Raw genomic sequence first — 144,179 nt, 5'->3', positions numbered from 1 at the left:
CGGATGTACTGAAGAACAGAAGTACTGTCGGTCCAGAACACAGACTCCTTCAAGTCAAGATCCAGTTCTTCTCTCATTACCATGTCCATTTTTGCGGCTACAACTGCAGCTGTGAGCTCAAGACGAGGTATGCTGACTGGTTTTAATGGCGTGACCCTGGCTTTGCCAATAACAAAAGCACTGTGTGACTGGTTTTGCCTGTTTATAGAAACCAGGTAGGTGACTGTACCATATCCCTTCTCACTTGCGTCCGCAAACTGGTGGAGCCTTGCTGATATAGTCTCACCAAAATTTGTTGGTTTGAAACATCTCTTAACCTGAAACGTTGCCAAGTGTTGCAGTGTTGTCACCCACCTTTCCCACTGCACAGAGAGAGCTTCTGGCATGTTGTCATCCCAAGCATGCTTTGTTCTGCATAGCTCCTGCAGGATCTGCTTCACTGGAAGGATTAGCGGAGCTAAAATCCCAAGAGGATCATATATTGAACTCACCATTGAAAGTACTCCTCTTCTTGTCAGTGGCTTGTTCTGGATAACAACTCTAAATTTCAGAGCGTCTGATTCCACGCACCACTGAACTCCTAAAGCTCTTTCTACTGGGAGCTGATCCTTTCTTAGATCCAGTTCCTTGATTTCCTTAGCCCACTCCTCCTCCGGTAATGATGCCAGTACAACTCTACTGTTGGAAATCCATTTAGTCAGTTTGAAGCCTCCTGTTTTACATAAAACCAGAAGATCTTGAATAAGAGCAACTGCTTGTTTCTCAGTAGCAACAGACTTGAGACAGTCGTCAACGTAAAAGTTCTTCAATACTGTGCTTGTTGCCTCCAAGCTGAAACTTTCCCTATGATCCTCAGCACACTTTCTTAATGCAAAATTTGCACAACTTGGTGACGACGTCGCACCAAACAGGTGAACAACCATTCGGTATTCCTTCAGTTCTTGGTTAAGGTCACCTCGAGGCCACCACAGAAATCTGAGCATGTCAGTGTCTTCCTTCGGAACTTTGACCTGATAAAACATGCTTTCAATGTCAGACATAAAAGCAACTGGCTCCTGCCTAAATCTTGTCAGCACGCCAATGAGGGAGCTTGTCAGGTCTGGACCTTGTAACAAACGAGAGTTCAAAGAAGTACCTTGATACGAGGCTGCACAGTCGAAAACCACCCGCAGCTTCTGTTTAGTTGGGTGGTAAACCCCGTGATGTGGGATGTACCATATTCTGCTGCAGCTTTTATGAACGTCATTCATTGGAACTTCCTCAGCATAGCCCTTTTCTAAGGTTTCAGTCATGAACTTTTTGTATTCCTCATGAAACGTTGCATTTCTTAACAACTTTCGCTTCAAGCTTTCCATTCTCTGTACTGCAACAGTGCGGTTGTTTGGGAATGCTGCATTTTTCTCCTTAAAGGGTAGACCAATGCTATAATGACCATCAACAAATTTCACTGACTGTGAAACAGAGTCCAGAAACTGTTTGTCCTCATGAGACATCTCCAGTTTTCCAGTTTGTTGGTGCTCAGGGAAGTCAAACTTTATCTGCTGCTGGGTTAGATCCTCTAACCTTGCCACTGAAATCCTATTTGCTGTAACCTGGGACCACTCAGCATCTGCTTTACCGTGGGTCACTTCTCTTGGCAAAGGCCCATTAATTGTCCAACCCAGAACAGTCTTTATGGCATACGGTCCATTTCCCTGGCTGTTAATGACCTTCCATGGTTCAAGTGCCTTTGGGACATTTGCTCCAATCAGCAAACCTATTCCTGCATCAACTTGTTTAAGCTGAACCTCTTTCAAATATGGCCACTTGTCTATGTCCTTCTGTTGTGGGACATTTGCTTTTTTAACTGGAATTTCAGTCTGTGAGAAGACTTGGGGGAGCTTCACAAACCTGCTTTCATCCAAGCTGCTAACTTCAAGACCACTGACAACATGTGTGCTGATTAGCTCCTCCTTTCCCATAGTGCGGAGTAATATGTTACTACTTTTACCTGTTACATTTAAGTCCTTCATCAGCTGCTCTGTGCAAAATGTTCCAGTGCTGCCTGGATCTAAGAACGCATGAGTTACAACCGTTCTATTACTTCTTGCACACCTGACCTTCACTGGCACGATAGAAACAGCACAGGTTGCTTCTCCGGCCCCAGTATAACCACAAGTTTCACTATCCGCAGGAAGCGCGGAATGTGGGACTTGTTGCTTGTCCTTCTCACTCTGGCTAACAGAGGGAGGTGACGTATCCTTGTTCAAATGCAAAATGGTAGGATGCCTTAGAGAACATGTCTGACATGTGAGTCTTTGCTGACAGCCTTTGCTCATATGCCCATGTGATAAACATCCAAAGCATAGCCCATTTGTTTTGAGAAACTCAAGTTTGTCTTTGTGAGATTTTTCTTTCAGGAGCCTGCAAACATCGACACTATGACCCATTTTCTGGCAGAAATGACACTGTTTTATGCTTGTGTAAACATTGCTTTCTCTAGCCTTTTTAACCTGTTCTGCATTTTTAGACACAGGTGTTACATCCATAGCAAAGCTGTTTTTCTTGACTTTTGCAAAGCTTTCCTTTCTTGTTTCAGGCTTGCTACAAATTCTAGTTGAAGCTGGCTCTTGTAGGTTGCCAAACAACGGATCTGAAGCTATTTTTGCCTGCTTGTCCACAAAACTGACCAAATCAGCAAACCTAGCCCTTATTCCAGTCCTTTCCTGGATGTCAAAGGCAACCCCCCTCCATTTGTCTCTTAACTTGAAGGGAAGTTTGGTGGTGACTGCCCTCATGTTAGAGGGACTATCCATTTCCTCAATGTACTCCAAGCTGTCTACTGTATTACAGCAACTAGTGAGAAACACAGCAAACTCAGTGAGAGCTTTTCCATCTTCTGACCTAATAACAGGCCAATTCAGTGCTCTTTCAATGTAAGCAGAAGCAATAGTGTACTCATTTCCAAAATGCTTCTTTAAAAGCTTCTTGGCTTCCACATAACCTTTGTTTGGATGCATATGGGCACAACTGCGGACAATAACTTTCGGTCTGCCACGAGTGTATTGCTCAAGAAAATGTAACCTGTCTCTGTTGTTATCAGTCCTTTCTTCAATCCCATGCTCGAACGCTTTTACAAAGAACTCAAACTCTAAAGGATCCCCATCAAAGATGGGCACATCCAACCGTGGGAGAGTAGACACTTTCTGTTGCTTTACTAGAAGCTCTGTGATTTCGTTCTGACGCTGCATAACACTCAGCAAGTCTACAAAATTATCAACCCTTCTTTGTCCTGTACTCGGTTGTTCATGCAAATCTGAACGTGGCTGATAGAGTCTGCTCTCGCTATTTGAACTTCTTTGAGCAACAACATCTTGCATGACATCTGGCCTTGAGCGGTCATAGAAACCTCTGGTATTCGAATGCCCAGATCTGAATCTGCCCTCACCACCTTGGCTTGCAGCAGTACTTATGTGAGCAGCCATTCCATCCACAGGTTCTGCTCGAACACTGTTAGCATGCTCTCCTACAGTCAACACCTCAAGCTTTGCATCAGCCATGGCAATAGCTGTTTTCAATTCCAGCTCCTCTTTTCTTGCCCTAAGCGCTGCCTCTTCCTGCTCAAGCTGTTGTTTGAATTTCAATGCATCAGCACGTGCCAAAAGAGCTGCCTTTTGAGCTTCTACCTTAAGTCTAGCAGAGGATGCAGTTGAAGACACACTTGAAGATGTCACAGAAGATTCTTCACCGCGCTTTCTGTCACGCTTAGATGACACCATTGAAGCACTGTCTGTTGGCTTAATTTCAGCATCAGCTGCTTTAGCCTCTTTGGATCTCTGTTTACTTTCATCCAACCAATTCTCAACTTTCTCAACAAAGGTTTTCAGATAGATCGCCTTTGGTTCAAACCATTGCACCTGGTCATCAAGCAGTTCCTGATCACTGAGATGCTCTTTAATGCTGTCATTTATTCCACAGAACTCCATGTATGTATTTGCAAAGTCCGACTTTATTTTAGCAGCGACCTCATCAGCATTAGTATCATCTTCCATCAAAGCTTCAATTTCGTTTATCCTTTTGGTAAGACAGTTTAACTTAGCTTTCCTTGTTCCTTTAAGCTGATTAAGCTTGCCCTCCAGCGCTTTAACAGTAGGCTTTGACACCCTTTTAGCTTCGTTTGTTAGCTCCATGCTAATTGCGTCCCACAAACTCTTAACGCAAATTAACACTTTACAGACGGACGTCGCTGTCAAAATCCAACTGGCTTTTACGTTTCGATGGTGTAGCGTTTGCACGTTCTTACTTCATGTGAAGACGAGCCGCTTTTGGTCCTGGTTCAGCACATGTCTTTTCGATACGGCGAGGCGAGCTTTTCCCCGTTCGTAGCTCCAGTTCTCAATCCGCTGGCTCCACTTAATCCCTTGTGCAGCGTTTTGTTGAGAAATCCTCTTGATCAGGAGCAGTTTTTTTGACTTAATGTAAGTGGCTAACCACCTTTTCATTGCCACTTTTGCAGGACGTGAAGGTCTTGACTCGTAGACATTGGTTTAAAAAACTTACGTAATCCAATGTAAGAAAAAATGACTTGTTTATTACGAACGTGAACTTGCAAAAAAGATTGTCAACATTACGGTAAGCAAAAAACCAAAACTTGAATCTTACGGTCAAAAAACTGTAGCTCCTCGCCCTGCACCATTGTTTTGTTTTTACAGTACCCCGCGCATGCGCACTTATACAGACAAAACTGTGCACCTTTTGCTACTTAAACAGGACATCAAAGGAGCCTCTATCAAATATCAAATATAGAAAACAATACAAAATAAAACCAAATGTCTATCAATACACTAACGGTATACATTCCTCATAATTAAATTATGATAATCAGCAAAAAATAAAACATAATGTCTATATGGCTCTAACACAAATCATGGTCTAACTTACAACTCAAATCGGTAACAGTTCTTTTAAAATATGATGCCAGTGGTCCCAAATCAACACTGGTGGACTCACAGGGGGCATTTGATCCAAACACTACCATCTCTGTTTTCTTTTCATTACAATTTAAGAAGTTTAAGGGCTAGCAAAGCTCCAATATCCTCAAAGTAATCCAATAGTGCTTTGATCAAAGAAACCATCCTTCTGAGTTTAAGGGCAGATTTGCCAGTTGTTGGTATAGTAAAAAGCAGTGGGTCTAAAACTGAGCCTTGTGTAACCCCACATGACAGAGAAGCGCAGGATGATTCTGAGTCTAAAATATTGACATAAAGACCGATCAGCCAGACAAAATCTAAACTAGTCAAGTCCTGTGTTCTGAATCCCTACTTATATCATTATTATTATATGATATGAAAACGTTGTGGTTCACAGTCTCAAAGTCAGTAGTTAGGTCAAGCAGAACCAAAACATCAGAGTCACCAGAAGCACATGCCAAACTGATATTATTGATGGCTCATAAAAATGCCGATTATGTACGATTGCGGGCTTTAAAACAAGACTGAAGGATTTCCAGAATGTCATTCTCATCCATGGATGATTGTAGCTGACAACAATCTCCAAATTTGTTTTTTAAACAAACGGCATGTGTATAACTAGCCAACAAAGCGATCTAGACAAGGTTTCATAAGAAGAGGTTGAACTACTGCAGGTTTCAGTTTACCAGGGACCACACCAAAGGACAAACTATAATTTATAATGATATTAACTGTGCAACACTTGGAAAGATCTCTTTAAAAAAACGTGGAGGAACAGGATCCCATGGGAAGCCTGCTGACCTAAGATGCTTCACCACATCCTCCAAATAAATAGATAGTTGAAGGCTCAAACCATTCAAAGACAGCAGAGCAAGGAGCTGAGACTGAAGGGTCAGAGTCAGGAGATGTAATAAGAGCCCTTGTGTCTGCAACCTTTTCAATAATTTTTTATCATTATTATTATTATTATGTCAATAAAGGCTTCCAAACAAGGTTTCTTAAAAAGTTTATGAACAGAGTTGATTTGAAATTCATTTACATCAGAAGAGGGAAAATCAGGAGGGACAGAGAGCTGAGAAAGAGCGGTAGATGATGGATACAAAATTTAGACAAATCCCATGTAAAAAAATAAAGTAAAAGTTATTTTATTATTGGATATAAAATCTTTTCAAACATGGTGGTATCTGAGCCTTTGCCACAGGGTAAATATACTCAGTTTGCCAGTGAAGTCGACTTTACCAATATCGCTGTCATTAACTAGCTAAGCTATAAAACTGAGAAATAGTAATAAACTTCCATAAAATCTATTTGAAAATAAAGACAATCAAAAGTTTACCCTTACAGCCACAGCTAAGATGTTAGCTTACTGTTCTTTATAGGTTAAGGCACACAACAAATGATAGTAATCCTTCATTTAACCACGCGTTTGACATTGGGTAAATTATTAACCAAATGTTTAGGTACTATTTGTTACCCATTTAACTATTACTGAATATTACATCTTGAAACTTATATGATACGTTTTTAAGATGTTTAGCAAATATTTAATATGCTACAAAAATAATTTTATGTGGTAGAGATTTAATCTTGAGTCCTAGATGAACATAGACCTCCTTTTAGACAACAAAACCTTTGCTGATGCAGTGAAATCCTGTCTGATATCATTACACCAGACCAGCAGCTTTTTGTGCCTTTAAATTGAATTTATCTGCATTAAGCCCACTGATTGATCCGCGGCGGTGGCTCCCCGTCTCCCCGCCTATCCCAGTCGTCCGCCCGCCTACTTAACCCCTCCTTCTCCCCCCACACGCGGACCGATGGGCTGCTCGCCCCCTCCCCCTCGCCTCCATCATTTTCCCATCTCTTACTCTCTTCCCCTCAACAAACATGGCCGCGAAATCTGACGGTGCTCCCGTCTCTCCGCGAAACGAAATCCCACCCGAGTGCCCCGCCAGGTCCGACCCGGCACCCCCGGAGCGCCGTCTCAGCGAGCACCGCTACACCCTGGAGGACTTCTGCTGGACGCTCTTCCTCATGCTGGTCTTTTTCTCGGACGGGGCCTCAGACCTGTGGCTGGCCGCCGACTACTACCTAAGGATGCAGTACTGGCCCTTTGCCATGACTCTGGTCTTTGTGATCGTCCCATCCGTGGTCGTGCATGTGTTGAGCTTTCGGTGGTTCGCCTTCGACTTCACGGAGACCGTGGAGAGCGGCACCGCGGCGGCCGCCGTGGTGGCGGCGTCGGGAGCGGAGGGAGGCGACTTCAGCACCAAGGACAGCGGCGAGTGGGGCGCTGGCCGGGCTGCCGCGGCCGGGGTGCTGCCGGGGCCGTCCGGCGGCGGCGGCCGAGTCCGGGGCTGCTGCAGAGCCTTCGTGTGGTTCTTTCAGGCCCTCATTCACATTTTACAGCTGGCACAGGTGTGGAGGTGAGTCTGGAAACGGGTCGTGATCGGAGAGGCTCGGAACACTTTGTCTCCGCTGTTGGTGTTGGCTGTTTTTTTTTTTTTTTTTGCACGAGCCCACCCTGCGAGGTCCAACATCTGCTGTTGCAAAACCTAGTCGTTTAGGGAGAACAGTGGCAAAAATAAATAAATAATAAAAAAAAATGGGATGATTATGCTTTTGTATTGCACGACATGTCTCCCCTGGTTTACAAGGGGATTAGACTCCACCCATTGCCTCTAACCCCCTGGCTGACCTTGGGTCAATCATCCCCTGGAAAATTATACACATGTTCACATCATTATAATAATATAATCTCTACATATACACCCCCCCCCCCCTTTTTTTTGTTGCAAGAATGACCAATGAGTCACGTGGCAAGAGATGTTTCCTTTTGCTTGTGGCAATATACTATTCTCTATGAAAATTATGAATTGTCAGTGTCAACATATATAAAGAGCCATATTTAGACAACCTTATTTATGAAACATGCCCAGGCATTAAAAAACTCCAGATAGACAACAGTAGGTCTGTAGGTCAACTACTTGGGCAGTGATGGTGAGTCGGTGCTCAGACTCTGATACGATTCGACAGGCTTGAACTACTGCCAGTTGAAGTAAGCATTCAGTTGTACAAGGGGTGTGAGACAATAATCCCATTATGAAAAAAAAATACAAATACTTGGCATTTGTGAGTGTTAAAGAAAGACAACTCTGATTCATATTTGATATTTAACCTGTAGGACGACATAACATGTGCCTTTCTGTGCCCTCTCTCTTCCTTCCTCTTGAGACTGCAGTATTGATCCTATACTTCCGCCCGGAGACTGAGTGAGTGTGAGTGTGTCCAGGAGCACATTAAAACATTGTGGCAGCACAGAATTACCGGTAATGCCATTAAAGCTCCTGTCTGTGTGTGTGTGTGTGTGTGTACCCTGTTCATGGGTGCCATAGTGGCAGCAGTGTGTCTGCACATTAAAGAGGATTAGTGCTGTGTGTTTCACCTCGAGCTGTTAACTCGCGAATGATCTGTCACTGATACACATTTAGTCAGGTGAACTGGGATCAATTGAGGCTTGCAACCTGAACTGAATGTTGCTCAGATGAGATGTGATATGGGAGGGCTGTGTCATGAATGGAGCGCCGTGAAACCCTGAGCATCCCTCTGTGAGCCTTGTCCCTCATTATTTCACATATGCTCTGCTTCCTCGGTTTGGGTATGTTTCAAGGCTTGCTTTATGCGGAGGCAGTCGGGACAGAAAGAGGTTACAGTGATTTTATGTGATGGATAAACACAAGGTATTGCATAATTGTAAAGTAGAAGAAACTTGATACATGGTTGTGAAAATGTTTTACAAATAAAAATCTGAAAAGTGTGGTTTGCATTTGTATTTGGCAACATTCTACTTTTATAATCCAGTGCAAAAGTCGCTCCCCTTTGTTTAATTTAACTTCAGTATAATACACCTCTTCTGTGAAGGTCTCATGGGTTTATTAGATTATGTTAGTGAGCAAAGAACATCAAGAAGACCAAGGAACACAGGGATTAGGGATAAAGTTCTGCTGAAGTTCAAAGCAGGGTTAGGTTTTAAAGCAACATCCCAAGCTTTTAACACGGAGCACTGTTGAAACATCATCTAAAAATGGAGAGCTTATGGCACAGCTGCACAGCCATTAAAACATAGTAATTGGTCTAAACTGAAGCATTACTATGAGAAGCAGCCAAGATGCCCATGGTAACTCTGGAGGAGCTGCAGACATCCACAGCTTAGGTGGGAGGATCTGTCGAAAAGACACATATGATAGAGTGGCAGGAAGAAAACAGCTGTTGAAAGAAAACCACAATAAGCTCTGTAGAATTTTTACAACAGCTTAGTGGAAAGTCCAGTCCATTTAAATTTCCTGAGGAAGAAGAGCTGTTGTTAGGCCTTCTTCACCAGGACATCATCCCTGTAGTGGGTCTCATTATAGTTAGAAATGTGCCCCACCCCAGTGGCGTCATCCCCAAACCTCACGACTATGTTTGTGTGATAGCAGAGCAGTCATGGGTGAGGAGGGTGAAGAGAGCAGGGCTGAGGACACAACCCTGCGGTGTTCCAGTGTTTAGGATCAGTGTGGCAGATGTGCATTTCCCTATCCTCACCATCTGGGCCCTGTTGGTGAGGAGGTCACTGAATCATGGAGCTAAATATAGGATAACCCTGTAAAAAAAAAAAAAACTGTTAAAAGCCCCAAAAGACGAATGGAGGTTCATCTTTCAGCAAGACAACAGCCCTAAACCTATAGCTCACTCTATAAAGGATGGGGTATGGATCAAATCATATTCATGTGTTAGAATTGCTTGGTCAAAATCTAGAACCAAATCCAATTGAGAATCTGTATTAAGACTTGAAAACTGATATTTTGTAGGAAAATTCTCTAAAAAATGGTTCCTGCTGTAACTGAAGCTAATTCTGGCTAAATAGAAATGCTTTTACAAATCAAATCTTTTCAGCTATTATTTCCTAAAAAAAAAGCCATGTTTTCTTTAGCCTTTAATCTCCTACCGTGGTTCTACAAAGAATATTCAATGCTTTTGAGATTTAATTTCTTTTAAATCATTTTAATTTTAATTATATTACTATATTTTATATTATTTGTATACAACCTAAAAAGCCCACCTTCATATTTACAATTATGTCCTGCTTTGTGTTGTTCTGTCACATGAAAACCAAATAAAACACACTAATCGTTGTGGTTGCAATAGGACAAAATGTATCCCTGCACACAATCTCTCCTGTGGTTCAGTAGTCTCGTTGACATGAGTCTATATGACCATCTTTCCCAAGGCAATTACAGAGACATTTACTGCTTCAGTGCTCACTCAAATTTATCAGCATTTTTCCAAACATGTCCAGTTATGGTGAAGTTGACCATTTAGATGTAGTAATTTTGCATAAAAAAACGATGCTGACTGCATTTCTTTGGATATTTTCTCTCTGTTTGTGGCCTTTCCTGCAGTTTCTGCAGCCTTGTTCCTATTTTTTTTAAGAAGAAGAAGAAGCAAGATGACAGACAAGCTTCATATTCCTGTTTCTCATGTCTGCACAAAAAATGTTGACTACAAAGTTTCTGAGTTTTGGTTTAATCTAAATCCCAGAAGAGAAAGTAACTACATGGTTCTGGAAGGAATTGCTGGCAGTCCCCAGAGTTGTAAATAATGAGCTCTGACTTTTCAGAGATGGTGTTTGATGTCCAAAAAATCTCCCTGTTTAAACTTCTCCTTTACTTGTAAAACTAATGCACTGGTGATAGCATGTGAATCTTCCTCTAATGCACAGGTACGTCCACGCCTTGTATTTGGGGGTGCAGAGCCGCTGGCATGGAGACCCCGAGCGCCGTCAGTACTACTGCCGCATGATGTTTGAGAGCGCAGATATCAGCATGCTGCGTCTGCTCGAGTCCTTCCTGAAGAGCGCTCCTCAGCTCGTGCTGCAGCTCAGCATCATGATCTACACCAGTCAGGTGCTGCCTCTTCAGGGTGAGTGCCCCTAATGACCAATCACCACAAAGACCATTAGCATCACATCTGTCAAACACCGCTCTGAAGCGCACACAGTGAACACACCGCGCATGCCGAATCACTTAAGCTCTACTTAATCAGATACCACACTGAGGGGAAGACGTTTACAGAGCCTTGCAAAAGTATTTGTACCCCTTGGCCAGTTGTTAACATCACAAACACAGATATTAACACATTTTATTGGGATAGTAAGTCCTAGACCAACAAAGAGGAGCACTTCATTGGGAATTGAAAGGAAAAGGATGTGTGGTTTTCAGTATTTAGGAAAAAAATAATAATAATGGAAAGTAGGCCTAGTCTTTTGGGCTTAATCTGAAGGTTAGCTGGATCTGAAAGAACGGCTGTAAATAAATTTTAAATCTTGTAACAGACTATCAGATGGTTCTAGATCTGGGCTTTGACTAGGCCATTCTAGCACACAATACTTTAATCTAAGCTATTCCATTGTAGCTCCAGCTGTATATTCTGGGTTGATTTTCTCTAGGACTGTCCTATGTTTGGCTACGTTGAGCTTCCTATTAAACCCCATCATTTTCCATGATTCTGCTGCATCCCTAACCTTGCAAGCCAGATTAATAATGTGTAGTACTCTACGTTCTGCACATTATAAATGTCGGACTGCTTCTATCGAATCCATTTGGGTAAAAGAGGGACATTTGGCAGAACTTTCTCAGCTGATTGGGTGAAGCGACACCTAGTGCCCGCCTACCAAAGGTTCGTTTTAGACAATCACGGTATAAAATTAAAATGTAAGCAGCAGGCGTCATGAATAACCACAAAAACCTTGAGATTTCAGCTTGCAGGCAAGTTTACTGAATCTCCTCAGCATGATTGAATATCATAATAGAGACAATGTGTTTGAATTGATTTGCTGCGTTTGTTTCCGTGCCACATTGCTTTTTGCATGTAGGCCAATAAAAGATTTGGTCCCCACTGACAAGAGGACCTTCTTCTACGTCTTTGCGGCGTCTCCCTCATAAGCTGTGGTAAATTGCAAATGGGACTTTTCATGGCTTTGTTTCAAAAATGTATTTCTTCTTGCTGCTCTTCTGTGAATGCCAGGGGAGTGACAGATTCTTCCACCTGAGCTGTGGATCTCTACTGCTCCTCCAGAGTTACCATGTGCTTCTTAGCTGCTTCTCTGCTTAACGCTCTTCTGGCTGGCCTGTCAGTTTAGTTGTTTTGGGAGGTTAACAGACGGTTTTCCTTTGACGGATTAATAAATGTTAAACCGTACTTAGAAGTTGGGAAATCGGTTAATAACCTAACCCTGCTTTAAAGGTCACTACACCTTTATATCTGGCCTGTGTGCTGTGCTCCTTGGTCTTCTGGATGCTGTTTGTTCACTAATGTTCCTCTAGAAAACCTCTGAGTCCTTCACAGCTGGGTTTATACTGAGATTGAACTGCATAAGTTGACCTTTGAAGGCAATGGGTTTCCCTGGATTTATTTAAAGGGGATGTGATTAAAAGGGGCAGAACACAAATGCAAATCAGGATTTTCAGATTCATCTGGCTCATAAAAGCCCAGCAAAATACATTGAGATGTCTGGTTATAACAGGAAAAAATGAGAAAAGGTTAAGGTAATATTTTTGCAAGGCGCTGTAAACTGTGTTGTACTAAATGGTGAGAAAATGAGCTCATCCCTTTGACCTGCTCTCCTTTTGTCTCTGCAGGGATTTCGGCTTTTGCCTCGCTGCTATCCCTCACCTGTATGATCTCCTCCTACCAGAAAGTCCTGAGAGACTCAAGAGACGACAAGCTTCCCATGACCTACAAAGCCGTGATGGTCCAGATTCTGTGGCACCTGTTCACCATCGGTGCTCGCGCGCTGGCCTTCGCCCTGTTCGCCTCCGTGTTCCATCTTTACTTTGGCATCTTCATCGTGGCCCACTGGTGCATCATGACCTTCTGGATAATCCAAGGCGAGACGGACTTCTGCATGTCCAAGTGGGAGGAGATCATCTACAACATGATGGTGGGCATCGTGTATATCTTCTGCTGGTTCAGTGTCAGAGAGGGGCGCACCCGCTGCAGGTTGCTCATCTACAGCCTGACGGTGTTCATCGAGAACGTGGCGCTCACCACCGCCTGGTACGTCTACCGCAGCACCACGGAGCGCCACAGCGGGCCAGACTTCTACGCTGTCGTCATGGTGTGCGTGGTGGCCAGCAGCTACGCTCTTGGCACCTTCTTCATGTTTGTATATTACTGCTTGCTGCACCCCAACGGCTCCATGTCAGGGTGGGGTTATATAATACAGAAGGAGGTACCTGTGGAGCTGCTGGCCTCCCCAACCTCCAGCCTCCCACCTGATGTAGTTAGCAGCCCTCCAAGGACCCTTCAGAGAACTAAAGGCTTGGACAGGGAGCCTGGGGTGGACGGAGACGTCTTTAAGGTACGCCCACCAAGGGGGGCTAAGCCCCTAGTGCCCAATCTCAAACCCAGGACAGAGGGGCCCATCATCCGAATAGACTTACCGAGAAAGAAATACCCTGCATGGGACGCTCATTACATTGACCGACGACTGCGTAAAACCATCCTGGTGCTCGAGAGCGCCGCTCCGGTGACGCCGAGGATTCAGTACCGCTGCCTGAGCACAGCCAAAGAAGTGATGGAGTATGAGACCACCGTGTGATGTGCCGAAGCCGCTGTGACTCAGCTCGCCGCCGCGGGGACATCCTGCCTTAAGTGAAGATGGCAGGAGGACTGCTGTCAATGCACAGTCTGCTTCAGCTCAACGAGCACCGATTGCTCTCTGCGCTGGTAGGCGGTGCACACAAACAGGCAGAGAGAAGTGTGGAGTGATGTGTCTTTATGTTCTGCTAAAAACAAAACAAAAAAAAAAAGGGTTTTAAAAAAACAAACAAAATCACGCGATGTTGTGTACAGAAGGTGCATACTTTGGTTTCTATATCAGTTCTCAGGTCATGATGCGGCACAAGAGGTGAACTTAGAGAAAAGCACAGGCAGGCAAACAAGCGGGGCTGTTAGTACCTCCTCCGTGAGGGAGCACCAACACGTCCTCTGCAGGGGGTCGACGGCGGAGACGAGCCTTCAGCACGCAGGATTATTTATGGCAGCTAGAACACCGCTGAGTGAGTACGCGAGGCTGTTTAAAAACGGCGATCCTGCAAACAATCCACAAGAACCACAGCACAGGTAGTTTTCTTGGTTGTTGTCCTTTTCACTAGCTTAGAGTCATGTTGCAAGAGTCTCTGAAGAGTGGAGTGTAAAAGCAACATTTGGGCTGAATGTAAAAACTGTGGTAAGTGTGAATATTTATAACGAGGCTTTTTAAGCATTTTCATGCTGTTAGTAGGATTTTGAACATTCCCGTGGTTCTTTTTTTTTAAGTTAAAACTGAGATAAAAGGAAATTTGTTTACAAGCAGTCTGTTCTATCGTTCCTTTCTCTTTTAAGAATGCGTATGCACTGAAAAACATCTTTATTGTGATCTTCATGATTTTTACAGGATAGAGATGTGATGGACTTTACACGTCAAAGCTTAAGCTCATCTTAAGCAGCAAAAGCTACATGACAGATATTATTTAACATGTAAATTACTGTATAATGAAGAGGAAGTTTTAGAGGGACAGCAGTGTTTGTTATTGTACTGTACTGATACTTTCTTAAAGCAACTATCTTAAAAAATTTAGAAGAAAAAAAAAAAAACAAGCAGCTCCCAATTGTGGAATCCAAACAGGAATGAAGGTAGTGGTGGTACAAACACCAGATTTAGTTTTGGCTTTACTTGGACCGGCAGACGGGGTCCTGACATTTTATAATGTCAAAAGTCCGTATTTCTCCTAACTCAAATTTACAGACATCTCAGTAATTTTATCGTTTAAAAATGATACATGCAAAAGTACGGCTAAAATATAAATTATATAAAATATGAGAAATGTGGATTGTGCAACAACCAGGGAATGGATGGGTTGATCAACAAATGGATGGTTGGATAGTTGGATGGATGGATGGATGGATGGTCAGAGAGATGGATGGATGGATGGGCAGACGGATGGATGGAGGATTGGATGTACAGATGAACAGATGGATTGGATGTACAGATGAACAGATGATGGATGTACAGATGATGGATGGACAGATGGATGGATGGATAGATGGGTGGACAGATGGATGGATGTACAGATGGACGGATGGATGATGGATGGGTGGATGGATGGACGAATGGATGGATGGATGGATGGATGGATGGATGGATGGACGGACGGATGGACGGACGGACAGATGGATGGATGTACAGATGGACGGATGGATGGATGGATGGATGGATGGATGGATGGATAGATGGGTGGATAGATTGATGGACGGACAGATGGATGGATGTACAGATGGACGGATGGATGGATGGATGAATGGATGGATGGATGGATGGATGGATGGATGGATGGATTGACAGATGGATGGATAGACGGATGGACGGACAGATGGATGGATGTACAGATAGACAGATGGATGGATGGATGGACGGACGGATGGATGGATGGACGGACAAACAGATGGATGGAGGGACGGATGTACAGATGGACGGATGGATGGATGAATGTACAGATGGATGGATAGATGGATGGATGGATAGATGGATGGATGGATGGATAGATGGATGGATGGACGGACAGATGGATGGATGTACAGAGGGACGGATGGATGGACGGATGAATAGATAGATGGACGGATGGATGGATGGATGTACAGATGGATGGATGTACAGATGGACGGATGGATGAATGAATGTACAGATGGATGGATGGATGGATGGATGGACGGATGGATGGACAGATGGATGGACGGATGGATGAATGGACGGATGGATAGATGGACGGATGGATGGAGGGATGGATGTACAGATGGATGGATGGACGGATGGGCGGATGGACAGATGGATGGATGGATGGATGGATGGATGTACAGATGGATGGATGGATGGATGTACAGATGGCAGGATGGATGGATGGATTGATGGAGGGACAGGTGGATGGATGGATGGACGGATGGATGTACAGATGGATGGATGGATGGATGGATGGATGGATGGATGGATGGATGAATGGATGGACGAACAGATGGATGGATGTACAGATGGATGGATGGATAGATGGACGGATAGATGGATGGATGGATGGATGGATGGATGTACAGATGGATGGATGGATGGATGTACAGATGGCAGGATGGATGGATGGATTGATGGAGGGACAGGTGGATGGATGGATGGACGGATGGATGGATGGATGGATGGATGTACAGATGGATGGATGGATGGATGGATGGACGAACAGATGGATGGATGTACAGATGGATGGATGGATAGATGGACGGATAGATGGATGGATGGATGGATGGACGGACAGATGGATGGATGTACAGAGGGACGGATGGATGGACGGATGAATAGATAGATGGACGGATGGATGGATGGATGTACAGATGGATGGATGTACAGATGGACGGATGGATGAATGAATGTACAGATGGATGGATGGATGGATGGACGGATGGATGGACAGATGGATGGACGGACAGATGGATGGATGGATGTACAGATAGACGGTTTGTTGCTTCGTCACATTTCCTGAAGCTTTGTCAATGTGACACGATCTTTTATTGAAGTCTTTGTTTTTGTTTTCTTCGGCGTTCTGCTCCTCAGACGCTGGAAGCACAATCAGCTGTAGACACCGAACTGACGCTGATTATCTCCACTTTACCTTCTCAGCACAATCTGGACCTTTTCAAGCCAAAATTTTAAAAACACTACGTTTTTCTGACGGCAACACCCAAGAGTTTTCTGACCTGAAATCTAAATCTTACCAAGGTTGTTTTTCTATAGTGTAGACAGAAAATGGATATTTCTGAATCTTGTGTTCCGGGGTTTTCTGTCCGTATGTGAGCTCACAGACCAGCATGTATAAAGGCGGTGGGACTGTGCAGGGGGGAAGCGGGGCATTCATCCGAAGCCGTGTCACTGAGTTATGACGGTTCTCTGGGAAGATCTCAGTTGACGCTGAAACAGATCTGCAGCCTGCAGAGACTGTTTTATTTATTTTTTTTGTTTCGTTTTTGCAAACCCTGCGGCAGTTTCCCAAAGCCTGTCCGGCTTCAGTCATGGTGCTAACCGTTTGAGTCGAGAACATGTGAGAACCATAAAGTGTACCGTAAAGGAGCTTGTTGTGGGCCAGACCTGGGTGGGGCTGTTACCTCAGAGATAAAGCTGGAATCAAAAAGCCTTAAGATGGTTGTGCCAGACTGTTGCTGTTCTGATTAAAAAAAAAAAAATCGATCAACAAGAAGGTGATGACAATTTCATTGTGGTATTGTTGCTAAAATAAAGAGCAATGTGTTTACCCGAGCTTTGCTGTTGCTGGCTAATTCCAAACGTGCTTTATATACAACCTCTAGCAACAAAAAAATTTAATAAAACTAGAAAAAGCTGTTCCTGCGTTACAGCGAGTGAAAATGCCAATCTGCAGAATTATTTGAGAAGATGCAGAAGATCCATGCAGAAGAGAAGAAATAGCTGAAAAACACTGAAGAATTTGAAAAATTGTAACAATTTGAAGTAATTTGTAGTACTAGTAGTATCAGTAGTAGTAGTATCAGTTTTTAAAGAATTTGAAGGAATTTGATGAATTTGAAGGAATTTGTAGTAGTAGTAGTAGTAGTAGCAGTAGTAGTAGTAGTAGTACTATCAGCAGCGGTAGTAGTAGTATTAGTAGTAGGAGTAGTATCAGTAGTAGTAGGAGTAGTATCAGTTGTATTATCAGTAGTAGTAATAGTAGTAGTAGTAGTAGTAGTATCAGCAGCGGTAGTAGTATCAGTAGTAGTAGGAGTAGTATCAGTTGTATCAGAAGAATTTGAAGGAATTTGAAGAATTTGAAACATTTGAAGAATTTTAACCATTTGAACAATTTGAATAATAAGAAGAATTTGAAGGAATATGAAAAATTTGAAGAATTTGAAGGAATTTGCATTTATTTCAGTGGGAGCAAAAAACGCACAAAAAGTACACAATTTTAAAAAGTATAAATGTTATAATAACCATGAGATATAGCAGTAATGTCGAGAACGAGCCGAACATTTTGGTACGAAAATTGTTGAAATCGGTTGAAGTATGCGGGAGTAGTTAGAAGCACAAAAACGTACGGAATAATAATAATAAAGAAAAAACAGGAAAACAATAAGTGAGAATGCTGTATAGCATTCTCATTGATAAAAATAATACAGAATCACAGCTCTGGGAGATGTTCACTCAGTCGGTTGTTTCACTTTTGATTTGAAACACATCTTAAAATAATCAAACAGCATTGTTGTAACTGATAGTACATGCTTCTCTAAACCAAGTACACACACAAAAAAGGATGGATTCACTTTTTACTTTGGTTTTCAAAAAGCAAATACCTGCACAGGTCTAACAATGAGAATGGAGTTCAAAGAGAGCGTTTGCAGACCTTATTGAGCTTTTACAGCTGGCTGAGATGAAGGAAATGTCCCAAGCAAAGCTTCTGCCAGTTTAAACTATGTAAAGCTTCTTCAATAAGATAAAACAAGAGTGGGTCTAATAATAATAATAATGGTGTTTCTCAGTCAGCTGGGTAAAATAGGCAGACATTAAAAAGGAAACATTCGAGTAAAGCTGAGGACGACATCATGCCTCTTTCCAGAAAACTCAAACATTATGTCTTGAAAATAAAAATAAAACACAGCAAAAAAAGATTATAGACTTAAAGAACAAAAACAGGAGTCAGTGTTTGTGATCAAACTGTATGAACTCAGGTTAAAATAAAAACAGGATTTATGTACCCTTAAAAAAGGGTTTGTACCATTTGAACGTTTCACCCACTTTGTGTGTTTTATTAGGATTGGATGTGATTTATTCAAACAAAATATAGTTGTGAAGTGAAAGAAACATGTTTTAGAATTCAACCCTAGACCTTACATTTGTATTTAGCCCCCAAATACCCCTCGGTAAAATGCAGTACAACCAGTTCCCTCTAAAAGGTAGACACAGTGCATCTGAGGGCGTTTTACTCTCAGTTTAAACCCAGTTGTTCTCTGGAGGCTTCAAATGCTCTTTAAGGAACATTTAAAGAACACCTAAATGGAAACACTGGAGCAAAACGAAGCCGGTGAGGTTTGATTGGAAGATGGATTTAAATAAATCGAGGGTAATTTTAGAAGAAAACCTGTTGTTTCAGAATCAGTTTAGAATATGTAGCGGGACATGAAAATTTGTTTTGTTATCCTACTTGATAGAGACACACCAGGAAATACTTTTAGCTGAAATTGCAGTTAAAGGTTGTTTAAAGGAACACCTGAGGAGCTAATTACAAATTAACCCCACACCTTACGCATTTTTATTTTTATTCAAAACCATGTGTCATTTTCCTCTCACAGCCATGCACTACTTAAAGACGGTCTACCACATTAGATACTGAAAAATTCAGGTTTGTAGTAATAATGTGACAAAATGCAAAAAGTTCAAGGGATGAGTATTTTTTGCAAGACATTGTACAGAAATGTCAGATTAGAAGATCATTTATGCCCGAATAGAAAACAAAAAAAGTTCCAGTGGATTTGAGGGAAACCAGGTTTGGACTGGAGGAAAAGAGATAATCAGAGATAAATCCCTAATCTATACTGACCGAGAAGACAGATACTGGAACTTGTGTTTGGTGCCATTACAAGGAAACATACAGTGCAAACAGAGACCGTACAACAGTCATTACTTAGAGTTAAAAATAAGAAGGCACACTCTAATTTTGCCAAAAGGCACGTGGGTGACTCCCTAAACATATGGAGAAAAGTGCTCTGGTCAAATGTCTGGGACTGGGGCAGATGCTCACCTTCCAGCAGGACAATGACCCGAAGAACACTGACAAAACAACAGTCGGTGGTTTAAGGGGGAAACATTTAAGTATATTGGATAGGGGTGGGTGATATGGACTTAAATTTTATCACAATATACTGTGGTACTATTTTGATAGCGATAAAAATTATGATAAATGATATGATATTTACAGCTTCTTGCATAATATTTTTAGGTAACTATGTGGCTGTGATTACACGTCAGTCAGCTCAATAAACACAAATACTGTCCTTAAAACCATTTAACAGTGTAACACAATTAAACAAAATTTTAAATATGAAAATTTGAAATATCAGGACAGTAGTTACATAAAGAAGTGTGATGATTTTAATCACCAAACTGCACAAAGCATCCGCATTTCATTGTATTTTTAAATTTATTGACATTCGTTGATGTTTTTATGAAACCAACAGAGAAGAAAATAGCAAAAATAATAATCCTAGCAATACTGGCTATTTTGGGGGTTTTCAGGCACCACTAGTAGGAATTTATCATGTCAAGTTAACTTAAAAAGAGTTCTGATGGAAATCAACAAGATGGATCATATTGTTTTAGCTTCCCTTCATTTAGCTTCCCTTCATTGGCTTCCTGTTAAATCAAGAATAGAATTTAAAATTCTTCTTCTAACGTATAAAACCCTTAATAATCAAGCTCCATCATATATCAGAGCTCTGATTACCCCGTATGTTCCTAACAGAGCACTTCGCTCTCAGACTGCAGGTCTGCTGGTGGTTCCTAGAGTCTCTAAAAGTAGAATGGGAGGCAGATCCTTTAGCTATCAGGCTCCTCTCCTGTGGAACCAACTCCCAGTTTTGGTCCGTGAGGCAGACACCCTGTCTACTTTTAAGACTAGACTTAAAACTTTCCTTTTTGACAAAGCTTATAGTTAGAGTGGTTCATGTTACCCTGAGCAATCTCTATAGTTGTGCTGTGATAGGCCTAGGCTGCTGGAGGACATCAGGGTCTATATTTCTCACTCTACTGATTTCTACTGTTCTCTAGTTTTGCATTGCATTGCACTGAAATGACTGTTGTCATTTCAGCTTTTAACTTTTTGCTCTCTCTCTTTTTTCTTCATAGTAGGTACACCTGGTCTGGATGATGTCACATCATCCAGAGAAGACAGATCACCTGCTACTACCATATAATGTAGAACAGATTACTGGATCAATGTGTGCTTCTGTGCTTTTTGTCTCTCTTGTTGTGTCTCTGCTCTGTCTTCTCTAACCCCCAGTCGGTCGAGGCAGATGACCGTTCACACTGAGCCTGGTTCTGCTGGAGATTTTCCTTCCCGTTAATGGGGAGTTTTTCTTTCCACTGTCGCTTCATGCTTGCTCAGTATGAGGGATTGCTGCAAAGCTTTGGACAATGCAGACGACTCTCCCTATAGCTCTACGGTTCTCCAGGAGTGAATGCTGCTTGTCGGGACTTTGATGCAATCAACTGGTTCCCTTATATAGGACATTTTTGACCAATCTGTATAATCTGATTGATTTTGACTTTGAAAAGTGCCTTGAGATGACATGTTTTCATGAATTGGCGCTATATAAATAAAATTGAATTGAATTGAATTAAATTCTTGTTGCGATAAGAAATTTCTCGTGATAGCGATGAAACAATACAAATGGCCTAGTTAAAGTCCAGACCACAATCCAATTGAGAATCTGTAGTTAGACTTGAAGATTGCTGTTCACAAGCAAAAACCATCCAATATGAAGGACCAGGAGCTGCTTTGCATTGAGAAAGCAGCGGCCAGATGTGGCGAGCTCATGGAGATTAATCCACAGCAACTTACTGCTTTAATTGCTGCGAAAAGTGGCTTCACTAACTTTAGGGGGTGAACAATTATCCACTCTGCGGTTTTTTGTTATTTTGATGTTTGCTTCACAATAATTACATGATGCATCTTTAAAGTTTTAGGCACGTTTTGTGAAGAAATACAGCAAATTCAGTTCAATCCATTTTAATTCCAGGTTGTGAGGCAACAGAAACATAAATAATGCCGAGGGGAGTTGAATACTTTTTGCAAGGCACTGGGTGACTGGTTAAAGGAAACAAGCACCTTTCAACAGTCACTGATGAGAAGTGGCTGCCTGTCAGTCAAAGGAGCAGGGCAGATGGCAATCATTACCTCCGCAGGAATCCACACGGCGACGCTTTTCTCATTCCATCAGTGCAAAGCAGATTTGATGATTATGAAGTTGTTTTTCACGGTGATAATTCATCTTTCCTTCGAGCGAAGCAAATACAGATCCGCTCACTACTACAAAGAGTCTGCATCCCAGTCCAACTGGAAATTTATGGGTGCAGATCGTTCAGCTGTTTATTTAATTTCCCTTTGGGATAAATAAAGTATTTTTTTAATTGAATTGAACCATTAATGTTGTTTTTTATCATGAAATTCATCGTCTCATAAGATTCAAGCTGGCAGAAAAGCCTGACGATGAGCAACAACTGAATGTGATTTTTTGTTATTTCATTTATCTTCATGTTTTCCCCTCTAATTAATCTCGACTAAAGATGTGCCCATAATTACAATGTAAAAGATTTTTTTAATGGCATACGGCTTTTGACGCTAGACTATAAAACAGTTTTGGGTCTGTTACTTTTGTTTTTGCACCCTCAAAGGGGCAGTATCCTTTTCTCTTTAGACGACTCCCTGTTTGAACCCCTGATTTAAATAAATGGTTCATTAGGAGTGGTGTGTTCGGTGACAGGTGGAGGAGCAAAACAATTGACGACAGGCGCTGGCTGGAGTCACTCAGTTACAGAAACACATACATAACTGGCTGCTGGCCCTTTTTGGCTTACTGTCAAAACAATAATTAAAGCTTCCCAGAGCTCGGTTTCCGTTCACTGAGTCAAAACTGTGAATCCTGCAAGAAAATCTAGGGCAAACTGCCACGTTAACAACTATCATTATTATTTCTAAAGATCAGGCTGTCGAGTTGTTTTCCAAAGCAAACTTTTTTTTATCTAACAGTCACAGAGTCCAATGCAACCGACTCATTCACAGGTTCAAGTGTTTACATGGCGCCTTTCTTTTTACGGTAAGTGTTGATATGAAAGCATGTTTGAACATGACTCAACATGCTTCACGTCTTACAGACAAAACAATAAATAATCCAAACCACAAACTACTTAGGTATAAAAAACAAAACAATCATTACATTATTGGAAGGAAGCAAAACAACTAAAACTATAAACTTGCCAAAACAACCATTTTTTTTTTCTAATACGTTAATTAAATAGCTGCTGATCAGTTCATGATATGTTATTAAAAGAGGCTACCAGGAAACTTTTATCAGCAGTATTGGCTTATCTTAATGGTTGCACATTTTTGTTGACTCCAAGACGCATTAGCTGGTCAGCTGCTCATGAAAAACAGGCAAATCTAATTTTAAAGTTAGTTCTAAAGCAACAAAGAATTAATTTATCAGAAAGGCCAAAATAAAAGGAAAAATAAAACCTGATTAGGTATTGCAGGTATTAATAATGTAGCACATTAAGGTAAGTAAAACAAAAAGAAATATTAAAGTGAATCAGGATATACAGCAGCCAGTTTACACAACATGAGAAAAATATGCATGATATTAACATAATACAATGTTTAAGAAACCAGTTTAACATGATCTGCCCTTTGATATTTTGTATTCTACAGTTTTTGTTCTGAATTTTTCGGAAACATAAAGGGCCTTCTGCCACTTCCAAACAAATTCTTCAATTTCCTTACATACGCATATCTGTGACAATAATGTAGTAATTCATACAAACCACAACTTGTTGCCTCATCCTGCTGGACATAGCCATCAGAAGATGAGTAGACTTCGGTCTTAAACAACACGCAGCAACAACACGCAGAGAGGATGTTGAGTTTAAACATCGCTCAACTGGTACTAAGGTGCCCAAACGGGGCCAAGAAAATATCCCCATCATACTGCAGCAACACCACTGTTGATAAAAGGCAGGATGTATCCATGCTTTTATGTCGTTCATGCTACATCCTGAGCCCTGTGTTTGGAAACCAGCCACCCTATCATGTTAAAAATGACTGATATCCTTTTTCTTCCTTTTTTGATGCTCATTTCACACATCATCCAGTGAGCTGATGTGTGAGATCTATCTATCTATCTATCTATCTATCTATCTATCTATCTATCTATCTATCTATCTATCTATCTATATATATATATATATATATATATATATATATATATATAGCTAGAAGCCAGGTTTTATAGACTGCTGACATTTTTGGTTTTTCGAAGCTGAAACAAAACTTAAATAAAAAAAATGTATTTCATCACCAAATACAGTTTTGAGGTGCAAATAACAGATGAGTATTGTGATCCATGTCATTACAGAAATGATGGTTAGGAATGATAAATCAATAGAAATGCTTAAAACCTCTAGTGTTGTGATCATAAACAGAATTATTAAAAACTATTTGTGAATGTATAAAAGGTGGAACATTACTGCTCATGACTGACTTAAACCGGATAAGTGTATTAAAAAGCAACTTGTTCTCAGCTGTAAGCCAGGAAAGGCGGGCATGCATCTGGTTGACATTAGATCTAATGTGGCAGCCCAGTACTAACCGTGTTGCCTTGTTCTGAACAACCTGGAGCTTTTTGAGTTCACCCCTGGCAGCACTGTAGAGCAATAGTCAAGATGACATAACACTAGACTCTGAACTATTTGACATAAAAGGGGACGGGCCACAAAAGAGCAACATTTCCTTGCGGAACAAATTGCTCTTCCCATTTTCACAATAACATAATTAATGTGGTGAGAACAAGACAGAGAACAGTCTACCCACCAAGGAGTTTGGCTGTTTCAACTTGTTCAACCGTCAAGTCACAAAAATTTAAGTCAAGCTTTGGGCTTGTGCCTTCAAGCTTGTGCCTTGAACCAATCATTATGCACTTAGTCTTAGAGATGTTGAGGGCCAGTTTGTTACTCACCACCCAATCATATACAACATTCAGTTCCATACATACAATACCTAATTTAATTCACCGCATGAAGAAGCAGCATAATACAAAATGGTATCATCTGCGTACAGGACAGTTCTGGCACTTTTTGTAGCCCAAGCTGGATCATTAGTATAGATTGAGAAAAGTAAGGAACATAAGCAGCTGCCCTGTGGAACTGAACACTCCAAACTTCTTCTACTGGAGAGGCTGCCATTCAGATAAACCTTCTGTGATCTAAAAGACCGGTAGCTTTCAATCCACTTTAATGCCGAAGAATTAAAACCATAAAATTTAAGTTTCTCAGCTAATGAAGTATGGCCAAGAATGTCAAAAGCAGCACTAAAATCTAGGTACACAACACCTACCAACATAGATTTATCTATCGCTTTAAGCCAGTCATCAGTCATATGAAATGAATGCAGTAGAGGTTGAGTGGCCAGCTCTATATGCATGTTGAGAGTCTGTAAAAAGTTTGTTTCTTACAAAATAATCTTGAACTTGTGCATGTACCAACCTTTCAATAATTTTACTTAAAACAGGTAAAATACTTATTGGTCTAGAGTTCCCCTCATTAAAAGCAGATTTTGTATCCTTAGGTAAAGGAATAACTTTAGCCTACTTCCAGATACTTGGACACATGCTCATATCCAAGCAATTATTAAAAATATATCCAAGCAACTATTAAAAATGACATATGTCATATGTCTGTCTGTCTGTCTGTGTCTTTCAGATGATGCATCATCAGGGGCGGTTCTAGACAGGGGCCAACAGGGGCCCATGCCCCTGTAGAAATGGCCCTGGCCCCTGTTATGGCCCCTGTACTAAAAGCATGATGTTAAATAAACTTCTCATAACTATTTGCAATGGCAAAGAAACCATAACTGATTGGTCACTTTGACCAATATATTTTTTTACCTATACAGCTTTACTCTAAAAAGAATTTAAAACTTAAGATGTTTCACGTTTAGCTTTAGCCATATTGAGCAGGGGGCAAAGTTTTCAACTGCTAGTTCGGGGCTCTGAAACCTGCAGTTCCAGAGCCACAAGTGGCTCACCTAATATTATTACACAGTTAAATATTGCCATTTTACTGTTTTTAATTTTTTTTGTTCTGTGCCCCTGTGAAAAAACACTGGCCCCACCTTGGCCCCCCTGTTAAATTTGGTCTAGAACCGCCCCTGTGCATCATCCATTACGGTTATGACAGGCCAAGTGTTTGGAGTAGAATCTGCGGCTTCTGCAGACTAATTAATCACAGAGGTGAAAATTGGCATTCAGAATTTTCAGGTATAGCCTCTAAATTTCCGTCGTCACAAGTCTCCTCCCTTTTAAGTGCTACACCCAATCAACTACCGGCAGCGAGGATGTTTTCAGAAGTAGCCAATCACCTACGCTTATTTGCAAGGTTTAGGGCGCGTAATTAATTCATCAACCAATCACTTTTAGGTGGGCGGGGCTAAGACTCAAGTACCGGTACTCGTTGCCTTTGTGTTCAACAGCTGCATTTTCAGAGTAGAATGGCGACCGCTCTGTGCGGTCTGCAGTCCAACGGCAGTAACGGCAAACAGACGAGAGTTCGTCGGGAACACCGGAGGAAAGCGAAGGACTCCCGCAGGAGACAGGCTGCTATTTTGTTCCTCAGCAATATTTCTCTCGATGGAAGACCTCCGTGTCAGCCTGCCGCTGGAAATGCCGACCAAAAAGCCGGCGAGGAGACCGGACTCCGGGTCGGAGACGGCGGCGCGGCTCGCGAGCTCCTCCGGGCTGATAACGAAGGTCCTGTCAACCAGGTGACAGACCCTCCGGCGGAACCCGGCAGCGGTTCGTCCTCCAGCTACCCCGGGGTGCTCGGTCCTGTCCGGCCCTCCTTGGTAACGTCTCCCGGACCGACTGCCGCCAATTCCGTGGGACCCAACGAGGTATTTTTAGAGAGCTGCGGCGCGGCGGAGACGCAGTTTCCGGGTGCCCCGCTATCTCCGGTCACAACCGGACACCAGCCCTGCTCCCGGGCCAAATCAACGCCCGCCGTACTCAGCCCGACTCCGGCCGGAAACTCTCTGGATTCCCGGCAGAGGTGAGCAGACTCGGTGTGTCATCACGGAGAGGTCTGGGCCTCGAAACGGGCCACTGACTTCCGTATTGGGTCGCTCTATAAGAGGAATTTACTCCTGTGATCCAGATTATCCACGATATTCGCGTGTATTTCTCCTCCTTTTACCCTGTGCTGTCTTATACAAAATCTTACTTTAAATCACGTGTACAATTAATAGTCCTGGGCGGTGTTTGGTGCGAAAACGTCATAAATCGTAGATGAGATCGACAGTGTTTTTTACATACAGACGACTTTTAATAACAGAAACCACTGAGAACCGGCCTGGGGTACAAGCAAACTTTTCCACTGCTGATAATTAGCCAGCCATTTATTTTTTTTAAGTGTAAATGACTGTAATCATCCAAAAATAGTAATCAAAAACGGGTCATACATTTAACGCTCAAATAGAATATGTTTCTATCAGACCTTTTAATTAAAACAAATGTAGACTTTAACACTGTGCACTTCAGAGTTAGTCTGTCTTAAATTTGATTGTGTAAAATAAGATAATCTTAACACTTAAATGTGATTAAAATTGGGAGAAGTGTGAAGTAGAAATGGTCAGCTGCCCAAAGCCTGCACATTAACATATTTTATGTATGCATGCACAACGTTAATCAATCAGATTAATCAGTTAATCAAACCTCCTGTTAACACTTCACAGATATCAGACGGTGGGAAAACTGCTGTAGGTTTGGTCTTATACACATGATGCAACTGGGTTTTTCTAAAAATGAACATCTCCCTCATGTTGTTTTTTAAAATAATATTGTACACATGGGATCGTTTTCATCCACTTTAACATGCACAAATATGCTATGCGACGCTGAATGGCATTGTGCGTTTTGTATTGGGATGGGAGAGCTGGTGTAAAACAGACGACCTCCAATCGGTTTCTTATTTGGTAGCAGTTGGGCTTCAAAAATTCAGTTCAATTCAATTTTATTTATATAGCGACAGTTCACGGCACCTGTCATCTCAAGGCACTTTACAAAGAAATAAAGCAAAGTTACCCTCAAAAACTTTTTTTTTGATTAGGAAGTTTTTCAAAGTTTAACTTCTGTGTTTTTTTTTTTTTAACTTTCCATTTAAAAAAAAAAAAAGTTATTTGCTTGCAACAACAATGGAACAATTTTCACTACATAAATTTTAAGAGGCACATCATAATGTTTTAACAGTTTATTGTGCCACAGGAAGTAAATACTCACTGAATAAACAAAAGATTGTGGTTTTCCACACAATTTTAATCTTGGGACCAAAAAGGCCACTGAATAGAAACAAATTGAATTGCATAAAATATGTGAAACAACTGTAATCCTTATGAAATCCCTCACCATCAGCCATGCATTTGGCATTGTGTATTTTTCCATAATGTTTTTTTATTTTTTGCATAATGCCCTCCACTTCCCTATCATCACATCCTTCCTTTCCGAGAACATCGGCAAGTTTTGGTTGAGAAGTCGAGCCGCTCCGCCATGCATCACGGCTGAATAGTGTTACAAATGTGGTCATTTAAGAAGCTTGTTGAGTGTTTATTTTAAAACAGAACCGCATAAAGAGCCTTTTGCATCCTCGTCGTCATTAAACGGTGCAAAATAATCCCAAACAGGACTCTGTTTGGACCGCTTGTCACTAACCAATCTGGACCGTTTGCTCATGGGCGAACAGAATAACTTCCGGTTCGCCATTAAATGCACTTTATTAGCTTTAAACAGGACTGGAAAAAAAGTATTTCCATATTTTCCTACAACTTGTTGTAACTCCCTTCATAACAACTATCATTATTTTGTACGAAAAATATATTGTAGTAGAAAATAGCTTATTAAACCTATTGAGCTGTTAAGTATTTTTGCTGTGAATGCGCTCGCTGGTGGACCCATCAAAGACGAGAGAATACCTTGTTATGGTGGCCACGTCGTTTATTTGTTATAAAAACATAACTGTAGGTGACACAGACTGCAATCAGATGCATTTTGTGATCACCATTGTTGGAGTGCAGTTAAGTACAGAGAAAATCAAATATTCAAATGAATTAAAATTTTCGCCGCGACGGGCGCAGACATGCAAAACATACAAACTGAACATTAACTTTTACCAACACAGGTAGCCAAAAAAGGTGCCGACCCTCCTTTTCAAAAACATCTACCCAAAAATATTTTTTCTTTATCCCTTTTCCTTTTTTTTCTTTTCTCCTTACCCTTTTTTTTGTTTCTCCTTTTCTCCTCCATTTTCTTTTCTTTTTCCTCCATTTTCTTTTTCTGTTTCAAATATTTTTTATTGTGAAGTAGACAGTATATGAAAAAAAACACATCTTTGGCTTATGCAATGCTTCATTATTTTGTAATATGGGTAACAAAGGTGTGCACCACTAATTAAAAATAATGGGTACATAGGAATAAGTAAATAAAGACACAAATTAAATATAAAATAACTCCCTCCCTCACCCACCCTGTACCCCCACCCAGTGCTACTCACGCTGTTCTGTAGATTGTTTCAGAAAATAATTGGTCGCTACATCCTTTTTGAAGTCTTCCAACCTACCAGTAAGAAGGTAACGAATCCTTTCAAGGTGTAGTGTATCAGTCAGTGCCATTAACCATGCTTTGAAAGCAGATGTCTCTGTTTTTCTTTTCTTCCAATGGAGGAGACCGTAGTATAGATGGCGGCGCTGCCTGCCCTTTAGGTCCCAATGCTCCCTGATATCCCAGAGAGGGTCTGGTTTTAATGTAGTTTTGAAGACCTTTTGAGAAAAATGTAATTAAGTTTTATTTATATAGCACCAATTCATGATACATATCATCTCAAGGCACTTTACAAAGTCAAATTCAATTAGATTATACAGATTGGTCAAAAAGTTTCCTCTCTAAAGAAACCCAGCAGATTGCATCAACTCTCTCCAAGCAGCATTCACTCCTCCTGAAAGAGCGTAGAGCCACAGTGGACAGTCGTCTGTGTTGTTGATGGCTTTGCAGCAATCCCTCATACTGAGCATGCATGAAGCGACAGTGGAGAGGAAAACTCTCCTCTAACAGGGAGGAAAAACCTCCAGCAGAACCAGGCTTAGTGTGAACGGTCATCTGTCTCGACTGACTGGGGGTTAGACAAGATAGAAATTAAAACACTGCTGTCCACTATTGCGTAGTGTGTAACTGTGAAGCAGATTTGCCTTCGCTTGGTTGCATTTTTCACAGATGGCTTATGGAAATATTCTATGTCATTTTGCTCTTGAGTAATGCAGCCTATACAGAATTTTAAATTGAATCAAGCAGTGTCTAGCATTCAGGGGGGCAAATGCTGATATATCTCCTCCGCTACCACCATACCCAATTCTTTTTCCAAGCTTTCCTTTATGTTCCATCTTCGCCTGGTTTAGCTCCTGAAGCGAATTGTATATAATTGAAACGGCACTCCTCTCTATCGTGCAATCTCTAAAACACCCATCAAACTTGTCGGGGGTAGGGTCTTCAAAATTGTCAAGGTGTGTTCTTACAAAATGTGACTTGAATGTAATCTAAAAAAAAAAAAAACTTTTGAGCAACCATATTTCTCTTGTTGTTGAAATGATGCTAATGAGCCACTTGCATACAAATCACCCACCCTGTGCAATCCAAGCTTTTTCCATCTATCAAAGCCTCCATTCGTAATAAAAGGGGTGAATGATGGATTTGCTGATATTGGGAGCATAAAGGATAGCCTAAGTTTAAATTATTTGGATATTTGTCTCCAGATTTGAATAGTGCTGTTTATAATTGGGTTGTAGCTATAGTATGTTGTGTGTTTTTTATTTAATTTTTTTTAAGGTGAATGGGAGACATCACAATAGCACCGATTTGAACTTAGGTAAAACAGTCTTGTCGTTTTAAGACCAACCAGTTGGCGAGCTCGACTGTCTCATCCAGCCAGAAGGAAATGCATTGGATATTTGCTGCCCTGTAATATCTAATAAAATCTGGGATGGCCATCCCACCATTTGTTTTATGTTTGCACAGATGTCCCTTTCTAATGCGATGTTTTGTAATTCGAGATGAATGAAAGAATCATAGAACCCAGTTTTTTAAAGTAGGTTTTACTACGGAAGATGGGTAAGTTTTGAAAGAGGTACAGTAACTGAGGAAGACGGACCATTTCGACTGCATTCACTCTACCTATTAAGGAAATAGGAAGGGTTGTCCTGAACTCCAGTGTGTTTTTTAAGCTTATTTAATATAGCCACATAATTAGCCTCAAACAAGTTATAATCTCTTGTCTTTTCTAACAAGTATGTGAATCTCTCCTTTGCCAAACTGAATGGGGTCCGTTACATTTAGGTCACTGCATTGCACTGGCATCAGCTCACTTTTTGCCCAGTTCACTCTACATCAGAGAACAAGCTAAATAAATAGATTATCTCTAGTAAATGAAGTATTGAAATTTTTGGCGTCACAATGTCATCCGCATATAGAGATATTTTATTTGTCGTGTAAACTGTGTCATAACCATGAATCCCTTTTATTTGATTGAACAGATGACGCTAATGGCTTCAGTGCTAGTGCGAACAACAAGGGGCTAAGAGGGCACCTCTTAGTCCCTCTAGATGGGTTAATTGACTCTGACATCATTAGGGTTAGAGTAAAGTAGTTTTATCAATGAGATAAATTTTGTTCCAAGTTCAAATTTTTATAATACAGTATATAAATATGGAAATTCTACACATTCAAAAGCTTTTTAGGCATCCAAACTCGGAATGAAAAAATCTTCCCTTGGATGTCTGGGGGAATGCAAAATATTAAGTAAGCGTCTAACATTGTGAGAATGACTGCCTGAGTCGGAATCTGGATTGGATACAATCCATCTCTCCTGCGACCACGATGTGCCTCTCATCTTTGTCGGCTATGGTAGATTTATGTGAAAAAGGAACATTCTTACGAATTATGGCTGCTCCCCTTGCTTTGGCTGTAAATTTGGAATGGTATGCCTGATTTATCCAACTGGCTCTAATTTTATTGTGCGCTTCATTCCTCAAAAGTGTCTCCTGTGGAAAAAAAAAAAAATCACATCTGCTTGGATCTGTCTCAAATGAGATGGAACCTTCCCTTGTTTTTCTGGTTTGTTAATTCCATTTACTTTCCACGAGCAAAACTAATGATATTTGGGAATGTTCATATTTAAGTGATGGATAAGGAACCTCAGAACACGGTCTTTAGTTCCTCTCTTGAAGCCACCGTCTAATCCAGGTTGTGTGCATATGAATATAAGGAATTCTATGCATGCCACCATATAGATGGGTAGAGGGTTTAACCCTGTGGTCAGCTCAACAAGAGAAATTTTATACACTCACTTTATTTGGTTCACCTTTCCAACTGCCCGTTAACACAAATTACTAATCAGCCAATCACATGGCAGCAACTCAATGCATTTAGGCATGTAGACATGGTCAAGACGATCTGCTGCTGTTCAAACCGAGCATCAGAATGGGGAAGAAATGTGATTTAAGTGACTTTGAACTTGACATGGTTGTTGGTGCCAGACGTGCTGTTCTGATTTATTTCAGAAACTGTTGATCTACTGGGATCAACGCACAACCATCTCTAGGATTTACAGAGGATGGTCCGAAAAAGAGAGAATATCCAGTGAGCGGCAGTTCTGTGGGTGCAAATGCCTTGTTGATGTCAGAGGAGAATGGCCAGACTGGTTTGAGCTGATAGAAGGGCAACAGTAAATCAAATGACCACATGTTACAACCAAGGTATGCGGAAGAGCATCTCTGAACGCACAACACGTCGAACTTTGAGGCGGACGGGCTACAGCAGCAGAAGACCACGCCGGGCGACACTCCTGTCAGCTAAGAATAGGAAGCTGAGTCTACAATTCGCACAGGCTCACCAAATTTGGACAATAGAAGATTGTAAAAACGTTGCCTGGTCTAATGAGTCTTGATTTTTGCTGCGACATTCAGATTGTAGGGTCAGAATTTGACCACATGAAAGCATGGATCCATCCTGCCTTGTATCAACGGATCAGGCTGGTGGCGTAATGGTGTGGGGGAAATTCTCTTGGCACACTTTGGGCCCCTTAGTACCAATTGAGCATTGTGTCAATGCTACAGCCTACCTGAGTATTGTTGCTGACCATGTCCATCCCTTTATGACCACAGTGTACCATCTTCTGATGTCTACTTCCAGCAGGATAACGCACCATGTCGTAAAGCTCAGACCGGTTTCTTGAATATGGCAATGGTCTCGCTGTACTCAAATGGCCTCCACAGTCACCAGATGTCAATCCAATAGAACACCTTTGGGATGTGGTGGAACGGGAGATTTGCATCATGGATGTGCAGCCGACAAATCTGCAGCATCTGCGTGACGCTTTAATGTCAATTTCCAGTACCTTGTTGAAGTTATGCCACGAAGGATTAAGGCGGTTCTGAAGGCAAATGCGGGTCCCACCCGGTACTGGCAAGGTGTACCTAAATAAAGTGACCGGTGAGTGTATGTGTTAGCTTATTGCACCAAAATTTGAAACAGTAATTGTAGCTTCAAGTATAAACAAAACATCAGTAATGCCATAGTTTCTGGTCACCTGTTGGAGTCTTCAGATTGAGTTCTTGACAGGGGATAAGACTTAAACATTGTCTTTAGTCTCCCCATCATCTCAAATAACGGGTCAGAGCCTCTCTGACCCGTTGTGTGTGTCACCCGTAGTTTAGCAGGGCACATGAGACCAAACTTGACCCCTGTTTGTTGCGTAGTGTCTTTCTGGTTGGTGTGAAGGCAGCTCGGCGTCTTGCGACTTCAGGTGGAAGGTCTCTGAAGGCTTCTATTCGCTGACCACCGTACGTCAGATCTCTAATGGACTTCATCGTCTGCATTATATCTTCATAAGTGTGACTGTAATGCAGCCTCACAGTAAAGTGCCGAGGAGGTCCATCGTTGCCGGGTCGTGTCCTCAGGGCTCTGTGAGCTCTGTCTATAACTGGTGCATCTGTAGGATTTAACACTTCTTTTAACAACTTGGCCTTAAACTCTCTCAGCTTTTAACCATTTTCATTCCCCTCTTTAATTCCGGCCACTCTCAGATTCTGCCGCTTCGAACGGCCTTCAAGATCAGGGCATTTCTCTCTTAGTGCTTCAACCTGCCCAGAGAGTTTCTTAACTTTGTCTTCCAGCTCTTGTATTGTGTCTGAAGCGTCGCTAGCAGCATCGGCTAACTCTTTCAAAGCTTGGTTTTGTGCGCCCATTTGGGTGTTAAGCGGGATAATTGCTGGGTCACTTTCGGCTCTTAGCGTAGCCATCCTCCCCTCCATTGGTGCACTTTACCTCTGAAATCTCTGCCTCAATCTTGTTGCACATGTCCGTCTTCACACGCGCTAGCTCTGCATGGAGTTATAGCCTTTAGCTCGTCGTTGCTATCTGCCTGCTGGCCGGTCTCACCGGCTCTCGTCTCTGTAGTCCAACCCGAGGCTTCATGAAGGCCCATCTCCTCGTGCAGGTCGTATCTTGTTAGTTTTTCTCAACGTTTTGGTTGTGTCCGTTCACGTATAAAAGATCTCAAATTGGACTAGTTCCACAGGTTTTGTTCGTATGGCTTTGTTGAAATGTAGTTTTAAAATTAATATCAAGACCTATTAGAGAGCGCGTCCTACTTGCTCATTGCTCTACAGCGAACCCCCCTTTCCCTTTTCTTTTCATACAAAAAAACCTACTTAAGCGTCATTCTTATATTTAGTAAAGACATATTTTTTTTTTTTTTTTAAAGAATAAATTAAATTACTCTTATGATCTTCAGCAAGACCTTTTTACCAGACATAGTATTCATTTTGACATTTGTTTTCCTCCACTGCATGGCACAAGTCTGTAACAATGGCCGCACATGTGACCACCTGGCTGGTGCCTACTTCTAGCGTCATTGAGGCGCGAGGTGCGCCTTGCACAGGTAACCCTAGATAACAAAATCCAAATTTAACTTCTATGTCGCTTCATATTCTGGAAATGGTTTCAGTGAACTGTCGTATACTGTGCATTTTCTCCTCTGTCTTTTGCGCTGGCGTTTTTACTGGAGTAATGAACAACATGTTACTCAGGATTGTGTTAACACCATGAATAAACTTATAGCAGATCCCAAAATTAGTTGAAGTTAGTTGTTTTCTTATTGAAGATCTATGAGGCCAGCAGAGGAAATTCTGCTTTGGGCCTTATTTAACCTTTGGGCCGCTTCTGAAGCTGCATCACATGAATGGCTTGTGCTATCTTGTGAAGTCGTCGCTAAATCTGTTATTTGTTTATTTTTGTACAGGCAGAGGAACATTTCTGGTTCCCCTGGACCCAAGGTGCCAAAGAAAGTCCACTTCATCAAGAGCATGAGGCAATATGATACCAGAGGAAGCAGGTACGTCTCTAGAAGCCTCGGAAACTACACGTGATAAACGAAACCAAAGCTGTTGCTGTAATATTCATAAAGGTGCTTTAATAGCAGCAGCGCTATGCTCCTGCACAGAGTTGTTGTAAGCTGATTAATTCTGGTACAGAGGCTGCAGAGAAATAGCCCGGATACACAGCTGCTGTTAGGGGATTGCCACAGTGAATTTAATCACCCTTGGAAGCTTAGCAAAAGCCCAAAGAGGTGCAGTGAGGAAATCCAACACCGTATTGCACCAGCCGTAACGTTATCCTGAAGCAAGATGTGGCTTAAGTAACATACTGTTGGTATCTGATTAAGCTTGTTGTGCAGAAAAGTTCATCTTTGCATTTTACTGTAATACATGTTCTTGGCTCTAAAAATGATTCAGTACCTCCTATTGTTCATTTGTCTTATCATCTCCTTCATATTCATCTCCACACACATTTGTTTGTTTGTGTTTATTCCCGCTGGTGTGTTCAAATTAAATGATGTAATCCTAAACTGTTCCACAGCTTTTAAGGTTTTTCTTTCTGTTGTTTTCCCCGAGTGGAAGCAAACCTGTGTAGATTGTGTAAGTTCAGATCATAAACTCTAGCAGGCGCTTTTTAGTCCTGAGCCTCTGGGTGGGCGGGGCTTCACAGCGCAGACTGCATGTCATTGTTGTCTTGTGAGCAGCTACAGCCTCGGTGTTTTCTGTAGATTTCCTGGCCGTGGTGCTGCTGTCTGGAAGAATGGGACGAGCCGGTTTCTCCACATTTCTCTCCACGTTTTGTAGAGTCAGAGCGTTTCTGTTTGTTTGTGCCTCAACGGCGTTTGTTTTAGCTGAAATTCCTCCGGTCTGTGTCTCTTTACCAAAACAATTTAGTCTCAGAGAATTGTGTGAGATGGAAGAAAAAATAAACTGTTTCAGCCTTTTAAAGAGCTTCTAATCACATCCATGGAAATATTTTAAATTAATATATTTGCAGAAATAAAAAAAATCGGAGTATCTTTGGACTATTATAACCAGAAATTTGTTTAATGCTTCACTTTACGTACCCATGATTATGTTCCATCAGCTTTGCACATTAAGTAGACGTTGCTAGAAATAATCAGCTTTTTCCACAATACACAAACATTGTAGTTGCTTACATACCTTGATTTCAGTCACCATTTGACTGGTGTTTAGTAGATACAGTGAAGTAACAAAAAGGCCTTTTTTATTTTACTGTGGTCGGTGTTTTATTAAAAATCTCTTACAATTAACATGCATAAATAGAACCTAACTTTACAATCAGTGCTTTTATTCTTTTATTCATATTAGCAGCTGTCTATTGTTTATCTGACCGATGGGGAAACAAATGTTTACCAAAATCTTTAAAGAGTTTTAATAAAATAAGTTTTAATAGAATAAAAATGTATTATTTTAATAAAATAAGAATGTTTCAAATGAGATTTAAGTAATTATCCAGTTTTGTCTTGGTAAGAAACAGCTTGCAGTAAGATTCTTGCCTACCTGATTCTAATAAGTCAGGCGAAAATAAAATACTTTATTTTATTTTTTTTACAGCTTTCTGTTGCTACTGGTTTTCCAGTAATAATTAAATTGGCAACAACGGTCCACTTTCAGTCTTTGGGCTGTGTTTGGTCTGCACGTCCATTAACGGACAGCTGCTTCTGTTGTTGAATAAAACTCTGACATGCTTTGCATTGAGAGTAGCGATGCACCGATGTGAAAATTAGGCCCATTATAAACATCCAATATTGAAATTTCTTTTATAGCTGATAACCAATATCTACAGATAATATTTATATTATATACGTTTCCCCCGTCCTGAAACTCATGAACAAACTGCTGGTGAAGATTCTCAGTCATCCAGGTCATGGTCATTCCAAAAAAAAAGTAAAAAACAAAGCAACTGGACTTGTTTTCCGTAGTTGAAGACATTTCAATTCAAAAAGTCTGGAGTAATGTGGAGTACCAAGCTTTATACTATATATTTAGTATTTATACCAAGTATAAAGCTTGGTACTCCACATTACTCCAGACTTTTTGAATTGAAATGTCTTCAACTACGGAAAACAAGTCCAGTTGCTTTGTTGTTTACTTTTTTTTTTTGGAATGATCATGAACAAACTGCCACAAGATGGAAATAAGCATTGGTTATTAATATTGGCCCAGTTTGACAGACATCGGCCAATACTGATGTTAATGGCGATTATAATGTGCATCACTAATAGAAACCATTCATTAAATTTAAATCGGTCTTAATCAGTCAAATTCTGAGCAGAAGAAATTTTAACATGTACGGGAAATCTGTGCAAATCTTTTCAGCTCAGAAAAAGGTTTCCCTCAGGAAGTCTTCCGTAACGGGTGGCGACAATTTATAATTCAGGCAGCACATTTCTCTGAAAAACTAAATTATTAACACGCATACATAAAAGAAAAATGAACAGAAACCTACTAAAGCAACTTGACTTCCGTTGACCTGCTGAGGACCTCCTGAATATCTAAAGACGAGGCCAGTTGAGGTTTTGTGAAGAAAATCGGTGATCCAGATCTCATTAGCTCTGTGACTTGACTGTGGTGGTAAAAGTGAGCCTCATTAACCCGGTCTTGTCGCTTTCAGTGTTTTTAATGTTTATTTCATAGCCTCGTAGCTTCAGTAGTGAATGTCTTAGATGTGGTTCTGTGATTGATTTATGTGCCACTGCTAGGGATGGGCGTAATGGACAAAATCATAAATTTATCACGATATTTTGTGGTAACAACAATAATGGTGATGATAAAGACTATTTAAAAAGCCTTTTGTGGTGTTTTTTAATAATGAATTGTACCATCAAAGCCCTATTAACACAAATACTGCTCTTTTATCTGATATTTTATGGGATTTGATGTTGATATCTGTTGCTGCTCTGCACAAAGAAATCTAAAAATAAGTACAATTTTCTTGAAATTAGTGTATTTTTCCTTGATTTGAGCAGCTAAATAAGACTATTTGCCAATGGAATAAGTATTTTTACCCCTAACATAATTATATATCCTGCACTTAAAATAAGATAATGGAGGTGAACTGTTCTTATTTTAGGTGCATAAATCTTATTCCACTATCAAATAATCTTATTTACCTGCTCAAATCAAGGAAAAATACACAAATTTCAAGAAAATCTTACTTACTTTTAGTTCACTTTTGCAGTGTGCTCCAATGGAGCCAACAGCAGTCAAAAACAAACAGTAAAAGTGACAATATAATTTAGCTTTAGCTCACGATTAGCTAATAGCCCATCCCTGGTCACTGCAGCTGATGTCTGTGGTGTATAGCCTAGCGGTTTGTGTCGCTTGTGTCTGTAGACTGACACTCCATCTGTTTTGTCTGCCTGTTCATGCTGTGTCCTGCAGGGTCATGCTGATTTGTGCCAAGCGGTCGCTTTATGCTGCTTTCTCAGTGCTGCCCTATGGAGAGAGTGCTCACCTCAGGTACTAAGAGCGCAGCGACCGCCCACCACCACCCCCCTCTCTAGTCCGCCTCATTTTTATGTCTTCATCATCCACCCGTGTGATCCATGTCATTCTCAGAGAAGATCGGTGTTGGAGCTGGAAATCACATAAAAATATCTGTCTGTTTGTAAACAGTGATCTGAAACTGGACACTCAGAGGCAAAGATTATCTTCTGTGGTTGCCGCTGATCTGCTGCCGTCCCTGGAAGGCGTGGAGCTGGGTGCAATCGGAAAGGTGCGTCTTTGTCCTACATCTGGAAAACACCATGTTATTATGATCTCATCTCGACTTGGAAGTTTAAACTCATTTTCAACACTAGTGCCGCATTAGTTTTGGGTCTTTATTTGATTATTTGATCTTTTTGGTGGGTGAAATGTTACACAGGTGCTCCTGGGAAATCATAACGCAAAATAAATTAAGAGAAACTCCGATTGTATTCATTGCACACTGTGGTATATATTTCAAGTGTTTGTAAATTTGATTGTAGCTTAAAACCCAAAAGTCAGTTCCTCAGAAAACTGTAATGTTACCAATAAAAGTCGGTCACACTGAGCCTGGTTCTGGTTCTGCTGGAAGTTTTCCTCCCCGTTAAAGGGGTTTTTTCCTCCCCACTGTTGCTTCATGCTTGCTCAGTATGAGTGATCGCTGCAAAACCATCAACAATACAGACGACTCTCCCTGTGGCTCTACTCTCTTTCAGGAGGAGTGAATGCTGCTTGGAGAGACTTTGATGCAATCAACTGACCATTTTTTGACCAATCTGTATAATCTGAACCAAAATGTAAAATCTGATTTAACTTTCTGACCAATCTGGAGGATTTGATTGAATTTGACTTTCTTTGCCTTGAGATGACGTGTGTTGTGAATTGGCGCTATATGAAAAAAATTTAATTGAAAAGGGCTTTTAATAAAGAAATGCAATATAATGGTCTATACCAGGGGTCTGTGACCTGTGGCTCCGGCTGCAATTGACTCACAGGATCTTCCACAGTTTCTCTTAGTAACTGTGGCTAAAAACGATAATGAAATCAACTGATATCTTAAAATATAGATATAATAACAAATGCAGGTTTTAGCAGTTTTTTGGGTTTTTTTGTGAAATAATTTAATTGAATTTCCACATCAGATTGACAAGTAATACTGGTTAGGATCTATTTTTATACTGGAAACTTTGCTTTGCCAAAAGTCACGTAGAAGAAATGTATCCATCCTCTTTTAGCCAAACTTTTGTTTTCCTTTTATTTTAAAACCTAATAGAAATAAAATGGTGATTTCTTTAAAAATATTACATTTTTATATTTTAGATATTTCTCAAAAATTATAAGAGTTATAAGAGTTTATTTTGGGTGAATGTGGCTCTCTGGATTGTAAAGGTTTCAGACACCTGGTCTACTCAATCATGGGGAAGATTACATACTTAATAGTTTTCTGGTCAACTGGGACCTTTGATGCTGGCTTTGATATTATCAGCATTAGTAGCTTCTATCTGCCAAATACATAAACACCCTAAATGCTGCATCCAAGCATGTTAATGAAAAGTTGAGTGGAAGGAAGAAATGTAATTTTTAATAGTATTCATACATTGCATTGTATCCCTCAGACAACAGTAACTCCATAATTAATGCAATTCCAAATTATCTATCGTTAACAGGAGCTAGACAGTTTCACGTTTACCCAGACGGAGAGGAAAGTCTTCTTTGAATCAAGAACCCCCCCCACCCCCTTACAATCTTGGATCATGATGTTTCCCATTTATTTGTTAAATGTCTGAAAGAAGAAGTAAATCTCTCCATTTATGTCTTTTATGGGCAATTTTTATCCGGTCTGTGCTAGAAGGGACGTTATTGCCCAGCTTTCACCTGGTTACTTTTTTTTTTTTACTACCCGGCAACAATAACATTAGTTTGGCCTACTTCTTTCTTTTAAAGTCCAGATGGTAGAGGTATAGTTAAACATAGTCCATACAGTTTCAATTGGGTGGATGTTGGGCTCAATCCAGAACCTGTTTTTTGTTCACAAACCCGTTTGAATGTTTGTGATCATTGTCTCATTTTAATGCCTAATTGGGTCCAACTATTAACCAACTAACTGTTGATTCGAGGTAAAGTTGAAGATTTTGCAGATAGACCTCCATTACTATCCACTTTCTGCGATGCACTAACGCCAACATCGAAACAGACTCTCGGCATTATGCTGGCAACCATCGTGCTTTACACTTGGTACAGTTACACTTACCATGACTCCAGAGATATTTATGGTGATTGTAGCTAAATGGCTAAATTTCTGCTTCGTGTGAGCCAAAAACTTTCCTCTAAAGACGTTGGCTTGTCTGTTTGAGCAGGAGTATTTCTATTGTAGAGCTAACCGAGGACTTCTTTCTTGGGTAACGCCTTCTCAGTCCGTGATAATATGAAACTGGCTTCTCTGTGGACAGCCACACATGCTGGGAGCTTCTTGATGGACGTATAAACATTATGTGGTATCAAAGCAGCTCACTAAGGGACGTTCATCCAAGGTTTAGTTGGGATGTTTGCATACATTTAAGTCTGTCCGGTAGTTTGGACGCTCCAAAATAAAATCAATCAACATTTTGCATCCAATTCATGTTTCTAAAATCCCTCTGAAGATTTAGTTTTGTATCAAACGAAACCAGGACAAAGAGCAGTTAAAATCATTAAAATCTTGAAAACAAACTGTATGATCACTCCTGTAACTAACGGTCTCGTTCGTCCCCCTTCAGACGGTGTCCTACGCTCAGTTTCTGTACCCGACCAACGCGTTGGTGAGACAGAAGAGCTGCAGCGTGCTGGAGAGCTGCTCGGCTCCGACCCCTCAGGGCCGATTGCGTGCCAACGGCCAAAAAGGCATCACCCCTGCTCGTCCAAACAGCGGCACAGCACAAGACACGCGTACGAGTCCTCCCACGCAGACACACACCTGCTCTGGCACCTCCTCACCGCGTCTGATTTGTTCTCTGGGTTCTGTGTTGCAGATATAGAGGAGGTGGCGGATTATGACCCGAACCTGCTCAGTGACCCCCGGTGGCCGTGCGGGAGACATAAGAGGGTTCTCATATTTGCATCATACGTGGTGAGCAGATGTTTATTCTTTATTTTCTCTGTAGAAGTGAAAATGTCTTTCTCGCACAAAGATTTAGGGCATCTGTTGCTTTCATACGTCTCAAATTAAAATCTGCCCCCACCTTGAATCTCTGGCACAGAGAGGTTGTGTTAAAATGTGTTTAGTTTTTATTAAGTCTAAAGGAGAAAACGCTGTAGGATCCAAACCAATTTCTGAAGCATTCAATGAGGTTTTGACGAAATTCAGAGAAGACTTTCAAATTAGATTATAAAGTCAAAATAAATCTGATTCCACCTGAACAAAAGTTGCAACAAATCCTCACACTAGCCTGAGTAGAACTGTTAAATGTTGGACTTTTCTTTGTTGGTTGTCAGAACTGCATAAATGGGATTTAAACAGATGGATTAACTGGAAAGCTACAGTGTCCTCTATATTGATTAGTGATCCTTGTAAATATGTGTAAAAAGCCTTTAGAATAAATCCACTTTTTATTGCAGAAGCATGAATTCAAGTGAATAAACACCATGTTACAAAGACGGTTTGAACAAAATGTCAGAACAGGAAAGACAATAGACGGATGCCCTTTTAAAAAAGGAAATGACAACAGTATAACAGCTACACACCTAGATGTGCCCATATCTACGCTTGGAGCCATAATTAAACAACTGGAGTTGCAATAAACAAAATAATACACAGCACCTTCCACAAATTGCACATTTGTGGAAGGCGCTGTGTATTATTTTAGTGAAGAAGGATGACCAGACTGTTGATGAGCAGAAACATTCAAGCGAAGCAGATTAACAACTAGGATAAATTTAAGGGCATGTACCTGTAGGGCTGTGCATTTGAACATAAAAATACGGCCTAAATTTTGGTTCAATGGAAAAATCCTAAAGATAAATTTAATGTTATTCACTTCTTCTTTTACCTGCTACCATAATTATACCAATTATACATCTGTGCCACTTGTACAAACATATCACTAGGGCTGTGTTCAATAGAATAACAGTTTTCCTTCCTTTTGCATTCAAAGCCATGTAGGTTAATATTACATCATTACATCCTCCCAACCAATCACAACGCAGACCCAGGAACGCTCCGTCACCAAGCTCCGCCCCCTTCAAAGAGTTCAGAGAGCACTTTTTTGTTTTTTAAAAACTTGCAGTTTTGGTAAAAGGTTTGTTGAATGAAGGGTTGAGTTTGAATTCAGTGTTTTTGTGTTCTGTATTTAAAAGTAGTCTGCACTTAAAATATATGTTGATAATTGTTATCAATCAATATGATTTCTATTGTATCAATATCGTTTTTGATACAATAAAGTTTAATCTTTACACCAAATATGTTCTTCATGTGTTTCCCTCCCTAAGGTAAGCTTTAATAACTTGTCCATTCAGGACTCGATCTTCTAGGGTCAAAGAACTCCTGCTGCTATTCGTCAACGTTCCCACTCAGTTACCTTTTCTGATTTATTATGCAATCTTCACCCTCTGTCACTGGTCCTCATTTAAATTTGTTCCTGCAAGCTTCATATTTCAGGAAGCAGATTGTAAGTCAGAGGTTAAAGTTTTTTTGTTATAAAACTGAATGAAGTGTTCTTTGTTGCAGGAATTAGGACGTGGTTTTGTGTTTCTGTGTGTGAGACTGAAAACAAACATTAGACGGTCTGATGTGAGCCAGTTTTGAGCCGCTGCTTTGTTTCCCATCTCTGCAGACGACCGTTATCGAATATGTGAAACCGTCCGATCTGAAGAAGGACATGAATGAGACCTTCAAGGAGAAGTTTCCTCACATCAAGCTGACACTGAGCAAAATAAGAAGGTTCTGTCCTCCCATCTTCTTCTGTGCTTTTAAAGCTGTCCTCCCAGAGCGAGTCAAAGGGGTTCAGACCACTGAGCTATATTATACACTGGAGAGCTGATTTTGCCGAAAAACTGAAGTCACTGGCCGCCATCTTGCTACTCCCTACTCTCACAGAATCCCATAGGATTTGGTTGCAACAACAAGCAGTTTTCTGGCTGTGAGAAAATGTTTCATAGGTAATTCTACAGTCAGTGGATATATATATATATATATATATATATATATATATATATATATATATATATATATATATATATATATATATATATATATATATATATATATATATATAGTTAAATGAATAAAATGCAAAATATTTCAGCACATAACTTTCTCAGTACTTGATAGTTTTAGAACATAATATAAAAGTGTATGGCTTTAAACATTTTAAGCCCCCCCTGAACATGAGAAAATCTTCGTTATTCGATGCTGTAACGCACATATTCCCTAGTTACTGGGGGAAAATGGGGAGTACCAATATGGCGGCTGGTGGCTTCAAAGCAACTCGTTCTAACAGCGGGCGATTAGCACTCCAGTGTATTATATAGCTCAGTGGTTCAGACCCAGACAGCTCGCTCTTTCTTTGTAAACACATTTAGTAACTGTGACTTCTCCTCTCCGGCAGCCTGAAGAGGGAGATGAGGGCCGTGAGCGAGGAGTGCGGCCTGCAGCCGGTCACCATAGCGATGGCCTTTGTTTACTTTGAGAAGCTGGTGCTGCAAGGTCGCCTCAACAAGCAGAACAGGAAGCTTGTGGCGGCTGCGTGCGTGCTGCTGGCAGCGAAGATCAGCAGCGATCTGCGGAAACCAGACGTCAAGCAGCTCATTGATGTGAGTAAGAGCACTAGCAGCGCTGATGGCCTCCTGACGTCGATATTAAAGACAGCAGAGCTTTTAATAACGGCCTGCTGCATCACAGCGGAGAGACCTTGAAAGCGTCTCCTGAGGGATGTTTACTAAACAGCTTCTATGTGGCTCATATTCTTTGGAACCGGTGAACGAGTTCTCTACAAACTTATGTTAGCATAGCTTATGTGTGCAAAATCTAATTACAGCGGCCTTCTGAAGGAAAGCCAGTCTAGATAGAGCTGCGTGTTGATATGAGTTCAGGAAGCTGTGATAAAAATGTTGGATTAAGGCTTGTCTGCTAAGACTTCTTATTCCTTATATATATATATATATATATATATATATATATATATATATATATATATATATATATATATATATATATATATGGTGAAACAGAATTTAAGAAGGATGTTTGACGGTATAAATGCAACACAATTTACTCTTTATTAGGCTTTGTTGACAACATTGTAAGTTTCAAATAATACTCAAACCTTAACTTTTCTTACAATACCAGTCAGAATGTTACTCAATACCCAGCTTTTAAGGAAGAATTGTTGTTGCTTTTTTTTTAGGTGGAATGGGTTTAGACCAAACTGGAGTAAAAACTACAACCCTGATGATCTGTTTACAAGACAAACATCCAGTGGTCATTATTGCTCTGTGACCTTTCTAAGCACCATTACCGTCAAACTATGTATTCATTGGCTTTAAAGCATTTAATCACTGTAACAAACATGTTTGTAACGCGCTCAGTTAGAAGTAACTGCGAGTTGGAGGGCGCTCTTTTCATGCAGGCATTAGTTCCGTTATCCATGCTGTCAGAACTGGATGAAGTAAAATAAATCTGTATTCTCTGACAACAAAATTAAATACACATCAGAAAAACTGCTTATAAATAAAACGACAATATCCAAAACATAATCTTATTGACCTCTTTGGCTGCATTAACTTCAAGGCCGTCTTCGTGTCTAACTAAGCATGTGCTCTCCTTCCCGTCGGTGAGCAACTAAAAAATATGCTCTGACTGCATCACCAAACGAACATTGGTTCCTACCCAGAACATTATATTCTTAATACACCGCATTAAATGACATTTAACATAATTCCTTGTTGTATTATTTAAATTAGATTTGAATCCACTGTAAATAAAGAAATGAAGTTGGATGATCTCTGAATACAAATAAAATGTGAAATTGGGTTTTATATGTAGATCTCTGCCGCCTCTCTGCAGTGTCCAACTACACCAACAGAGGGCAGCGTTCCCTTAATTGCTCATAAGAAACCGGGTCTTGTTAATTAAAAGCTGCTTTGCATCAAAACTTAGGTTGTTTTGAAGAGTAGAGCATGCGGTTGAACTGCTGATTTTTCTTTTTTTAGTTTGTAATAAATGCGGCCGGCGCTGTAGATGGATGGCAGAGGCTGATTAAGTTGCTGATTGTCGTAGTTTATTTAGTAATAAACGGTGATCGTACAACGTGCCCACATCCAACCTGACGTCGCACCACTAAACGTTAACCTTTTTCAGGATTTCCGTGTCGGTCGGTTTGGCTGTAAACGCAGTTTCCACAGCAACCGTTGCTGCCCAACAATAAAGCTGCATTATCTTTGTAACCACGGCGACAGAGTATAACGTCTTGATTTGTTACGCTGATAATGAATGAAATCTTTTCCTTTTTGATCAACCGTCCCATATATGTGCATAACAGCGAATACGGTGCTTTTAAAAGTTATTGGCACATTAAGTCACATTACAGCCACTGACTTCAGAGTTTTATTGACATTTTATGTGATGCATCAACACAAAGTGGTGCATAATTGCAAAGCAGAAGGAAAAGTTTTAGCTTTTATTTGTAAAAGGTTTTTAAACTTTTTTTTTTACCCATGTAATAAAGGCTTTTCAATTTATTTTAACTGAAAGGAAAAGCTATTCTCAAGTGTTTATTCCATCATTACAAATGTCTCCACTGCTTTCAGAACACGTAAAATCAAAATAATAATTACACTAGCTATGTTTACATGCACAAAATTTAATGATCGGATTAAAGTTAATTGAGATTAAATCATCAGATTGTACAGTTTATATGGGCACTCCATCAATTAATCCAATCATAATGTGCGTTTATATGCACCTGGCTTTATTAGAATAGAACCACTCTGACATGCGCAGCTATCAAATTCCCCTAAATAAACACAGAAGAACTTCTGTCTTTGCTGAACAACAAAAACTAGAAAATAAAGCAGGCTGGACTGGCACCAGGTTCTAATTACGGATGAAACGTTACTAAGTAAGCAACAGTTTTGAGCTCTTTCATCTTTTCAAACAGGTTTTGCTTCCCGATGTATTTCCGCACTGGTGAGTGGCGGAAATACATTGGGATTTTACGTGTTCAGAAAGCAGTGGAGACATTTGTAATGACGGAATAAACACTTGAGAATAGCTTTTCCTTTCAGTTAAAATGAATAGAAAAGCCTTTATTACACGGGTAAAAAAGAAAAGGCAAATTAGTGAAAAGTTTTAAAACCCTATACAATAAAAACTATAACTTTTCCTTCTGCTTTGCAATTATGCACCGCTTTGTGTTGATGCATCACATAAAATGTCAATAAAACTCTGAAGTCAGTGGCTGTAATGTGACTTAATGTGTCGATAATTTTTAAAAGCACCGTATTCGCTGTTATGCACATTTATGGGACGGTTGATCAAAAAGGAAAAGATTTCATTCACTATCAGCGTAACAAATCAAGACGTTATACTCTGTCGCCGTGGTTACAAACAACAAAATGCGTCACGTTTAGTTCGGGCGCACACTCTGGTCAGTGTGGCACATTCGGAATAACTTGAACGATTGATGGATTATCAATCGGCATAAACCACCCCTCATTCAGATTAAGATTTAATTCTGATTGAGCTTAATCCGACCATCATAATGATGCTTCTTTATTCCTATTGGCCGTCTTATTCAGATTACTATTGTCCATGTGAACGTAGCTGGTAAAGTGTGTGGTTCTGACTATTTTTAGGGACACAAAGCCAGGATCTAAAACCTTTCTCCCTGTTTTATCTTCTTTTTTTCTTTTTTTTCCCCCCGTCTTGGACGAGCAGAAGCTGGAGGAGCGTTTCCGGATCAACAGACGGGAGCTGATTCCTCTGGAGTTCTCCGTTCTGGTGGCTTTAGAGATGGGCCTCTACCTCCCAGAGAGCAAAGTCATGCCGCACTACCGCAGGCTGGTGCAGCAGGGTTAGACTGGACGCAGTAGTGGATCGATCACCTTTTATAAGCTCTGGTGTTTTGAAATAAACAATTCTGGTACTATTTATTTTCACTGTAAACGTGAGAAAAGCGAAACATGATTTACATTCTTTGTCAAACACTGTAGGTTGTGAGCGTCTCGAATGTCTTTTTGTACGTGATGATCCAGTCATGAGCTCTATGTTAGAGATGTTCTATCAGCACATTAATTGTGCCTTTATTTCAGTTTCTTGTGACGTATCTTTTAAAAGCACCATGATGTTCTTAACTTGTATTTAATGGAAGTGTTGGCTGTGATGTGTGTTTTTTGTTTTTTAGTGGGAAAAACTAGAGATGTGGCTTAGCACATTGTTCTTCTTCTACAGAATGTCTTTTATTTATTTTAACCAGTGAAAAGAAAAGTGGCTTTTGTAAATGGGGTTCTGACACTGTGACACTGAAGCATTTTTAGCTGTGAGAACAGGACTCTGTAGTCTGAGAAGTGGCCTTTAATTTAATTTGTCCATCTTGTTTTATTGTGTCTCGCAGTCTGAGCCACATATATACACAGAAAACAAGACATTATCCAGACTCTAGTGGCAGCTTTGACTCCGGTGTTGGTTGTGCTCACATGCTATATTATCACTTTGGTGTCACATAAAAAAAAAAAAAAAAAGAAACAGCATTTTTCAGATGTATGTGTAGTGTTTACTTTCTGTTTGACGTAAGCGTGCGGGGATTTGTTTTGTGCGTCCCTCTCCTGTGTGGTCTGCTGGTTGGCACAGCTTTCAGTTCTCAGGAATTTTACTTTTAAGTAGCTCATAGAATCCAACCCAAAGAAGTATTTCTATTTGAAGTTGATGGAAAAATACCTGATTGTAGTTTGTTTTTATGTGCCCGCCGATGGATTTTAATGTTGTACCCAGCAACGCTGTCGTCTGAGATTTTTAGCATTTATGGTAAAAATGTGCCTGAAACCAGAGTGTCAGTGAAACTATTCAGACATGTTTTTTCTTTTCAGTCTCGACATTTCTTACTTTTTCCTGCCGCCTCAAACGTTGCGTCTCGAGATAATCATGACCTAATTTATAATGGCAGACTGTGTGATGCCAATTCAGTCTGATGTGGAGACAAAGTGTTCAAAATAAACATCCAAAACTGCAGAACAGTTGTCTGTCTGACTGCTTGTGTATTTATCTGTCATTGCAACATTTATTTAAAAGAAATTAGTTTTCCCATCCCTTAAGGTGGCTAGATTCCTCTCTAACCACTAGACCACCACTTCCCCCATGTCAATATATATATTAAAGGTTTTTAAATGTTTCAAGACAAAAACATATGTCTGGCTGGTCTTCGTACTCCAGCAGGGTTCATCTAGTGCATTAAACATCTATTTAACACTGTTAACCCAAAACGCCTGAAGAGGCCAAAATTGCCCTCAGGATCTCAACCTCGGTTGTTAGTTAATTCATGGTTTAATAAAGCGGACGGTTACATTTTTAAAAAGGATCAGGGTGGTTTTGATAGCATTTTTCTCTTAAGGGTTTATTTGGAAACAAGTTGTTGTATTTTGGTTAATTTAATTATTAAAATCTGTTTCATGATCTGAAACATTTAAATGTGACAAAGGTAAAAACAAGACATCTTTATGGGGAAATGCCTTTTACAAACCTATATATATATATGTACTTGGGTTCCCCGCAGACAGGTGTTGCCTCCTCCATCCAATCCCAGTTAAGCAGATGGTACATTTTAAGACAAAAATATATATTTTTTTATCCTGTCTTTTCTATACAAAGAACAGCGAAACAATTAATGCAACAAACACGAGTTTTGTTCCAGACTTTACTGTCTCCTGGGGTAAGGACAGAACAGGTTAACATTACGGGTTGAAGTCATGGAGTCATGTCTGCAGACAGGCTCCACCCAGAGTGGAGCAGTAGTTACTATACATTAGGCCTTTATGTTAAATAACAGAAACAGCAGCAAGTAAATAAATATAAATAATGATCTGCGCTTTCTTTAGGGAACATTTAGTCCAAACTCATGTCTTCGTCGTCGTCCTTCTTGTCTTTGGAGTCGCTCTCTTGATCCGACTTTGTGTCCGTCTCCATGGCTTTGGCAAAAGCCTCCACATCTACGAGACAATATGAGCAAAGAGGATTTTCTTTTAAATAAAAACAGCCCCAATAAGCTGTTAGAATCACCAAAACAACTAGAAGATTAAAGAGTAAAAAAAGAAACTGTATTTTAGGTCATTTAATTCAAAGTTTAATCTGAAGAGAGACAGGAAAGTGGAGGAAATACCTATTTTATCCCCCCAGAAAATGCCAGAATTTAACTTCCTACTGACTGTTTTTGTATCCGAGTCTCATACAGAAAATTTAATTAGATACTCCTGACGTGACGTTCACACATGGGAGGAGCCAGGGTCACCAAGATCACCACTACTAACACACCATGCCGAAAAAGAGTATATTGTAGCGCCCCTGCTATAGAAATAAAATCAAGCTCCTCTTCAGTTTGTAAGTGAGCGTTTTAATCACGTGTCAAACTCGAGGCACCGGGGCCGAATCCGGCCCATCAAGGTAATTTATGCAGCCCTCAACAGACACAAAAGACATATGATGTCATAAAGTAGAAGCATTTATCCCTTTAAAGTGTATAACGTGGCTAAAACTTTGCCTCCTGTAGTGAATGTTGATTTTGTTTAACTATGTAGTGACAGCATCCTGCCACTAGATGTCAGTTTTTCCGCAATACATTAAAACAGAAATGTCCAAAAGGAGAAAAAGTGATGCAGAATGATGAGACTAAAGAGTAACTCACCCAATATTGACATTTTTTGCAGATAAACTGTTTAAATTGGGCCAAAGGGTGCTAATTTTAAAGTTACTGTGATTTTTATTTTTTATTTTTACATTTTTATGTGAACTAGAATGAAATTATGAAAACAAAAGTGTCATCTATACAGGTGCAAGCATCCCACTTGACGGCTTCATGATGCCAAAGTTATAATATAGATATAGATAGATATAATATAGAAATTAGTTTGACACCCTGGTGTAAATGATAAAGAAAAACCTTGGCATCAACCTTGAGTTATACACATTATACAAATTATAAGACTTAATCTTCCCTGCTTTATGCAATTTGTAGCCTTTTAGGAACATCGAAAACAAATGAAGACGGAAATAAAAGGCAACTTCATGACATTAAAAAGAAAATATTTTTAACATGTCATTTTTAAGCTTCCCCACCTACCAGCAGGTGGCGCTGCAGTAGCATAAAACAGGTGAAGACAAAAGGCTTTAAGGGAAAAAGAAATGTCTGGTATATCCAGCCAAAGTATATAAAGTAATTATTATACTGATTTAGTGATATCACTGATAAGTCATGTTAGGGGAATGTTTCACTGTTATTTTAATAGTATGCAAAGAAATACAGCTGACGATTGTTTTGTTCTAGAGTAAAAATGACCGTTTTACCCTCTGTATCTAACTGAAAACATAAAAATCACCCATGACTGAAAGAAAAGCCCAGTTTCCGTCAATGTTGACGCGTCTCTAGTGGAAATTATGGAAGCCAGACAGCGTTTAGAGCCCTGACTCACTGTATTTGTTTCTGAGTGACTAGAGAGAAGCACTGACCTCCTTTGTTGGCAGCATCGACAGCCTCTGCTGGGAGACCAAACTGGTTCATCAGAGGCCCCAGCTGGCCGGACGCCAGAGCGCTGCTGAACATGCTCATAGCCTGAGCAGAGACGAGCACAGATATTAGATATAAACAGAGGGAGCAAGCAGAACCAAGCTAACCACGATAGCGTGATGTAGCTTCTACCTGCTGAAACTGAGGCGAGCTGAGCGTGTTGTTCAGCTCCTCTGAGCTCTGAGGCAGCGACTCTCCGGACGGCAGGTAGGGCGTCAGCCTCTGCTGCACCTCCGGGTTGGCCAGGATGGGAGCCATGATCTCAGGGGTCAGCACGCTGGCCAGGTCCACTGTAAGCATCAAAAACACATAAAAACGGGTATTTCTGTTAGCGTTGCAACAAAATGGGTAAAAATTTTTTACTTTTATCGTTTTCTGCTTTAATCTGTTCTGAAGATTACCCAGAATCCCTTTTAAAATGTATAACATATATGTGGGTTCATTTATAACACATAATGGTTTCCAACAAATAGAATGTTTCAACATTGCCACACTTTTTTAACTACATAATATTAATAACAAATATAAATGGCTTTTAGCCCGACTCGTATCTGCAGTGAACTTTTAACTAGCTATGTATGAACCTCATTTGGCAATAATAACATCAACCCATTAATATTAAAGGCAAAATTCAGTTACATTAAGTTTTGGTGTTTTTTTTTTTTTATGAGTTTGTCAACAGTATTCATCATGCCACTGACTGCAGGCACAGACCAAACAGCAGGAGGCGCTGTTGTCACAATTGGAGGGGCTGTACTGTCTGGACAAAAAAAGCTTTTCTTGCGCTCCCTGCAGTACCTTCACGTCACCCTAGGGGGCACTAAGCTTTCAACTATGATCCTGTTGCCACCACTGATCTCTATTAGACACTGGATTGCTAATAGACCCTTTTCACAGTGACGTCATGTGAAAAGGGTCTATAGCCCACTGTCACCAGCCGCCATATTGGTACTCCCTATTTCCCCCCAGTAACTAGCGAATATGTGCGCTACAGCATCGAATAACGAGGATTTTCTCATGTTCAGGGGGGCTTAAAACTTTTAAAATGTCAAATGCCATATACTTTTATGTTATGTACTAAAACTATTAAGTACTGAGCAAGTCATGTGCTGAAATATTTTGCATGTTATATATATATATATATATATATATATATATATATATATATATATATATATATATAATATGAATAACATGTAAAATATTTCTCCACCTAATTTCCTAGTAGTTGATAGTGTTAGTACATCCACTGACTGTAGAATTACCTGTGAAATGTTTTCACAGAGCCAGAAAACTGCTTGTTGTTGCAACCAAATCCTATGGGATTGTGTGAGAGTAGGGAGTAGCAAGATGGCGGCCAGTGACTTCAGTTTTTCGGCAAAATCAGCAATCCAGTGTATAATAGAGATCAGTGGTTGCCACTCAACTACACGTTGTAGATGCTTTCCTGGTCCGACACCCATGATAAAACCTTTATATGCCATTAAGTTCTCAAGATGCCTGTTAGTGACCCATACTTAGATACCAGGTGTGTGGAAGCAGGGACCCGTTTAAAACAAGCTGAATCCAAGGCACTGAGGCACAGTATTAATACACAGTATTAATGCAAAGTATTAATACACAGTATTAATGCACAGGTGGATAGATTTGACTTCTACTTTTACAGCAAAAAGATAAATAAAAGTAATTAATATTTTCTTGACATGAGTGTATTTGTCCTTCATTTGAGCAGGTAAATAATATGATCTGCCAGTGGGTGAGTATTTTTACCCCTAAAATAAGATAATTAGATATAATGCCCTTCAACATTGATGATGGAGATGAGTTATTCCCATTCTAAGTGCAAAAATCTTTTTCCATTGGCAAATCATCTTATTTACCTGCTCAAATCAAGGACAGATACACTCAGGTCAAGCAGATTTTACTTACTTTAAATTCCCTCTTTGCAGTGTTATTGCTAGAGTTCAAGCTTCCGCTTCATATTAAATATTTAAACTGAGCACTCCCAGTTTGTTGGTATTTCGTTAGAATTGCACTGATAACTCTTCACCAGTTGCTGCTTTCTGCCGGCCTCACCTCCCTGACTGCTGGCAGGAACGTTCATGGTGGCCAGGATGCTCTGCAGGTCTCTGAGCTGGATGGGCTGCGTGGGGTTGGCTGCAGCTGCAGCTGCTGTGGCAGCGGGGGTGGAGGGGGTGGTCGCTGTGGGGGAGGCTGCAGAGGTGGCCAGGGGGGTGATGGGAGTGGTGGGCACCTGGGAGGAGCCGAGGCGGCTGGCAGCGGAGGTGGAGGTTGGGGTGACGGCCGTGGACGGACTGGGAAGGGGAGGAAATCGATGAATCTGTTAGTGATAGGAGTGCTCCACGGCACCAATTCAATTTAATTCAATTCAATTCAATTCAATTTTATTTATATAGCGCCAAATCATTAAACATGTCATCTCAAGGCACTTTACAAAGTCAAGTTCAATCATATTATACAGATTGGGTCAGATTATACAGATTGGTCAAAAATGTCCTATATAAGGAAACCAGTTGATTGCATCAAAGTGCAGACAAGCAGCATTCACTCCTGGGTAAGCACACTGCAAAAACGGATCTAAAAATAAGTAAAATGTTCTTAAAGTTAGTGTATTTATCCTTGATTTGAGCAGGTAAATAATATTATCTGCCAATGGAATGAGTATTTTGACCCCTAAAATAAGATATTTAGACATCCTGCACTTAAAATAAGATGTTGGAGATGAATTGTTCCTATTTTAAGTGCAAACATCTTATTCCATTGGCAAATCACCTTATTTACCTGCTCAAATCAAGGACAAATGCATTCATTTTAAAGAATATTTTACTTATTTCTAGTTCCGTTTTTGCAGTGCATAGAGCCACAGGGAGAGTCGTCTACATTGTACATGGCTTTGCTGCAATCCCTTATACTGAGCAAGCATAAAGCGACAGTGGGAAGAAAAACTCCCCAGCGACTCTCTTTTCGCTGCTGCTTCTATAATACTGTGAAAAGCACATTAAATGACCTCGTTGTGGAGTTGCTGACTGCAGGAACACTGCTGCTGCTGCTGCTGCTGCTGCTCCCCAGGAGGTTGGCCAAGCCTGGTCCAGCCAGAGCCCCAAGACCACCTGACAGCAGGAGAAACAGACATTACGGCACGCTGTCTCCTCCTGTATCCGCACGGTTGGCCCTGCAGCTTCCACCTACCGATGCCGCCCAGCCCCGTCGGTCCGATGAGCTGCATGAGCTGGTTGTGGCTCATGTTACCCAGAAGGCTCTGGAGACCGCCCTCACCTTTAGGGAAAGAGAAGAACAAACCGCAGCCATAAAAAGCTGAGGCACCGAAGGCTCTTCGTCACAAGGTTCAGGCGTGAGCGTGCGGTACCTCCCAGCGCAGACAGGTCGTGTCCGCCGCTGCCGCCGCTGCCGAGAGCGCCCGGTATGGGCGGGTTGTTCAGGTACTCGTTCACTTTGCGGCAGTACTCGTCATCCTTGTCGTTCTTCGGTTCCTGAAATCAGAAAAGAATGACTAACAGGAGGCCACCGCTTCGAGTTTAATTAATTCAATTGTATTGTATTTATATAGCGCCAATTCATGACACATGTCATCTCAAGGCACTTTACAAAGTCAAATTCAATCAAATCAATCTGACAGATTGGTCAAAAAGTTTCCTCTCTAAGGAAACCCAGCAGGTTGCATCAAGTCTCTCCAAGCAGCATTCACTCCTCCTAAGAGAAAAAGAGAGCTACAGTGGAGAGTCGTCTGCATTGTTGATGGCTTTGCAGCAATCCCTCATACTGAGCATGCATGAAGCGACAGTGGAGAGGAAAACTCCCCTTTAGCGGGGAGGAAAACCTCCAGCAGAACCAGAACCAGGCTCAGTGTGAACGCTCATCTGCCTCGAAGTCATTGATTTACATCTGACTGAGAATGTGCCTGAGGATGGGAATCCATGTCCTTAAAAACAGCGGCGCTCCAACTACAGGTTGCTCAAGCGGCCAGAATTGACAGAGACTCCTGGATACGGTGTTGAAACATTTTCAGAAAGAACTGAACGAAAGTATGGTTGCCTCTGATTTAAGCCTGTCTGCTGTCATCTTAGAGATGGCCAGTAAAAGACGATCTTGCAGATGGAAAAAATGACCCAGGAGGCGAATTTTGTTGCATTCCAACTACAGTCGGAAATCCCGGCTTTTGATCGGAAAAATCCACTTAACTGCCTCTGCCTCGGTTCTGCTGGAGGTTTCTCCTTCCCGCTAATGGGTGGTTTTTCCTTCCACTGTCGCTTCATGCTTGCTCAGTATGAGGGATTGCTGCAAAGCCATCAACAATGCAGACGATTCTCCCTGTAGCTCTACGCATCTTCAGGAGTGAATACTGCTTGTCGGGACTTTGAAGCAACCAACTGGTTCCCTTATATAGGAAATTTTTGACCAATCTGTATAATCTGATTGAATTTGACTTTGTAAAGTGCCTCGAGATGACATATTTCATGAATTGGCGCTATACAAATAAAATTGAATTGAATTGAATTGAAAGTCAGACTTTCCCCTTTGCAAAGTTGGATACATTTTTTAAGACCGATTGTCGGATCCAACATGGAAGCTCCTTGCGTCAAGAACAGTAAGCGGCAACAAAACATGTTTATTTTACAAGACAAGAGTGCGTCTAAAATCAACGCTACATGTAGTGGCTACAACTCTGAATCGAACAAATTAAAAAAAGGTGTTTACATGTGGAAATCGCAGCTTTAAAGGACGTTTATAAGACGTACTACGAGGAAAACAACAGCTTTCCTGGCCGACGTCATATTGGAATTTTTCTAAATATTTTTTAGTTTTCATTTTGGAATCCCGACTTCTCCGACTGTATTAACTGGAACGCTGTTTACTCGGGTTTACGCCATTCCCAGCTCCTGTTTTTGCTTTCCAGGGTAAATGGAATACAACACTGTAAAAAGGGAACTAAGTGAAATTTTCTTGAAATCAGTGTATTTTTCCTTGATTAGAGTCGGTAAATAAGACTATTTGCAAATCGAATAAGATTGTTGCATTCAAGATAGGAACAATTCATCTCCATTGTCTTATTTCAAGTGCAGGATATCTAATTATTTTATTTTACGGGTAAAAATGCTCATTTCATTGGCAAATAGTCTTATTTAGCTCCTCAAATAAAGGAAAAATACACTAATTTCAAGAAATTTTTACTTGCTTTTAGTTCGTTTTTTGCAGTGAACACTATTCCTTTAGCACTTGAAACACCCTTCAGTTTAGTTTCTCATAAACCTCGTCTGATGATGGCAATCTGCTTTCCCAAGAAATTTTATATGGTGCAAATAAAAGTGATTAAGCAACTGGCCACAGCCTTCCTCCAACAGAGTCGGAAGCAGCTGCTAAACTCTAAACAGGGGATGCAGCTGTGCTACATTTTATACTCAATGTGTTTTGGAAACAATTTTTTAAAAAGACTAAGTTGCAGATTTGCAATCGCTGCCAATAATGTTCTAACTGAAAAGAAGTGAGACGGGTGAGTCTAACAGAGTTGGACGTGATTCGGCTTCATACCTGCATCCAGAAGAAGAGTCTCTTGGAGCCGGCTTTAAACTTCAGCACGTAAACCCGCCCGGTGGTGCACTGGTTGACCCGTTTAAACTCACAGTCATCGGGGAAGATAATCAGGTCCTAAAAGGAGGAATGAAGGCGAGATTAGAAAACCGCTGCCGGTGCAGGGCCAGCCACTTTAAAAACCCGCACAGAGTCACCTACGTCGTCCACGTTCCCGGTGGTGCGGTCCTTCCAGCAGAAGTGGATGAGGGAGTCATCCGTCTGCTGGATGTAGACCTGACCTTTACGCTTGTCCGGCGTCACCGTGCTGCCCTTCATCGTCATCTTACCGGCCCGAAACTCCACCAGGTATTTGCTGGAGGAGCCGCGGGAGCCAGACACCAGGCTGGGGAACAGAGCTCCAGATGCCATGATGAGGAAGAGGAGGGTCTGCAGGAGGGAAGGGAGAGAGACAGAGGTGGGTAGAGAAGGCAAAGATTGTGCTCAAGTAAGAGTAGCACTACGTCAGCATATTTTTACTCAAGTAAAAGTAAAAAGTAATCAGCCAAGAAATTACTCAAGAGTAAAAAAGTATTCAGTAAGAAAGCTACTCAAGTACTGAGTAACTAATCATAAAAACTGGTGGTTTAATATTAAAAAATTATGTAATAGAACAGACAAACATATTAAGTTATGTGCAAATTCTGGTATTTTAAAGACAAAACTTAAAAATATACAAAGAATAACACAATTATAATTACAAAACATCTAAATTCAGGCAGAAGACACACTTTTCTACAACATTTTTTTTCAAATTAAACTTGAAAGTAATACTTTCAGCAGTTATAGTATGTTAGAACAGTTCAAAGTACTTCCAATGATAATATCCACTGTGTACTTTAAGTTCATTTGACCTCCAAATGGCTCAATGAGCTCAGCAGATAGAAAATAACATTAACATAACAAAGCTTGTGTACAAATAAGAGGTCTCACTTTAACATAAACTCTGGGGTTTTTGTCTCTCTGGTGCATTTTTGGTTAAAACAAATATGTTCTTTATTCATGAAGTTACTCCCAGTAGAGTAGCCAGGAATTTTACTTAAGAGCAGCGATACCTGAGTAATATTTGTGACTCAAGTTAAAGTACAGTGCAGTAAAGCTACTCCTAAAAGTACATTTTGTTCAGAAATTAAAGTAAAGTAAATGTAACTGAGTAACAGTAACTAGTTACTCCCCACCTCTGGAGAGAGTACAACACGAATATCTAGTAGGTATTACAACTCAAACAGTTCAGGTCAGAGATTGTCATACACTCCTCATGGACATGTTGGGCTTTTAATTGTTTTATTTGAACTGTTGTTTTTGCAGGTAGTGTGATAATAAAACAAAAAAGAAGCTAGTGTGGATTTTCATATTTGGTTTATTTGATCTGAGCAAGATGCAGAGAAGGAACAGTTTTTGTAGCCATCAACAAGCTTCTGGTTAGAACTGGGCGATATGGACCAACAAAAAAAAAAAATCTCAATATTTTTAGGCTGAATGCCAACATATGATATTTATCTCGGTTTTTCTTTTCATAAAAAATTATAAAAAGGAATCTCTAAATCAAAGCTTTAACCCTAATGTCTCACAGGCACATTTTCTAACAAACAGCTTTAGCTAAATATGAGAAATGGCTGAAAAGTTACCTACTGGAATACATAAAATAATAATTGTAACGCAACATAGGCCATCTTGATATAAACAATATAGTCTCATCTTATATCTCCTTAAAAATGTCTATATATTGCCCAGCCCTACTTTTGGAATCATTCTGGTTGAAAATTAAATCACTTTTCTTCTCTGATATGATGAAGTTGGTTTTCTGGCACAGATTCTATTATCCTGCTTTATCCGTTCTTCAACCATATGGACTTTTGTTTGAGATCAGGTTTAAACCGACTTTATTGTTAATTTGAAGTTAAGCTTTGAAGGTATTTCTCTTATTTATTCCATCCATGCAATGCATCGATAGCAATGGCAACATGACGCTACCACAGTGTTGGTAATGTGGTGTCAACTCAGACTCATTTGTGCCCAAAGAGCTCAAGCTTTGGCTCATCTGACCATTAAACCTTTCTCAAGAAGGCATTTGGCACATTCAAGTGGGCGGCTACAAATTTTGAGTTTAAAATGGGAGGATTTTGGTAGAGGCCGTTTATGATCTGCTTAAAACATGGAAGCACAGAGGAAGAAACTGGTGGTGGTAAAAATCCTAACACATTTTCTTACATCTGAGGTAACAGAGAATTAAATCTGGATCGGTTTGGTACAATTATCCAACAAATACACATCAAAACTGGTTTTCAAATGGATAAAGCAGCTTGGATGTGCAATTTTATCATTTTTGACCCTGTGCATGGATTAGAGAAAATCCATATTAAATACTAACTTGTGCTCCCAGATCTTGTTTTTAAAATCCATTAAGGTTCTATTTTTTGTAATTATTTAATCAACCGCAAACCAGGTTCAGATGAATAAAATGATTAATTATAATTGATGACAGTATGCAAACCCCCTGGCAGAAAACTGTATCACAGAAGAATAATGAAAAAATCTACCTGTGCTAAACTTGAAATCTTTAAGGATTGCAGTAGTAGAAAACAGACATTTTATGCATTAATAGTCCGCATAGTTCAGTTTTCCCAGTTGTTCAACAAATGACGGATAATAAATATTACATGTGAACCGTTTCGTTCATATAAACTTATCACTGCTGTATGCGGAATGTGTATTGTCATGTTTTCTGAATGAGACGGAAACTGTAAGATTAAGAATGAAAACAGGTTGGATATCAAAAATGTAAATAAATAAAAAATACTCTCACTGCTTAAAGCTATATTTTGTTTTTATTTGTTTCACAGCCTAAAATAAAATAAACATCTACATCTAATATGGACTATTCAGTGGAAACTGCTAAATGAGTGCGTCAATCCCGCTGGAAGCAGACTTATCCCAGTTCTCCCATAATAAGAGCCGAGGTGCAGCAGAGTCCTGCCGCAGACAAACCGCGGAGATGACTCTGCATCCTGCAGACAGGGCGCTGTTTCCAGCCCCGTGCGGTCTCCGCTCAGCCGCGGCTTCACAGGTCATACCCACCGCCTAACCTGTAGCCAGAGCCTCAATCTAGACCCGAAAACCAGAAGAAAATCCCATGTTTATACTCACATTTCTCTCCGAATTATTCTTCTGCTTGCAAAACGCAGAAACTCTGCGACGACGGTTGTGATTGGCTGACCGACGGCGGTGCCTTGTTATGATTGGCTCATCAGTAGTAGTGCGTGCCTGTGATTGGCTCAGCCGACTGTCAACTTCAGGGCATTTAAACTTGCTGCGCATGTTCGGTAGAGCTAACACGTTGCTCGTTTTACATTCCAACCAAGACGTCACCAAAATAAGAAGCTAAAAAGAGAATACACAACTTTGTCTTTTAATAAAACAATGACATTTATAATTTTTGTATTAAATATGTTGACAAGCGCTTTTTACTGACAGCTGGATAAAATTAGATAGCACATGTCAGATTTAAAAAGGCTTACAAAATACAACTACATATATTAGATAACTATATTAACTACTAAAATATTTTGATGTTTTTGCATCATGAGGTGAAAGAAAGTCACTGTAACTAATACATCAACAATACCACTAAGATAAAACTAGGTGTGGTGAAAAGTTGATTTTATAATAATTTTCTTTTTTAAATAAAAAAATACAATGAGAAGCACATCATAAAAACAGCTGAATAAAATAAAATTTTAGTAATATATATCTAACATATACAACCAAGACTAAAAAGGCAAAACCAAGAGTATAATTTGTTTTATTTTTTACATTTAAAAATATGGAAGTGATTTCACTAAGTTTCTGAATAAAATGTAATAAAGACTTTGACTTGACAAACATGCGACATAAAAATATTTAAAAGTATAAAAAAGAAAAAAAAAAACCTTCCCCAAAAAGTTTGACCGTTATTATTCAGGTTTCTTCAATCCATACAAAACCTTTGGACTGACAGCTAAATAAAATAAAACTAGTAAAACACAACACTTACCCAATTTAGACATTAAAAATTGGTTTGGTTAGATCTGTTGCTCCTGTGTCTTTTTTATTTGTACTTTTATATTATTCATGTTCATTTTTTGCATAAAATGTTTGGATTTTTATGGTTGTAAAGTGAAAAAAGGGACAGTTTTTTTGAACACTTTTCCAAGACACTATATTTAAAATTTTTATTAATTTATTATATTATGCATTTTTCACCCCTATTTCTTTTCAATCAGTTTTAAATAATGGAAATAAGTCACCTTTACTATTATCTGAATGAACCCCACATAGAAAACCCAGACAAACAGTTAAATCATGACAACGCAGCTCATTTTGTAATCCATAATTTATTACTTAAATATGCTTGTATGCATATGGTTTTGGGTGACAGTATGAAGAGAGGAAGAAACGAAGGCTCAACAAACAATGTAAACATAATCGAAGAGATGCTCGACAGAGAGACACAAGAGGTAAAGAGATGAACCTGCAAGCTTCAAAAGTGCTTTCAAGAATCAGAGAAAAGGAAAGAGCAGCAAGGGAGAGATTTCACTGTACAAGTGCATAGAAGTGTGAGCGCTCAAATGTGCAGTTTGTATGCAACGTTAGTGCACAACAACAAAAAAAACTAAACCATCCGACAGCTGCTGCAGCATCTACATATATAATGTACTGTCTGAAGAAGAAATTAGCGTTTGAGGTTTCACTTTTCAGGAGGTCGGGGTTGATGCATCAGATTGCATAGGTTTATCTGAGCAGGCGTGGAAACGCAACTCAGCCTTCTAAACGTCTGTCAAGACTGGAAACTTAAAGCTTTCTCTGTAACGCATTGCTGCGCCCTTCCTTTTAAGAACCACCGTTAACATAAAAACAGACGGACGTCATTCACGCTTCCAGACCAACATTTCCCTTTTCATTTGATGCTTTTGCCCTAATTGTGTCAGTTTAAGTGTTTCGAACATCGTTTTCTGAAGTAGTCAGCAATGCAAAGGGTCAATTTGGCATCATCTTAAAAGGTGCAAATTAGCTTAAATATTAAAGGTGTAGCTCAAATATTCCAAAAACACATCCATGCAAACATTCTGCTTCATGTTTAAAGGTTTACAGAAGGGAAAAAAAAAGAAAAAAAAGAGATGAAGCTTAATAATCATTTAGTTTTCTTAACTGGATTTTGCTTTCCTGTTTGCATACACTTGATTTGTATATTTCTGAAGGACTTCACGTAGTCGGAAAAAACCTGTCGCGTTTGTTGGAGCATAACGGTGAGAGGCAGCCACAGTGTCAGAATTCAAAATCTCTGGTATCTGAATTACAGTTTTTCCACAAATGCATTTATACGCAGGGCAGGAAATAGTTATTTTATGGCTCTTACTTCTCTATTAACATCTTGGTGAGCATGCAAGCACCAGTTAACTTTTTTTTTTTGTTCGTTTGTTCTCAATGCACTGCCCATTTTACAGCACACAACTCTATTCTGTACCGACAACATCCGCTTACGACGGACGTAAACGTGGTTATAAGCAGCTTTAAAAAGAAAATAATAATAATAATAATAATCTATTCACAGAAACACTTGTGACATTTTAAAGATACGTAGTGCTGAATAAAATAGACATCTAATTTCTGAGTTGGTTATATAAAAGTAACGGATGTGTTTAAATAATCCCTGACATTCAAATGCAACATGACAGAAGTGTGTGGATGTCCTGCAGGTAGGAGGACGTCTGGATACATAAACTATTACCCTAAGCCCTCCGTGTCCTGCAGCAGCTTGTGTTTACAGAGTACACACCGGTGGCTGGTTTACAACCCCTCCATAGTGAGTACGGTGGGTGTCTAGGGTGAATAACGATGAAGATGTCATTTTTGATCAGTGCACTCTAAGGCTCTCCTGCAGAGCATGTTCACAGTCATTGCAGACGATCTGATTAAGGGAGGTCAGCTTTCTCCAACAAAGACACAGTGCCAGTCTGAATCATTTGGCCATTAAAAAAAAAAAGAAAAAAAAAGAATCACATATCTGAGATGCTGAGAAATAAAGTGAATATTTTCCAGATACGCAGAGCCTCTCTCGTGTCAGTAAATGCTGGGACAGTCTGTGTACTTCCGGTCAAAGTATCCGCCTGCGTACAGCCAATCCTCGGCTCCCGTGAACGGGTTCGTTCCCAAGTGGAACCACCTGAAGAGAAGCAGACGAGTTGCTGTTAACGGCGAGCTTAGAGAGCGTTCAAAAGCCCCGGAGACACGACAAAGGTCATTTACGGAGGACCCTACGGTAAATGTTGGAGTCACAGACGTAAGAGCAAAACAGCTTGAGGTCATGCTCTAACTAAAAAACCAAGAGCTTGGACAATTATTCACACCCCATGAACTTTTCACATTTTGAGACGTTGTAATCATACATTTCAATGTATTTTATTTGAATGTGATGTCAGAGACCGACAAAGTCTCTTGTTCTACACAAGTACAACACAGACATTTTACATTTTTTACTTTTAAAAAAGAAATAAATAATCGACTGTGTGGACTCAATACTTTAAAGCTGCAAACCATTTTGGGAGTATTTCTCTACCAGCTTTCCACATCTACAGAACATTTCCCCCCATTCTTGTTCATAAAATGGCTCAAGCTCTGTCAGATTGGATGGAGAGCCTATGTGAACATCCAGATTCAAGTCGTTTCACCGCCTGTGTTGGGTTGCTTTCCTGCTCGAAGGTCAACTTAATAATAATAATAGAACTTTATTGATCTCACAATGGAGAAAACTTCCACCCCAGGCTCATGTCTCTTGACTCTTCCAGGAGTTTTTTTTTTCTAAAGATCTTCATTTATTTAGCTACAAATATATTCTTATTAACCCATTGATATGGATGTAGGCCAAGACGATCCATTTTGGTCTGCTCTAACAGAGCAGACTGGCCTGGTGGTTTAGGTTGAGACAATCTTTTATAATTCATTATTTTCAGATGATGGGTTGAAAAGAGCTGTGTGTGGTGTTAAAAGGTTGGGTTGCTGTTGTTTTATAGCCTAACCCTGCTTTGATCCCCCCTGCTGTGCCCCTTTGTCTTCATGATGCCGTTTGTTTTCTAATCTTCACCAACAAACCTCTGAGGCCGTCACAGAACAGCCACATAAGACCGAGTTAAACCCAGATGGACTCCGTTTACTAGTAAGGCGACTTCTGAAGACAGTTTGTCGCACTGGATTTCATTTAGCGGCATCAGAGTAAAAAGTTAAAACATAAGAATATGCATTTTGTTTGTTCTTTACATCATATTTGACCAAAGGCCCATTAATGCTGACCTGGTCGACCACTCCTCTTCATCCTTTGATCGTTCTCTGCGTGCAGCTCTTTGCTTTTCCTCCAATCGCTCCTTCTCTGCACTAGCTAAATCTGAAGGAATAGTAAACAGAAACACAGAAGAATAAAGGAGTGATAAAGGATGATTTTATGATCTCTAAAAGAATGTTTTCATCTTGGTTACATAAGCCTCCCCCCTGTTACCTATGTCTCCATTTTCCATGGCTCTAATGTCGGGCCTCAGCCGGCAGTCCGTTGGTGCCAGCAGCCTCTCCATGCAGGGCTCCAGCTCGTTTAGCGTCACAGCAAAGCTGGTGAAGTTATACATCTACCCGAAAAGAGAAATAATACAGAAGCAGTTAACAATTACACTCAATGATTTCTCTAACAATGCAAATAAACTCACTCCGTGGAAGTAAACATGTGTCCCAAAAGGACACGGGAACCTTTTCAGCATCATTAACCAAAATAGCTCTTCTCTCAAAGTTTTGGTTACTTTGTCTAAATGATTAATTCACAAATCGTTTACGTTTGGCTTTGCATTTTTTTGTGTGGAAAATCTTATAACACCTTCCTGTTTCTGTTTTAAACAGTATTTTCTAAAGGGGGGTTTAGGTTAGCGCGTGAATACTTATCTCGTACTCAGCCATTAGGCTTCAACACAAGCCATTTCACATCCAATAAAAAAATATATATGGAAAGAAAAACTATGGTGAGTTTGTTAAACAGCAGAGAAGACAACAATGATGGCGTCAGCAGAATAAGCCGCTGTTCTCAAAGGCATCGATAAGCTGCTGGACTTTGAAATGAAAACATTTTTACTCTAAAGTGCAGAAGGGGTGAAACGGCTCTGCTGACAGGGGCTGAAGTTCAGCGTTGGAATCGACAGACTGATAAACTCCTCCCTGATTAATCAATTAAAAGGTTTAGACTCCCAAGATCAACTGCAGAACGTATCAAATGTCTGTGACAAAGTCAACCCAGCCAATGTTAGCCAGGGTTCCTACATGTTTAAAATTAAAAATTCTTAACTTTTTCAAAGTTGGACATCACCTTAAGGTTTAAAAATATTTAGTTTTCCCCGTAAAGCATCTTCTCCCATAAACTTTGTCCCTCCTGGGCTCCTCACAACTGGCTGAGCTAACCTGTGGCTGACAAGTTCCACTTATGGACTGAACATTGAACATGTAAGGTTTCTGCATATTGTATTAATTTCCAGTTATTTTTTATTTTTATTTTGATAGAAGGTAAAAATACAATATTGTCTAAACCTAACACCTAAATTTAGCAGTAGTTTTCACGTGCTTATTGAACAGAATAGTCCATCGTTTAGCCAGTCTGCTCTTTACATAGTAACTATTATTTTAGTTGGTTAATTAAAATCTGCTCCCTAAGGGTCTGCACTCAGCTGGTTAGCCAGGGTTCCTACAGCATAAGGCAAGTTAAATTCAAGACTTTTTAAGACTTTTTAATGCCACTTGAAATAAAAAGTTAAGACCAACTTCACGATAAACAAGATAAACCTGGTTGCGACAACTTCACCCAAATGTTTATTTTAACATAAACCATTACTTTCTGGCCCAGTAAACATATTTAAAATTTTGAAAAACATTCCATATAGGAAAAAAGCTAAAAACACACAAATTACAGATATATTTTTAACAACTACTGTACTGAATTCACAAAATTTGTTTTGTTCCCTACTAAAATAAACTATAAAACCACAACATAACCAGTGCCAACTGTTTTTCGCAGCTATGGTCCGGCCGCAACAGTTTTTATTGGTTCCGCTATCGGGACGGGACCAATAATGGTTACATTGAGCCGTTCGGTAAATTTAAAGAAAAATATAATTGTGTCAATTATTTTACTATTTGGTAAGGATTACACAAATAAAATCCTAATTATGACCTGGTAACAAGTTTAAGACCTAAGAAAGACTGATTTAAGACATTTTAATGCCAATTAAGGCCTTAGTTTTATGTTACAGAATTCAATGCCTTTTAAGACTTTTTAAGGATCCGCGGGAACCCTGGTTAGCGGACCTGCTTTTTATAACTTGCAAAACTTCAGTATTAAAACATCAACTAGAAAAGTTTGACGTCTTCTGTTACTTTAATGTCGACACTATAACTCTCCGTGTCTTTAGTGACGGGAATTTTCTGTCTGTCTTTCTAGTAAACGAAGGAAACAAAGCTTCCTTCTCTTTGCCAGCTAACTGTCAGGAGGCAGCAACAGGTGTGGGTGGGGCAGCACTGCATGTTCAATGCTTCATACAGCAGCAGAAAATCTGATGGTTCCTTATACAGTCTGCACCATCACCTCATGTCCCCACAGACTGAGACACACAGGAGGCATTAGAGGCTGATTCAACTGTAGTTATCACTTCCTGGTTTCCAGTGATGGTCTGAGATTTTATTAATTATTCATTAATAATTATCACAGTCTTACTGAGCACATCAATGCCCTGAAAGAGGCATTTCCTGAAATGTGTGTAAATTACAAGCTAAGAAAATGATTAAATTGAAGCCTTAAAGCAGCACATCTAACCAAAGGGTGACATAATGGTGACAATTAGGGCTGGCAATATACTGAGATTTAAAAAATATGTAGATTTTCTTAAAGAGATATAAGATGACTTTATCGTTTATATTGAGATGGTCTATGTTGCATTATAACTATACTTTTATGTATTCTAGTAGGTTATCTTTCAGCTGTTTCTCATATTTATTTGATAAAATCGAATCAGAGATGCTTTTTTATAGTTTCTTTATGAAAAGAAAAAACATTACCGGGATGAATATCGTATATCGGCATTCAACCTAAAAATATCGAGATATCATTTTTGGTCCTTATCGCCCAGCTCTGGTGATAATGTCCATTTTAGAGTGGAAAAACAAATTTACTTCAAGAAATTTACTGTTATTTTTTAGAAAAATAGAATAGTAAAAAGTAAGAAGAGTGTTTCTTTGGTGTTTTCCCAAATTTATATAGAGTGTGAAACTTTTTAAGTGAGGGCAGCGTGTGAGCAGCTTATTTTTATTTATTTTTTTGAGTTGCTGACCTGCGCAGAGTTGGCGGGCCGCGGCGTTATCCTCCACAGTAAGGCACTTCCTGGTATCACAGTCACAGTCTCCTGAACCTCTGGCAATTCGTCGTCCTCCTCCTCACCTTCACAGCTACGTTCCTACAGACGCACACCCAGATAAAAAAAAAGAAAAAAAGAGAGAACGGTGTCACGTTCAAACGGACGAGTTCAAGCAAACAGAGCAGAGGGTTCAGTGCAAACAGGTGAATCACGGGAACTACGGTTGCAACAAATTCAACACATCTCAAGCAACAACGGCATGTCATTGCAAGGCATCATGGGCTTAGGTGCTGGCAATGATCTAATCAAACAGGTACACTATAAACATAACTAGACAACAGTAGCAGCACACAAGAGATAGCAAATCCACGCTTACCTTACCTTACATTAACGCCACTGCATGTTATTGTGAAGGGAAAAGATACCGTTTGAGAAAACAGATTCAGTCACATGTCAAACAGGCTCCTGTAGCAGCAAACAGAAACACCACCTTCACACTGGACGCAGACATCGCATCAGGTTTACAGCATCTCAGAGAGGTCTTTGGGGGCTCATTAGAAAACGCAGCAGGGTTCCCATAACATTACGGAGGGTTTTGAGAATACACCAACCTTCTCTGGTGAGGCTCTGGTGGCTTATTATCAGGGTGGCAGCGTCCCGTGTCAAGGCTGCAAAAATGGAACTAAAACAAAGTAAAATTTTCTTGAAATTAGTGTATTTTTCCTTGATTTGAGCAGCTAAATAAGACTAAAATAAGAACATTTCATCTTCATCATCCCATTCCAAGTGCAGGATATCTAATTATCTTATTTTAGGGGTAAAAACTGGCAAATAGTCTTATTTAGCTGCTTAAATCAAGGGAAAATATACACATTTTAAGAAAACGTGACTTACTTTTAGTTCCTTTTTTGCAGTGTACAACCTCATCAAGCTCACACCACTCCAGCATCAGCTATAACCCACATTCTCCATTTGACCATAAATGGAGCACCAGCCTCAGCTGCATGAGTTTTTCAAAACAAACATGGCGGACAGAGCGCCTACTTACTGAGCCAGGACCTGAAAGCTTTTTCAAAGTTTTAAAAAGCCGAAGGTGTTTAAACTATAGGAGGTACTTTGAGTTAGGAAAATATAAAAGAGGGTCAGAGAGTGACCGAGGGGCTGCTGATGAGGAATGGAGAAAAAAAAAACCTGCCATAGGTATTTTTTTTTATTTTTTATTAAAAAGGTGCTCTGAGGTTTGACAATCCGTCTGTTAGTGAGCAAACTTTTCACAGACCATTTAACTTAATCCTGTTGTAATCACATTTAGTCGTGTTGATAATGTGATTTTCTAAATTAAAACTTTAAAAACAGGAAAATTACTCAATAATCCATACACTAAAATATGACCAACGGGGAAGTTACAGTCTAATTTTACATGTTAACTAGACTCAGATTTAAAATTCGTAAAAGCATGAAGAATATTTCTGCCATGCTGAATGAGGCACCTTATACTTATAAGTCATGTTTTAAACGTTTACATTTCATTGTGCTGAAAGCAACAAATTAAAAACTTTTCTGAAATAAATTCATAAAATGTATTTTTTGGAGGATTTTTTTTAAGGATAATCAATTTAGTCAATGGACTCAAGAGGAAAAATGTCATTAGCCGTCCTGATTTTGTTTGACAGATTATGCGCTTCTTTAATGTTTGTTCACCACATAGAAGCTCTTTATATTACGTTGAAATCTGTGGCTGTGATGTGAGAAAGTTCAAGGGGTGTGAATACTTTTGTAAAGCGCTGTAACGACATCCTGACTGACCCTGCCAGGCTGGAGCTATAGGAGCATCACAGGAGGAAGCGGTGGGACCGTGCTGCTGACAATCTGGTAAAGGCCCAGGAAAAGGTCTTGGTGACAGAAAATGGCAAATAAATAAATTTATTTATTTATATAACGTAGCCAACAGCATTCTGGCTACGTTGAAACATGAGCGAGTTGCAGGGTCTTCAGCCAGTGTGAAGGGACTATAAGTGGCATTTCTTCTCCGCAGTCGATAACAGCTGAGTCTAGGGCTCGACGATAATTCAATAACAATATAAATCGATCGACAGACATTTATTGATGATAAAAAAAAGGGTCAATAAAAAGTTTAATAGAATAACAGTTTTCCTTCCTTTTGCATTCTAGCCATGTAGAATAATATTACAGTCATTACGTCCTCCCAACCAATCACAAGCGCAGACCCAGAAACGCTCCGTCACCAAGCTTCGTTTTTCTTTTTTAAAAACTTGCAGTTTTGGTAAAAAGTTGATTGAATAAAAGGTTGAGTTTGAATTCAGCGTTTGTGTGTTCGGTTTCTAAAAATATGTCGCTAAGCAACAGCATAAAACGCCCAGGGCTGCACTTTAAATATATGTTTTGAATTTGTATCTAATTATCGATATCGATCAACATGATTACCGTTTTATCGATACTTTTTGTTCTACATCGTCCAGCCCTAGCCGAGTCGCCTGCAGGGCTTCTTACCTGCTTCAGCTTCTTTGAGTCGCTCCCCGTCTTCTTCTCGGACTTCTTGAACGTTTCGTAAAGCTTGGGGTCGATGCTGTACATGCACTCGGTCCACTTCCCATAGATGACTCGTCTCTTCTTCTTACTGGCTCAACCATAACAACACGCTCAGTTCAGAAAAAACACGCAAAGCGTCAGTTTATGCCTGACGGACCTGATGTGCTCGTATTCTCACCCTTTGTCTTGGATATAACCTTCGACTTTGTGAAGATCCTTCCCGAACATCCCACACGGTTTGAAGTTCAAGATGCACTTGTCGCCGGTGCTGAAGAAAACCCAGGTATCGTAAATGAGTGATAAAATCTTGTTGGGCCAGTGAGGACCTAAGTGTCATTAACTGTACCTGTGGTTGACTATCTCAACCGTTCCGTATTGTTCGATCCAGAGTTTCCCCAAAATGATGTTGTGCACACAGCACATTGGATTTGTCCATGTGTACGCTTCTTTATGCCTGCGCGGAAACAGCAGCATCATTAATAGTCTTACAAACCCAAGGCAGATTCAAACTTTCACTTCTGAATTAAACACGCAGCTGCGCTGTGAAGCACCAACATCATATTTGAAAATCTCCGCATAAAGAAATTAGAGGCTGTTGATTAGAGGAGCTAATATCCAAATTTTAGCCTTTAAGCCAAGGCAACTACCTGCTGTTTGTGGATTTAAAGCAAGTGGATCTCATCAGGAGAGTAAATTAGTACATAAAAAACAGAGAAATGCACAACGCAGGAGAACAAAATTAAAAAGAAGTGAACAAACACTTACTTCAATAACTCCAGCGTCATGGTGCCTTTAGGCTCAGCTTCCACACTTTTACCCCAGAACTTCAGTTTTGGGTAGATGGAGCCATGAAACTCAAACTCCTGCTTCAGAGACTGAGCGTGGAAGGCACTGATTGGGGGGTGGTGGCTCACCTGCTCAGAGATTAATCTGTATCCTTCGTCCTCTCTTAGGGTTAAAAAGATGACATGATATTAGAAAATGTTGTGACGGCACAACATGAATAACTTTTGCAATGACGATATATGACTATTGTCTTCTTTAATGTCCGTTATCTGAGCTTCTACACTCTTTTGCCAATGTTAGCTGTGTCTGATGTGAGCATGCGCTGCTCTGAGACTCTGTGCAAAAAGTTAAATATTACATTAACATGCAAAATGAAAGTTACTGTTAAAATATAAAATGTATCAACTAATAATTACTGCACTCCAGTCCTTGGGAAATTAAAATACTGCACTCACTGAGCCTGCAATGACAATATGTTCTGGGTATTTTGGCCAGCTTTATTAGAAAACAATAAGTACATTCAAATTTTGCTGTAAAGAATCTAACCACACCGAAGCGTCACCTGTTTTCTTGTTTTATTACCTAATGAGTTCATATGTTTCCCCCAGCAAAGGATTAAATGGCTTTCCAGTCCTCTCCCACTGAGATGCTACAGCAGAAACAGCAAACGCAGCAACAGCCTGCAACAGAGACAAGAACTGGATCAGAAAAATTACACCACAGATGACACATTGTTTCTGCCTTAGATTTCAGTGGTAGATAAAAAAGCTTTAAGAGAACAATGTCTCTGTACCGCCTTTTCTACACATGTGATATTTTGACTTATGTAATTTAATCACCCACTAAACTGGGCTGACAGCTTTTTAGGACAGGTCCTTAAAAAAAAAAAAAAAAATTTAAAAAAATTGCAAATCACAGATGCCAAATATACCGCACATTTTCAGGTTCTAGGAAAATGCTGTTGTGAAAACCTGCTAATTTTCCTTATTTATAATTATCTGCATGCTATGCAGATGCTCCGTCTGGGCAAGATGGTCAGGCGTTCATTAAACATGAAAAAAAAAGTTAATAACCCTCCCTTGACACATTAACAAACCTAATTTTACACCCTTCATCCCAATAAACCCAGGTTATATGTAAAGGGGATCATAAACGATACAATAACTGCACAGAGGAATCAGGGCTTAACGTTGCATAAAATGCATTTGCAACAAAAACATTTTTTTTAATGTAACATAACTTATTAGGAAGAGTGTGACAGTGGCTTAACCCTTTTTTCCAAAATCTGAAATATTAGGATCTCCTGCTATTATTAACTTATGGATAATTAAAAAGTTCTTTAGGTTTTTGAGCGAACATCAAGGTTCCTTTAGATTTTTTTGTAAAATTTCCAAATTTCCCATGTTATTTAAAAAGTCATTATTTCAGTAAATCAAGAAATAACCATGCAGCCCAGCAGCCTAACGAGATCGCTTTCATTTATGTGTGATTACAGCAGTTTTTACTTAAGTAATTTACTTCCACGGGAAATAAAAGAAGAATTACCCCTACCTGCATACGGTCTATGGAGTCAGACAGGCTGCAAGCTTTATGAATGAGGTGAGTGTGCTCCATGTACTCCGAGATTCTCTGGAGAAAGCTCAGCGGCTCGTTAAACACAACAGGCATCGCTATTTTGGAGAGCTCCTGAAATTTCAAAATTAGACGGCAAATGTAAAAATAATCTGTAATCACCAAAAAAAAAACATTTAAGAAATATCTCCTACTTTTTGGTGCAACAACCTCACTTTACACCAGCATCAATTATGAGATAGAGCTGTGAGACAACTTTAACCTTTACTCCACTCTCAGACTGTCTGGCTGTTTGTTCATGAGGCCGAGGACTCACCATTCCAATGCATTTCTTCAGTATGCTCCACACACTAAAATTGTTCCTGGAGATCGTTTCTGCAGGCAGAGCTTTCCTGGTACACATTTAGATCAAAAGGATATTAAAGACAGTATTAGGCAGCAGGCGAAAAATAAATAAATAAAGCATACAAAACTATCTAATCACACTAATAATAGATCCACATGCATAAAAAACATAATTTATTGAATCCAGTTCAACTTAAAATTAACAAAAACAGAAGTATACACAAGAAAAACTTGTTTGAGGTCACATCCATGAATTCATGCAGCATACAGACCAACTGTCTGTTATTCAGGATATAAGCTACATTTATATTTTTTCCATCTACGTGTAATTTGTTTACCATAGTCATATCACCATTGTTTTTTTGTTGTTGTAACGTTAAGGGAAACAAAAAGATGTTATCATCCCTCTGATGTCGTGTCATTTCTAAGATACAGAACACAAATAAGCCGATGTGTGAATACAAGTGAGCACACTGATAAGGACTGATAACAGCTTTTCTTTATTGAGTGTTATTTTTCAGTCATTCTTCCCTACTGCTAACTATAAATGTCGCAACCAACCATTATTTGGGTCTGCAGGAAATATAATGTCCTTATCTCAATGTGTGGTAAACAACATCTGTCTTTAACTATTGCAACATATTTTCTGCATGTTACTGCAACCTAATTATTTTCACGCACGCCTGACTCACTCCAGAAAAGGCAACGCTGCAGACTTCACGTCCTAATTATCCAAACCTTGATCTTTGGTTAAGTGCAAATCTAATATAAAGTAAAGCCTAAACAATGAAAATGTTCTCCTGCATATAGCTAAAGTAAATATCCAGCTTCACTTTGGATACATTCAACTAGCTCCTCCTTCCATATTTCAGCCTTTACCACTATGTTTCAATTTTAAATGTATTGGTTTTAGTGCCATTAGACCTTAATGCAATGTTCCACAATTACTGTTTCCTTTAGACTCCACTCTCATTCACGACATCAATGTAAAATGTCAAACATGGCTCTTTCAAAGTGCCTTAGAAGTTTCTCGCCTCTGAGCAATTCCCTAAATCACAAGCTAAATTATTACAAATAGTCAAAACAGCCACTGCAAAGTGTCTGAAACCCTCAAGCTGTCACGCCTTTTGTCTTTTTGAGGTGAAATACAAAGTAAATGCTGCAAAAAAAGAGGTCAGAAAATCGGGTATGAGAGTGAGACAAAACATCCTCTGCAGGTGTCAGTCCTTTCGCCCGGAAGCAAGAAAAGGTAACGAGTTTGTTTGAATAGAGAGAAACTCAGTCTGTGTGCAATTAATCTATATGTGTTTCACTTAGTGAATTAAGAAATAATGTTCTAACTTATTTATCAGGCCTGTACATGCTGCAACATAAGCCTGCATGACTTTCACACACTCTTTGGGAAGTCAATTACAGTCTAAAACTTGCGACTGAAGACAGTTTTGACAACTGAATGGATTTGTTTAACTAAGTGAAAAAAGGAAAAGACATTTTCTCAGAAGATATATTTAGAGGACTATCCATCAAATAAAAATATCCAGGCTAGAGTAGGCAAAAATAAATTCAAGTATGTACTAGGATTGGACAATTAATTATATTATAATATAATTCCAATAATAAAAAAAAAACAATTATAAAATCACAGTGGTTTTTGGCTATGTAACAATTAATGGATCAAACATATCCTTTAGGTGTCAGTAATATGTTGCAGCAGTGAGATAATCTAACTTTATTATTTGTTTTAGAGTTTATATAATCATATGTTATTACCAGAAACTTTCAGGAATCTCACCGTAGCATTAAGCAGCGGTCAAACAGTTTAATACATAGACTTGTTCGTTGGTGGCATTTTATGTTCAACAAGGATTGATGCCCAACTCAAAAGCTATTGTCTTGAATAATAATAATATTCTGATTAATAAAAAAACAATTCTTGTTTTAAATTGAAATTTGGTAGAATCGTACAGCCTTAGTTTGTACATACAACTTTTCAGATACCGTATTTTTTTGGACCATAAGGTGGACCAGATTATAACTTAACATCAGGCAGTCTTGCAGACAGCTCGGGGATCCGATCAGGCAGTGACACATACGGTAATGCTCCGAATAACCGTACTTACGTATTTTAACAGATTTCTTGAGTGTGTTGTACCACAACAATCGGTCAGTAAGCACAACAGTAATGACATATAAGGCGCACCAACAACTTTTGAAAAAATGTAAGGACTTTAAGTGCGCCTTATAGTCCGAAAAATACAGTGTATATATATATATATATATATATATATATATATATATATATATATATATATATATATATATATAAAATCAAAGCAGCTTTATGTTACACAATACCATAATCCACTGTGAAAAGGAATTTAATTGTATCATAAATTTCTCAAATTGATATGACATCCATGCCAATGCAATGATGAGTGTATTAAAGGTCAATGGCTATGTGAGCATTGTTTCAGGTGAGCATTATTTCAGGTGAGCATCTCTTCGTACCTGCGCTCCCACACCCCATTCTCCTGCGTGCTGCTGCCGTCAGCCGCCTGCTTGCTGTCAAACACCAGGGCATCTTTGAAGCTGACCTCACAGGAATCATCAGACTCCAGTCCTGGGAGACATGGGAAGGAACCGATGACCCGATACGTTCACTGGGCCACTGAGAGAAATCGCAACGATGCGACGCCCGTGTCGGCCGGTCGGTCTCACCTGTCTCGGCGTCGAAAAATTCCTCCTCGCTGTTCATACTGAGCAGAAGAAGAAGAAAAAAAAGGGCCGAAGTGGTGACAAAAATGTTACTCAGCGGTCATGTTTCACCCGTCGGACCGACGTTTATGCAGCCCAGCCACTCTCCGAGCATCACAGACGGCCACGAACACGACCTGTAAACACGGACAGCGCTTAATGAAGCCGCTCGGTGCGGCCGAACATCACCGCATCAGGGGCTGTGTCAGAAACAACAACATGTCTCTGGTTCGCTGCTCGCCAAGTCTCCAGCTAACGGCTAACGGCTAACTAGCCGCTAGCGTCGCAGCTGGGAGACAGCTTCGCCGTTAGCTGGAGCTGAGATCAGCAGACGACACCGACACGCAGACACATGTTTACACTCTGACACGAACACTTACACGCCGACATATCACACACAAACCTGTCAATCAGTGTCACTTTGGCCTCGGCTAACATAAACAACCGAAAAGTGTAGTGCCGCTGGAGCCTGGCGGAAGTGGGCGGCAAGGGCATCGTGATTGGCAGGGACTTTAGCCAATCAGGTCGCAGCGCGGAGAGGGCCTAGAGATGAAGGGCAGAGAGCAGTTATTTTCAACTCGCATCCAATTATGTGACATTAAAAAGCAGCATATTCCTCCGCCTTAGACTGAACGGATATGTATGGAGTGAGGATTGTCTTAAAAAGATTTGAATAAATATAAAAAGATATATATACATATATACATACATTTATAAATATCCAAGTACAAAATACAAATATAAAAATGTGACATACAAATAAATGAACAAAATACAAATATAAAAATGTGACATACAAATCTACTGCAGGGGTCACCAACCCTTTTAAAAGTTACTTGTGTGATACGAGTACTGACCGTTGAACTAAGAGTCAGAGCTCACCTTAACTTTATGTAAAATGAACATAATAACATTTTTCACGCTTTGTTATTGATGTTTTCATTTTAAAATCTATATAAACGCAAGTGTGAATAAACAGGAAGAGTGACGGAATAAAATAAAATTTTAGATGCAGCTCACTGGTGGATTGTTTTTTTTTTTCAGAACAGGTTTGTGGGGACCACATGTGGTCCTCAGGGGCTATGGTACTTGGTGCCCGCAGGCACCATGTTGGTGACCCCTGATCTATTAAATGGGGGATAGGTGGGCTTGTGGTTGGAGCAGGGTGCTATCCTGGAGAGGCTTCAAGTTAACAAGTTCAAATCTCACAGAGTGGCATTCTTACACTTTGCAAAGGCTTAATGTCAAGGACAAACATCCTAATTGGAATCTAAGTTGCAAGGAGGATTATAATAGAAAGATGATTAATTGTCTGTAACCACTTATGCTTGCAAGGCTGTTGTGTGATAATAGATTATAATCAAAAGCATTATAATAGTTAAAAAATTACTATATAATATATCTTGTATGGGCTATTATATATCTTATACTTATCCTTTCAGGGCCACAGGTGCATATCTGCAGCAATCAGTAGACGAGAGACGGGGTACCAGGGGTCACCAACCTTTTTGAAACTGAGAGCTACTTCATTGGTGCTGTGTCATATGAAGGGCTACCAGTACTGACCTATGAACTAGAAGAGTCAGAGCTCACCTTAACATTACATAAAAATGAAAATCTTTCATGCTTTTTTCATTTTAAAATGTATATAAATGCAGGTGTGATTAAAAAGGAAACGCAATTGAATAAAATACTATTTTAGAGGCAGCTCACTGGTGGGTGGTGCTATTTTTTAAATAGGCCTAAGGTTGCCACATGTGGTACTTGGGGGCTACCTGGTGCCAACGGGCATCATGTTGGTGACCATGCTCTGGACAGATCGCCACTCCATCGCAGGGTGACACACAGGAAAAAGCAGTCATGCACACACTCACACCCAAACGCAATTCAGAGCGACCAGTTGACCTGACAGCCCGTTTTTGGACTATGAGAGGAAGCCAGAGCACCCAGAGAGAACCTATGCATGCACATGCAGAATAGGTAAACACCATGCAGAAAACCCCAAGCCAAGATGTTAACCCAAAACCTTCTTAATGCAACCCAAACATGTCACCAACTGTGTCACGTTGAATCCATCATATGTTTGTTTTTTTAATCCTCCAAATCATTCATTTTCCAGCTGTACCTCTTGTCTTTTTGTCCCATTTACGTAACATAAATTAACAAGTTTAATAACGAAGAAGTTAAATTAATTAAATTAACAGAAGATATCACTTCAGTCTATTGATCATTGCAGGTCTCACAACCTTATCTTGCTCTATCTGTTTAGCATTGTGAAGTGGCTTGTAAGGCTCTATTTAGAAAGTGCAAAACCACTAGTTGAAAGATGCTTCTAAGTTTCTTTTAGGGTTCCTGAATACAGATGTGTGCCGCACTTTTAAGATTTGATTCAGATTTTTGTGTAAAAAAAATGTCAACAGATTTATGACGTTATGTTGGTCTGTCACAGAAAAAAGTATAAATAAAATACATTTGGGTTTGTTGTTCCAACATAATGAAAGGAAGTTTAATTTTACAAGGCACATAATATACACTCAAGCTAAAAATTATTCACACCATATTTAAATTTTAAATTATCTTTTAACTTTTACTAAAATGTTTTTCCTGACTGGTACATTAATATTAACATTTGGCTCCCTCTACAGATTCTGTAGCGGGAGCAAAAGATTAGGATGATGGCAATGAGGTGTTACAAACCCAAAGATAAAATACACAATAAATATTCCAGCCATAATAAAAATGTATCCACTGATTATTGAAAATGACATAAATATAAATGTCGTTATTTTTTTTAAAAGAAGAAAAGAAAAGAGAATCTGATTTCTCATTTCACATTGTTTTGTTATCTGCTGGGAGATGCATTTCTCCTTTTTTTCTTCAATCAAAGGTCATGGCTGACTGAATTTATTTTTTTATCTAAATCAGCTAGGGGGTATACTTGCATATACATGAAATACTTTGCTAATATATTGAATGATATTACACATAATACAATACCAGGGTACTGTATTTTTCCACCCTTCCAAATAATTCAATTCAGGAGTTTAAATCACTTCTATTGGAGTTTAAAGTCCAGCCCCTTGGCATGCAAACAACTTCCTAACATGTGTGACAGAACAGGTCGCTCTCTCATTTTCTTTCATTTCTCAGTATGTGTGAACTGCTGGGCTTGTTGCAGACATCTTCATCAGGAAGGCCAGCGGTGTCCTCGGCCGAGTGCAGGTGGTGTAAGACAGAAGGACTCCGGTAAAAATAACATCAGTGTTAGACGGTGTCTTGCACCTCATGGATGAAGGTGCTGCAGAGCAGGAGAGCTCCTTTAGTGACAGACTGCTGCATCACAGGTGCACTAATGCTTATCATCGCAGATCTTTCCTCTCAGCTTTTAGACTTTAGAAACATCACCGCTCCCATAAAACAAAATAAATTGTTTACATTTCTGCCACTAGCTGAACCTTTTTTAATAAATAGTCTGTTAATGTTTTTGTATGCACAACTATGCATGCACATTTTGTACAATATTTTCTACATCACCCTACTCTGTTGCACATTTTATTGAATCTGAGCATGCTATTTTAAAAAAAAGTCTTATGTTGTGAATTTACCCTTACTGCACTGTCACTTATTAACTTTTTGTTTTGATATATACGTCCATATTTATTTTTCTGTGAATCTGCATGCTTCCATTTGCCTCTCACTTTGCTGAAAGTGGTACAGCTGAATGTCCCCACTGTGGGACAATACATTATACTTCTATTTTATAGTGTGGATTTTAAGCAAATGGCTCCAAAACTGAAAAGGATGTCACGTGAAACAGGTGTTTACTATAATTTACTATAACAATACTTTATTTTAGGATTTCTAAGTTAGTGAGACATGAACAAAACATTTCTAAACCCCTCCCAAACCAATCCACACAAAGCAGGAAACAGGAGAAGCAAACAGACACCAATGACTGTCAGTTTGTAAATTTTAACAATCTTTATATGATTTTATGCAGAATTAAATGAAGACAACAACACAGTGTTTATATAGGCGTGGGAAATCTTAAAGGGCATTCAGTCATTTCTAGGTAGGTAAGCCTTTCAAGCGGGACACAACTGAGATCCATCTAGAACGAAAGAGTTGTGAGTCTGACCTCCATGTAATGGCTATACACTTTCCAGCAACGCAGATTATAAAATTAAAAATTATCCCTTTTCAGAAGGAGGCCATATTTCCATGAAGTTAAAAATAATCACAGAGTCTGTAAAACTGTTGAAATAATTTGTTTTACACCAAGATCTAAATGCTGAGAGGTGATAGTTAAAATTATTTCAAAATATCGATTTTTAAAACTTCCAAGCCCATCGTGAGATAAGAGGCTGTGGATTTTATGAGTTGGATGTTTTCAAATTAGTTTTTGTTTTTATTGCAGATAATATGGAGAATAGTGGTTTACGTGATGGGAATAATCTTTTTCCTCACAGGGTCTTATTTTGCACAGTAACCGGAAGTCATTTCTCCCAACGAGACTTATTTCTGTCTTTGCGCGCTCTGGAAAAGTGTCAGTCCTGGAGATGCAGCAGAGCCCTCAGTCAGACATCCTCTGTAGGAGTTGGGAATTTTAACATTGTAACTTTAGTATGATCGTTTCACTAAGAAGAAAATCCTAATCTTGTTTAAAAAAAAAACTGCAGGGGAGAAAAACAAGGGAATGACTAAAGATAGTGATAAAAGCGCAAAAACTGCTCAACGCAGCCAGAAGCAGTCCAGGACGCAGCAGCAGGCTGTGGTCCAGAAGAAGAGGAAGGATCTGCCCGCTAAAGAGGAGCAAACCGGCTCATCTCTAAAGGACGCACAGTCTGGTCAGCGGGAGTGCAAAGGAGACATGAAACCAGCCGGGTCACTGAGAAAGCAAGCGGGGAAAGCCTCTGCAGAAGTCCCCTCGGAGAGCCACAGGAGCCCCGGCGCGCAGAGGAAACTGTCGGACGCCAGCAACGCCTCCGAGGACCTGAGCAAAGACTCCGGCTGTCCGTCCGGGAAACTCTCCTCCTCGGACAGCAGCTCAGAGATCTCAGACTCTGCTTCGGAGGGCAATAAGCGTGACTCTCCGAGCAGCGATAACGAGTTAAGCTGGATCGACGGCAGAGCTTATCGGAGCCCGGACAGCGGGGGGACGCGCCAGGGCACACCGTGCGCAAAGTCTGCGGCAGAGATCTGCGCGCTCCAGCCGGATGCGGCTGCAGCAGCGGGGCTCAGTTCGTACAAAACAGCGGGGTCCTTCCTGGATCTCATGATGGGGGAGACGACCGAGGACCTGGTCAGGGAGGTGGAGGACCTGAGGTCAGAGAACGAGTATTTGAAAGTAAGTCGGAGCTCAGTAGCTTTCTTTTTGAATTTGGTTTCCATGCTCTTCTGGTGTCCGTTTGGAATAACTTAATTTCAGATTATTTAATACATCTCAGACGTCTCTGAAAGCCTGCGAGTCAGTTCACTCACCACAAAATTCATATTTTCCATCTTTTCTCTATCTGGTTTTGATGGACAGGTGACTCTCCTTAAAATCCAACGCCTCAAATAAACTATTAAGCTTTAATTTACTCCCTTTTTGAAACTGTCCATTAACAAAAATATTTAAGCTTTTGCACAGACACAAAAATAGCATGCATTATCTCAGCCTTTACTGTTAGTGGGATTATGATAAGACAATAACTAATCTGGTTCAAAATCTGTGAACTTCTCTGTAAGTTTTATAGGTGCCTCAAATATCATCACTTTTGCAGATTGGATTGCATTATGAAAAATGGCACAAATGTACAAATGTCTTAATTTTCACACAAATTTGAATTAAACAAGCCTCCTTTTTGCACTTTAATTGTCCTCTTTTGCACTTTAAGTTCAACTTTGAAACACGACCCCAATCTAATTATTTATCATAGTGTCTAAGAGACCAGAAAGGATGGGGTTATTGGCATTTTCTAATCTTAATTACAATTCATCATGATATGTCATGTTGTACTGTTAATCTGAGACCCAAGTACCTGGTTTTAGAACCTATTAGGAGGCGTATCTTATATTGGGTACCCTCTTTTTTATCCATGCAGCTAAAATATGTAATAAATAAAGAGTTTAAGATGATACTAAAACATTAAAACTGCCATAAGACTGGTGTAAAAAGCTATGTTACTGTAGGGCTTACATTTAGCAGACATGAGGTAGGGCCTTGGTGTCCCTCAGCATGATGCTTCCTCTTCCATGTGTCCACACACTGTTCAAAGTAACTCACAACACATATTAATGAGATATATTCAGTTAGAGGTATGTCCCAGGTAAACATATGACACAAACTTCACCCCTTCATATTTTCCATTGTCTTCTGAATTAAACCAAATATCTCTGATATGTCGTTTGTGGGGTGTTTTTGGTTGCAATCCTGCCAACATGGGGTAATCTTTAAATGTATCGTTCCAAACCTCAGATTTAGTTCAGATAAATATTTTGAAAATGTGACTTTTTAGCCCGAGACTGCTAAAATAAACAAAGAAGTTGAAATTAAGGCTTCGTTAGCCCATTTGATCTACTTCAACCACATTTGACATCAGTGTGTTTCACTTTTCAACCAGTTTCCCAGTGTTTGGATGGAAGGCAATGCTGTTGTTTCTCTGTTTGTTCAGCAAAATAATTGCTTGGAGAGATGGTCCTCAAGCTGTGGTGCAAGTACCACTGGTGGTACTTTGGCTGCTTTTGGTGGTACTCAGAAGAAAGTCTGGTAATTCTTTGCAATTCAAATTAAGGGAAGGACATGGCAGTGGGCCAGGGACTATACAGGTGGCAATTGTGGCTGGGTTTCATTTACCTCCGCAGTTTGAACTTGGATCTGGGAATGATATGAAACACAACCTTTCCATGTTCAAGTTGCAAGTGCGAAAACGAGTCAAATGTGCAACTCGGTGGGAAGAACATTGTACTTTTCTCTGCATTTTGCTCTTTTAAACTCTGCAGCAGTATTCACTAAAGGAAGATGTACATTTCTTCATGAGTGAACAGTTTACTCAGATACAAATAGCTCAGAAATGCATATAAACCTGTTTGTTGCTGTGGCTAATGCCATGTTTCACATGCAAGGGAGCCACGTTGGATTTTGTAGTCAGGGTTGGTGAGAAACCACCAGCTTCTAGGGAACTTTCTGTTATTTTTAAGCTACTTGAAATATTTGACTTCTAAACAAACATTAAATGCATAAAACTGTAGTCTACAACCAACTGCCTAAACGATAAAAAAGTTTTTCACTTTTTAGACAAATGTCAAGATGGTCATGGTTGGAAAACCTGGCATCTACTGAGCTTCTTCTTACAAAAAGCTTGAGAAGCACTGATATGAATCAAATGAGGCATTTTAACTCATTCTATTCCTAAAACAGAGGTTTTCTTTGGTCAGGCATATAGAAAAAAAAAAGCACATGCATCAAACCTGACCCAAAACAGATTCTCTTAAAAAAAATCTTCAAATAACTTTCCCTGATTTACAATGGCGTGCTCCTGTGTTGTCTACCACAGGATGAGGTGGAGGAGCTTCGCTGCGAGATGCTGGAGATCCGTGACATGTTCCAGGAGGAGGAGGTGTACCAGCTGCAGGAGCTGCGGCTGCAGCTGGAGCAGGCCAAGAAGACTTGCCGCATCCTGCAGTACCGGCTCCGCAAGGCCGAGCGGCGCAGCATTCGGGTGGCTCAGACTGGGCAGGTGGACGGGGAGCTGGTCAGGAGCCTGGAGCATGACATAAAGGTCTGAAAACCAACCCTGAGCGAACAGTGAAAGCTCTAACTTTTCTGAGTGAATCATCGCTGTCTCACTTATCAGCATCAAAGTGAAAATGTGCTTTAACCTTACAAAAACCTTCTCAGTTATTGAGTGCTTGCTCATACTGACTGGAGGAGCGCAATCGGTTGACTGTACCCTGATTCATGGATGTTTGCGGTGCAATAAAGTAGTTCCTGCTGTTCTCCAGGACCACAGTCATTTCATTACAGTGAAACGCCTTCCTCGTGCATCCTGTTTATATTTTTAACGTTCAGCAGCATCGTAATTACGCGGTGAGTTGTTCTCCGTGATAAAAGCCGGGTCACATCATTTAGAAACGTCAAACAGCCAGTGCCTGCTGTTGTTGAACACTGGCAGCCAGACTGGGTTTCTCCGAACCCCCGGCAGTGTGGCGTGGTGTAGGATTCCTGACAACCTCGCTCTCACTCCCCCTCTCTATCCACTCATATGGAGAATTCCCGTCACAAGAATTTCCTTGTAAATCCTGTCCGCCAAACCAGCTGCTGCAGAAACCGCGCTGCACACGTTCATTAAAAATAACGACGCTGCTGAGTGCACACACACATACACTGGAGCTGCTGTAACCATCTTCTCCCTGCGCTTCCAGGTCGCAAAGAGCGTCTCCCTCCGCCTGTACAACGAGCTGGAGGTGGTGCAGAAGAAAAATTGCCAGCTGGAGTGGGAAAACGAGGTGCTGCGGGAGAAGACGCAGCAGCTGGAAGTGGCCAAGCAGGTCCTGCAGACTGAGGTGGAGAAAGCCAGAGAGGTGAAGAAGTTACAGCCAAACTTTTGTTTTTGTTAATCATTGAATTTGTCAAGGGCTGCATGGTGGAGCGGTTGGTAGCGCTGTCGCCTTGCAGCAAGAAATGTCTTGAATTCAAATCCTGGCCAATGTTCTTCCTGCATGGACTTTACATAGTCTCCCTATGCATGCATGGGTCCTCTCTGGGTACTCTGACTTCCTCCCACGTTCTCTAAAAACATCACTCTTAGGTTAACTGGTCTCTCTAAATTGCCCATAGGTGAGTAAATGTGTGCGTGCATGGTTGTTTATCCTGTGAGTCTTTGTGTTATCCTGTGATCGACTGGAGACCTGTTCATGGTGGACCCCGCCTCTCGCCCAATGACAGGAAACAGGCACCAACCTCCCACCTGAGACCCTGCATGTATAACTGGGTATAGACGATTGATGTATGGATAGATCACTCAAAAATTCAGGTTTCACAAAGGTTGCATTCTTTGTCGATTCACATGTAGACAGATCCCGTTATTTAAACTTGATAACAGCACACTGTAGGTAGCCTATTGGTTTTAAGAAGTCTTTCTGATGGTGCTTTAAAACAACAATTTAAGCTCTTCTTTGAAAGTAACACAAGCAGTTTCACAATACATCTTACAACTTACAAGGGCTGCACAGTGGCGCAGTGGGTAGTGCTGTTGCCTTGCAGCAAGAAGGTCCTGGGTTCAAGTACACCCCTGGGTCTTTCTGCATGGAGTTTGCATGTTCTCCCTGTGCATGCGTGGGTTCTCTCCGGGTACTCTGGCTTCCTCCCACAGTCCAAAAACATGACTGTTAGGTTAATTGGCTTCTCCAAAATTGTCCTTAGGTGTGAATGGTTGTTTGTCTCTCTGTGTTGCCCTGCGACAGACTGGCGACCTGTCCAGGGTGTACCCTGCCTCTTGCCCATTGACAGCTGGAGATAGGCACCAGCAACCCCCGCGACCCCATGAGGGATTAAGCGGTATGGAAAATGGATGGATCTTACAACTTTGTAAAATTTCAACTTTACTGTAGAAGATCTGGATTTCCACCTTTTCAGGGGCACAGCTGCACCACTCCTCAACAGATACAGGAATAAGAAAATATCATCAACCAAACACTAACTGTATGAAAAAAGTACAAAGAGTAAAGGCTTTAAAGTGTCTTATGAAGAAGGAAATTACTTCCAGCTTTGAAAGACAAAATTAGAGGTGAAATATTAGCGAAGAGAAATGAAGTACTATGAGAAGATTAAAAAAAAAAAAAAAAAAACCTGCACATTTCACAGCAGGGGAAAACACACTGGGGGGATGTAGACAAAAACGGCTACGCATGATGCATAAACCGTACATGTGGAGATGAAATATAATATATAAACTGCTGGATAAAGTAAGTGAGCCCCAGAAAATGCTAAAGAGGAAGAGCCTTCAGTACTGCTCTTCACTGAACAAGCAGACACCAACACAGTGTCACAATGCTTTGACTGAGGGTCTTTAAAATGCAGCCGTAGACTTTAAAAGAGGCCAAACAGGCAACCACCTGTCTAAACAACAGCAAAATAAATGATCTTGCAAATGGGTTAAGGCTGGAAGCTCTTGTGGTTCAGCAGAAAGGTGTCTTTAAATGGCTGTGGGCGGAGTTTAGGAATGCAGGGGGAAGGTGCCAGGGTTGCATTTATTTAAGAACCACCCCTGTTAATGTAATTATCAGCGCAAAACCAGGTAAATTAAAAACCTTCCAACAGGGTCAAAGGTTCAATCCGACCTTAACTTTCCGAGGTTAAATGTTTAAAAAAATCTCCTAACATAACCTGCAACCTGTAAGAGGTGTCAAAATGCCATCAGAGGCTGGTAAATTCCAGCTTTTCCTGAACCCTTTAAACTTTCAGCAGTAATTTTACTGAAATGTGAAGTGTGGAGTTCTAATGTGTTATCATTCATTTCTTAGAAATTTGATTATTTTCTAGTATTTTCAGAAGTCTTTGTGGATGAGGAACAGATCATATAAGAGATTTCAATTGAACGTCCCTCTATTTCTAATCAAGAAACACCAGGTATAGTGTTTTATTGTATTTATTTATATGTATTTTTAAAAATGCAAATAAATAAATAATTTTAAGAAGTGACAGAATCAAAGAAGTAATGATGATAAACATGCGTAAAAAATGGAGACGGGCGCAGATTTACTTCCAGCTATTATTTCATTCAAATGAAAAATGGAGAACAGATAAGTAGATCATGGCTTGTCTACTAGAAAAAGGGACAAAAGAAAACATAGAGAGGACAACAACAAGAAAAGGGATAAGAGAGGGACAAAAGGTAGAAAAAAATAATGTTATCTATTCTATTAGAATGTCTGTATCTGTATATAATGGGTCTGTTTTATGTGTTGTCTTCAATTCAGAGGGCCCCATGCCTTTCTTTGCCTTGGGCCCCAAATTTCCTAAATCCGCCCCTGTCTGGATTTTAAAAAACGCTTACCTTTTCTCTTTGCATCTACATCTTTACATAGGCAGGACTTGTGCTAAAAATATTCTAATTTGTTTTAGCCTAAATATATAAAAAAGTAAATGGTAAAATTCCTCTGTATTTTGAACCTTATTCATTTCTAAATAGCTTTCGTTTTACTGAACTAGACATAGTCTGTATTTTCTTATAAATTTGGCATGGGGTGATTCTGGATCAGGAGGAAAATAGATCAATAAATCATTCAAACAGACTGGATATTTTTATGTGACCATGATGTTTGATTTAGGGTTAGTTTTAGGTTCCATCTTTGGTGGCCAGGCATCCTCCTCTCCATTACCCACCACAGCTGCACCCATCCAGCCAGCTGTCCCCCCCATCCCTGTGTAAGGGGACACACGACCCTCAGCGATATCAGAGGAGGGCTCAGCCAGCAGCTGCGTGGAGCCGGGGATGGGCGAAGCAGCCCCGGTGGTATGCTTTGGCCTGAACCCTGAGCACAGCTGACATTGTCGCCTGAGATGACAGAAAAAAAAGGCACAGAGGGTGCGAGAGATTACAAAAATAGACCTTCTCCGACTTTCTGTCTTTCTGCTTGCATTAAGCTCGGCTAAATCTGGATCAGCGCGTATTATGGCATCCAGAAAGGCAATGGCGTCCAGATTGCAGTGACCTAGAACCTTCATCAAACATTTTTATCTGAAAGTTGACGATTCTCCAACACTCGCTGAACCGTCGGGCCGCGTTGTGTTCGTTCAGATCCCTCGACCACCTTGGAGAGCGCTTGTGTCCGGTCACACGTGTTCGGTTTAATCCTGGATTCTGAGCTTTGGCTTGAGCTCAGGGCGGGGCGGCTCATCGGAGACAGCCGCTAGTCGCTTTGATCCCAGCAGTGAAATCCACTTAGATTACCTAATCTATAGAAGAGCAGAACGCAGTGCAGATAGAAGTGAAGGAGACATTTTAGAGACTGAAGCTGCAGCCGGACGGCTTCTTGACCCGATTGTGGGTAAACTGAATGTTAAAGGACAAATAACAACAGTACAGTTAAAGAAGTGGTACCAGTTGGTTCTGTCCTAGATTATAATAGGTCCCTTTCTGTCTGCTGGGACTAGGCTAATACCCCTTGTGTTTCCACCTTCAAGACTGACTTTAAGATGCCAATTATAAGCACAATGTCTTCCTATGTTGTCTTTGCCAAGGTGGCAAAGCGTCCAGCCATAAATCTACGTTTCTCATACACTGCAAAAAGGGAACTGAAAGTAAGCAAAATCTTCTTGAAATTAGTTTCCTTGATTTTCCTTGATTTTCATTGATTTTAGCAGCTAAATAAGGCCTTTTGACAATTGAATGAGTATTTTTACCCCTAACATAACATAATTAGACATCCTGCACTTGAAATAAGATGTTGGAGATGAATCGTTCTTACTTTAAGTGCAAAAATCTTATTCCACTGGCGAATAGTCTTATTTAGCTGCTCAAATCAAGGAAAAATACACTAATTTCAAGAAGATTTTACTTACTTTTACTTCCATTTTTGCAGTTAAAAAACTCAGATGCAGCACCTAAAATAACTCTGGAGTTATAATATAGTTTCTATGAAGCCTGTGGGCTACTTACAAGTTTTGTGAACATAAGCTTTAAAGGGGACACACCATGCAAAATCCACTTTTTAGCCCTTAAACACATGTTGTTGTGTACTTGGAGTCTCTAGGAGTGCAGAAAATTTCAATATAGTCTCTCCGGGATAACTTTAGATTCTTTTTGGGTGATATTTTCCAACCCGTTCAGTTTTGTATTACGTTTATTTGAACAATTACGTCACAGTACTTGCTGCAGAGCTGCTAAACAAGGTCATAGACTTCCAGTTCACCAATATCGCGAATCCGACATTTTGATTTCTCTGAGCGATTTTGTAGTCCAAGCTAAAGGACGCCAAAGCTAAAAGTGGATAAGTCAAAATATTGGTTTATTCATTACACCATCCCCCAGCTTCTACAAAAATGAGTTGCTCTCAGACGCACCTCAGAACAGGGGGAACGTTGGGATAAAATTAACGAGGAGTTCAGACCAAAGTTCTGTGAAAGGAAGCTTTTAGATCTGTGAAACTAACCACAGTTCTTGCAAAGTATCCTCAAATTTCCAGGAAAGCACCTTGTAGGTTCTGGTAAATTTCAGGATGTATTGAGTTGCTGCTGGATGTGTCAACAGTGGTCTGTCTCTCTTTTGTTTCTCAGAGCACTTTGAAGAAGAGAAGTAGCAGATCAACAGCCAGTAAAGCAGAGAGGAGACTTTCTCAGCAGATGGAGGTATGACACTTTTAATAACTTCTTCATGGGAGCTTATAAAAGATCTCTTGTGCTTATGAGCATCACATTTGTCTCTTTGAAGGACGACAGCACAGATCTGAAGTGCCAACTCCTGTTCGCTAAGGAGGAGCTGGCTCTGATGTGCAAGAAGCTAACGAAGCTGGTGTCAGAGAGCGAGGCCATGCGTGAGGAACTGGGTCGATACCGGTCAAGGTACGGAGATGTAGACGCCGCCCAACTGCCTGAAGGCGCGCAGAGCTCCGCTCACGCCAGGGAAGCCGAAGTCAAAGTTCATTTGAAACTGGTGGAAGAAGAGGCCACGCTCCTGAGCCGCCGCATCGTCGAACTGGAGGTGGAGAACCGGGGCCTGCGAGCGGAGATGTGCGATTTAAGGGAGAAAACCGGAGGAGGAGGAGGAGGAGGAGGAGATGAAGATGTTTCAGAGGATAATCCGTCACTGACTCCAGCGATAAAGGACGGAGAAATGGGACCATCGATGTACCCTCAGCATCAGAGAGAGGAGCCAGAGGAAGGACAAGGTGATGCAGGGAGACATTTGCTCTGCAGCCAATCCCAGCTTGACAAGAGGATCGGTGAAGGTCCAGTGTGTGGTGAGCAGGACTCTCCAGACAACCAGGAGAGAGACGATAAGAAAAAACCTAATAGACTCAAAGAGATGACCTCCAAAGACTATGAGTTTCTTGTCGCTCTCAGAGATCACGCCTGCATTTTATCTTCCGCCATTCAGCTTCTGCCGGTGCCACCCAGAAACGGACACATCTCACCTCCCTCGTTTGCTCTTGCATCTCAGACGGACGTAAGCTCAAATGCCAAGGCGCAGGGGTCTTTAATCGAGGCGCTGGAGCTTCTGCAGGCCATGCTGCTGGCCTTCATTGAGAAGATGGACACGCTTCTGAGGGGTGACGATGAAGGCAAGGACTCTGCTAAGAAGGACGGGCTCGCTTGGGATTTTTCCTCTTTTCTCTGTGCGAACTATGAACGTCTCAAGGAGTTGCATGCGGAGGAACTCTGCACCACGCAGGCAAAACAGAAAGTTAAACAGGCCAGTCAAGGGGAAGTCATGGACAGCTGGCGGGATCCGAAACTGCAGCTGTCCTTGCAGATTGTGTGGATCCTTCATCAGTGGTGCAATGGAAGAGGAACAAACCCAGAAGGAAAAGAGGTACATTGGAATACGGAGTATTCAAACCTGTTGAAATTATTCACATTTTCTCACATTACAACCACATATTGCTGTATACTTTGTTGGGATTTTATGAAACAGACCAAGACAAAGCAGGGCAGGATTGTGCAGTGGAGGAAGACGAGACAGTTTTTGCAAATAAAACTCTGAAAGGTGTGGCAACAATTTGTGTGTAGCTCCCTCTGAGTCAATGCTTTTGTAGAATCACCTTTGTTGAAATTACAGCTGCAGTCATTTTCAGGCATGTTTTTATCAGCTTTGAGCACCTAGATCAGGGGTCACCGACATGGTAGCCACAGGCCCCAGGTAACCCCCCCGCCAGGACCATATGTGGTGCCCTTAAGCTTGTTCAAAAAAGGTAGCACTATCTTCCAGTGAGCTGCATCTAAAGTGTTATTTTATTCAGTTGCTCCTCTTTTTTTATCATACTTGTATTTACATGGACTTAAGAAATGACAAAAGCATCACAAACATGTTTATTTTACATAAAGTTAAGGTGAGCATGGACTCTTGTACTTCAAAGATCAGTACAGGTAGCCCTTCATATGACACAGTACCAGTTTTCGTTCAGCTATTTCATTCAAATGAATGAAGTAGCTCTCAGTTTCAAAAAGGCTGGTGATCCCTGATGTAGAGGCTTAAATATTTGCCCAATTCTTCTTCACAAACTAGCTGAGGCTCAGTCAGTTGGACGGAGAGTGTCTGGGAATATTAATTTCCAAGTCTTGCCACACATTCTCAAGTGGGCTTAGGTCCTGCCTGAAGGTAAACACCTGCCGACGTCTCAAATCTTTTCCAGCCTCTGACAGGTTTTCTTTCAAGATGTATTTAGCTCAGTCCATCTTTCACTCAACTCTGAATAGCTTCCCTCTCCCACAGCATGATACTGCCATCATCATGTCTCTCAGTGGGGATGGTTGGTACACATAACATTTTGCATGTGGATCAAAAAGTGGTCTCATTTGACTAGAGCCTCTTCTTATTTCCACATGTTTTCTGTGTCCCTTACGTGGAAACTGGATTTCTTTCAACAATGACTTTCTGGTTGTCACTCTTCCATAGGGAATTTCACGAGTTATAGTCCAAACAGATTCTCACTTTAGGTGGACGCCTGTGCCTCGTTAGGTTTTTAGTTGTGCTACACTGTCAGATGATGGACTGGACAGTTTGTGAGATCATCACAGCTTCAGATATTTTTTAATAACCTAGCTCCGCTTTCGACTTCTCCTAAACCTTCTTCCTGACCTGTCTGCTGGACTCTTTGGTCTTCATGGTGCTGTTTGCTCACTAATGATCTCTAACAAAGCTTGGAGGCCTTCACAGAACAAAGCTGACGATAAGGAGAGGTGACTTCTGAGGGCTGCTGGTTCCACTGGATTTTATTTGAAGGCATCAAAAATAAAGAGAGTGGAAAACAAATGCTCTATTCAGATTTTTACCACTAAAACATTTATCAAACCACGTATCACTTTCCATCTCTTTCACAAACAGACAAAGCCCTTCTTTGTGTTAATCTATGAGAATTACCTCTAAATTATTCAATACGTTTGTATCTTGACATTTGTCACTGTTGTTAAGGTCCCGTAGGTTATTTTTTAAATTTTTATTTAGGATTAGATTGTTTCATTTGTGTTTTCTGTTTTTATCCTCAGTGTAAAGACAAAACCTTGTCTGTGCTGCTTGGGTTGCTGCAGGACCTCAGTTCAAAGCTTCGAGACGACGGCAAGGCAAAGTCGGGTCCGTGCGAAGAGGCAACCGAGGTAACGATGCGTCTTACCCCACAGACTCCTATCCTCCTGCTGTGTGTGAGGCTGTCTGACACAGTGGGAAGTCCTCCCAATGATCTCTGCTTCTCTGCCTGCTTCATGAGAAGACTCGTGCCAAAGTATTTAGGGTAATCTCCTGTAGGAGCTGCAGCCAACCGTTGACAGACATGTTAGGATCCATTTCCTGTATATACACCACTGATTCCTGCCCATTTCTCCAAATTTAGCTCCTCTGCATTGATGTTTACACCTGATTGTAAAAATGCTAAATACATCTTCATTGCATATCATTCATGCACCAAGATTTTCCATAACAAAGTTGTATAATTATTTATATTTTGCTTCCACAGACCAGACTGTAATACCTCTCTCAGTCGGCACTCTGCAGTAATAAGAAAGACTTTACAGGCATGCCAGCAGCTTTACGTGGCAGTGTTTCAGCTTCAACTTCAGCAGGATAACATGCAGATAATGTGACTTATCGTCATTATTACTTTTAGATTTAAAGTCAGATTCGTGATTACTGGCTGGAAAGGGATGACACAGAAAAACCAAAATTACAAAAAAATGTGTTGTGCACTTGAAGAGCCAGTCTATTTATTTACAAATATTATTGTCCAACAACAGATGCAAACAGCTTTTTTTCAAATGGATGCTCACAACATGTGCTCAGTCTGCTCTTGTAACAACATGGCCGCTGTGAGTACAGCAAAATGGCGGATTGGGTAAACAAAGGAGGGTTAATTGGCATCCAAAACCCTATCTCACAACCAGTACCAACTAAATAAAGGCTCTTGATGATAAATCTGAAAAGTTAAGTAAATCAATTTGATGATAAATCTAATAAAAAAATTTAAGTAAATCAAAGCCAATCCCATTAAACTTACATTCAGGATGGGGTTAGCATAATGCTATGCTGAAGCTAGTTTCTCGGTTTCCAGAGATTGGCGGATGTGTTTCTCTTCTTTGAATCTTGCTGCTCTCATGTCAAGTCAATTTTATTTCTAAAGCATTAGTCAAACAACAGCTGTTCATCAGAGTTCTGTACATATAAAAAAAAATCTCCTATTTTAAAAGCTCATAAAGGGGACAAAGCTAGTAACGTTCCTTGTCTAGTTTGTATATCGACAACTGCTGCGCTTAATATGGAAGGAATCTGGTCACATCTTGTTCTTCAAGAGTTAACCTCGTTGTTAACTGGGTCTAGGATCGCTTTAAAATATATGTACAGGTTTGAATTTTAATGTGTTCGTACAATTGGACGGACTTGAATATTATTAGGAGCAAATCTTAGTTAGGGAGATCTTTTAAGGGAACTGAGGCCTTGCAGTGACTTCTTGAAAGGCGGAAATTGACCGCATGTGAAGCAAACCTTTGTCCAGAGTATTAGAGGAACAAATTGTTGGTCCCTCCCCTAACAATTGAAGCTGAACAGTAGGGAAGCCTAACATGAGCCCCAGATCTGCATTTAGTTTGGAATTTAACAAAAAAGCTGTTTTACCATGTTTAAGCAAAGCATTCAGTGTTTAATTTGCTTTCTCTCTTTCTCTCTCTCCTCTCAGCTATCCATCACTGCTGTTTTCCATGATGGGCAAGGCATTGAAGCTCCCAGGTTAGTGTTTTCTTGTAGTTTGCATCCTATCCAGGAGTCCATCAGAGCTTTAGCTTATTCTTCTCCCGCTGCTTCCACAGAACCTGCAGCACTAAAGAACAAAGAGTCCAACGTCTGTTTTCCCCACGGCGCTCTCATAGGAAGAACTGGTGTTACCTGAGCCAGGAGGCCGCCCAGCTGGACCGAGACGATCCAGTTAAGACGTGGGACCATTTAATCATGCCCCTTAGCTTCCCTGATCTTGATTTTGAGCAGATGTCAATAGAGAGAAGCCACACCGCCCCAGAGAAGACGACTTTCCGCATCTACTACAGCCCCCCTTCAGCCCGCAGAGTCCACCTGGCTCATCTAAAACAAAGCCCCATTGCAGACAGGGAGTCCGTAGACACCTCCTCTCCCTGGTGCACGCCGCCGACCTCCTTCTCTCAGCTCTGCCTGGGCTCCTCTGCTAACCTGAGCGACGATATGAAGGAGATGACTGCCAGTTGGAGGCAAACGGTTCATGGCAGCTCACCGGAGAAGAAAGGAAGATTAGCAAGCCGCTGGGTGGATGTAGCCTGCTCAGGTACTCAGACTCACACGAGGCCAAAGATGGTGAGCGTTGGTCAGCAGACGGATGAGACTCAGGGGTTGATCGCGGTGAGAAACAGCCCCTCCAAAGTCCTGAGCTCCTCCCTGGTTACTGCTCGTTCCCAACACATCTCCACCTCACTGGATGGGCTAGCGGGTCGAGCTGAGAGGCCTAAAACCTCCACATCCTCCCCCAAACTGTACCGCAGACACTCCTCTCTCTCCCCATCCCCTAGTTTGAGCCCCTCTTCATCCTCCTCCAGCTCCAGAGATCGAGGGCTGTGGAACCTGTCGCAGCAGAACTCAAATGGCCTGACGTGGACCCGACAAACCAGTCCCAGATCAGGCGCAGCCCAGAACCTGAGCCACGTCAGCAACTCCAAGCCGCCCAGCAGATACGCCGGCACAAACCGGTGTGGTTTGGTGACTGAGTTCCTGCGCAGGGTGAGTGGCCGAGTGGACAAAGCTGCTCCGCCGTCTTCCGGCCAGAAGACCAAGAACAGCCTGAAGAACCTGGAGCGGGCTCCGACAAGACCTCAGGGCGCCGCGCTGCACAGGAACGATAGCGTGACCAGAATCGTCAACCAGAGGTTCATAAAGCAGAGAGAGGACGCAGCTCGAGCCCAAAGGGAGGAGAAGGGAGTCAGCCTGAACCAGAGAGTCAGAAACAGTCAGAGTACGGCCACAACAGAGGTGAGAAGAAGAAGATGTGCCACCATACAACCTTAGAGCCCATTTGGTTTAGAAATTATTACAAAAATACAACCAAGAGATACAACATCTCGTCTCTACACATTTAAAGACTCACGAAAGATACTGGGAAATTAAAAGCACATAAAGAGTGTGGTTTACAACACTTTTAGAGCACTTTGGGCTTACAACCCTAAAACAGAGTAGACTTATCCTTCATACATTATGGTTGATAGTACTGTTTTGTAGGCATTAGACTTTAGAAAGAAAGTTATTAATTAACAGCTAAAACTTGGCCCAAACAGCAGCAGTAAGGAATTTAGAAAAACCCTGGACTTGAAATTTTTAACAAACACACATAACAAGTCACTCCTATTTGCTCTCTGCTGCGCCACAGCAGCGGCTGTAGTGCTGCTTTACCTGTCTTTGTTTTCTGAGCAGAGCTGCCACTCAAGAAATTGGTGGCAGTTTTCCTGTAAACAGGTTGTTGTGAGCAACGCATACACATAAGTGATTGACACTGCCAACAACCAGTCAGAGCCAGACCTTCCTCCTGGCTCTGATTGGTTGTTTCTGACCGGGAGCGGTGTATTTCTATTTTTTCACACATCTGTCTATTTTACTGTCAGGACTTGGTGACAGTTTTTTTCGCGGTATTTGTGCGTTCACAAACACACGAGAATCCATGTTGTACCGCTCCGACTTCAACCGTTTGTGACCGAACCAAAAACAGTTCGGGCCAATCACGTTGCAGTATTGAGGTCTAAGGCGGGACTAAAAGAACGAGCGACCGAACCAACATAAACATGGCAGCGCAGGAGGACCAACGCGTAGTTGCTTCTATCACATCCGTTTTGTCAGAATCCACAATTTAATCTCTGAAAGAAGAACAGCAAGAAGTGCCTTGACTAGCTTATCTTCTTATGGTTTCCCATGACGTCTGCTGCTTATGTTTCAATGTGATACAGTGACTGGCTAAAACCAACCTTTGGTAGGCTGGCACTGTGTCACTTCGACCAATCAGCTCTGAGAGTTCTGCTGAATGTCCCTCATTTCCCCAAAAGGATTTAATGGCAGCTGGACTGGAATGATAATGAGCTGGACTGGAGTGCTACACGTTATCAATCTGATTGGCACAGTTAAAGTAACACAGCCACTTCAACTAACAGTTAGTGTATACCTTTATAGTTATTAATACTTGATTATAACCACTGATCCCAAAATTGTGAACCAAACATCTGCATTCTGATCAGTTTCAGATAGGAGATTCATATTTAAAGTGGTTGGTGGGTTGAAAGTGCACCTTTGCTCTGTTCTTCGGTTTTATGCATCAGGTCTTGATAAAAATTATATGGAAATATATAATCTTAAAAGAGCATGCTGCTCATCAATCTGGGAAGCTTCATAAAGGCCATTTCCAAACAATTTAAAGTTTATCGTTAGGAAGTAAAATTAATTATCCAGAAGCTTCTAGGAAAGCACTTAGGGTGTCCTGGATGACTGAGAATCTACACCAGCCTTCTTTGTTATTTTAGTAATTTTCCCTCGGTGCCTCAGATCACGCTCTCTCACAGCTGTTCCACATTCACTTAATCAGACTCACCAGTTCATTGTCTCACCAATAACCCTCCTCTGTATGTATCTTACCACATGGCTTTCATTCATTAAGAAATTTGTTGTTATTACCCTTCAATATGTGTTGTTGGTTATTGCTTCCTGTACTACCTCAAATTGTATGTTTCTTTTTTATATAAATATTACTTCACTACTATTCTACTTGTCCTATGTCTGCCTTTGGGTTCTCCACAGCAATAAAACGCAACAGTAGTGGCACAAATACCTCATACTAAATGTAAAGCACAGTTGGCAGAGGGTGGATGGTTTGGGCTTGTTTTGTGGCCTGGAGACCTGGGCACCCTTCATTTACTGAGTCAACCACAGACTTTAATACAAAAGTATTAAAACAGCTAAAACCTGGTCCCAACAGGGTAATCAAAGCAATCAGTTAAAACTGTATAAAGAAGATTGGGACACAACGCAACAATGTGATAGACTAGCATACAGTAAATGACCAGATTAAAGGATCAGGGTGTGCTTAGTTTATCACACAAATCTTTTCCATTCTGGCTCCATTTTTGTTTAACAATGACCAAGTGGATAATAATGTTTTTCAGGTGATTTTCAAACCTTGAAAGTAACACATCACTTTTATCTTCCCCTGATACATAACATCCTAAAACTGAAGGTGTACTTTCTTTTTACCCTAATATAAAGAAATTAAAATATTTAGGTTTTTAGTTCTTGTCATTCTCCAGTATTTTGTTAACTCCCTCCCCCGCCTCATAAATACGTCTCTTTATTGTTTCTGACCAGGATGGAAACTATGAGTGCAGCTCCAGCAGCACTCTGACCTTCTGCTTCGCTCGTCCGTCTCGTCAGAGACCGACGTCCATCCCGTCCAAACCTCAGCGACAGAGATACTCGGCTCCGGCGGGCGCTGCTGCAGACTCCAGCTGTGGCTGAGAAGAACGAAACGAATGGTGCTTTCTCACTTTAAAAACGCCAGAGATAAGAACAGTGCAGGAGGCTTTTTTCATAGTTATTGTACAGCTGTTTTTAAAAGCAGAATCAGCTTATGTGACGTGTTTAGGGGAGCTCTGAGTAAACACATTTCTGTGCAATCTGAATGCTCATCTCTTTTCATAGTTGGTTGTAGTTTTTTATTTATCTCGCTTTTGATTAATTTTTGTATTTGGTCAATGGTGTTTCGTAAATGTTTGCTCAAACCTTTTGGCTTTAAAAGTTCAGAAACCTGATTACAGTCCAGTCATTACTTCCAGGAGATCTGCTGACTATTTACGCCACACGCTCCAGAAAAGAAACAGCACCTTCTAAGCACTTAATAGGATGAGATTTCCTCACCTGTGGAGTTCACCACCCTCCTCCCTTCCTCCCTCTTTGTCTGTTTGACTCTTGGCTTCCGCTGATGAGAAAAACAACAAGCAGGTCTTTATATCTGATTTGAATTTCTGACTCACCATCAGTCAGAGGAACCAGATCTGCTGAAACACTTACCTCCTCACTCAGCAGCTGGTCCACTGCGGTTAACGACGGCTCCAGGACTGAAGCACACAATCACACGGGGGTCAGATTTCCACTCAACCACATGTGTTTAAGCTCTACGCTTAAAAAAACACAACATACTGAAATACTGGCTTTGCCTGCCAGCTGGATATACGCATGACCTAATTTAAAAAAATAGAATAATGTGAGAAGGTACTGCTAGAAATGTGTTTGTAACAAATCAATCTGACAAATTCCTTCAAACCTTTTGAAAATGGACTGATATGATGTCAAGTGTTTTGCTATTGTTTAAAAAAATTTGTCAATCTAGTTCATTTTCCTGAACATATTGCTCCAAAAAGATGGATGGAAGCGTCTAATGTATTGTAGTATGCAGTGCCTTGCATGGTACCACGTTACAGCCACAAACTTCAGTGTATTTGATTATAATTTCTGTGTTAGACCAACACAAAGTGCTGCATAATTGTGAAGTGAAAGGAAAATGAATTATGCCTTTTCAATTTTGTTTTTTAGAAATAAAAATTTAAAATCTGCGACATGAATTATTATTTTTTTTATTCAATCTCCTGATTTATTCTGTCATCCCTAAATAAAGTACAGTGCAGCCAATTGGCTTCAGAAGTCACCTCTGTGAACGGAGTCTACCTGTGGGTAACTGAATCTCAGTTTTAACCCAGCTGTTCTGTGAAGGCCTCAGGGGTTTGATGGAGATAATTAGTGAACAAGCAGCTCCATAAAGACCATGGACGACAGCGGACAGGTAAGGGATGAAGATGTTGAGATGTTTAAAGCATAGTTAGAGCTTCAAACAATACCCTAACAGCTGTAAACATCCCACTGCCAATCAATCCAATAGATATCATGCATAGCATAGCATGGTCTGTCTACAAACCTACCAAATGCAAAAACATTAATTAAACATGCTACTTATATGTTAATAGATAAAATACAATGTCTGAAATGCATTCTATAATGGCAAACCAGAGCCGACCCAAGAAATAAACAAGCTACCCTGCTGCTTAGGGTGCCACTCACCATCAGTGGGGCTCCTATAAATGCTTGAATTTTAAGACTTAAAACTATAAAACAATTAAGATTAATTGCTTTTTGAGAGTTGGAATAGTATTAAATTTGGGTTGTTGGTGTCATTATAGATTTTTTAAAATATTTTAAATTTGCTTTTAAGTTGAATTCAATACTTGAAGGTGTTGGCAAGTTTACTTTATAAAAAATACAAATAAAGTCTGACTTTTTTTTTTGTGGTTGTGTTAATATAGTTAGAATCTGATGCTATGAGTTTAATCCGTGCTTCATTTTTGAGTTTGGTTTGCATGAAAGTACATCTGAGTAGCAAATAATAGACAAATATCTGTATTAATTACTTTTAAGCTCAGCCAATTAAACTTGGCCTTGCTCTCCCAGATTCAACCAAATCTTTATTGAAACGCTGTTAGTGGATCCGGTTTAGAGAGTATGATAATAAAGAAATTAGATCAGAAGGGGATGAACAAAATGCTGTTTTGAAACAATAATTGGTGCATACCAACAAAAAACGTTTAAGAATGTCTCAAAACTTTACACTAGTATGATGTCTTGTCAGAATATTACAACGCTCTTTCCTAAAGAAAAATGGGAAAAAAGTAATGACCCTTACAATATTAGATCAGGTCTGGCATAGGATATGTAAGTTGTCACAGTCTTTATTAAAATAGAGGGAATTTAACTGGAATTATTTAATTAGTTTCCTTATTACTCCGTATATAAAGAGCAGACAATTATCAACTCAACAGTCGTGTTGGAGACCGTGTGCAATGATGAGTTTCAATCACACACATCTTTCGAGATTGTTCACAAATTGTAACATTCTGGACATCAATTAATTTAACTTTGATAAAGGTGCGTCCCTTTCACACCTGCAAAATTGTACATGGGCAATATCTCTGAAGTAGTAGCCACTAAAGATCATTATTTAGTTAAAATATTGTTGACATTTGCGAGAAAAGCCATAACAAGAAAATGGCTATTAACTGAACCACCAAATCTCACAGAATGGATGGATATTGTAAAGGAAATATTCACCATGGAGAAAATTACATTCACTCTGCTACTGAAAGAAGAGAAAATTATGGAAAAATGGGACAAATGGATTTACTGCAAAAATAATCTGGTCACATAATTTAAGGTTGACTTTTACAATACTTGAATGGTTGCTGCTGTTCTTTTGGTGTTGTTGTTTGTGTTGTTTTGCATTTGTTCTGTGTGCATTTATATGTGTAAAAAATATTCAAATACGCTTGTTGTGTAATTTAACTTTGCAATAAAATGTTTATTTAAAAAAAAGAAACGCTGTTAGTAGAGCCGATGACCCAAAATAAACTCTGCTGGACCACTCAGCCCTGTTGCCTCCCCTCCCGCCGCCTTTAGTTGCAGTACCACATCTCACCTGCGATGGCGCTGCAGCTGAAGCTGTATGCTTTAAATCAGCGGAAAACCTTCTTTAGCGCGCTCTTCTATGGCAGACAGCAGGAAGAGTTCCTGTATATATTCAGCAGAAGGGTCTTTTTCATTATTAGCAATAAAGTAAACATGGAATCAGTGTTTTCACGGTTCGACTCCTATAACTTCGAGGCTGATGAGCGCTTTGCGGACGGCCTGAAGACTTTAAACTGCAGAGACCAAACCGAGCTGCTAAAACTGAAGCTCTTCTTCTACAACAGGTCAACTCGGCGGTGTTTTTACGCCAATGTTGCCAAAAGTGTTCGCTCACCTGCCTTGGCTCGCATATGAACCCCAGTGGCCTCCCATTATTAATCCACAGGGTTCATTGGGACGTCGGTACGGGATTTTGAAGTGTTTGGGGGGATTTTTGACCATTCGTCTTGTGCATTTGTGAGACATGAAGGTGACGATTCTCAGTCATCCAGGTTATGGTCATTCCAAAAAAAAAAAAAAAAAAGTAAACAACAAAGCAGCTGGACTTGTTTTCCGTAGTTGAAGACGTTTCTCTTCCTCTCCAGGAAGCTTTCTCAATTCAAAAAGTCTGGAGTAATGATGAGTACCAAGCTATATACCACTGGCCAAACAAAGGCCTTGTAATGGCTTAGATAACATGCAAATTCAACAGAAACAGGTCCGCCCCTAGTAATGGGCGGTCGTTAAAGCCATTAAGCCAGCAGATTGAATGGAAACTGGTCCACTCCTCTGTAACAGGGAGTCGTTAGGGTTGTTATTAGCCTGGCTTGCAGGAACAATCCTGCAAGCCTGCATTTGTGAGACCGGACACTTGCAGGACGAGAAGGCCTGGCTCTCTGTCTCTGCTCCGGTTCATCGCAAAGGTGTTCAGTCAGGTTGGGAGGAAGGGAGCATCTCCAAACTGTCCCACAAAGTTGGGAGCATGCAGTTGTCCAAAGTCTATTGGTTTGATGAAGCTTTCAGAGTTCCTTTCACTTCAAAAAAAAAAAAAAAAAAGTGAACCCATCTCCCTGCGTTAAAATACGGAATGTGGAGCATCTTGTAAATTAATACTTTAACATCAGTTTAAGAAAATATAGGAAATGCAACATCCTGTAATCACATCAATATCCTGTTGCAACCCCCAAAAGGTGTCCCTTGTCCTCCTGAGGGGTCCCGAGCCCTCTGTAATACCTCTGAGAGTTAACTGGAATATTTCGGAGCGAGACAATTTCACAGCTGGACTTGTTGCACAGGTGGCATCCTATCACAGAACCACGCTGGACTCCCATAGACTGATTTGAACACCTGATTTAGATTATTTAGACTGGTGAGCAAATACTTTTGGCAATATTGTGTATTTATTCTTATAATATTTAATAGTGTTGCACCGATAGCGATACCAGTATGGGACAGGGCCTCCGATCCAGCACTAAAATAGTGGTATCGGTATTGGCGAGTACCAACAAATAGGGCACAATACCATTTTGATGTTTGTATGTCACTTGAACGCAGCCTTCTCTCTCCCGACTAGTATTATACATGTTATATAAGTTCATGAAAGTTGCACTATTTTGGCATTTAAGAGCCAAAACTCAGGGTTTAAAAGAGATTATTCAATTATCAATGTAATTTTACTGTCTTACTGTTGCACTACTATTATACATCTTATAATTTCACTAATGTTGCACTATTTTGGCCTTTGAGAGCCAAAAGTTTATTCAACTATTGTCACCCATTCCAGGTAGGCAATAAAAAGTTCCACTACCCTAAGTAGTATGCACTTCTTCATATATACACACACGCACACACCGATTTCAAACAGATGGTATCGGTATCGGCCAATACTGCACAGCCAGGTATCGGGTATCGGTATCAAGGCCAAAAAATGGCATCGGCGCAACACTAATATTTAACTTTTTTTTTAATAGTGTCCTGTCTGGCAATGTGGCGTGAAGAATTGTTGTCTTAATGCCAAAAAGAGCCCAACAGATTTTACTTTCACAAGCGGAGCTTTACCGCATCCGCCGTATTGCTCCTCTTGATTTATACGTGCAAGAAGCTTTATTAATGCAGGGAATATTTCATGTTATATGGACACTAAAAAAAAGGAGAAAAGGAGAGAGAAAAGGAGAGAATGATTCATCCTCAGTGTGCTACTTCACCTGCAAAGAGAGATGTAAAAAGAGCAGCACAACCAGCAGATAAAGTATTACAGATACAATCAACCAAGGCCTTGATACCATCACTGAAGAATATGTGGAATTAATTAATACAACATGTATAAAGTGACAGATGAAGATAATAATAGTTTTTATTTTTACTCTCTGTAAAGCTGTATATAAAGCTGTATGTAAAGCGGCATATTTCACATTATGCAGTCGCATAATGTCTGTGCTTATTTTAATAAAGTGTTTTTAACATACAAAGTTAGTATATTTCAAAGTACAAATTTTCCACAGAAATAAACCCTCAAAGGCTGCACAGTGGCACAGGTCCCTTGCAGCAAGAAGGTCCAAGGGCAGGGGTGTCAAACTCATTTTGGTTGAGGGGTCACATACAGCTTAATCTGATCTCAAGAGGGCCACACGAGTAAACTCATTGCAAGATTAAATAGAACTAATAAAAGTGGACTTGTTGTTGATTTTTATATTAAATGAATTTCACTTTTACACAATATATTATGAATAACCTCAGCGTTTTTAAGAAAAGTATGTGCAATTCCAACAATACTTTTACTCAGTTATCGTCCAGCCCTATTAGCAGCCATTTTATTTTGATTCATCCTTCTTTAACTGTGGTTTCTTTTTGTAAAAATCCCTCTTTCCTTTCCGTCTCCAGGTTTGTAGAACCGATAGACCAGCAGAGCTACAAACGGTGGATCTCTTTGTCACGTAATCAGCAGCAGGACCAGAGCACTCAGTCACATCCAGATTCTAACGGACACCAAAACCAGATGATGGAAACCCCCGCAGGCGCAGAAGCGAATCGGCTTTCCTTTGCGGAGGTGATGCAGCTGGTTCAGGAAGGTAAAGAAGTGCCCGGAGTCACAAAACCGGACGTCCAACCGAGCAACCAGAGTCCCACTCCCTCTCGGATGCAAAGGGTGCAGAAACCCTGGGAAACCGCCTCGTCGTAGCTGGACTTTCAGTTGCAGAGCAATAAGATTTTAATGACTGAAAAGATTTATATAACAAACTCTAACAAAAACAAATCCTTATGGTGCTAATCGGTCAGGAACTTGTGATTTATAATCATGTTTTACACTGAAGTCTGTGAGCTTCACAAGGTCTACTTACATGTTTTGGGTCTTTTTCAAGATTGTATACTTGTTTAAACAAATATGCAATGAGGCTTTGAGCAGAACTGCATGATACCAGAGCTTTTAGTTTTCCTCTTTTCCTTGTTTTAGTTGGTTAGAAGAAAACAGGTTTCAATATTAAAGAAATGGTCCAGCTCATCCTTCCGGTCCTGTAGCCTAAACTGCTGGCCTCCCACAGGTTGATGGATCCATTTCATGCAGAGGGCTAAAAAAAACAATTATTTTGTGAAACTGTACAAGGTAACAAGCTGGCCATGAATAATACACCCTGTAACCAAAGCTGCAAGTAGCACACTTAGAAATCATTGCTTCTTTTTGCCCAGTCTTACTATGTAAAAAAAATGTTTTACTGTGCATATTTTTCATTTAATTAATCTGGTCTTTACTGGCTTGTAAAACCGTTTGACTCTTAAGTCGCTCCAACAAAGGTGATGCCGTTTTGAAACTTCAGTTGGAAACTATGAGCATTTGGATCATTTTGTATTTAAATGTAAACATGGCTGCACAGCATATCACAAAGATATCGCTGCAATATTTGTTTGTTATTATGCCTGAGTTTGCATGTCGGGAATATTTTCAACCTGGTGGATTTCCCTCGGCAGTCGATGCAGAAGATCCCAGGTTGCTGTAATGACAGGTGGGGGAAAAAAAAGAGTAATGGAGAAAACGTGGAAACGGTTGCAACCGATGTCGCCGTGTTATCATGTGTTTTTCTAATATTTTGCCGCCCGAGTTAAAACCGTGACACAGTGAAACCGTCAAGATTGTCTTACAGGCAGAATTTCGTACCTCCCCTTTCTCACTCATGGATAAAACAACAAATGTCGTAATCAGAACGGCAGATAGAGAGTAACGTTAAATAACAAAGCAACACCTTTTCAGGTAAATCCCACATTTATTGTATCAAAATCGTTTCACACAAAATCAGCTAGCGGTTTTTCTACGTTACTTTGAAACAAACTCCGCTGAACAGTCGACACGTCACTGAGAAACCCAGTTAACAGACGTGATGTTCAGACTGAGGCCCCTAAAGGACAAAACTAAGAGTACACACACCACGTTAGCACCATCAGTACAGCACCAGCATGCAAACAAGGTAAACGTGTCATTTTAATGCTTTTCACAAACACGTGGAAGTATTTGTCAAACAGCTAAAATGACAGCGACTTACCCCTGATTATGCAGCATTACAGTAGATATCATGTGATATGTAGTGTGACCAAAAAAAAATAAAAAATCAATGGACGCAGTAAAGATTTGCAGCTCTGTTGATTTTTAGGAGAATTAAAAGGAAATAATATATATGTATGTGCAGATTTTAATGTAAAAGAACATAAATCCAGATGACAAGTCATAAATGAAAAATAAAATATTTTTAGCTAATCAATACAGGTTATTCAGTTGGGAAAGGTAAATAATTAAATTTGATGAATTTTGAGGACTGGATAAGTATGGAAAAAAACAAACAAAAATAATGTGTGTGTGGAAAATGTTTGATATAGCAGGCTTTATTCCTTTTTCTGTTATCCAGGATGGAAATACAAATACTCTTCTGAAAATAAAGAACTTTTAAAAAAAATTTATCTACTTTTTTTAGAAAACCTTAATAGTTAAACACGGACTCATTTAAAGAATATTAAAATACTCTGATATAGACCAGCTTAGATCAGGGTCTTAAACCAGACCTGCAGTTCTCCAACTGGGTCTGGTTTAGCTTCCACACAAAACATTCCTAGTTTCTTTGGGGAATTTGAGCAAGTAAAAAATAAGATCACGGATCACATATTTATTGTATCATTTATGGCATGATTAAATCTGGTTTTGAATTTCTAAGTGTCACAAGTCTTAAAATGGAGCTGATCTAAATTTGTGAGAAAAAGAAAAAGAAAAAAAAAAGCCTTTTAGGCACACTGGCAAATCACAAAACAATATTACTGCTTCATAGTTTGGTATTCTGAAACTGAAACCATGAAACCATGGCGGCACTGACTAAAATCCTTGTAAATGGCATCAATATTAAAATATGACATAATAAACTTTGCCAGGTCTACCAATGTCATGTTTTTGGTATTTTAGCTTTAGGATCAGTTATTTAACAGCTCCTGTACCTTTCTTTTGTGCCCTTTAAGTTGTTTTTTTAACTATAATTGTTTTGCAACTAATTTTTTTCTGCTATACACCAATCAGGTATTTCATAAATGTAAAGCTTGTATTTTTACCAAAAGAAAATTTTTCTTATGTTTTATCCATAGTTTTTTTCGTCTCTTTATCAAACCAAGGAGAAACTGTTTTTTATTAACCAAATCGTTTTGAAAGAACGTTAAGGGGTAAAAAGTCTGCAATAAAACGGCAAATTTTAATGTGTTTTATAACAACCCAACAGAAGTTTGAATATTATGTGACATGACAGGATAAAAACTAGATTCTAACTCAGCTAAAAATAAACCTGACTGAATGCTTAATGAGATGTAGATAAAATCTTAACCTTTTAAAAGTAGCAGGATGGAGAACGCTTAAAGGTCAATAATCTTTATTAAATGAGAAGAAGTGATGTTTTCTAATTTTTTCCCATAATTTAACTGCAGTCGTGTCCATTTTGAATCGTACTTTATTTCACACTTAAAACTAAATTATACCTTAAAACGACACGCATTGTTTCACCAAAGCGCTTAGATGATATTTTTTATCCATTTCCACACAATCACGTAAATGAATGGATTAAATAGGAAAAAAAGATTGTTACAGTACTTTAAGCTCTGTCCCTATTTTAGATATTTACTGTAATGAAACGCTCCCGGTAAAATATGGTTAACAGTCACAGTTACTTCTTGTATAAATAAAAGTCCTTGAGAGACATAAAAATATGCAACAGATGGAAGATCGTTGTAGAGAAAATGGCTGTAGCTCAAAGTAGGATTAAGGCAGTTTGGATACCAACATATTAAAACATAGAGCAACAAGTTGTCTAGAATTAGTAACAATAACATGAACCATGTCTGATAATCAGATCAGCCTTAAAGTTTCTGTTCAGAAGATAAAAACAAGGTGACATTTAGATTACACTGAAAAAAAAAACAGGACAAATTAAATTTTCAGTACAAAGATAAAAACCAGAAACTGCAGCTCTAAAGTCTGAGGTAGAGGTAGAGAGCGAGGCCTGCGCCACAAAGTGAGCTTAGTGGTCCTTTAATGGGCCCTTCACCCTGGATTTGCAGTCTTGATAAGGTTTTTAACCCACAGTGGTCCTCAAGTCCACACCCCCCTGTTAAAATGCCCGGTTTCTCTGTGGTTTACAACCGGACCGTAATAAATCATTGCAAGTTTTTCCCTTTACAAAATGAGACGTCGGGTCCTTTAAAAATTACCTAAAAAAAAAAAAAAATGAAAACAAATCTGTCAGGGAAATAAAAAAAATAAAAAAAAGGTGCAACCTGGTTACTGCTGTGAGCACCTTTAAACAGACACTCTGTTGAAGCACCTTTCTGATTCATCTTCAGCATCCACTCTATTATTCCACATGTTTTGACGGCAGTATTTGACAACTCTGCTTCGCAAAAGGTCCCCAACCCTATCAGACTGTGAAGACTTCTGATTTCTGACATTTGTCTTGGTACCCTTCTCCTTAGTCTGGACCTGTGCAGACCACAGGAGATTGTTGTTGCGTGCAGAAATCAAGCGTTACATGTTGGAAACCCCTGGAGCTTCTTCGGTTAAACCGTCAGCCTCCAGTCTTCCTGCCCATTTTCAGTCTCATCGTTTCATCAGTTGCGGAAAAACACCCAGACGCCACAATGTCTCTGTTGCCCCACAATCTCTCCAGCTATCATTGGTGTGTTTTTCACGCTGGGAGAGTTTTTAGAAACCACCTACTGACTGATCCACGGGTACAATGAGATCCATTCGCGGCTTTATAATCTCTTTGGAAAGAGGAACTGAATTCAGGTTGATGACATTCCCTACAAGGAAAGGCAAGTGTGAACGCTGAAACTGATTTAGACGGTGCTTCAAAAAAGGAATTACTTCAAGGATGTTCACATTGAATTATACAGAAAAAAGTGTTATAAAATTATTACATTTAAAAAAAAAAAAGTCATTTTAACAGGGGAGTGTATAGTTTTGAGTCACCGTGGGTTTAGCTGGATGTATGGAGTATGGATGGGGCAGTTTGGTGAGCACTCAGAGCTTTATTGTGTTAACTGCCTTCACAACTGCAGATGTTTCCCAAACTGCAGCCACCATGTAGCTGATTTAGGTAATCCAGAGGTTAACGAGGTCTTAATTATGAAGGGGGCCGCGGTTGGAGGACAGCGAGCTCAGACACTGGGTTAAAAATATGGACGAATCACAGGAGCGAGCTGACACACGCTTCGCTTTATGCTGAAACAGGAGATGTAAGAACTATAAATAAGATAAAATAGTTTTTTTTTGTCAGGCTGGATATAATGAAGGGAGAAAACGTCCCGTTGCAGATCAACAGGTCGATGAAGCCACCTGATACACGGTCACACAGCTACTCATTATTACACAGCAGCAGGAATTTACAATCAGCTTTTTGGTCACGTGATTAATCTAAGGTCATTGAACATGACGGGGTAAAAACAATTATTTCATGTTGCTGTGTTCGTTTGTGCAGTATCTATAGATAACGATAGTTAAAAAGTTAAAACAGGGCATGATCAAACAGCAGAGCCTTAAATGGTGCTTTTTCCTGCCTGCTAGCTGTTTCTAAACTGATCGATGAAGCAAATCGCTGGTTTCAGAGGTAAAATGTGCCGTTGCCATGACATTTCAGTAGTCATAAAAACCTGAGTTAACCCTGAAGATGTGGAGCCAACTGTCTCATCTCACTTTGTGACGCAGGCCTGCGTTCGGAGTAACAACATCGGATCACAGCATCATAGCTTCATAAAGGAAAAGACAAATAAGTAGAAAAACAGCACGGAAAAATGCCCCCGGCTTCTGGTGAGGAAACTGGACGAATGGTAATAAATGATGAAAAAAAAAAAAAAAAGCCAAGGGCCAAAGCACCAAACTGGATCTTTAGGAGAGAGCCCAGAGAACCTAAACTACTGAAGCACCAAAGGATTTACCACTGCTGCGCCGAGGAGCAGGTTGACCTCACTGTTCCTATTCACATTCAAAATAATCCTTCAGAGGGGCGAGTAAGTGGCGAATCACAGGAACGCTCCAGGAGCGACCCAGAACTTTCTGCCTTTGCATCCGGCCCATGTTGTTGACGTCGGTGTAGTGCTTGGGAAAGCCAAAGATCCTGAAAAAAAAAAAAACACACAGAAAACATCCTTATAAACAACCGGAGAAAGACTTAATTCCCCAACGACCACATCGGTCTGTACATAAAGGACAAATGCAGTAGTCACCCACAAATTAAAGTTTCACACTGACATATGAACAGGGTGCTTGCGCAAGTCTTGAAAGTCTTAATAAGTATGGAATTTTGAAACACTGTTTTCCAGACCTCCAAAAGTCTTGAATTTTGTGTTAAAGTCCTAATAAAGTATGGGAAAAAAATGTATGGTAGAATTTTACAGTATGCTCAAAGGCATTGTGAAATGAGAAATAGGAAGGTAGGCTATAAAACTATAATTTTACTAACTGGTCACGTACTGTATTAGCCTAATGGAATCAAACACTTGTTTGATGTGAAATTCATGTACTTGTGATCTTTATGTTTTGAAACGTTTTCATCAGTAAAAGCATAATTTACTGTGAATAATGCATTTGTTCATTGAATGCTAGCCTATAAAAATTAACATTTCTAATAAACAGTTTGTACAATCTCAACCAATGAAGTAGGCAGTAGGCACACAAGTATACAGGTACATAAAGTTAAGGTCTTGGGGAAAAAAATATCAGTTTTAAAAAAGTCTGGAAAAAGTCTGGAATTTTAATTTGTAAAAAGAGCAAGCACCCTGTATGAACCTCGAAGTTTAATCAAACCCTTTAATCATCTGTCTCCCAAACCTGTGAAAACCAGAATGGCAGAGGCAGTTTCAAGCAGTTAAATATAGACTCAGTAACAAAAAACGAAGTCCCATAACTCAAAGTAATTTGGTCCATTTGCAAACCAGTGTTAGATTTGTAAAGTATTTGATTAGTAAGAGGCCGGGACATCTAGCACAAGCAAGTCAGTTCTGGATGTGCCAGCTTTTCTCCACCAAAATGAGTCGAGCGTTAAAACTGAGCAGCAGCAGCTTTAGCACCAGAAACCGTTGCCATGTTGGCAGCATCTGTTATCAAGGCCAGAGGAAAGAACTACTGTGAGTTTGTCAGGATAAACCGCTTTTCTCGTTTTGTTTTCAAAACATTACAAGACAACATTTTGGGCTTTTAATTAGGGCTGAACAATTAATCGCATTTTCAATATAATCGCGATATTAAAAAAAAACGCAATTTCCAAATCGCAGAGGTCTGCGATTTTTGGCTATGTAACAATTAGGGAATTAGACACGTCCTTTAGGTGTTGGTAAAATGTTTAAAGTGGGTTTGCCTCCAAATGGAAGGGAAGACAGTTGCAGCAGTGAGATAATGTAATTTTTTTACTTGTTTATATAATCATACATAGCATTAAGTACTGGTCAATCAGTTTAATACATAGTCTTGCTTGTTGGTTGCACTTTATGTTCAACAAGGATTGATGTCCAAATCAATTAAAAGCTGTTCTCTTGAATAATATTCTGATTTATAAAAACATTAAAAGTTCTTGTTTTAAATAGTCCTTGTTTACAAACATCTTTATCTAGAGGCCATTTTTGTTGCTTGTGGTTAATGCAGAGAAAAGTCAAAATTGCAATTTTGGTTGAAATATATTGTAGGCAGAACGCAATCATTTCTGCTCTGAGTTTAGATGCTGTGGGTCTTTTAGCAACTAATCTGCACGGAGAGGAAACAAATTGAATTGTCGGTTTGTATATGTTTAAAAAAACGTGATAAATTAAACTGGGGGGAAAAAATCACATTAAATCGCAATATTAAGATAAAAAAATCGCAACTAGATTATTTTCCAAAATCGCTTAGCCCTACTTTTAATGAACCTTCAGGTTTTTATCCGAAATGTTTTCTACCCAGGATGAAGTGATAATAGAAATAACAATTTGAACAATTTATGCAAACAAGAATTGGTTGCAAAAGTTTACATAAAGCCTTCTTTCTTCTGTTTTTGATTTTTTTTCTTTTTGGTCAAACCTAAATGTTTCAGATCATTAAACAAATTTTAATACTAGATAGAGAAAACCTGACTATATCTATATCTATAGATATATAAATATAAAGTGACATGGCATTGCTGGAGACGCTAAGCATGTAAACGTATGACCAGAACTGCAGTTTGGCTTGTGGTCAGCTTAATGTATGAATCTATAAAACATATATAAATGAACATTCATTTCTAAAAAAATATGTTGGAACAAAATAATGGTTCTACAAAAGAGAAAGCAGTGAAATTAAACCCAATAATGCCTGCCATGGACTCAGCTAAGTCAAGGGACACTTACTGTTCCATTTCAGTGCACCACAGGTAGTCCTCCTTGCCGTTCATCAAGACGGGTAGTGGCCCCGTCTTCCCTTGCCTTATGGAGTTAGACTTTGTGGTGATGGTGCGGACTTTCTCGAACTGCAGGGAGAGAATGAAAATTCAAGATCGCACAGTTAAAACATCAACAAAGTTATGCACTGCAAAAACGGAACTGAAAATAAGTAATATTGTCTTGAAATAAGTGTATCTGTCCGTGATTCGAGCAGCTAAATAAGATGATCTGCCAATGGAATAAGATTTTTGCACTTGAAATAAGAACAATTCATCTCCATCATCTTATTTCAAGAGTAGTGTATCTAATTATCTTATTTTAGGGGTGAACATACTCATTCCATCGGCAAATAATCTTATTTACCTGCTCAAATCTATGATAAAACACTAATTTTAAGAATATTTTTCTTATTTTTAGATCCGTTTTTGCAGTGTGTCGTCTCCCCGCTTCAGTTAGAGCTCACACTATTAGCGCTCAAACTGTAACAAAAACAACATCGTGCAAAGGCATTACAAAAATGAGTCTACCTTTGCCATCCGGCCAGCTTCCAAGCAATCCTGCAGGGTGACTTTATCATCAAGAGAGGTAGAGAGAGGTCTAATAGAAAGCAGAGAAGAGCATGAACTCATTTTATATCCATGTTTAATGTTGTTTAATAATTTCTGATAGAAATAATTTCTGATAGAAAATACCTGCTCATGCCAGGTATGTTTCCCCAGAAGTAGCGTGCTCTGTGAGCAGGGCTGACTTTTATTGCATCAACAAGAACCGGGTTGCACTGGAAGCAAAGCAGAACGCTCGCGTTTAAACATCAAAGTTTTATCGCAGCTGTTTTGACTCTTTAAGCAATAATCACCTCAAGGAACCGGCAGATGTCATTCTTGTCATGAGCATTCATGAAAACCACGTTCTCGAAGAGCCAGAAGAATGGCCGGTCGTCCTCCTCCTTGGGCCTCAACAAGGTCAGAATGCGGTAGAACTCGAAAAAGAGTCTTCCGGTGCCCTCTGCAGGAAGAACAGCGGGATAAATATATTAAACAGGTTAAATCTTTAAAAAAGGGAAAATAGATTTTGTTGATATCGCCTCTTTTGAAACTTCATACCATAAAGTCCTTTTCTCAGCGGGTTGACCATAGACAGGTCATTACATGGACTGCCTCCAATCAGGAGATCAAAAGGACCCCATTCAGCCAGCTAAAGCATAAATAAGGCTCAGGTTTACACAATGAAACAAAATTTACACAAGGTTGAGTTTAATGTGAGGACTGTGCAGCTTCGCCTCACATGTTTCCGTGTAATGGTGCGAACGTCGTTCACATATTCGATCTTCCCCTCGTGCTTGACCATTCCCACAACAATCGAGTCGTCGCAGATCTCAGAGGCGATGTATCTCTCAATCTTGAAGCCCAGGTCTCTGAGCACCAGGTATCCTGTCACAATGATCACAGTGATCAGTTTTCAGTAATACAAACTAATAAAAATACACACTGATGCGTATTTTAAAGCAAATTATTGTCACACGGAGACAGAAAGAGAAGCCGAAGTTTGTCCTTAAATTTGCTTTGTGTTTTTATACGGACAAATCTCGCATCAAAAACAAATAGTTGTGTGCGTTAATGGCTGACAATGGACCTACCTGTTGCGATGCCGTCAAATAGGGAGAGCACCTTGAGTGGCTTGCGTCGATCAGCAGGGATAGAGGGGTACACTCTGTGGGACTCCTGGGATTTTTATAAAAAATGGGCAGAATAAGTTGCTTCCTGTCTTCCAACACTTTTCCACAACACATTAAGTTGACTGAGGAGTTTACGTGTCAAAAGCATAATGTTAAAGCCACAGAGGGCGTAGGAAACACACTTGTAATATTTGAATGTGAGGTGCAATAGGAATTAGGATGCAAAAACATTTTTATGTTATTGTTGAACATTGTTGACTGTAAGATTACGCCCGCGTTTTCAGAGAAGGGATCCAACCAGCCGGTTCTGAGCTTTGTTGATACTGTACACTATGTTACTGTAATGTAGCGTATCCTGGAAAGTTTTTCTGTTTGTGAAAACAAACAGACGTGACACTGCCAATGATTAATGACAACTGAGTATTATTAGAAAGGCGTTATTCTCGTGAAGTTGAATTTTGCCTCGATTATACCACCACATCAGGTGTAGGAATCAGTCAAATACGGTCCCTTTCAAAAGTTTTCATGTCTCTTGAATTGTTTCACATTTTGTCAGGTCACCACCACAAATTTAAAGTTTTTTTTTATATATATATATTTTATGCAACAGAGGCAACAAAAAGTAATGGAGAGTATTAAATCGGAGGAAATTTTAAATGTTTTCCAATAAAAAATTTAAAAGTGTGTCAAGCATTTGTATTTAGCCCCCTCAATTAATACTTTGTATAAAGGACCTTTGGCTGCAACTACACCTGGCTTTCTGGCTAGGACACTACATACTTTGCAAAAACTTACCATGTTTTTCTGACTATAAGTCACACTTTATTCATAGTTTGGCCAATCCTGCAATTTATAGTCAGTTTTGACTGATATATCAAATTTAAATGGTAAATTATACTGACCAACATGAACCAAGTAGTAAACCGTCTATATCCACAACAGGGCTCTCTAAGCTTATGAAAACTATATGCTGCTCCTGTACCACTTTAACTTACATTAACATTAACTTACAGTCAACAAAGACTGATGACATGTTTGTATGCTGTTTCGCTAGCGTGGTGCAGCCCACACCGCGACAGAACCCCGTCATTGGGTTGTCCGTGAAGCTAATAACAGCTAGCGCTAGCTTACAGGTATGTTGTCTGGGTGGTTTATAACTTTGCTGATGTACGTGAGCGTTATTTTGTTCTCAGACATCCGCGTTGTACTGTTAGCTTAGCATGTACAGTCTTATTTCAGTGTAATTTTGCAAACTTTCAGCATACGCTGAAATGCGCTGGCAAGAAACTTCCTGGTTGGAGTTGATGGCTTGTTATGCTAATTTACGCCACACATCCTCCCAGTTATGTCCCATGTTATTCAGCTGGTTGCAGTTGTGTAATTGAATAAGTTTCCATACCAGGTTAAATGTGAGTTTTTAGTCTTGCATTGTGTGAAATAAATTTGTAAATAAATGTGACTTATAGTTGGGTGCGACTTATATATGCTTTTTTTCCTCTTTGTGACACTTTTTTTTTGACTGATGCGACTTATCTTCCGGAGCTTATAGTCCAAAAAATACAGTAATTGCAGAACTTACACAAAGAAAAGGTGGCAGCATGATGGAGCAGCTCTGTTACTTTTGTTGTGATATATTCTTTTTAAAAAATTCTCCTTTTCTTGGACAAAATGGCTTTTTTTGGATAATAACTCCCTCTGGTATTGGATGCTATGTAGCTGGAAGGATTTTGTTGCTGATGCCATTTTACTTTTAAACATTTTAACCATAGCTTCAAGGCGTTTTTATAACTAGGAGCAGCTAACTAACGCCACAAAAGCTTACATCATACCCCAACTACAGCCCCAAAACCCAGATGATCTGAAAAGGAAGCGTTGTGGATGCAAAGCAGGAGCAAAGTGGAGAGAGAGAAGGAGGAAGTTTAAACCACCCATTCCATCAATTATGACGTGAGATCGTTGAGGAAAAAGATCTGATGAATTCCAAGCTCTAACAAGAACCCTGCCACAGTGGGGATGAATTATTATGTGATACACTGAGACATGGCTGCAGTATCATATCCTTGACTTGAGAGTCTCTGCCTGGACTTTCTGGCTATACAAGCAGACAGAGGTTTAAAGAGGAGTGGCAAGAGCAAAGGAGGTGGATTAGCTTAACAGAGGGTGTAAACCAGGACGTTACCATCAAGACTCATCTTAGCAGCCTGGTATTGAACTGTTTTCGTGTATATTATTTGCCAAGAAGGTTCACTATTGTCATTTTGTCAACCACTTACATCTCACCATCAGCTGTTGCAGACACTGCTTGCGATGTCATCAACTTAGTTGTTGCTTGGCTACAGACTCCAAAACCCAATGCTTAACTTTCAACGTTTCAACAGTTGTCAGGTGCTATACCGAGGAAAACAATATGTTGAATTTCCATCCACCCATCCATTATCTACACCTGCTTATCCATGAAAGGTTGCAAGTCCATCTCAGGGCAACACAAAGACAGATGTTGAATTTGTTTTATGCAAATATCAAGGAGGATTTAGACATCTCTAAAGCAAGACGTTCTCTAAGCAAATTAGATCCAAATCGTATTTTTCTTGCTTGGAGAGAAGAAGGAGACTTTTTTAGAAAGACAAAAAGAAATAGGTCAACCACTATTTGTTGGGGGAATTAAATTAGCTTTCTTCCCTTCTCCTCCACATAGTGTTTTTTTCTCCCATTCCTTTCTGTATTTTGTCATGTTCACAGGTGGTGGGTGGTGGAGCACCAGCTTCCCCATAATGCTGACAAGAAGCTCCTGTTAGCTTTCAGACGTCATCAAGCTCCAGATTACAAGACTTCTCCAGCCACGCCTCATCTATATTTCAGTTCCTTATCAGTGGAACAATGGCTGCTGGATTTAAGTAAAGTCAAGTATAGTTTTGTGTAAAATTTCCAAGATCAACAATTTTTTTGGCTCACATTACAAGGAAGATTGTTCCATCTCAGGTTTGCCAACAAATTAAAGAGCCCTCCCACGCAGTGTTTGATCCCTACAATAATAGGGGGTTTTCAGCTGACGTCACGGTTACCTGACTACTCGGCGCGTACGCCATATTGGGTGGCAGTCGTTTCGCACCGTTGACCTGCGTTGTATGACGCCTTAGGCAGTATTGGAAGTGAACAATGGGGAAAACGTGTTTAATGGTTGGTTGCACGGCCCGTGGAGGTGGAGATCAACGCTCTTTCTATCGCCTACCAGCCGTAATAGTGAATCAGTGTGAAAAAACAAAACAGCTCTCTGAACAACGCCGTCACCTATGGCTGACACGGATATCCAGGTCCGATTTGGACGGTGTTAAGCTGGAATACGCCAGAGTCTGCGGTGCTCACTTTGTCACAGGTAATTAACTGTTAAGTATTTAAAACATGTAAGAAGAATATATTAATAATAGGGCTTGGGCGTTATGACTTATTACTTTCCGCGGCTGCCGTGTTGACTGCCTCCGCCGCCTCTACTGCCTATGACTACCGCGTACTGTACTCCCTCTCTCAGCCGTGTTTTAATTTGATTAATTTCACCTTAACTTGATTTCAACCATGGTAAACCGTTGCTGTATTGTGGGCTGTAACAGCGCAACACATGATCGCCATGGGAAAAACATAGAAACAGATTAATTTTCCACCGCTTTCCTGCCTGGAGGCGCAACCACGGAGAACAACTGTTAGTGATAACAAAGAGTCGTCGGCTCGCTTGGATCGCGGCTGTAAGACCGAACATAACTTTCCACAGTATCCCGATGTCAATGAGAGTGTGTTCTAAACGTTTGAAACACATAGCAGCAAGTTAAAAGTACATTACATGCGCGAGTGGTTGTTAGCACTGACGGTTAGCAGCTACTAAACTAGCATGTGCCAGAGCCCGTCTGAGCGCAGCTTACCTTTGAACGAGTTGCTGTGTTCCCACTGTTTGCTGGCTTTATGATCTGCAGCTCCTACCGGCGCCAATACGGTAAATAAAACTTAATTTTTCACTGGTCATTGTTCTGCTTAAATAATTAAAGCCGCGAGCGGCGTCGATCGGCCTTGCAGCCAAGCGCCTTCGCGCATCGCCGGCCGCCAGCCACCGCAGAAGCATGCGACACATTTGCGTCGGATTGTTTACATTTTTACCATCTTATTAAAACTCACCCGTCCACGTATGATGGCGATTTCCTTGATGTACATAACCAGATGTGAACTGGTTGTGAGCCTCTAGATCCTTGTAAGCTCTCATTTCCTCAAGACTGTGCAGAGGGTTTTCACCGAACACCAGGTAATGCACTATGTCGCCGTGCTCTACATTTGGCCAATCATCTGGATTACGGCTAAACAAGGCACCGTGGAGGGCATACGGGTCCATATGGTCGATCACGGAACATTTCCTCAGATATACGTCCTCATCTGGTCGCTCTAGCGTGCTGGCGTACTTATCCATTCGCGATACGATAATACGTTTACGACAACTAGAGATAAGGAAGTGTGCCACCCAATATGGCGGACCGGAAGTTGGCTAGTGACGTCAGTGAAAACCCCCTATTCAAATACAAGTTACTGTTGTGATCAAAATATCTCTAAACCTTCAGTTGCCTGCCTGCCGTTGCCTCGGGTTTGCACTTGGGTCCAGTTTCTCGCCTTTTGTAACATTAATTCCATCACTGGGGTGAGATGTGGAGATGATGGATGAGTATAAATACTGCAGTGTTCACCTGGACAACAAGCTGGACTGCAGATGCAACTGTGGAGCTGCAGCAAGATGCTGCACATCTTCTATTAGTCTGTTGTGGATAGGGTGATGTGTTCTGCCAAAATCTGCTGGGGTAGTGGCATCAGAGGCAGTGACTTAAATACGCTAAACAAGCGAATAAAGAAGACTGGCTCTGTTCTGGGGCCTCTGAAGATTATCGTGAATAGAAGGATTCTTTATGAAATGAACATTAAGGACGACCCTTCTCCAGATCTACTGTAAGATAGACCACAACAAGGAAATCCTTCATCCCGCTGCCATCAGCACTGACAAAAACTCGTCGAAGAAGCGTTGATAATATGAGCTACAACATTTAATTTCCCTTTGGGAACAATAAACACTTTTGAACCGAAGTTCAAAGGCTACTTGCACTGCAACATTCTCAATATAGTAGTGACAGTGCCGCAATTGTCCTGCAATTGGCAAGTTGCAGGTTCGATCTCCCGCTCTGGCCGTCTCAGTTGTCGTGTCTTTGGGCAAGACACTTCACCTGCATTGCCTGCTGGAAGTGGTCACTGGCAGTGGTCAGAGGGTCCGGTGACGCCGGTGTATCGCTCCACGGTGTAGCGGCGGCTCCTAACACTAGCGTCAGAGTATGACTGATTGTAGAGTAAAGCTTTTTGGGTCGTCGGCCTTGTTTAAGCGCTATATAATTATAAATGGCCATTTACCGTTTCAGTAACCACAGCCATTTGACATTTCTGACCAATCATACAATCGACAGATTTTTATTTTTTCCCCCCTTATCTTATCTTACTTAACTATTGTTTGTACATCGATACGTAACATGAGATCCTTTTGTCATAATGACAATAAAGCTGTTCTATTAAACACAGGACCTTCTTGCTGTAAGGAAACAGTCTAATAACTACTGTACTGTGGAGCTCCCAAATTTTACTACGATTTGTATATTCAAACACGTGCGTAGAACATGAGTGATTCTCCTCACATATTTGGGTAATAAGGAAATAAGCCTTTAGCTACTGCATCTCTTCCTCGGTTTTATAAGAGAGATAACATCCCACAGGTTCAGCGCTGCAGCGAAGACTCTGATGGAGCCAGATTCACATGAGGTTTCAGTGCCCAGCATAAACAAATTAACCTGTTTTCTACTTGAGGTAGCGAAAATAAAGGGGATTTATAAATGTGATTTGAATCCTTTAACAATGTTTTAGGATTTCAACACAAATAAAGGTAGATAAAATTAGCACATTTAGAGTTCTGTCTGCTCCCAGCTTGTGGATTTCTACTAAATACTTTGATTCAGTAAAAGCAGTGAGCATTCAATAGACACATGTTTAACGTGATGTGAAAGATGAAGTCATACACTTTGACATGATCAGAAATGTGGGACTTACAAACTCCATGGCACTGTTGTTAGCGAATAAATCCTGAACTTTGACACTCCAGTCTGGTCTCACTTTGAGGTGTCCATCACACTTGGACGGCTCGCACATGAAGCAGATCCAGGGATCGACCTTCTTTAGTTTTTCAAAGGTTCCTTCAGCCACCAGGATCTCCAGGCAGTCCTTACAGAAACATCTGCACGAGGAAATATACAGAAAGGAGATAAAGTGATTTGTAAATAAAATAAAACAAAGCAGAAGTGCGCTGATGTGGATAAGACGTCAAACAATGGAGGATGAACATTTACGATTCATTAGTCAGTAATTCCAGATGCAAAGATGCATTCTTTGACATTCCTGACAATCAAACACTCATTTATGACCTCAGTATTTTCCCGTTTATGACCCAGACCTCTGAACTTTGTCTTATAATATCACACATAGACACACACTGGAATTGGTAAGTCCTCAGGACCACCAGAGAACTTTAGGTTTTATTTAGAGGAATCCAGAAAACACTTTCTTTGATCGCTTTGATGGGGACTCCAGACAGCTGGAGGACAAACCATCTGCTGAGAGTTGGTCTCACATAGTGCCAACTTCAAGTTCATCAGACTCCATATTTCAGAAGACCTGAGCTGCAAACACCACCCAGATTATCAAGAAAGCTCAGCAGCGCCTCTTCTTCTTGACAGCGCTGAGGAGGGACAAGCTTCCTTTCACTCTGTTTACTGGGGAACTTTAGGAGTGCAGAAAATTTGGACGCAGTCTGTCCTGGAGCTGCGTTGATATCTTTATGCTCTTTTGGGTCATTTTCTTTTCAAGTGTTTCAGTTTTCTGTTTTCTATTTGGTTTTGTTGAACAATTACATCACAATATTTGCTGCAGAGCTACTAGTCTTGCAAATTTGCAATTTTAATTTCTCTGAGCGATTTTGAAGTCCAAGCCGAAGGAGGACAAAGCTACAAGTGGATAAGTGTAACTGTTCGGCTGGTCACTACACCATCCCCCAGCATCCTGCAAAAATGAGCAAAAGAGGTGAAGCGCCACGCTCTGCAATCTTGAGGAGGACGAGGTATGAAGATCCTCCATCAGATTTAAAGAGACGCAAAGCAGAACAGAGGTAAAAAAGGGGAATGTATGTGTAAATTAACAAGGAATTCTGACCAAAGCCTTTCAGTTCCACTTTATATAAACCACAACTGAATGATTTCAATGTGAAAAATGAGAACTGAAAAAGCATGATATTCAGATTTTTAAATCTTTAAATACACCTACTTCCTCAGAGCTGTGAAAAAAATTGCTGCAAGAACCACAGCCAGTCTTCCCAATCATTCCTTATATTCTCTCCGCAGACATGCCCATTTACTTCAAGAATCAAAAATCAAGAATCTTCCTTGTCATTACGCAGCCATAATGAAATTTTGGTGAGATGTTGATTCTGAATCCACACATAACACAGAGACACAAATAAAAAAACACCTTTAGAAAAACTAAGAAGACCCTGAGAAATGCAAAAACACAATATGAAAAAAAGCCAAATTTAAGGTTAAGATGTACAACAGAGGAGAAAGACTTATCAGCAGGTATATTCAGATAATGAAGAAACATTCTAGTAAAAAAAAGAAAGAGGAAGAGCAGCAGTCTATTTACAAAGTGATATGAAGGCAACCACACAATTTCATGTAATTCGTGCAAATTGCAGGAATGTGCAAACAAACACTTCCTGGGAAGTGTGCAAATAGACATTAGCATGTGAAAGACCGTGTAAATAATTCTCAATCGGATCAAGAACCCGTGGAACCAGGCGTTTTATGATTTTCAGCAGGGGGCGACTGCCTTCACAGGTTTGGGAGAAAAGCTGTTTGAAAGTCTATTTATATTTTGATTTAATTCCCCTGAATGGTTTTCCAAAACAATTTAAAGAGACACAAAAGCAAAAAAAAAAAAAAAGAACATAAAACACAAACTAGCTATCGTTCTATTACTCAATTCTGTGCCGTAATCTAATCTGCTGGAATAATAGCACTTTTCACTTTAATGCCCTTTATTTTTAATGTGCATTATATGTATTTAATTATTTTGGTATCTAAACCAAACAACATGTCATTGTACCTCAGATTACAATGACAATAAAGCTTCTTAAGATCTCCAGAATATGTGAGATAAAGAAACACGATTCAGACCCACTGTTGATGGGTCAATAGTTTAAGATGTTGACCTGACAGTCAAACACTAATTCATGACCTTCAGTATTTTCCCCTTTATGACCCAGAACTCTGAACTTTGTCTTATAATATCACACACACACACACACATGCACAATTACATGTTGCCAATGATTAAGTTCCTCTTTCTGATTATCAATGAAGGAAGACTTTTTTCAAGAAATAAGTAATTCTGCTCTCAGTCAACACAAATTGTTCTGTTGATTCAAAAATTTTATTTAGACATAGGTTTTAGGAGATAATTGCAGAACCGAACTGTGTAAATGCAAATATACACTTTAAATAAACAGCCACAATGTAGAAGTCTTTTTCTTTTGTTGTTTCTGCCAAGACCCAAACCAAGTATTTCCAACTTAAAAGATAAAAGCCTACATGTAAAAAAATAAAACAATAATTTGTTAATTTAAGATTCACTAGAGGCCTCTCCTTCCATAAAAACCAGCTGGTTACCGGATCATGGGGACAAAGACCTGAAGAGGCAGGAACAGGAACAAAGCGCCACTGAAACACCATGTTTGGTGTGTCAACAGAGTCATAATTCAAAGCGTGTTTGTCATCAGCAGCAAAACAAAGGCTGATGTAGTGTTTGTCCTCTATTATGGAAGCGTTAAAGTGAAAATTATTATGCCTGTCAGAAAAATGTATATAATATGTAAACAGGACTTAATTTCCTCCTGAAGTATGTTGCAAATCAAAGCCTGAAGACGCATATACAGTCCTTTGCTGAAGCATTCGTATCCCTTAATCTTTTTCACATTTTGCCACGCTGCAATGACTTTCACTTCAATTTTATGTGATAGACCAACAGACTGTGATAATTACAATTATGCAGATGGTGCATAATTGTAAAATCGAAATAAAACTATATAAAAGTTTTTGTTTATTCCAACAAAACCTGTGGGATGTAAAAGTATTTACTCCAATTACTCTGATTCTCCTAAAGACAACCCAGTACATCCGAACACCTTCAGCAGTGTTAATAATAGCAGTCCAGCGAAGTGTAATGTCAGTTTAAATCCAGCTTTTTTTGAGGTTTGTTGGGTTATAAAACGGTATTTAAGCATGTCGTGGAGGAGTATTCAACCCAGAGCTTCACTTTCCAGCAGGAAATCGGCTCTAAACATATAATCAGATCTACAGTGAATTCATGCCTGTTTTCATAGTTCTGGATCTTGCTGTCTTGCCAAACTCCTGTCAGAAATTCAACTGAGCTTCTATTTTATGGACCACGACCACCGGCCTGGCAAAGCCCCTGGATTTGTCTGTCCTTCTTAGCTCTGACCACCCGTGTATGACCCAATCCTGCCTCCCAGACTCAGGCCCAGCCTCAGCCATCCAGCCTGTCTCCTCAGCTGTAACTAAGCCAGCTCTCACCTCCACTTCTCCTGCTCGATCCTGCAGAGGATGTCCGGTTGCTCCAGATCACGTTATAAATAAATCTATTAAACGCAACACCGTGTCTGGCTCGAATATTGGGTTCCCTGCTTGTCCAACTCCTGACAGTTTAAATTTAAGTATATTGATGAGTTTTAATGGTCTAGTCAAGGTCCAGACTTAAACTGAGAATTTGTCACGATTTGAACAGTGATGGTTAGAAACACTTTAATCTACACTGCAAAATCGAAGCTAAAAATAAGTAAAATTTTCTGAAAATTAGTGTATCCATCCTTGATTTGAACAGGTAAATAAGGTGATCTGCCAATAGAATAAGATTTCTGCACATAAAATAGGAACAATTCATCTCCATAATCTTATTTCAAGTGCAGGATGTCTAATTATCTTAATTTAGGTGTCAAAATACTCATTCCATTGGCAGATGATTTTATTTATCTGCTCAAATCAAGGACAAAAACACTATGTTTAAGAACATTTTGCTTATTTTTAGATCCGTTTTTTGCAGTGTAACCTGACTGAATTTAAGATATGTTGCAAAGAACAATGGGCAAAGATAATTTAAACTGTAATAGGAGCGAAAGGTGGTTCTACAAAAGTATTAAATTGGGATAAAATTATAATAATAAATAAATAAATAAGTGCACAAAACCCTTTTAAGATTTTAAACAGTTTTGAAACCCATATACCATTTTCCTTCTGCTTCTCAACTATAAATTATTGGTCCATCACATGAAATCCCAGGAAGCTGCATCTGCTTGTCAGTCTCATCGTCGTTGAGACAGAACGTGTTCACAGGGAACGGCATTTAAATCAAAACATACATCAGACTACTCTTACTATTACTTCTAATGGGCTTTTCCATTTCTTTGGGATTGTTATAATATCAAAGTGACCAGCAACTACAAACCTCTGATATCTGGATTTTAAGCGGCACGAGACCAAAGCAGCTGCATGGAAAAAACAACAGTCTGACAGACGAGAACGAAAGAGAACAAAAGAAGGACAAACAGAGCGAAGCACGCAGTGTCTGCAGACTGTCATCACTATTAAAACAAGTATATAACCAGCTGCTGTACACAAACCCACATCTGATCTCTGGGAGGAGAAAGATCAAGCTGGCTGTTAGTTACAAACATGTATACTATATATTATTAGTACAGAAATGATAAATCAACTATTATTAATTAAAAAAAATATTTTAGGCAAGACGTTTACTTTTACTTTTAGTTGTTGTTGGCCTTTAAATAAGTGAGGTTTTCCACATGGACCAGATATTCTGAAATACTTACCGTGGCCCAAGTTTTGTTGGGAATTACAACTCAGGAGGAAAAACTGACTTTACAAACTGATCACAAAGGGAATTATTCACCTTCTTCTACAGTGAGCCGTTTCATACAATAATGCAGCTCATCTCTGAAATCGACATTTCTGGCTCACCCTGTTTCCGTTTATGCGACGATGGTTCTATGTCAACACAGTCAGGAAACAGCTACGTTCTACATTTTTATAGATGAATGGGACAGTTTAAAACAAAAGATTGACAGCCTCTAACTTCTTTTTATTACCTTCAGCATTTACAAACCCATTGAATAAATTCAAATAATATTGAAAAGTTAATTTATTATATAAGTTCACTAAGTAAAACACATTATGTAGATTAATTACACACAGATTGATTATTTTAGCACTAAAATTGGTTTTTGCAGCCTAGAGGAGCTAATCTTTACCATAACTCTGAATCCCAATAAACTTTAATATTTTTATTTCCCTTCCTCCTGTGTTTGTCTCATGACATAAATCAAACCCACGGGAATCCACAGCACAGAGTTTGGCGTTTACCTGCAGCAGCTGGAGTTCTCACACAGAATGACCTCCAGGCCTCCACAGCAGATGGTGCAATACGACTGGTAGCCGTCTTCATCGTAACGATACAGCGTCTCTGTGAAGTTCTCCTGCAAACGCAGACGACGACATTTTTTTTAGAACGACTACAGAAATACGGCCGTTTCCCAGATACAGGAGAACCATTCAGACTCCTGGCCTGCATGCAGAAAGACAGGACACATTTATAGGTTACTTTTTTTAATTCTGGGTTACTCTTAGAATAAATAACTTTAACCAGGTTTTGAGTTTGTTATATTTTCCTGTATTTCCTTAATTTTTTATTCTGCAGTTTGATTGGGGCCTAAAGGTCGACTCTACCATCTAATCGTCATGGCTAACGTTTGCTCCATGCAGAATTAGAGCTTGGGACTTTCTTCTGTTTGACACAGTTTTATTGAGGAATCAGACATGAAAATTGAAACATCAACAATACAAATTTGTCCTCTTTTGATATCAACATAAAACATAAAGACAATACAAAATCAAAACAAAACAAAAGTGACATAAATAAACAGGAACACTCTCAAGACCCACCCCCCTCCCTTTCCTCTAGGACTTACATCATATCACACAGAGAATCACATCAAATTCTCTTCCAATACAGTTATCAATATATTGCTGAAGCGGTTGCCAAGTTCTATTGAATCGCTTTAAGTTATTTGCTAACGAGAACCGTATTTTTTCCAGATGAGAGAGCCTTACCAGTTCCTCAAGCCAAAATTTAACTAATGGAACCTCTGAATTTTTCCAGAACATCAACACTAGCTTTTTTTCCTATGATAAAGGCATAAAATAAGAATTTATTTATTAAATTGAGAAAACTGAACAGAAACTCTGTGTACAATCAAAAGTGGGTCCAGCCTCAACTCTGTACGGAACATACCTGATAAAGTTTTGAATATGCCAGACCAAAATGGGGTTAATCTTGTACACGAAAAGCACGAATGTAGAAGTGTGGCTTCTCCAATATGGCATTTGTCACACAGCGGGGATGTGTTAGGGAACATTTTTTTATGTAATTTCACTTTACAGTAATGAAGCCTGTGGATGATTTTAAATTGAATAAGACTGTGTCTAGAATTGGCAGAATAATTGTGAGTATCGTCTAGCTCAGCTTTCCAGAGTTAGTTACTTATCTCAGTTCCTAATTCCTGCTCCCAGCCTATTCTAAGGCACTGCATGGACGGCGAGGATCTGGATAATAACACATTGTAAATCTGGGAGATTAGATGTCCTTCCCCACCACCCATTTTAAAGAGTTCATCAAATTCAAGAGCTTGGGACTTTCGCCAGGAGCCAGGAAGACTATTGGGAGAACAGCCTAACGTGTTTCAAGGAGGCGTGGTTAAAGGACTGCATACCTGACATGAACACCAGCATCAGCGGTCTGGCTCTACCGGCTCAAAACAGAAAGTGTAACCCTGGTGAGGCAGCTGTTAAAGATCGCATCTGTTGCAAAGACCTTCCTACCCGTGACGGCCGTTCGCTGTTATCACTGCCGTAGGTGTTTACGTTCGGCCTCTGCACACGCTGACGTAGTTCACGATGCTATCGCAAAACACCAAGCTAAATAAGTGCATTCATTAATTTTCCTTTCTGGATTTGGACCGTGTTTCCTTCTCCAGGACACTAGTTATGTTTACATGCACAAAATTTCACGATCAAATTAAAGTTAATTTGTATTAAATAATTGGATTGCACCGTTTGTATGGGCACACAATCAATCAATCCAATCATGATGTGCACCTGGTTTTATTCAGAATAGAACCACTCTGACATGTGCGGTTATCAAATTTCCCTAAAAAAAAAAAAAAAAAAAAAAAAGTAAACAAAGCAGTATTGTATGAGTTCGTACAGGCTGAACTGGCACCAGGTTGTAATTATGGTTAACACGTTACAGAGTAAGCAACAATTTTGAGCTCTTTTATTTTTTCCAACAGAAAGCTTGTATCTGGAGCCCCGACAGTTTTGCTTCCCAACGTATTTACGGCCCTCACCAACACGGAAATACGTCACGTTTACGTCGGGTACACTGCGCTCTCGGTTCAGTCACATTCGGAATAACTTGAGCCTGACAAGCGTTTATATGAACGTTGATCAGATTATCAATCGGCATAAACAACCCCTCTCGTTCAGATTACAGTTTCATTCCGATTGAGCTTAATCCAATCATCATATTCCAATTGGTTTGTTTACATGACGTATTTTTATTCTAATCTGCCCTTTATCCCGATTCCTTTTGTCCATGTAAACGTAGCTGGTCACAACACTTAACAGTTTATGGAAAAGCCTGCAAGAGGGGGAACAACGTACGTCTCTGCCACCTACACTCTGTTGTCAGAAGAACCTGTTATCTCCAGATTTGTGAGATGCTGGGCCCCTGAAGCAGAGGAATGTCTACAGGACTGCTTAAGAACTGACAGTCTGTTCTCTGTGATTTACGCACAGAGATGATATCTATGAACTTACAGCCTGATATCTGTGTTAACATTACTGTAACCCAGTAGAGAGATTCACTGCTTCCAAAACAACAAACCCTGGGTCACTAAGGCTACGTTCACACTGCAGGTCTTAATGCTCAATTCCGATTGTTTTGTGAAATCGGATTTTTTTGCGTGGTTGTTCACATCTCCAAATATATGCGACTTATATGTGATCTCCTGTGTGAACTAAATGCATTCAACTTAAGTGTCCCGCATGCGCACTCGAGGACGCGATGACGTCACACGTAGTGAGCGTGCGCAGTGTTTGCGGAAGTAAGCATGGATTATAATGCTTGCGCGCATTTTGCGATCTTTAATTCCTTTTCTATCCGGAGCTTTCTCTCCATTGACTGCTCTCCTTATTGTTGTCCGCTATGGGTGTCGTCTTTCTTCCCGCTTCAGCATAGCAGGACGCAGAATAGTGACGTTTGTCGAGTATCTGTGACGTACAGGTCAGATGAATGCGACCTGGCTGTACAGACACAGGTCGCATTTGAAAAGATCAGGTACGTATCGGATTCAGGACCACATATCCAAGTGGCCTGGGTCGCATTTGAAAAAATCCGATCTGTGTTATTCAGACTGTAATAAAAAGATCAGATCCAGGTCACATATGGGCAAAAAAATCGTCACACGTAGCAAATCGTAGCCTAAGGCTAAGAAAGTGACCCAATTCTGATTTTTTTGCCCATATGCGACCAATTTTTCTTTTTTTCAACAACAAAAAAAAAAGACCTATTTAAAAAGAAAAATGTTTTTAAAGAATGACAATTGGACGGAGGGGAAACAAGCCTACAGACAGAAACTAGAACATCAGCAGCAGCAGGATGGAGGGGAGCAGGTCTGGTCAAGCATGAGAAAGATCCGATCTGGAGCAGAAGTGTGGAATGTTGCCAGACGGGAATCAGGAGCAGACTGAAAGGTTGAATGTCTGGTTGACCTGAAAGCTCCTCCCATTCTTCCTCTGCTCCCTTTGTTGCTTACTTTCACCGCTGTACCATCCGATCATTTCCTCTGTTTCACTCCATCGACTCAAACACCCAATTCAACCAGCCTGGGCTCCTTGCTCTATCTCCCTGCAACTCAGAACCATTGTTCCAGTCCAGCACCACCCGCTTCTCCCTGTTCACCTGTATAGCTCTCCCCACCTGAACACCCAGAATGGTTTCAGGTGAAGAAAGAACTTGATAGACTCAAATATGGAGAGAAAAAAAGCTCTCAGGAACCCGTTCCATCCTAGTTGTTCCCCAAAAAGAAACTGACTCTTGTGAACAGAGACCTGTGGCCCTCGCTTCTAACACCCTGAATATTTTTCTTGAAGAGGCTGGTCCCTTCCAATCTGAGGCTGAGGGTGAACATTGGAGTAGATGACGCGCTCATCTACACCCTGCAGAGGATACGACTGTTAAAATTATGTTCTTTGACTTTTCGAGTGGCTATAACACCATCCAAACACTCTGTTGTGAGGAGATGAGGCTGATGCAGGTGGTGCCATCTCTGAACGACTGGACCACGAACTGTTTAACCTGGATAACCGTGTCTCTAATAAAATCCTTAGCAGCACAGGGGCTCCTCTGGGGACTCTCCTGTCCCCTTTCTCTTCACAATCTACACATCAGATTCCTGTTTTATACAGAAATGTTCTGATGGATTTCAGCAGCTGTTGGTTGTAGGAGAGAACGGGGCAAAGAATACAGGGACCTGTTAGTCGACTTTGCAGACTTACACTGCAAAAACGGATCTAAAAATAAGTAAAATGTTCTTAAAGTTAGTGTATTTATCCTTGATTTGGGCAGGTAAATAAGATCATCTGCCAATGAAGTGAGTATTTTGACACCTAAAATAAGGTAATTAGTCATCCTGCACTTGAAATAAGATGACGAAGATGAATTGTTCCTATTTTAGGTGCAAAAATACTATTCCATTGGCAAATCATCTTATTTACTTGCTCAAATCAAGGACAAATACACTAATTTTAAGAACATTTTACTTATTTCTAGTTCCGTTTTTGCAGTGTAGACAACCTCGACCTCCATCAGTGCTGAGCTGGACCAGGTTCAGCAGGTGGCTAAATTCAATTAAATTTTATTTATATTCAATTCAATTCATGATACATGTCATGTCAAGGCACTTTACAAAGTCAAATTCAATCAAATTATACAGAATAGTCAAAAAGTTTCCTCTCTAAGGAAACCCAGCAGATTGCATCAAGTCTTGACAAGAAGCATTCACTCCTCCAGAAAGAGCGTAGAGCCACAGTGGACAGTCGTCTGCATTGTTGATGGTTTTGCAGCAATCCCTCATACTGAGCATGCATCAAGCGACAGTGGAGAGGAAAACTCCCCTTTAACAGGGAGGAAAACCTCCAGCAGAACCAGAGCCAGGCTCAGTGTGAACGCTCATCTGCCTCGACTGATCTGAACTGAACTGTTTTCTGAGGGGTGACAGGCACCCACTGGATGACCTGGAGGTGTTTAGGGAGAGCACCTTCAGTCACAGACTAATACCACCTCAGTGCAGGACTGAACCCAGCAGGAAGGCCTTCCTACCATCAGCCATTAAGCTTTTTAAGGATCAAGATTAGTCTAATCTTTATTTTTGGAGTTACATACATGGTGCTGCTGTAAGTTAATTCAAGATAACATTTAAGTTTATTTTGGCCTTATGTTAGAAACAGGACAGTGTAGTCCAACTACTCTGGCCTCCCAGCAGAGACGGATAGAGAGCTGTGGACGTGAAGGGGCGAAGTGATATTATACACTTGGGAAGAATATTTGATTTCCTCATAATCTAATGCGCGTTATCGTCCGAAAAATACAGTAAGTTATATTGTATTCTATTAAGTGGGAAGATGTAGTGTGTTATCACATTACCTTGCATTTGTGACAAAGACCACCTTCAAACAAGGGATGCTGGACCTTGATCTCAGGTGATGCACAAGACAAGCAGAAATCTGAAAGATAACAAAAGCTTGTTGAAAAGAAAGATCGATTTCTTGCCTGAGACTTAAAATTTAAATTGAAACCTTACGTTCAATTGTTTTGCCCTCTTCTTTGACCTTTTCTTTCAGTGAATCTGTTAAGAAAATTAGGAAATGAAACCACAGGTAAGACAACAACGTTAATGTTGAACGATTAAGACATTAATGAAAAGGCTTTCTTTATGTCAGTCTGTAGAAAAATAACAAACCTCTGTTGTGGGTGGTGGCGTGGCCCCCTTCCCTGTTTTTAAGGGCGTGTTTTCTTTTTGCCGGGGGTTGATAGTCGGGGGAAGCAGAGTCATTAGAGTCTTGATTTGAAGAGGGGTCTTGTAGATCAGAGAAAGTGAGAAAAAGGGAACGATCTGTGTTAGCGGACCAACACAACTGAGATTAGATAATCTACAGTAGGGCTGTCTGAATCCCTTTTAAAGAAGTAAACAAAGATGCTCTGAAATGTTCGACACAGGATTGTGCCGTGTCAATCACTTGACTTGCCTAAAGCCTACTTAGGTGTACAGTATTGGAATCTGTGTAAGACAGCCCGTCCTGTCGTACATTTGCGTTTCCTTTGCTTAAGCAGTACTTCATCTAAAGGCATCCAAGAGCACAAGTGAGAGGGAACTTGACTAAATTAAACTAATAGAAAATTTAAGGTAAGTTGCCTGAGACATTGGAGTAAAAATTAGAGCGATGAGAACCCACATGTTTCATCTTCTCGTTTCTCTCCATCATTACTATGTCCTTACCTCTCTCTAAGAGGTTGAGGATCTTTGCTCGGGTGATTATCGGGGGACAATTAAGACTTAATTGAATTTAATTGAATGTCATGCATTCATGCTTAGCATTGGCATGCTAAGTATGAATGCATCGGACTTAAGGCTTTACCACCGACTAGAAACTGCGTCCAAGCATCCTCTGTAATTGCAATATTGCAAACATTGATCATGTAAAGATTACAGCAAAACCATCTATTGTGCAGCTCTGAAATGTACAGTTTATCATTTGCTTATTTTACAGCTAAATATGTGCAGCAGAACCACAGACATCTGGGTCACCTGAAGTTTTCAAACCTAGAGATTAGAAGAGCGAGACACAGAAGCATATCGCCATAAATTTAAAACATACCAGGAACTGCAAATCCCCTCGGTCCAGTAGGAAGAAATCCTTCAGAAGCCCATTCCACCATCAACTTCAGCTCTTTCTCCTTATCACCTTTTGCCTTGTCAAAGGTTTTCCCACATCGTTCAGCGGCCAGCTAGGAAGCAAATATAATTTGTAATTCTCAGGTAAATGTCAACCTACGATAAGTTCAACTCTGTAAAGAAGACAAAATCTTTCCAAATATGTAACTCTGCTTTCGTAAAAAAAAAAAAAACACATCTGTCCTAAACTTATGATTATTACAAAACTATAACAATTCTGTTTCTGTTGTTGCACATTAAATTAGCTTACCCCTTATTAATTTCCTCTAATTCTTATTTAAAAATGTACAAGGCCGAGGAAAATTGGATAAAAACCTCACTTTGTTATAAGAGTAAACACATAAATTAAAAAAATATACTCTTTGCTGGTTCCCTAAGAGCTCTAAACACATCTTTAAGCTTTTTTGGAATTCTTTAACGTTGTTCCATTTAATGCCAAAGGATGCTAAAGACATTATATTATTCACTAAATAATAGAGCTGTGTGGAAGTAATGTTATTGCAGCTATAGTGCCTTGCAAAAGGCTATATTTTCTGAAACACAGCAGACAATAACTGGGAAGAGGAAGGTAAATCTTTTTTTTTTAGTTTTTTTTAGTTTTTTTTACAAAAGAATATCTCAAAAGTGGTGTCCACATGCATCCAGTCACCTAGAGTCAATACTATGTGGAACCAAATTTTGCTGTAGTTACAACTCCAACTCATTTGGGCTTTGTCTCTACCAGCTTTGAACATCTGGAGACAGAGATTTCTGCCCATTCGTCTGGGCAAAATAGTTGAAACTCATTCATGTTGGCTGGAGAGTATTGTGGCAGATTGACGTCTAGGCCGTTCTAACACCTGAATGGTCCTTTCCTTTTTTAGACTTCACAATAAGGCACTACTTTGTGTTGGCCTAGTACCAAAAAAAAATTCAATAAAATACATTAATGTCCGAGATGTTTTGAAGATCAAATTTGAAAATGCTGAAGGGATAGGAATACTTCTGTAAATACAGGTATCTAAGAACTTAATGCATGATAGAGTTCAGAAGTTATTCAAAATGCATCAACAGCAGGAAACGTGGGAGAGAGCCAGCAGACATAAAAACATCCAGAAACTGTAAATATTCCCTCTCCACATAGGCTGCTGGTAGCAACATGTTTGTTTTGCTTACCTCACAGATATGGTAGATGGCCTCTCTGTAGACGGGCAAACTGGCAAAGGAATTTTTGCAGAAGCACAAAGTGAAGGAACTAAACGGCTTCAGTCTTTCTGTGCTGATCTGCAACAGAAACCTCTCAATTAGTTACAATAATATCACTTTTCGAATTCAGAGCAAATAGAAAACCAAACCACGTTGAGAAGCACAGCAGGTTTTACCTCTGAAAACATCCCGTCTCCAAACCACTCCACCCTTCGCACGCCTGGGGGAGCGTGCTTGGATTTCCAGTCCATCACCAGACCAGGCCACATGGACATCCCAGATAATTTACCCCACACCAACTCCCCTACAGGGAATGCTTTCCCATCCTTCAGGATAACACAAATAAAGCCAAAGAAATCTCACTGAAGGCAACAGATGACATTTGAAAGACTTGTTATATGACTGGGAGTCTGATCAACCATACTGTTGAATTCTTAGGTCAGAAATTGATAACTACCTGGTACTGACTGTGTCGCGCTCTGGATGGTGTGCCTTTCCTGGATGGTGACATTCCTTCAAGCTTAGAGAAATGGGAATGAAGTCAAATGATTACAACTGATTTGGAAATTATGTAATTATTTCTGTGGTAGAAAAAACATAAAGTGACTAGCTTTTAAGCAATGTATTCATCAGTTACATTCACAAAGTGCAAGTAAACAGTGACATTGGGATACTGAATGTTTGGAGTAGTAACTGCGTCACTTGACAGTAATTTAATAGTAAATGTTGCATTACTATACTAAATGAGAAGCCACTAACTTTTTCCCCTACTTAAAGTAAATGGTGTCTTGATGTGAAATAATCTTTTAATCAAAAATATGATGTTTATGTTTATAAATCTGCCATTATAATGATTCCTGTGATAAACAGCTGGGCATTACCGCCTGGTCACCGCTTTTTTTGAGGAACTCCATTTAATTAGCTTTCCAAAGGTGAGCTGGCATCACAAACAGGTATACCTACCACTTCATTTAAGGACTCCGGATCATTTTTGCCAATGGGTTTGGACCATGTACAAACACCGGCCTGAAAGACTTTCCGGGCAGGTGGTTTCCGGCGCAAGCTGCTCTCCCAGCCATGACCTCCCCTCCAGGATCCCTGAGACACAGCACACTCTCATCTTACACGCAAATATCATTCACATGCAAATATGGTGAAAATCAGGCCTGTCTTTGTGTAGGACAACCACACTCAGCTATTTCTGGGAGTACGTTGATTGTGAAGGTAAAAAAAAGGGAGAAAATAGCAACAGGCTGTTAAAATAAAAGGTTTTTAAGACATCAGCGTACAGGGAAGAAACAAATACACTGCAAAAACTGATCTAAAAATAAGTAAAATGTTCTTAAATTTAGTGTATTTATCCTTGATTTGAGCAGGTAAATAAGATTATCTGCCAATGGAATGAGTATTTTGACCCCTTAAAATAAGATATTTAGACATCCTGCACTTGAAATCGGATGATTGAGATGAATTGTTCCTATTCTAAGTGCAAAATTCTTATTCCATTGGCAATTCATCTTATTTACCTGCTCAAATCAAGGACAAATACACACATTTTAAGAACATTTTAATTATTTGTAGTTCCGTTTTTGCAGTGTAGTGTTCTGTGTTGTTCATGGCTAATAATGTTCAACTGACGAAGAGTTTAGATTTGCTTTTAGTCTGTAAAACAACATCATATAGTCATAGAAAATCTAATCCTGTATCAAAAAAGAAGCAAAAAAAGAAAATCTGTTACCTCATTTGACAGAGAGCCGTTCATTATATCATCACAAAGATCTATAGAAAAAAAAAGCATTTTAATAATGACTTCATCAGACCGTTTCAGTGATTTCTTCTACAAAATAAATTGTTTTTAATAGAAATATATTGATCTAATTTTATTTAGCCAATAAAAGTATTTATACTTGATGAAAATATGCATTAAAATGTAACATAATTTTTTTTTTTACCATTTATCTTTGTGAGGCGGACTTCACAGGGCTTCAAGAACAGGCCGTTCAGTCCTAGAGAAGGGGATAAGTTGTTAAGATATGAGGAATAATTATGTTTTATATGCACGGCTCATTCCTGACACAGCCTAATGATAAATAAAGTGGACGTGTCTGTAAATCTGTTTCATGGAAGATTGCTTTTATACCATTAGCGAGAACTTGGAGGTTTTTGCTGCCGTTGTTTGTGAGAACGCCGTCTGATAGGGCCTCACATTCACTTTCTACAAAAGTGTCAGTCTCAGAACAATCGTCGTTGGTGTCTAAAGCCTGATTGGACACAGAGGTACAGAGCACAGTATTAGTTATTTGCTAAAAATCTTAACCGTTTACTAAAGGTTAAATAAGATGTGGAAAAAAAACTAGTTTAAATACCTGAGATAAAACGTGGTGAGCATCGAGTGGAGGACACGGGAATGACAAAAGGGTCAAAACCAGCTTCCGGAACAACGGCGCGGACCCTGGGCTTTTAAGTACCCTAGCCAAGGGAGTCTCCAGTGTGTCTTCATTCACTCCCTCTTTACTTTTCCCTTCCTCAGCCAGAAGATACTCACTATACTCCTTTTTGAGCTGCCTCACCTCCTCGGGAGTGTTGCATACTCCTAGCTTGCTCCCGAGCTCCTCCACTGCTGCTTTTGCTACAGTCAGGCTGCTCTGAGGGTTCAGCACCTGAGCGATGCTTCTCAGCACCGTGTCGCTTAGAGGCAGCTCCTCCGCAATGCAACCAGCGACCGCAACGTAAAACGGCAACACCTCCTCTTGTAGCTGTGGCACCGACTCCGCAGCCTCGCTCCCTTGCAGGAAATCTCTCACGGCTCTCCCGCCCAGATTGAAATCGTCACCAGAGAGGTGGAACTTCTTGTTTTTGAGGATTTGAGCGTCGTGGTCCTTGAGGTAGCGAGCGGCGGCATTCTGCTGGAGGAAGCGAGAGGTATATGTGCCGAGCAGCGCACTGGCTTCTTCCAGGATGAGTGGCATGTCAGTCCAGGACGACTCCTGAATTTGTTTCTGAAACTTTTGCAGAGGTTTTAAGGCCTGTTCGAGAAACATAATTGTTGCCTTGACTTTAGGATCCTTCAGCTGGGAACACAACGACTTGGCTTTTTTACAATCCTCAGGACAGGAGCTGTGGTATAGTATCAGATCGCTCCACATTTCTAACATTTTCGTGATCAACTGGTGAAATCTAAGGCAGCTGATGCTGAGGTAAAATGGACTGCTGTGCTTAGTGATGTCTGAGCCAAAGAGAGCCTTAAGGTTGTCATTCTTCGCAGAGCATGAGGAGCAGTGTGCATACAGGTCTACCACCAGCTCTTGAACTTGGCTGGAGAGCTCCGTGACCCCAGCATGATAAGCAGCATCAGCAATGGCGTACAAGCCTCCGAAGGCTATTATGTTTGGATTCAGCTCCCTGAGACGTGAGCGGATTTGCTCTGAAGCTTCGCCCTCACCGACGTAACAAGCAGCAAGATTGTAAGTGGAAAGCTCAAATTTTTTCAGGGTCTCCACCACAGCTGTTGCCGTTTGATCTCCGTCGCCATCCGCGGCCTGAAAAGCATCCAGAAAACGGATGCGGTGAGTGGACGACTCGGAGTCAAAGAACCGCAGCAGGACCACGGTGACAGTGTCATCGACTCCGGCTGTCAGCCCTTCATAAACGTAAACGCAGTACGGAGTGTGCTTGCTGACAGCGATCAGGTCTTTGGGGTACTTCAGCCCCAGCTTACAGCGGGCAAAATGTCTCGGGGCTTGCTCGCCTTTGGCAGATCCAGTGTAGCAGCGATTGTAAATGAAACGAATGGCCGCGTCGCTGCAGGGGAATGGCTTGGTGAGTTGGCTTTTCCTTTGACTGCTCTGGAGATGTTTCGCCCGTTTTTTGTGTTTATTCGTTTCCATGTGTCGCTGAAGCTCAACAACGCCCTTCACGTATGTACTAAGGTTGGTGTGGCAGGAGGAGCAGTAGGTATGCCGCTCTCCGAGAGGACTCCAATCGGCCCAATCAAAATCCTCTTTCCACGTTTCAGTGTATGGGAACCCTTTAGTTGGCGTGGTGCTGCCGTTCGTTTCCCGATCTGAATTCCCTGAAACAGAAGAAGAATTTAGTTTACTGCACATGTACTCCAAACACGGTCCTCGGAGCCACCGTAACCCTCTCTTCTTCTACTGTTTAGGGTTGAAGAAAATCAAAACCAGGTACCTGACTCTGAAGATATTGAAATCGGAGTTATATCCTTGTTGTTTCGAGCTTTCAAGGGGTCGTAATCTTTACTTATTGCATTGGCTGTGTGAAAAACTTTGAACCACTTCATGAACTCATAGCAGGTTTGAAAATCTCCCTTTGTGAGCTCCTCAATCGGAATGGTCTGTAACAATGCAAAGAAGTCGTGACAGTATTTAGAGACATTATGTATGTATACCTCTGTATTAAAAACATTGTAATACTTTAGAGCAGTATGTTTTAAAACACGTAAACAATGCATACCTTTGTAATATCCTTCTGTTTGAAGGCATCCTGGAGAAGACTGAAGTTGTGCCTAAAGTCTTCCGTACTCTGTGCGTCAAACTTCACTTTGGTCAGGTCGACAGAGCCAGGAAAAGTACAGTCCATCATTTGACACTGGCAGGCACCTGTAGAGTCACACAAACAAATTCACTAACCATAACGACGCAAATCAGGCAGGTCATTAGGACAGGATGCAAATCACTGCAAAAAAAGGAGCCTCTGTTAATTGTGTACTCCATTTATTTTAAAGTCGACTCAGATTAAAAGCCTGCAGGTTGTTTCAAAGAGATCTCTTCAAGACAGACTGTACACAGCGGCAGTGCTTGTATTTGCAGGTTTTAATATCCCTCTGCAATCATACATATGACATATATCACATCGGACATAAAACTAAATCCCAATGACATATTAACTGAGGATAAAATGATTAAATGCCAATGTTTCAGACCTTAGTTTCAAAGTATGTCTGGTGCATATGTACAGGATGAGTTTCAATCAACTGAAAGAAACTCGTGACTTGTGAAGTGCAACCATAGCTTCCCTATTTGATCCAAACGCTTCTGGTTTGGAAAAGTTATTTTACACTAAACCTTCTGTTGTGAAAAATCAACAAAAATGTGTAGATGTCACTTCAAACTCAGTGTTTATCAATGTTTAAATGTCTTACACGGATACCGAGGAGATGCTCAAAATGTACTGTTTTTATCTGTTTATTCTACATCTCTGGGGAATTTGAAGTCGTTTTAGTAAATATTCCATCACGTTTTCTCTCCCTTTTGATATCACTTGTTGATTATTTGCCTTGTAACATATTCCAGTTAATCGTGTGTGAACAACACCTGCAGGAAAGGCTGCTCTCTTCAAGCCTTGCACATAAAAACAGGCCCTGAGGGTTGAGTTTTCTTTGCAAAGCGACTTTGCTATCTAGGTGCCAAAACCGGAAACACTGCACCAACAACAACTAACAGGCATTGGGAGTTTTACACAACGAGGGAGTCTAATACAGATGAACATGCCTTGGTCTGATACAAATTATTGGATCAGGCTAATCATAGATAGAAACTAAGGAACAGAAGTAAGCCAGAGGTGGATAACTTTAGCCATTTAGACAAAGTGTCCTAGAAGTTTTAGATGTGCCCCGGATCCAACACCTGATTTAAATCATTGAGTGATATCTTCAGACTGTCACCGAGCTCTAGAGAAGCTCGTCAGTGGCATAGTTATTTAAGTCAGGTGTGTTATGGCAGGAAAGCATTTAAAATGAAGCAGGCTTAACGTGGAGGAATGGAGCCTGCTCTGTGTGATAAACAGACGCTACATGAACGTGACGTGCATGAAATGAACAGTTCTTATTAGGGCTGAACAATTAATCGCATTTTCAATATAATCGCAATTTAAAAAAACGCAATTTCCAAATCGCAGAGTCTGCAATTTTTGGCTATGTAACAATAAGGGAATTAGACACGTCCATTAGGTGTTGGTAAAATGTTTAAAGTAGGTTTGCCTCCACATGGAAGGGAAGACAGTTGCAGCAGTGAGATAATCTAATTTTATTACTTGTTTTAGAGTTTATATAATCATACGTAGCATTAAGTACAGGTCAATCAGTTTAATACATAGACTTGCTTGTTGGTTGGACTTTATGTTCAACAAGGATTGATGTCCAAATCAATTAAAAGCTGTTCTCTTGAACAATATTCTGATTAATAGAAACATTACGTAAAACTTCTGGTTTTAAATAGTCCTTGTTTACAAACATCTTTATTTAGAGGCCATTTTTGTTGCTTGTGGTTAACGCAGAGAAAAGTCAAAATTGCAAAATATATCGTAGGCAGAACGCAATCATTTCTGCTCTGAGTTTAGATGCTGCGGGTCTTTTAGCAACTAATGTGCACAGCGAGGAAACAAACTGATTTGTTGTTTGTATATGTTTAAAAAGACATGATAAATTAAACTGGGGAAAAAATCGCATTAAATCGCAATATTAAGAAAAAAAAATCGCAATTAGATTATTTTCCAAAATCGTTCAGCCCTAGTTCTTATGTGGTAACTAATTACCTGATCCCATCTCTCGCACATCTTTGAAGTTTGTCTTGAGGAGCTTGTTGATCCAGGACACCACATAGAAACGACTGGATTTATCCTGGGAGGCGTTTGGAATCACAACCAGTGGATCAGCCATCCTGTGCGTCACTAAAAAAACGAAACCAAAAAAAAACAAAAAAAAAAAACAGCCCACATAAACATTTATTAATCAAGGAAAAAAAACAATTACATCCACTGTCATTACAATTACTGCAAAGTCCTTTTAAAGTCAATTAATTAATTATATATATCTCTAATTACAGTCCCAGTGGAGGAAATTTGTCCACCTTAGGGAGCAGTGAGCTGCCAAACAGAGCAGTGCACGGGGAGCGACCTGTGGCTGTGGATCTTTGTCAGGGAGCCAGAGTAAGAGACTGAGTATCAAACCAGCAACCTTTGGAGCCTCTCCAAGACGCAAACACTCTGCTCCTAAACCACTAGGCCACCACTCCCACCATATGAGCATCTTGCAAAGGAAGTTGTAATCATCTATATTCATTCACCCAACCATCCACTGTACCCCCTTTTTCAATAGAGCCAACTGGGAGTAAAGCATTTGCTACAGTTCTCTTCATTGAGATAAACATAAATGACGCTAATATCAGTATTGTCCTGTTTTGGATGTGTTAGATAGTTACTAAACCCCAAATCAACCATTTGCAGACAAACTGTATAAATAGAGCCATAATTGGGCTATCTTTATTTTCAGTGTGAAAAGTTTGACATTTTCGTGTAAACTTGTTTAATTCTGCAACATCTGTCCTAAAATCGCCTTAGTGCTAACCGCTATGGGTTAAGACGTGACTACTGCAGTTGAGCTTTTGTTTTGAATCAATTAATGTGAGGGATTTCATGTATTCTTTAAACTCAAACAAGAAACTTTTGAAGTTGGGGGATGTTTTGGAATATTTACATTTGTGTATATGAAATTAATTTACCATACAAAATGAATAGGTTTGTAATAAAAGTAGCATTAATGTCTGCAAGGACAAAATACAATATTACACTTTTATAGCCAATTACAATGTTTGTTTTGAGTTTACACATTATATATTGTTCAAGGTGAGTCCAGAAGTTGGTAGATTGGGTAAAATGATAAAATAAATGAGATAAGGTCTCTGGCTCCATGTTACAAAAACATTTATTTTCGAATTTAGAAAAAATATAAATTTGTCGGATATAGAGTGTATAAAATTTTGATGTGAATTTCTTTGATCTTATTGGATATACAGTACTTATAAGGTAATAACCAGGCCTTCTTCCAGTCAGTTAGGTACCTACATTATTTAGTCATGTCAAAATAACCCACTTTCCCTCATCCTGACCACAACCAACTTCTGTTCATCGCCACACTTGGCCATGTCTCATTACTGCCCCCTATGGTGCCATTTTTCTAAATATTTTTCTGGGGGCGGAGCTTTGCTTTTACATAAGGGTTAGTTTCACTTTAAATTTACATTTGTCATTGACCCTGTTTCCATTTACTGGGTTCATATCAAACAAAATGTTGCATTTGCAATGTTTTTGGCAATGATACAAAGTGCATTAATAAAGAGAACTTGTGAATTAATAACACTTTGCCCGTTTCAATGTCAATTTCTGTGCATGTTTCTATGTGCAGGTTTAAAAAGGGTCGAGAGACCTGTCATTGGAAGCAGCACTGGGTTATTACTTTTTTATTATTACTACTTATTTTTATTAACAGTCAATTGCAGTTTTAGTGTCGTAGTAAGTGGTCAATACTTGATTAAATAATAATTTGTTCAATGTGTAACTTTAGTCCTGCTATAATTTATCAAAACAGTTGTTGTACACAGTCCCAGCCTGCTAGCTGGCGTTTGGTCTCCTCCATGACTAATGCCTGAGGAGGGGGTTGGTAGGAGGAACAAGGCAGGGTGTGGGTTGCCTAATCTCCTTTTGTCTGAGTGACTCCAGGGGGATAGAGGCAGAGATTTTACCATCAAACTAAAATCTTACCATGTTGGTGTCAAGGTTATGTCATGTCTAAATCTGCAGTTGTACACCTAAAAGAAAACCAAATAGTGCTTTCTTTATCAGAACCCTGCAGGACACAGGCACCATGATGCTGCCGTCCACACACACCCCTCGGCACCCGTCCCCCAACCCCCCTTTGCTGAATGTATAGAAAGCATGAATGAAGTCTCGCGTTATCCATCTTTTGCCGCGAACTTTCCAGCCGCACACAACTTTTACTACCAGGAAAACAAGAGCTTGAGGACGCAACAGTTCTAAAATACGAACAGTTTCATGACAGCGCACAAAGAAAAGCAAGCGCTCTGTCGCCAATTCAATGTTTTCTCGTTTGATTTGAGTTTCCAACATTTTTAATATCGACACTTTTCGCAGTTGGAACATTAACAGTCCATGTAAATTAAAGCAATCTTTCAGTTTCAATACATCAATAACGTGGTAGCAAGGGACATAAATTAAGTTGCAATTGAGCGTCTTTACATTGACACGCACGCTAGCGCTGAGCATAAATGTAAAGACGGGTTATTCTTCCAACTGGCCCTGATAAACAGAACAGAACTGACTTCCAGTTACTCTCCACGGCTCTCGTTGCTTTTTTACGCCGGTCATTGTTGGTGCACCTACAGACGAGAGCGTTCACAAAATGCCGTAACAAAGAAATGCACTCACCAGAGGGGAAAACACGGCAAGAGGTTCTAGGCGAAAATGCAACGACGGCGGCTGCTTTTTGTCATTACACTGCGGTTATATGTGGAAGCAGACTTACCGCGGTCGCTTCCCTGTAAGCACAAGACAGTCGATCCTAATCGATCCTCCTCCTCTCAGCTCCGTCATGGAGCCGACTGCAGACTGACTGACTGCTGACGTCCACATGACCCGGGAGGGTCTAATCGAATGGCCGACATGGCCGGCCCGAAGAATTGTAGTAAAAAAAAAAAAAAAGGTCCAAATCCAAGCCCCGATTAACGAGCTGTAGTCTTAATCGACGAAATTAGGTTTATATTGTTTTAATAAACAAAAAACATTACACGCATTAACCGGGCGTAGGCCTTGTCAATTCGCTAGTTTATGACCGTACTAACGGCCGATGAGCAGTTGCCACTTGAGTCGCTAGCATTAAACGTATAACACGCTCTGAATGTTAGCTTTCTTTTTGTGTTAGGTTACTTTCGTAGAAAACATTGTTTGGCACGGCTAGTATATATTATCAAACTTGTGAAATTCGAAAATGCCCCCCCCCCCCATAAATAAATAAATAAATAAACGACATTTTGGGGTATTCCTACAGCTACTGAATTTATTTTAACCTCACTCAATATTGTCCTTAGCTGCTATTCGTCGCCGTAGCGTTGGAGTATAGCACAGTAGTTTTCATCTGTGGCGAACATGTTAGCATTATGCTAGTAGCTACAGCTAATGGCGGCCGCTCTGCTGTTTGCTTACGAGGCCTGTTTCCCGTCGTCGTTGAAACGTCCCGTTTGTAAACGTGTTATAAAAGTGTTCTACAGGCATAATACGTTATTTGAAGAGTTACACTTCTCAGGGGGAATGCTTTTCCGCTTTTTACAGTTCGACATATCTGCCATTAGAAACATCTCTGCCATGGTGGCCATTTTATGACATGTTGACACACCAGACTTGTACAACGCAGGACTGACAAACTGGAGGATGTGTAATGAATCAATAAAAAAGTCTGTCTTCCATTTGTACCAGAAGGCAGAATTTTAACTTGGAAAAATCAAATCGAGTGCTAACGCCTTCCGGCAAGGTAGCTTTGGAAGGTTGAAATTCTCTTGTTGCTGTTTGTACAGACAAGTTGGTTTATCTACTTGGATGTGCTGTATTTTTTCCGGATCAGCGCTGTAACAGACAAACCATACTATATTTTTGTTCAGAAGTCAGATTTTCCAAGTTCCAGTCAGAAATAATCACCCCTGAATTGAAAGTTCCCAGTCCCTGAATCAGTTCACTGTTGCCGCTGCACATGATGTATACAGGCGTAAACTGTTTACTTGTACTGTTGACAAGTAGTTCTGTAGAAACATTGTGAAAATGTTCCATTTGTGTTTGAATGCATGAACTGGAGGAATAATAGTTAATTAACAGGTGCTATTGCTAACTGTGGCTAGCAATTGAGTACCTCAACAATTAGCAAATGCCACCGGTTTTCTGGCTTACAACTAGGTCCCATTATCTAACATGTTCCAAGGTCCAAAGTCCACACCAGGAACACTATAATGCCAAATCTATTTGCTCACCTCCCTTGTGGCATCCCATTCCTAATCTATAGGGTTCAATATGACATTGGTCCACCATTTGCAGTTATAACACAGCTCTGCTGGCAAGGTTGCCATAATCTTGATTGGCCTGTACATACACCAAACTCTCTAATTTATGGACCTTGCTTTGTTGAAAGAGGAATGAGCTCTTCCTCTTTAATGTTGCACCATCTCAAAGCTGTCCCTCAAAGTTGGGAGAATGCAGTTGTCCAAAATCTTTTAGCTTGATGAAGAGTTCCTTACGTGGAACTAAGGGACCAAGCTCATCTGCAATCCCCCCCTCCACCAAACTTTACACCTGGCACAATACTGTCAGACAAGTAGCCTACCGCTCTCCTTGTAACTGCGAAATCCAAACTTGTTCATCAGATTGCCAGATGGAGAAGCGCGATAGAGAACATACCTCCTCTGATCTAGAGTCCAGTGATGGTGTGCCTTATAACACTACCGCCTTGCACTGTACCTAGTGATGTATGGCATGATGGAACTGCTTGGACATAATAAAAAAAAATCATTCCATGAAGCTCTTTACACACAGTGCTTGAGCCAATCTGAAGGCCATATAAAGTTTGGAGGTCTTTAGTGATTGACTCTGCAGAAAATTGGCAACCACTATGCTCCTCAGTATAAGTTTACGTGGTCTATTTGTGGCTGAGTTGCTGTTATTCCCAATCGCTTCCCCTTTGTTATAATACCACTGAAAGTTGACTGTGGAATATTTAGGAGCAATAACATTTCATGACTGTACTTGTTAGACAGTTGTGAAATTCACAAGACCATGCTAGACTTCCCTCACCTACTAAGAGCAACCCATTTTTTCACAAATGTTTAGAGAAACGGTGTACAGCCTTGGTGCTTGATTTAATACACCCAAAGCCATGGAATTGGTTGGAACACCTAATTTTGATTATTTGGATTGGTGAGCAAATACTTTTTGTCATATATATACATATAGATACATATATGTTGAATTCAACGTTGAAATTTGGAGCTAGGAATTACATTAAAACACAGTCCATTAGTCCATTCTTGTTATATGTCTGAACTTGAGGGATTCTTGAAGTGCTAGTTGCTAATAGTAATACAAGCTTACAATATTTT

The 144,179-nt window shown here is 40.2% G+C and overlaps 7 protein-coding genes across 9 annotated transcripts; 4 read left to right on the top strand and 3 right to left on the bottom strand.

The window, feature by feature from the left end:
- The first annotated feature begins 6,750 nt into the window (after positions 1-6,750).
- Positions 6,751-14,613, top strand: zgc:198371 (XK-related protein). The gene is made up of 3 exons (XM_012875460.3): positions 6,751-7,375; positions 10,711-10,910; positions 12,629-14,613. The coding sequence occupies exons 1-3, from the start codon at positions 6,837-6,839 to the stop codon at positions 13,588-13,590; spliced, it is 1,701 nt and encodes a 566-aa protein (XP_012730914.3). The 5' UTR covers positions 6,751-6,836; the 3' UTR covers positions 13,591-14,613.
- An 11,649-nt stretch (positions 14,614-26,262) lies between these two features.
- On the top strand, positions 26,263-48,947 carry cables2a (Cdk5 and Abl enzyme substrate 2a). 2 transcript variants are annotated; one of them, XM_012875592.3, is made up of 9 exons: positions 26,263-26,889; positions 35,179-35,271; positions 38,663-38,740; positions 38,897-38,996; positions 41,503-41,671; positions 41,755-41,852; positions 43,555-43,661; positions 44,329-44,533; positions 47,658-48,947. In XM_012875592.3, the coding sequence occupies exons 1-9, from the start codon at positions 26,333-26,335 to the stop codon at positions 47,796-47,798; spliced, it is 1,548 nt and encodes a 515-aa protein (XP_012731046.2). In that variant the 5' UTR covers positions 26,263-26,332; the 3' UTR covers positions 47,799-48,947. The 2 variants fall into 2 exon arrangements, with proteins under 2 accessions (XP_012731046.2, XP_012731047.2); XM_012875593.3 differs by lacking the exon at positions 38,663-38,740 and having other exon boundaries at positions 26,264-26,889.
- Positions 48,948-49,613: 666 nt separating this feature from the next.
- Positions 49,614-60,329, bottom strand: LOC105935189 (proteasomal ubiquitin receptor ADRM1). The gene is made up of 10 exons (XM_036141088.1): positions 60,247-60,329; positions 57,262-57,489; positions 57,061-57,177; positions 54,881-55,004; positions 54,703-54,789; positions 54,521-54,623; positions 53,569-53,807; positions 51,625-51,782; positions 51,435-51,537; positions 49,614-49,921 (listed from the first exon to the last, which is right to left on the bottom strand). Exons 2-10 carry the CDS (start codon positions 57,469-57,471, stop codon positions 49,818-49,820), a joined length of 1,245 nt encoding a protein of 414 aa, XP_035996981.1. The 5' UTR covers positions 57,472-57,489; positions 60,247-60,329; the 3' UTR covers positions 49,614-49,817.
- Positions 60,330-61,453: 1,124 nt separating this feature from the next.
- On the bottom strand, positions 61,454-76,057 carry LOC105935265 (oxysterol-binding protein-related protein 2). Its single transcript, XM_012875590.3, has 14 exons — positions 75,922-76,057; positions 75,483-75,655; positions 75,273-75,384; positions 72,736-72,811; positions 72,399-72,533; positions 71,430-71,527; positions 70,827-71,009; positions 70,408-70,515; positions 70,240-70,329; positions 70,023-70,149; positions 67,488-67,610; positions 64,628-64,751; positions 64,426-64,516; positions 61,454-63,301 (listed from the first exon to the last, which is right to left on the bottom strand). The coding sequence occupies exons 2-14, from the start codon at positions 75,517-75,519 to the stop codon at positions 63,199-63,201; spliced, it is 1,407 nt and encodes a 468-aa protein (XP_012731044.2). The 5' UTR covers positions 75,520-75,655; positions 75,922-76,057; the 3' UTR covers positions 61,454-63,198.
- A 3,495-nt stretch (positions 76,058-79,552) lies between these two features.
- Positions 79,553-98,248, top strand: si:ch211-197l9.2. The gene is made up of 9 exons (XM_012875656.3): positions 79,553-80,865; positions 83,057-83,281; positions 83,925-84,083; positions 88,780-88,851; positions 88,934-90,034; positions 91,708-91,815; positions 93,384-93,433; positions 93,514-94,696; positions 97,067-98,248. The coding sequence occupies exons 1-9, from the start codon at positions 80,215-80,217 to the stop codon at positions 97,214-97,216; spliced, it is 3,699 nt and encodes a 1,232-aa protein (XP_012731110.2). The 5' UTR covers positions 79,553-80,214; the 3' UTR covers positions 97,217-98,248.
- Positions 98,249-100,276: 2,028 nt separating this feature from the next.
- Positions 100,277-105,016, top strand: LOC105935191. The gene is made up of 2 exons (XM_036141064.1): positions 100,277-100,494; positions 103,070-105,016. Exons 1-2 carry the CDS (start codon positions 100,364-100,366, stop codon positions 103,365-103,367), a joined length of 429 nt encoding a protein of 142 aa, XP_035996957.1. The 5' UTR covers positions 100,277-100,363; the 3' UTR covers positions 103,368-105,016.
- Positions 105,017-105,138: 122 nt separating this feature from the next.
- dnmt3ba (DNA (cytosine-5-)-methyltransferase 3 beta, duplicate a) lies at positions 105,139-141,597 on the bottom strand. Of its 2 annotated transcripts, none has more exons than XM_036141052.1 (26): positions 141,469-141,597; positions 138,781-138,915; positions 136,702-136,847; positions 136,417-136,582; positions 134,595-136,300; positions 134,369-134,489; positions 134,181-134,234; positions 133,967-134,007; positions 133,192-133,326; positions 132,686-132,748; positions 132,405-132,554; positions 132,199-132,306; positions 130,967-131,096; positions 130,051-130,167; positions 129,892-129,936; positions 129,735-129,814; positions 124,334-124,446; positions 118,884-119,067; positions 112,731-112,815; positions 112,379-112,524; positions 112,198-112,288; positions 111,951-112,099; positions 111,787-111,872; positions 111,622-111,691; positions 111,062-111,180; positions 105,139-108,819 (listed from the first exon to the last, which is right to left on the bottom strand). In XM_036141052.1, the coding sequence occupies exons 2-26, from the start codon at positions 138,902-138,904 to the stop codon at positions 108,678-108,680; spliced, it is 4,371 nt and encodes a 1,456-aa protein (XP_035996945.1). In that variant the 5' UTR covers positions 138,905-138,915; positions 141,469-141,597; the 3' UTR covers positions 105,139-108,677. The 2 variants fall into 2 exon arrangements, with proteins under 2 accessions (XP_035996945.1, XP_035996949.1); XM_036141056.1 differs by having other exon boundaries at positions 141,566-141,597.
- Between the last annotated feature and the right edge of the window lie 2,582 nt (positions 141,598-144,179).

Source organism: Fundulus heteroclitus, chromosome 1, assembly GCF_011125445.2.
Source record: "Fundulus heteroclitus isolate FHET01 chromosome 1, MU-UCD_Fhet_4.1, whole genome shotgun sequence".
Classification (NCBI taxonomy): domain Eukaryota; kingdom Metazoa; phylum Chordata; class Actinopteri; order Cyprinodontiformes; family Fundulidae; genus Fundulus; species Fundulus heteroclitus.
Note: the sequence above shows the minus strand (reverse complement) of the source record. Positions and strands in the feature narration are given on the sequence as shown.

Coding starts and splice junctions, on each gene's coding strand:
- LOC105935265 (XM_012875590.3), bottom strand. CDS start 75,519: ATGAACAGCGAGGAGGAATTTTTCGACGCCGAGACAG. Junction 71,010..71,429: donor GAAACATATGAACTCATTAG/GTAATAAAACAA, acceptor TTTAACCCTAAG/AGAGGACGAAGGATACAGAT. Junction 67,611..70,022: donor ACTCAAAGAAGCTGAAGCAG/GTAAGAAGCCCT, acceptor GTGCGTCTGTAG/GAACGTAGCTGTGAAGGTGA.
- dnmt3ba (XM_036141052.1), bottom strand. CDS start 138,904: ATGGCTGATCCACTGGTTGTGATTCCAAACGCCTCCCAGGATAAATCC. Junction 134,235..134,368: donor CCTCCAAGTTCTCGCTAATG/GTATAAAAGCAA, acceptor CCCCTTCTCTAG/GACTGAACGGCCTGTTCTTG. Junction 112,289..112,378: donor GCACCATTACACGGAAACAT/GTGAGGCGAAGC, acceptor TTTATGCTTTAG/CTGGCTGAATGGGGTCCTTT.
- LOC105935191 (XM_036141064.1), top strand. CDS start 100,364: ATGGAATCAGTGTTTTCACGGTTCGACTCCTATAACTTCGAGGCTGAT. Junction 100,495..103,069: donor AAGCTCTTCTTCTACAACAG/GTCAACTCGGCG, acceptor TTCCGTCTCCAG/GTTTGTAGAACCGATAGACC.
- zgc:198371 (XM_012875460.3), top strand. CDS start 6,837: ATGGCCGCGAAATCTGACGGTGCTCCCGTCTCTCCGCGAAACGAAATC. Junction 7,376..10,710: donor CAGCTGGCACAGGTGTGGAG/GTGAGTCTGGAA, acceptor TCTAATGCACAG/GTACGTCCACGCCTTGTATT. Junction 10,911..12,628: donor TCAGGTGCTGCCTCTTCAGG/GTGAGTGCCCCT, acceptor TTGTCTCTGCAG/GGATTTCGGCTTTTGCCTCG.
- LOC105935189 (XM_036141088.1), bottom strand. CDS start 57,471: ATGGCATCTGGAGCTCTGTTCCCCAGCCTGGTGTCTGGCTCCCGCGGC. Junction 57,178..57,261: donor CCACCGGGAACGTGGACGAC/GTAGGTGACTCT, acceptor TCCTCCTTTTAG/GACCTGATTATCTTCCCCGA. Junction 55,005..57,060: donor GACTCTTCTTCTGGATGCAG/GTATGAAGCCGA, acceptor TTCTGATTTCAG/GAACCGAAGAACGACAAGGA.
- si:ch211-197l9.2 (XM_012875656.3), top strand. CDS start 80,215: ATGACTAAAGATAGTGATAAAAGCGCAAAAACTGCTCAACGCAGCCAG. Junction 84,084..88,779: donor AGGTGGAGAAAGCCAGAGAG/GTGAAGAAGTTA, acceptor TTTGTTTCTCAG/AGCACTTTGAAGAAGAGAAG. Junction 88,852..88,933: donor GACTTTCTCAGCAGATGGAG/GTATGACACTTT, acceptor GTCTCTTTGAAG/GACGACAGCACAGATCTGAA.
- cables2a (XM_012875592.3), top strand. CDS start 26,333: ATGGCGACCGCTCTGTGCGGTCTGCAGTCCAACGGCAGTAACGGCAAA. Junction 38,997..41,502: donor AGCTGGGTGCAATCGGAAAG/GTGCGTCTTTGT, acceptor GTCCCCCTTCAG/ACGGTGTCCTACGCTCAGTT. Junction 41,853..43,554: donor TCATATTTGCATCATACGTG/GTGAGCAGATGT, acceptor CCATCTCTGCAG/ACGACCGTTATCGAATATGT.